This window comes from Biomphalaria glabrata, chromosome 2 (genome assembly GCF_947242115.1).
Source record: "Biomphalaria glabrata chromosome 2, xgBioGlab47.1, whole genome shotgun sequence".
NCBI classification, from domain to species: domain Eukaryota; kingdom Metazoa; phylum Mollusca; class Gastropoda; family Planorbidae; genus Biomphalaria; species Biomphalaria glabrata.
This window is the reverse complement of record NC_074712.1, coordinates 50,632,053-50,747,817: the sequence shown is the minus strand read 5'-3', so window position 1 is coordinate 50,747,817 and position 115,765 is coordinate 50,632,053. Positions and strand designations below refer to the sequence as shown.

At 36.5% G+C, this 115,765-nt stretch overlaps 5 protein-coding genes and 1 long non-coding RNA gene across 8 annotated transcripts; 3 read left to right on the top strand and 3 right to left on the bottom strand.

Annotated features, from left to right (window-relative positions):
- Positions 1 to 28,765: 28,765 nt before the first annotated feature.
- On the bottom strand, positions 28,766 to 41,561 carry LOC106080108 (retinochrome-like). The gene is made up of 7 exons (XM_013241459.2): positions 41,403 to 41,561; positions 37,198 to 37,306; positions 33,517 to 33,679; positions 32,572 to 32,699; positions 31,716 to 31,809; positions 31,213 to 31,459; positions 28,766 to 30,474 (listed from the first exon to the last, which is right to left on the bottom strand). Exons 2-7 carry the CDS (start codon positions 37,295 to 37,297, stop codon positions 30,241 to 30,243), a joined length of 966 nt encoding a protein of 321 aa, XP_013096913.2. The 5' UTR covers positions 37,298 to 37,306; positions 41,403 to 41,561; the 3' UTR covers positions 28,766 to 30,240.
- Positions 41,562 to 50,634: 9,073 nt separating this feature from the next.
- LOC106080201 (sortilin-related receptor-like) lies at positions 50,635 to 55,990 on the bottom strand. 2 transcript variants are annotated; one of them, XM_013241561.2, is made up of 4 exons: positions 55,843 to 55,990; positions 55,432 to 55,594; positions 52,230 to 52,356; positions 50,635 to 51,326 (listed from the first exon to the last, which is right to left on the bottom strand). In XM_013241561.2, exons 2-4 carry the CDS (start codon positions 55,580 to 55,582, stop codon positions 50,786 to 50,788), a joined length of 819 nt encoding a protein of 272 aa, XP_013097015.2. In that variant the 5' UTR covers positions 55,583 to 55,594; positions 55,843 to 55,990; the 3' UTR covers positions 50,635 to 50,785. The 2 variants fall into 2 exon arrangements, with proteins under 2 accessions (XP_013097015.2, XP_055877076.1); XM_056021101.1 differs by lacking the exon at positions 55,843 to 55,990 and adding an exon at positions 55,813 to 55,837.
- Positions 55,991 to 64,582: 8,592 nt separating this feature from the next.
- On the bottom strand, positions 64,583 to 90,404 carry LOC106080294 (nucleosome-remodeling factor subunit NURF301-like). 2 transcript variants are annotated; one of them, XM_013241665.2, is made up of 23 exons: positions 89,029 to 90,404; positions 87,161 to 87,281; positions 86,780 to 86,901; positions 86,441 to 86,643; positions 85,919 to 86,100; positions 85,197 to 85,749; positions 84,847 to 85,062; positions 84,492 to 84,718; positions 84,113 to 84,269; positions 83,824 to 83,966; positions 81,077 to 83,123; positions 80,815 to 80,953; positions 80,325 to 80,695; positions 75,746 to 75,952; positions 75,425 to 75,529; positions 74,027 to 75,319; positions 72,508 to 72,760; positions 72,063 to 72,288; positions 71,620 to 71,930; positions 71,282 to 71,455; positions 69,837 to 70,032; positions 69,257 to 69,341; positions 64,583 to 67,015 (listed from the first exon to the last, which is right to left on the bottom strand). In XM_013241665.2, the coding sequence occupies exons 1-23, from the start codon at positions 90,021 to 90,023 to the stop codon at positions 66,819 to 66,821; spliced, it is 8,523 nt and encodes a 2,840-aa protein (XP_013097119.2). In that variant the 5' UTR covers positions 90,024 to 90,404; the 3' UTR covers positions 64,583 to 66,818. The 2 variants fall into 2 exon arrangements, with proteins under 2 accessions (XP_013097119.2, XP_013060531.2); XM_013205077.2 differs by having other exon boundaries at positions 72,063 to 72,246.
- Positions 90,405 to 97,011: 6,607 nt separating this feature from the next.
- Positions 97,012 to 107,319, top strand: LOC106050200 (aminoacyl tRNA synthase complex-interacting multifunctional protein 2-like). The gene is made up of 4 exons (XM_056021100.1): positions 97,012 to 98,436; positions 101,821 to 102,048; positions 104,869 to 105,100; positions 106,626 to 107,319. Exons 1-4 carry the CDS (start codon positions 97,906 to 97,908, stop codon positions 107,021 to 107,023), a joined length of 1,389 nt encoding a protein of 462 aa, XP_055877075.1. The 5' UTR covers positions 97,012 to 97,905; the 3' UTR covers positions 107,024 to 107,319.
- Positions 102,055 to 104,752, top strand: LOC129924641 (uncharacterized). The gene is made up of 2 exons (XR_008776658.1): positions 102,055 to 102,658; positions 103,388 to 104,752. It is a non-coding gene; the product is annotated as an uncharacterized LOC129924641 (long non-coding RNA).
- A 3,426-nt stretch (positions 107,320 to 110,745) lies between the features above and the next one.
- On the top strand, positions 110,746 to 113,959 carry LOC106050876 (uncharacterized). The gene is made up of 2 exons (XM_013205963.2): positions 110,746 to 110,929; positions 112,975 to 113,959. Exon 2 carries the CDS (start codon positions 112,975 to 112,977, stop codon positions 113,728 to 113,730), a length of 756 nt encoding a protein of 251 aa, XP_013061417.1. The 5' UTR covers positions 110,746 to 110,929; the 3' UTR covers positions 113,731 to 113,959.
- The last annotated feature ends 1,806 nt before the right edge of the window (positions 113,960 to 115,765 follow it).

The following is a 115,765-nucleotide window of genomic DNA, read 5'->3' as shown; positions in this document are numbered from 1 at the left end:
GAGAGATGTGTCTGTGTTCCACTGAGAGATGTTTCTGTGTCCCACTGAGAGATGTTTCTGTGTTCCACTGAGAGATGTTTCTGTGTTCCACTGAGAGATGTGTCTGTGTTCCAATGAGATATGTGTCTGTGTCCCACTGAGAGATGTGTCTGTTTTCCACTGAGAGATGTTTCTGTGTTCCACTGAGAGATGTGTCTGTAACCCACTGAGAGATGTTTCTGTGTCCCACTTAGAGATGTTTCTGTGTCCCACTGAGAGATGTTTCTGTGTTCCACTGAGAGATGTTTCTGTGTTCCACTAAGAGATGTGTCTGTGTTCCACTGAGAGATGTTTCTGTGTCCCACTGAGAGATGTGTCTGTGTCCCACTGAGAGATGTGTTTGTGTCCCACTGAGAGATGTTTCTGAGTCCCACTGAGAGATGTTTCTGTATTCCACTGAGAGATGTGTCAGTGTTCCACTGAGAGATGTTTCTGTGTCTCACTGAGAGATGTTTCTGTGTCCCACTGACAGATGTGTCTGTGTCCCACTGAGAGATGTGTCTGTGTTCCACTGAGAGATGTGTCTGTGTTCAACTGAGAGATGTGTCTGTGTTCCACTGAGAGATGTTTCTGTGTCCCACTGAGAGATGTGTCTGTGTCCCACTGAGAGATGTGTTTGTGTCCCACTGAGAGATGTTTCTGAGTCCCACTGAGAGATGTTTCTGTATTCCACTGAGAGATGTGTCTGTGTTCCACTGAGAGATGTTTCTGTGTCTCACTGAGAGATGTTTCTGTGTCCCACTGAGAGATGTGTCTGTGTCCCACTGAGAGATGTTTCTGTGTCTCACTGAGAGATGTTTCTGTTTCCCACTGAGAGATGTGTCTGTGTCCAACTGAGAGATGTTTTTCCTGTCCCACTGAGAGATGTTTCTGTGTTCTACTGAGAGATGTTTCTGTGTTCCACTGAGAGATGTTTCTGTGTCCCACTGAGAGATGTGTCTGTGTTCTACTGAGAGATGTGTCTGTGTTCCACTGAGAGATGTTTCTGTGTTCCACTGAGAGATGTGTCTGTGTTCCACTGAGAGATGTGTCTGTGTTCCACTGAGAGATGTGTCTGTGTTCCACTGAGAGATGTTTCTGTGTTCCACTGAGAGATGTTTCTGTGTTCCACTGAGAGATGTGTCTGTGTCCCACTGAGATATGTGTCTGTGTTCCACTGAGAGATGTTTCTGTGTCCAACTGAGAGATGTGTCTGTGTTCCACTGAGAGATGTGTCTGTGTTCCACTGAGAGATGTGTCTGTGTTCCACTGAGAGATGTGTCTGTGTTCCACTGAGAGATGTGTCTGTGTTCCACTGAGAGATGTGTTTTTGTTCCACTGAGAGATGTTTCTGTGTTCCACTGAGAGATGTGTCTGTGTCCCACTGAGAGATGTTTCTGTGTTCCACTGAGAGATGTTTCTGTGTTCCACTGAGAGATGTTTCTGTGTCCCACTGAGAGATGTGTCTGTGTTCCACTGAGAGATGTTTCTGTGTCCCACTGAGCGATGTTTCTGTGTCCCACTGAGAGATGTGTCTGTGTTCCACTGAGAGATGTGTCTGTGTCCCACTGAGAGATGTGTCTGTGTTCCACTGAGAGATGTTTCTGTGTCCCACTGAGAGATGTTTCTGTGTTCCACTGAGAGATGTTTCTGTGTTCCACTGAGAGATGTTTCTGTGTTCCACTGAGAGATGTGTCTGTGTTCCACTGAGAGATGTGTTTTTGTTCCACTGAGAGATGTTTCTGTGTTCCACTGAGAGATGTGTCTGTGTCCCACTGAGAGATGTTTCTGTGTTCCACTGAGAGATGTTTCTGTGTTCCACTGAGAGATGTTTCTGTGTCCCACTGAGAGATGTGTCTGTGTTCCACTGAGAGATGTTTCTGTGTCCCACTGAGCGATGTTTCTGTGTCCCACTGAGAGATGTGTCTGTGTTCCACTGAGAGATGTGTCTGTGTCCCACTGAGAGATGTTTCTGTATTCCACTGAGAGATGTGTCTGTGTTCCACTGAGAGATGTTTCTGTGTCTCACTGAGAGATGTTTCTGTGTCCCACTGAGAGATGTGTCTGTGTCCCACTGAGAGATGTTTCTGTGTCTCACTGAGAGATGTTTCTGTGTCCCACTGAGAGATGTGTCTGTGTCCCACTGAGAGATGTTTTTCCTGTCCCACTGAGAGATGTTTCTGTGTTCTACTGAGAGATGTTTCTGTGTTCCACTGAGAGATGTTTCTGTGTCCCACTGAGAGATGTGTCTGTGTTCTACTGAGAGATGTGTCTGTGTTCCACTGAGAGATGTTTCTGTGTTCCACTGAGAGATGTGTCTGTGTTCCACTGAGAGATGTGTCTGTGTTCCACTGAGAGATGTTTCTGTGTTCCACTGAGAGATGTTTCTGTGTTCCACTGAGAGATGTGTCTGTGTCCCACTGAGATATGTGTCTGTGTTCCACTGAGAGATGTTTCTGTGTCCAACTGAGAGATGTGTCTGTGTTCCACTGAGAGATGTGTCTGTGTTCCACTGAGAGATGTGTCTGTGTTCCACTGAGAGATGTGTTTTTGTTCCACTGAGAGATGTTTCTGTGTTCCACTGAGAGATGTGTCTGTGTCCCACTGAGAGATGTTTCTGTGTTCCACTGAGAGATGTTTCTGTGTTCCACTGAGAGATGTTTCTGTGTCCCACTGAGAGATGTGTCTGTGTTCCACTGAGAGATGTTTCTGTGTTCCACTGAGAGATGTGTCTGTGTTCCACTGAGAGATGTGTCTGTGTTCCAGTGAGAGATGTGTCTGTGTTCCACTGAGAGATGTGTCTGTGTTCCACTGAGAGATGTGTCTGTGTTCCACTGAGAGATGTTTCTGTGTTCCACTGAGAGATGTTTCTGTGTCTCACTGAGAGATGTTTCTGTGTCCCACTGAGAGATGTGTCTGTGTCCCACTGAGAGATGTTTTTCCTGTCCCACTGAGAGATGTTTCTGTGTTCCACTGAGAGATGTTTCTGTGTTCCACTGAGAGATGTTTCTGTGTCCCACTGAGAGATGTGTCTGTGTTCTACTGAGAGATGTTTCTGTGTTCCACTGAGAGATGTGTCTGTGTTCCACTGAGAGATGTGTCTGTGTCCCACTGAGAGATGTTTCTGTGTCCCACTGAGAGATGTGTCTGTGTTCCACTGAGAGATGTGTCTGTGTTCCACGGAGAGATGTTTCTGTCTTCAAAAGAATGATCTAAGGCTTGAAGTTGCTTGCCAGCGATCCAACCCCCCTTGACAATAACCTTCACAACCACCCAAGTCAACCTTCAGATAGAGGCGGTTTGTTCTACTTCCCTGATCACTAAAGGATTGTCGTTCTAGTTCCTAACCCAATCAGAATTCACCACTAGTACCTGTTATGCCGTACGGTCCTGTTTCTTTCCAAGGCACTTAGTGTTGAGTAGTTACTGTCCCCCCTCCCCCCCACTGAAGTTTCTCTCAGTATTTTTTAATCGGCATTCTGAGCCTAACTGTAAAACTTCAAAATTTCAACAATTATTGTTTTACACAGGTGAGTGACATTTTTTTTTGTTTACATAGAACGTACAGAAAAACATCAGTCGATATACATCATTTAATATTCGGCATTCTAGAGCAATGTCTGATAAGTAACCAAACTTTCTACTTTCCAATCAGATAGTTCTAACGGAAACGCATTCAATCACGTTGTTTCTTTCCAGAGTCAGACAACTGGTCCAGAGCTACGTGCTTTTGGTCACTCCTCTAGTTTGACCTTTTTTTTTCTGAAATCTGTCAACGCCTTGACATTTTCCGGTAAGTAGGTTGCGTAAAGGAAAGTAATTAGCTCGTAACTCATGTAAAACTATTGAATATATTGTGTACAGCCAATACAAACTATAGCTTCAATGTTATTGATTTGATTCTATGGTATCAACTTGAAAATATTACCTCAATATTTAAATACCATCACAAATGTTAATAGATCCATCCCAATATATCTTGATCTACCACAATGGAATTACCAACCCAGTTACCTCTAAATATCTAGCGCTATATGTCTAACAGTGTTACCCCAATATATATATTGTCACAAATGACCAGTGACAGATAAAGGTCACTACGTGTGACCCCGACTTGATGACACTGCAGTGAGTGTTTTCTGGAATCTACATGTATAAATAAAGACAGGATGTGACGTTTCCTGACATGTTATTCCAGAGGATACTAGGAGTGTTTGTGCAACTTTGGAGAAGCGATTAGGGACTCTATATAAGCCTGAAAGTTAATGTGAAAGTCAGTCGTATGGAGTCGTGAGTGAGTCGTGACAGTCGATACAGACGATGTAAGACGTGTGTGGCTCTAGTGGAAGTGAAATGTGTACGACTCGATGCAAGTTAACTAGGGTAGAGTTAACTGGAGTGGACTACTGTCGTTAAAGTCTATACAGCGAACTACAGTGGACTTGAGCCGTTACAGTCGATACAGTCGATGTAAGACGTGTGCGGCTCTGATTCGGTAGACTTGAGTACGACTTGGTTCAGCTTTGGGAGACCTGGAGCGACACTGGGAAGTGTGTCGTTGGTCTGTTCTGTGGAATACGGCTCGATGCAAGTTGAGAAGAGAAGAATTGCAACGAAGTGAAGAGATGAATTGCAACGAAGTATAGCTAACTGTAAACTGACAGATATTGTACAGTCTTCTACGCTACATGTTACAGTAATGTTAGAGTTAATAGTCATTAAAGTTATATGAAACTGAAAGTTTAGTCGTCAAGTTCTTTGCTGTGTTTTTATGTGTGTGCCAACTAATACATCTAGCCAGAAGATTCAGAAATACGTAACAATATATTGTGCAGTGTGCAAATTAAAACTGTATTGTATTAGTCGTTTTAAGTAGATATCTGAATTAATTTGTTTCCTTTAACATGAACGTCACGAAATAGGAACTAGCTAGAAGGTTGTATGTAAGCCTTTACAAAAATATCCAGGTAAGCAAGAAAACACCTTAAACCAAAGGTCGAAGAAAACTACTAATAGAAACTACAATAGCAGATATACATGGATGTATTTTAAGCTTTCATATCATTGGCATTTATGAAGTGCATACATACAATAAATTATACTACAAAAATATTTATGAGAGATATAGATCTGTTTTCAAAGCAAATTGATTACCTGTTCATAGAAGCAGACTGCAGGGTAACCTCTTCTCATTAGTCGTACTTGCACATTTCTTCATAAACTAATTTTAGATAATTTATATTTACGCATTAGGTTAAAATACAAATACTCATACCACTTTTATCGAGTTTGTGTTAACAACTTTCAAACTTAATCAAATGTCATGTCCAATTTAAACACACAGGAGACAATACAACCTAAGGGGAAACAACTCATCAAACAGTAGAGCAAGAAAATAAACGACGGGCTGGAATGGGAATACAATGAGAAGCACAGTAAAAACTAAACGAGGCTCCAGACTGGAACCCCACAAGAGAAAGGCCGGAAGACCAAAGCAAACATGAAGGATATTGGCAGACCAAGGAGCAAAGATGGCATAATGGACATGGACCCACCTGAGGGGATTGCCCAGACCAGAGTCCGATGGTGTAGTATTATTGAGACCTACGCTCTGCTGGAAGTCAAAAGATAAAGTTATATAGGTCAAGCATAGTGTTAAAAATAGTTTTGTTACATTTGTTACTAATGTAAGATCAGTTTATAAGATTATTTAAAGTGTCAACTACTTCGAGTTGTGATGCAGCGCTCCGCTATTTTATTCGTGTCAGACCATGTTAACTATTCCCCCTTTAAAAACAAATATCCACTCTCATATTATTTAAGATCAATTAGGGGGCGTGGAGGTTGAGCGATAAAGCGCTTCGCTTCAAAGTGTCCAGGGTTCGAATCTCGGCGCAGACAAAAATTTGAACTTCGGGATTTTCAGGACCCCTGAGATCACCCAACTCTAATGGATACCTGAAATTAGTTTGGAAGGTAAAGGTGGGAGGTCGTTGTGCTGGCCACCTGACACCCTCGTTAACCATCGGCCATAGAAACAGATGACTCATCTGCCCTATTGATAAAAAGTCTGAAACCAATAGTATGAGTATCAACACATGTCAGCAACGGGCTGATAAATGTTCGCTAAGAATATTTAGTTTTAATATTGTTTCTAAATCCTTCAAACTTCACTTGCGCCGTCGAGTCATCTCATGAACACACTAAGATTTGAAATCTATCGTCTGTCACCCACCCTTCGTCTTCTTCTTTCTTCTTCTCTTCAGCATTCTCGTTATCTTGTTTGAGGGTTCACTTTTAAAGGACATGGTCGCCTCCCCCCCCCCCTGAAATTGTCCATAATAAAAGCAGCAATTAAGTCTCTAGTGTTCCAGTTCACAAAGGTTTCAGATGTGATATTTAATAACATTCAGTAATCGAAGATCTCATCCAGAACTTTTTTTTTTTAATCGCGTTAAATGTTAAAAATAAAATTGCCCCCCTTAACACACACACACACACACACAAAAGATTCACGAATGCTACAGTAAGAATATAAAATTAGACTCATGAATTTCAAACGTAAAAGTATTTTTAAAGTCAAAATTGTCAATAAAGATTAATCCATTAAAATTGCTCTACAATCTGTTATGATTACTTGTTTACTTCAAATATATGAAGGAAAAGGTAGGAGATATGTATTTTATTTATATAAATCTACATCATTTGACGATTTTCATTAAATTGGGCCCAATCTATGTCCACTTTGCATAAGACCGGCCCATTAAGGCTGTAAGTTATTTAAGTTCTTTTGCCAACAAACTAGGGGCTCAAAAGGCCATGCCAGGTTTCTCTTTGCAGGAATGTGCGGCCACTGGGCATCCACTGTTATTCTATATAGTGGGCAAAATGAGAGCTATCAATGGGAATTCTAATAAACCACTTATGCTCACAGATTTAGTTTTAAAATAGCTTCTGTTGAATAATGTTATAGCTATGCTGCAAGTACTTGTATTGTGATGTTTTAATTCTGAAGTTTATTCTTTAAACAGTGGTAGAAACGAGTCTGATATTTTATCAACTTAGATGTTTATTAGGACAAGAGCATCTCTATATTAATTTTCTTAATTTTCACTTATTATACTTATCCCTACTCAGACTGGGCCACGCGCAATCCGTTTCGCATAGGGCCTCGAAATTGTTAGTTTTTTTTCATAAAAATACACCACTTTTACAACTATTCACTATTTATAGTAATAAACAAGGGAGACTCTTTAGTATGGGATGTGACTATATACCAAATGTTTAACAGATTTATGCAAATGGTTTTAGAGTTTTTTGTCAAAAAAGTTTTTTTACATTTGTTTTGCTAAGTTATAAAAGTTCTGTCATACCAACTACTATATTTACACGCAAAAAATGTTTACTTATTTTAAAGAGAAAAAATCTATTAAGTATTATCACGTGAACTGCACCAGATCAATCCACACATTTTTTTTTTTACAGAAATTTTTTTTCTTGAGGATTGGAATAAGAGATAAACACTTTACAAAACAATTAGATCAATTAGATATTCATTATTAGACATCAGTTAGGCCAGGTTCACATCTAATTTCACTTTCACCTATCCTTTGGTCTGCTGGACCGCTATGGCACCACACAAGATCCCAAGATCTGTTAACCTTCTTTCTCCATTTTTCTCTGTCATTTGTCTTTGATAGAATTTCATTCTGATGTTCTTTCTGAAAATATTGAAACCTATCTTTTTACCTGCCTGGGTGGACCACTTCGGAGTCCGATTTTGAGTTTGTGTTTCCACACAAACTGTCTTTGAACAGTCTTTGTAACCTTGTTTATATTTTCTAATGAATTATCAATATTGTGTTTACACTCTAAAGATAATTCCCTGCACTATAATGGGAGGCGGATTATTCATATATGTAGACTATTTTTAAAATTTCATTGAGACTAGATCATCTTCACGTAACGTGTCCACTTTATTCTCCAACCTTTTCTGTATTACTCAAGAGAACATCAGCACTTGAACTGAGTCACAGTGACCACTTGATGCACTCACATTTTTCTCCTGAACTCATTTCACGTGAAATCATGAAGCCTGGTCCCATCTGTGTCACGTCTCTTGTGAGCAATTCTATTTTCTCGATCTGACTTGGAAGTAGTCTCGACACAACGCAGACAATTTATAGGATTAGGTTTTTTTTGTCGTTTTTTATTTCCCATCCTCTAACATTGGTGTACAATTATTTTTTTACATTGCAAGTTTTTTTTATAAATGTTATATGGATGATGGCGAACTCTATAACGTTTTAAATTGATTCGATACGTTGTATTCAGATGTACTCTTAAGTTACGTATCTCACTTAGTAAGATAAGATAAGATAAGATAATTTTTATCGATCCAATCAAATGGAAATTCATTTTGACTACAATTGACAACCTTGGCGTAACTACTGTACAATAAAAATATAGATGCAAATACGAACAACATTCACACTACAGAACACACATACACTCACAACCAGCGCTTTGTGACTTAGACTTCTATGTACTTCTAGATGACGACAGATGAACTTGTAACACTCTGACCGAAAGTGGGATAAAAGAGTTTTCAAATCTTTCTGTTTTAGTCCTAATGGAAAGGAGACGACCACTTCGTTCAGATCTTATGTTACAGTGGTTTAGTGGGTGCAGGTTGTCTTTAAGAATCTTGAGTGTTTTGGAAAGTCATCTTTCATGAAAAAGCTCTTCAAGAGATGGTAGCTGTGTTCGAGTGATATACGATGATTTTTTAATTAGTCTATTTAGTTTAGGTCTTTGTGCAAGTGAAGTATTACCAAACCAGCAGGTGATGGCAAAGTTAATTACACTGCTGATAGTTGCTGTATAAAGAAAGTTTAATTATTGTTTGTCGATGTTAAATTTCCTTAGCTTTTGGATTTTGGTGTAAAGGTTTTGACAGTGTTCACTCCATTTCAGTTTGCTGTTGATGGTTGTACCTAGGTATTTATATTCTTGCACTTGTTAAACGGTTTGGTTGTTTATCTGAATTTCTGCAAGATGGCCTTTATGTTTTCTAAAGTCAATAATCATTTCTTTAGTTTTCTGAACATTTAAAATTAGAAAGTTATCTATACACCATTGGTAAAAGGTGTTAATTGTTGAATGGTACAAATTTTCGTCTCCTGCGATTAGGCCAATAATTGTGTCGTCAGCAAATTTTATGATGGGAGTGTCAGCTGATAGACTCTGAATGTCATTTGTGTATATGGTATACAATACTGGTGACAGGACGCACCCCTGCGGCGCTCCAGTGCTAAGTTCTCTCGTGCCTGATACATGCCCGTTCACTTTTACATATTGTGGGTATTGATAAGAAAGTTTAGAATCCAAGCTTTGTATGTGTTTGCTAACGTTCAATTCAGATAGATTTTGTATCATGCGATGTGGTTGGGTGCTGTTGAATGCGGATTACAATTTGTAATAGACTTTAATATAAGTTAAATTAGACTAATAGACTCTGATTTGTAGGTGCAATACATAATAGTATCATGTGTAAAGAATCTACTATAAGATTACTGTTGAAGCATGCTGTGTTACAGACCATGTTTATAATCATGGTTGGGTTAAACTAAGAGTTGGACACTACCTCGGGTGTTGAAAGATTGACCATGGCTAGCACACCATGATGAGATCTTGGTCAACAGGTCCACGTAAATGTGTGTGGGGGAAGGTGAGGTGTATAAGATTTCCAGTTCGTTGGAGTGCGGATATTGTCAAAATTGGTGACGATGCTCTGAGAACGCTAGTTAGTAGACTGGAGTATGCTAGATATGTCAGAGTCGGAGACTAGACTTTAAGATAGTTAGTTAGAGTTGGTTACAGAAGATTAAGACAGAGTTGGATACCTATTCAGACATCACGGAACACTAGCGTTTCGTGGAACACCTGTTCAGGTCTGGCGGAACACTAGCGTTTCGTGGAACACCTGTTCAGGTCTGGCGGAACACTAGCGTTTCGTGGAACACCTGTTCAGGTCTGGCGGAACACTAGCGTTTCGTGGAACACCTGTTCAGGTCTGGCGGAACACTAGCGTTTCGTGGAACACCTGTTCAGGTCTGGCGGAACACTAGCGTTTCGTGGAACACCTGTTCAGGTCTGGCGGAACACTAGCGTTTGTGGAAATAATTTGGGAAACACTGTTTATAGTTTGGTACAATTGGTTCAAGAAAGGCAGAGTCTATAAATAGACATGTTTACGCTTGTTTTCTAACACTGAATATTGTAATGATGATTTAGTCAACAAAAGTGCATGGACAAAGAGACAAAAGTTCTGAAATATTCAAATTAACAATTTATCTCCTCCACTGGTCGACTTGAAACATTTCCGGTTTTCCCCAAATGAAATAGCGGCCATGTTGTCTTTGAAGTTTTCTTCAAACAAATATTTAAAAACATTTTATTTGAAGTTCTTTAAAAAAAAATCAGCATGGGAGCCATTAGGTGTAGAGTAGAATATTTCTGTTGTAATATTGAACAAAGAGAGAGACGTCATTTAAGTCTGAAAATATTTTGAGTACTTTGTAAGTTGGTATGAAACTAGTTTATTTCTTTCTTGCTTTTTTTTTCATCTATTTTTATGTGACAAACTGAAGATTCATGTTTGATACAGCTTGATGCATATTATGTGACTCGCTTGTCTAGATATATAAGCCCTTAGTGAGCCATAGCAATGATTCACTTACTTGCTTTATAAGCCAAGAATTGTAAAACAGAAAACAATTACCACAACCGCTATGTCTGAGTGGTCCACTCAGGTAAACTAATGTCAGGTACCCATTAGAGCAGGGTGGACTCAGAGGCGCCCAACTAATGTCAGGTACCCATTAGAGCAGGGTGGACTCAGAGGCGCCCAACTAATGTCAGGTACCCATTAGAGCTGGGTGGACTCAGAGGCGCCCAACTAATGTCAGGTACCCATTAGAACAGGGTGGACTCAGAGGCGCCCAACTAATGTCAGGTACCCATTAGAGCAGGGTGGACTCAGAGGCGCCCAACTAATGTCAGGTACCCATTAGAGCAGGGTGGACTCAGAGGCGCCCAACTAATGTCAGGTACCCATTAGAGCAGGGTGGACTCAGAGGCGCCCAACTAATGTCAGGTACCCATTAGAGCAGGGTGGACTCAGAGGCGCCCAACTAATGTCAGGTACCCATTAGAGCAGGGTGGACTCAGAGGCGCCCAACTAATGTCAGGTACCCATTACAGCAGGGTGGACTCAGAGGCGCCCAACTAATGTCAGGTACCCATTAGAGCAGGGTGGACTCAGAGGCGCCCAACTAATGTCAGGTACCCATTAGAGCTGGGTGGACTCAGAGGCGCCCAAATAATGTCAGGTACCCATTAGAGCAGGGTGGACTCAGAGGCGCCCAACTAATGTCAGGTACCCATTAGAGCAGGGTGGACTCAGAGGCGCCCAACTAATGTCAGGTACCCATTAGAGCAGGGTGGACTCAGAGGCGCCCAACTAATGTCAGGTACCCATTAGAGCAGGGTGGACTCAGAGGCGCCCAACTAATGTCAGGTACCCATTAGAGCAGGGTGGACTCAGAGGCGCCCAACTAATGTCAGGTACCCATTAGAGCAGGGTGGACTCAGAGGCGCCCAACTAATGTCAGGTACCCATTAGAGCAGGGTGGACTCAGAGGCGCCCAACTAATGTCAGGTACCCATTAGAGCAGGGTGGACTCAGAGGCGCCCAACTAATGTCAGTTACCCATTAGAGCAGGGTGGACTCAGAGGCGCCCAACTAATGTCAGGTACCCATTAGAGCAGGGTGGACTCAGAGGCGCCCAACTAATGTCAGGTACCCATTAGAGCAGGGTGGACTCAGAGGCGCCCAATTAATGTCAGGTACCCATTAGAGCAGGGTGGACTCAGAGGCGCCCGAAGATGCCGAAATTTGAAATTTCAATCTTCACAATGATTCGAACCCAGTACCCGATTCGGAAGAGAAGCGCTTTACTGCTCAGCCACCACGCCTTCCCACTAGTGCAGTGTCCTTCAACAATAACTTTGTGCAGTGAGACAAAGCTGCCTACTTTCACCAACACTTTTCAATATCTTCCTTGAAAGGAGAATGGAGGATGCTCTTGAAGGTCACGAAGGTAATCATTGTCGTAAAATGAATTACTAACTTGCTCTTTGCGGATGACAGAGATGGTCTGGCAGGGTCAGGGGAAAAACTTGAGGGGGACCCCCAAATGATTGTTGTTTTTTTTTACATTAAATATTAAATATTGCGCAAAATGCAGGGGCCACCCAAAGAGGTCAAGCCCCCTGGTCCCCAAATGATGGTGAATTCCTAGGTACGCCACTACCTAGAAGTGTACAGTCCATCGCAGCACTTCTGAAGCTCAAAAAAATCTAGAAAGACAAAGGTGTATCCCTTAGCATTAAAGACAGACTGGTGTACTCCCTTGTCATGGGGACATCTTGTCCACTTGACTTTACACGGTGACATCTTACAAATATCACTGAGATTGACATGACCTACATTATTGTCAGTTCGAATCTCACACTGATATGTGGAAGACATAAGCGACGACACGTGACTTTGTTTCTCGTCATGACACACTACCAGCTATTCACGAGTCAAACACCAACTTCAAGCTGATTACCAGACTCTAGAACTAGATCATCCAATTAAAGGTTTTTTTTTTCCTCAAGCAACCACGCGTTGATTATAGATAGCGCCGGAAGTCAAGTTGATCCCCCCCCCCTCTTTTTTTTTTTTTGTTCTTTTTTCAATTTTTTTTTTTTGTCATGTTTTGAAAGGCTTTATCCAAGCGATGGAAAATACTTCAAGAAAATTTGTTTAGAACATACTTATCACGTTTAGAAAATACATTTATAGGATTTATGTATAAACTTCAAAGCTGTAGTTTAGAGCCCTTCTTTCTTGGTAGCCTCCCACAAAAAGTATATAATAGTGTACGACGTCATGATCTGTAAAGGGAAATATGTAAGGAACTTGTTTGATCAGCATTCCCTATTATGGAAGCAATTTAGTGTCTTTGTATAATTGTTACAAATTGCTCTAGAGAAAGATTTTAATGTCGGGTGAAGAGGATAAAAAAAATGAATTGAAAACAACACTGGCTCAAAACAAATGAGGTCATCTGTTTCATGTGCAATGGGAAACACTAGGCAGTTTGTCATTAGTGGCATCAGTGGCATGGCATGGGCAAGAGAGAATATTTTGAAATTTATTATAACTCATTAATCCTCATCGCGTTTCAAGAGATTATAAAATAAATCTTTGTAAATTGTGTTTTTTTTTTGTCTCTTCCTACCGGAGATGTATTTTAAAGATTGGCATGAATACAAAATAATGTCAAGTTAAAGCTTTTTTATTTTGCTTGATATATTCTTCTTAATTTTATGTTAGCTCAACCATGGCGATAATATCACTTGGCACTGAACTATAAAATCTGTAGTTCAATAGAGTCCCAAACGTATGAAGGTGAGAGGGAGTTGGTTGGTGGCTATGCAGTGTGAATGATGCAAGATAATCGGGATTGTCATCAGCTGCCTTGGGTAGGACAGACGACTTCAGATTGCCAGAGTGAAGCAATATGTTTGTGTGTGTGTGTGTGTTTGTGTGTGTGTTTAGTTCAAAGTACCAATTTATATTATGCCTAAAGTCTACTACATTTATTTATTTCATCTCAAATTAAACACGTCTCTACATTGTACTAAACGCTCTAGTTAGTAACTTGTTCATAAAGAAGTTCTTCAAGTTATTTCAAATTGTGTTTGTCATAATATAATATACCTACAAATGGTTAAAATGTTTACCAGCAGTTTGGTGCTGCAAGTCGACGACCGCCCACAACACCTAACAATTCTAAATCCGGATCTGCACATTTAGACATTACGAAAACTGAAGACATTACGATTTTTTTTTTTAGAAACTACAGACAATAGTTGAACCATGGTTGAACAAAATACTTGTGCAAAACCTTGAATGAATACATTTTTAATCATGCTCATTTTTTTATCAACTAAATGTGAAAATCTAAAATAAACAGAAATATATATCCTAGGGCTTTAAGCTCTCAGCTCCTCAAACAGAATTTCTCACAAAAGTGTCCAGTGATGAACAAACACACAGACACAAATCACGTGTTCTCTTTATTCTACTAAAATGTCGTGATCCCAGAATGCCTTGAAGTTCCAAATGGCGCTCCGCGCCGGTACACGTCAAGGGAGGTAACAACAGGTTTTAAAAGGTCACACGCAATGTGTCTTCAAAGTGTCAATGACAGTGTTTTCAAGAACACAGGACAAGCAATCAGCTTTACTTTGGCTCCAACTCAGATTTAAAAAAAAATAATTCAAGGCCGAAACATTAAGCAAAAAATCACGTGTTCAGTCAGTGGGAAATTAAAATCTTTAATCTGTAAAGAAGCGAAAAAAAAAGTGTTTCTGGCTAGTGGTCACGTGTTGCTTAAAAGTTGAAAAGTTGATAAATGACACTTCAAGTTCCCTTACAAATACATACATACGTTTTTAGAGACAATCCTAAATCCAATTTTTTGATGTTTGTTACTAATATTTGCACCTTGTTAATTTCCAATGTGATTGTTGGGCGGGAACAACTGACTCACAAATACATGGTGATTCAAAAAGAATGTACCAAAAACCATTACACTATATTTTGGTTTTTTACAATTTAGTCTGTCTGTCTGTCTGGTCAAAAGTTTGTTCACGTTATATCTCAAACACCCAATCTCGGATCAAGCTGAAATTTTGCACAATTATTTCTTTTACCTGAAAAAAACAAGAATCAATTTTTTTTAAATTAATCAATAGTTAATTAACTATTGATAATTAATTATTTTGTTTGGTATCTCGAACAAGGGAAAGAAATTGTACATGACTGATGTGGTGGTATAAGCTGAATTAGTCCCCTTTATATTTTATAAAGAGAACAGTTTGAAACTAACAATAGATAACTGTCAAACCTTCTATTTTCATAAGCACTTCTCTGGCACAGTGGATAGTGTAATGGCTTGAGAAAACTTGATGAGGCTTTAGCCCTCGAGTTCGAATTCAGGTCGTACAACTTTTTGTTTTTTATAAAAGCATTTTAAAAGCGATCACAATAACATGTACAAGAATAGGCCCTTGTTTTTCATTTCACGCCTTCCCAGCTGGTCCAGACAATGATAGGATCATAGTGCCGTAAGAAAGTTAGAAGCATGAAATTGTGCTAAACAAAAACAACTGCTAAAAATATTTGTGATCGCACAGGTTTATTATTGTTAGTCTAGATTTAAATTTAAATACATGACTGATGCAAACTAATTGATACAATAACGCTGAAGAGAAGCTTTGTTTTTTTTTAAAATTCAAATATTTTTCTAGTTATTTCATGTTTTACAAAAGCTCAATCTGACCACCAACGACGGCACGAACTTTAAAAATGTTTTAGAATCGCTACTGATTCAAGTAACCATGACGCAGAGAAACTATCCAGTACTTTGATTGTAAAGCTGGAGTAACACAGACAAAATTTCTCTCGCTGGACAGCACAGTAAGTGAAACTTCTGAAACCATATCAACATAACTTAAAGTAAAATCCGTTTGTTATCCAAGTTTGTTGTGTTCGCAATGACAATGCGAACTTTGGTGGCATTCAAGGAAAACAAGTCAAAGAATGTGTTTTCACAGTTGAAAACTGAGCTTAAGAAGACGCTTGTTGGCGTTGGATATCCAGCTCACATTCTTCACAACTGTATGTAACATGGTTCAGCGTTGCTGCCAGTAGATACTTAAACTATGGTACTTAAGTGTTCGACAAATTTTCTTTTTCTGCTTTGCGTACGGAGGCTCTGAAAATACCCTGCATGAAGTCCACGCGCATGTGAGTGTGAATGATGAGCTTCTGCACTAAGTTCTTTCTGATGAGAAATAGGAGATGTAATACAGCTACATTTGAGTAGAGCCTAAGATCTATATTATAAAGTAGAATGTGAGGTGTATGTATGTATGTGACTTATAGACATCAAAACCGCTTGACCAATCTTGATAAAACTTGGCAGGAATGTTTCTTGGGTACCAACTTAGACCGTAGTGTATCTATTGTAGCCCTAAACAAACTTAAGACCCTAAAAAAAAATAAAGTTGTCCGACTCTATTACAGCTATAGTATTTTATGGAGCTAGGCCATGTCTACAATGTTGACATGAGAAAAGATCGAAAGGATGTAGATCTAGATATAATTTTAAGAAATACACTTTGCGCAGATAGTTTTTTACTTTGACATATGAAAATACAAAAGAAGGTCCATTGATTTCATTGTAAAATAAAATTAACCTTCAAATTTGTGTTTCAAAACCATTTTTTACATAAATTAGTTCCTTATATCTGTGACTAGAGATTTCCTGACGAACATTCTTTCATTAGACAATACCGTAATGAATCGCGTACTAAAAAAAATTAATTCGTTTAATTGTTTACTTTATAATCCCATCCCTAGATCTAAAACTCTAATTCAACTCTAAGATGATAAAACTTCTCTTCGCACTGAACATACTGATTATAGTCCATTCATTTCATATTTTGATCAAATAAACATTCAAATTTGGTTTTCTAAAGCATTTTTAAGAGACTACATTCGTTTACGAAAGCTGCGAAGTCGAGTTGAGATAGGCCTAGATCTATATTCATTCATGAATTGCGTACTAAAAATTATTTCGTTTAATTGTTCACTTTATAATCCCATTCATTTAACAAAGCTATCGCTCTTTTCGTTTTTAATAGATATGTATGTATCGGCTTCGGGTAATCCCATTTTCGCAAACCTAATTTTATTTTCGTAGCGAAAGAGAAAAACTTGAAAGGATCATTAGTTAAGTTTAACATACATCTAAATCCAATCCTCTAGATTAGTAAATGTAATGTCTGACGAACATCCTTTCATTAGACATTACCAAATGGTTACACATTAACAGTGATTAACACATCTCTCTACTGAGTCACTGAGTCTATCCCTAGGGCAAGGTCTAAAACTCTTATTGAACTCTAAGATGATAAAACTTCTTTTCGCAAAGATAGTTTTATGCTTTAACACATAAACATACTAATTATTGTCCATTCATTGCATATTTTAATCAAATTAACATTCAAATTTGTTTTTCTAAAGCATTTTTAATACATACGTTCGCTGTTCGCTAAATAAAGCTGCGTAGCCGTGTTGAGATAGGCCTATATTCATTCATGAAAAAAGGTCACGCATACGCAACACAGAATGAACTCTATAAAAGCCAATTTTTAACTCTAGATTAGTGTAGATTTAGATCTATGTCTACCTAAAGATCTACTTTACACATGAACATACAAAATTAAGTCTATTCATCTCAAATTTTAATCAAATATATGTAGGCATACAAGCAAATGTTTTAATTTGAACAAATGGATTTAAGCCTATTAGCTATTCTGATTTGATAGCTTCATTCACACTATTTTTACATTGACACATTCGCTTTACTTATTACATTATTATTTCGTTTAATTGTTTACAAAACACTCTCAGTGACTATATCGACAGTAATGCGCAAATAAAAACCCGCGGGTCGCTGGTAACATATGTCTAGTATTTAATAAAATAAACCTGATCATTTTACTTTGCCTTTTTTTGTCCTCCTTTGTAAGTTTTTTTTTCTTCCTTTTTGTCCACCTTTGGGCATGGTGTCTGGTAAGACGAGATTGGAATGAATTTTTTATCGGCTTGTTGTTGTCCATTCCGCTGGTGGTGGTCACATTAAACAATTGTAAGCATAAAATAAAAACTTAACGTTACGTACAACACTTATATCCTGTATCAATTGTTTTTTTGTTTTTTTTTTAATATTGCGCAATATTGTTAGCACATTCATTTTGAATCACCCTGTAGAATGTCAAAACAAATTGAGAAACAGTCAACAGAACATTGTTAATATGACGAACTAAAGGCCTAGTCACGACCAGGGGGGATGAAACATGGACTAGTGGGCGTGGTTTAAGGAGAGTTACCAGAGGTATAAAAATGTAGGACAAGTTCTCTATTTGGAGGTCACGTCCTCCGTCCGGGAAGCAGATCTGTCAACGTCCCAGTTATCCAGCAATAGAATTTCATTCTTCATCATTTCTTCTTTAAACACACAAATTACCTCCTAGACCCAAATAGGGTAGACTTTTTGTGTCTATGCCTTGCATACAGTCTTATAAAAAAATGGGGTATGGATGTAGAGGATGATCAGTTGTTTCACCAGCACTGCAATATTCTCTTCATGACAGACAGATGTTTTGTTTTGTTTTGACATTCTTCATCCACATTTTAGATGGTTTTATTTTTAAATGTTACAGACGTTCCTAGTCCAAACCTCCCGCAGGACGACCGGAAGTGGCGGTGGGCGGAGTTCGAACCAGGGACCATCGAGAAGTTATTTTCCTGTGAAAAGGGAACCACAATAAATTTAGTTTAAAATTCGGCTCTAATCAAAACTGGAACAATTGATAGAGCCGCTGGAACAATAAATCCTCAACGATGGTATGAGTTTTCATAGCTGAGAGCCACAAACTTAGAAGCTCCCACGGCTGCCATGTTTAGTTATGTTTGTTTATTTTATTTGTCAAGTTTGACTTTCTTGACTAAGCCAGCTTAACATGTAAGATACTAGATGCCCATGTCGGAAAACTTGGATGCTTTTTTTAGGCTTCATAAATACAGCTCAAAGTACCCGGACATAGTTATTCGACCACAAGGGGTCAAGACCGATAAGTACAGAACCGATTGAGCGGTTGAGCGGTAAAGGGATCCCGGGTTTGAATCCTGTTGAAGACTGGGATTTTTAATTTCGGGATCTTTGGGCGCCTCTGAGTCCACCCAGCTCAAATAGGTACGTGACATTAGTTGGGGAAAAGTAAAGGTGGTTGGTCGTTATGCTGGCCACATGACACCCTCGTTAACCGTAGACCACAGAAACAGATGACCTTTACATCATCTGCCCTATAGACCACAAGGTCTGAAAGGGGAACTTTACCTTACAAGAAATGAATCACTAAAAAAAAAAGTTAACCAATTAGTCAATTAATTACTGGTAATTAATTACTTTCTTTGATAACAATAAAGAAAATTAATCCTTGTTATTCACAGATACGGCTAAATATGTACGGATATGTATATAATTAATCCATACATTCATACTCCTTACATTGTGCTTGATAGATTAGATAACTGGCAGCAATTATTTTGTTCTACACCTCTATTCAAGTTAGACGCACCTTGGCTGAGTGGTAAAGCTCTTGACTTCCGAACCGGAAGTGTACCTGATATTAGTTTTGAATAAGTAAAGGGGGTTGGTCTCTGGTTAGCCGTGGTCCGTAGAAACAGATCACCTTTACATCATCTGCCCTAGAGACCGCATGGTCTGAAAGGGGAACTTTATTATTCAAGTTAGAACTTCGTGGAACCTGGAATCTGGAGGGTGGATGGATGGTGGAACATAGACACGGATCTCAAAAACGTCTCGAACGATTTTCTTAGAAATTTAACAGTCGAGAAAAGAATGACTAGCTCGTTGGCCACACTGGCAAAACTCTAGTTTGACCGTTATAATTTTTCAAAGCATAAAAAGAAATAAATTTAAAATTTTGCAAGAAAACTAGACAATATGTATCTATACGACTTCAACATGGAGGTATTATTCAGTTAAGAGTTTAGGTCCATAAGTAAAAAGAAAAGATTTGTTTTAATATATTTGTAAAAAAAAACAAAAAACCTTCATTATTAAACTTTAAATATATAAAAAAAAAAAAAATTTAAATAATTATAAAAAGTTTTGGTTCGATTTGGGTATCGAACCCGTGACACCCTAACCTCAACCCAGGTTCTAGGTTCCATGAAGGAGTGACTTGAATAGAAATAATGTAAAAGAAAAATATTTTTTTTCTTATTTTCATGTTTTATCTCTACTTCTCTCACCATTTCCAATGGCTTATCAAGTAGAAAAACTCCAGGCGTGTGTTCATCTTTTCTGATGATGTTTCGTACTGTCACGTGATCTCGTCATTTCCGTCTTCTACGTTGGCTTGCAGGCCACACAGTTCTAGAACCTTCTCTACTTCCAGTTCAAGTCTTGTCTTGGCTCAGATAGTAAATTGCCGCGAGATTTTTCTATTATGATTTAAGATCCAGTTTACACATCTTGACAATAGGAGGGTGTAGAATGCACATCTCTGAGTACATTCCCCTCTATTTATCTCTCACAATTTATACCTTTCCGAATGCGTTCTGTTCTCTAGATGTCGAGAGTTAAGTTTCTTGTCGGCCCAGGAGCTGCACATTACATAAGATGTACTTGTTATAGCCCAATGCTAAACACCCTGCCCAATCCGTTTTCTTATCCAACAAAGCACAACTGTTCCTGATAGCCCCACGTGACCACACACCCATGATCTATGTAGAATGTAGACGTACATAGACGAATATGATATCAATACACCGTCTGCTGAGTCTGGCTCTCCTCTGGACATTATTATTATGTAACTCTGCTCTCAACCTCCATCATTTTCTAAAGACCTGAGATGTTACCATGTGGAATGTTTATCTTTCATTAACAGTTTTTTTTTTTTTGGTTTGTGGTGTCAATGTGTTTCTCGTCATTTGCGTCATGGGAATAAATTGTCTGCATGTAAGCATTTTTAGCGGCCCCCGAAAGGGGAAAAGACGCTATTAGTTTTGTGTGAAATGTCTGTCCGTCTGTCCGTCTGACCGTCTGTCCGTCTGTCCGTCCGTCCCGTTTAGATCTCGTAAACTAGAAAAGATATTGAAAATCGGACATCACAATATTTTAGACCATTCAAAGTTCTGATGCAACGGCTACTTTTTTTTCCTGAAAGCGAAAAATCTCATTTTTAAAATCAGTTATGCAAGTATTTTTTTAAAGAGAAAAAGCTAATTAGTATGCACTATAAGTTAGACCTAATTTAAAACAAATAGTAATCTTATAAACTTTATTTTCCTAGACTTTTTATTTTAGTGCGGAATTTTTTAATAAATTTAGAATTTGAATATGAGATTGAACCTTTTCAAAAATTAGATCAATTATAAGACATCAGTTAGGCCAGGGGAGGAGCGGTGGCTGATCTTGGCTTCCGAACCTGGGGGTCACGGGTTCGAATCCTGGTGAAGACTGGGATTTTTAACTTTTGGAATCTTTGGGCGCCTCTGAGTCCACTCAGCTCTAATGGGTACCTGACATTAGTTGGGGAAAAGTAAAGGCGGTTGGTCGTTGTGCTGGCTACGTGACACCCTCGTTAACCGTAGGCCACAAAAACAGATGAACTTTACATCATCTGCCCTATAGACCACAAGGTCTGAAAGGGGAACTAGCTAGGCCAGGTTCACATCTAACTTTACATTCACTTTCACCTATCCATTGATGTGGTGGACCGTTGGGGCACTACACAAGATCTGTTAACCTTCTTTCTCCATTCTTATCTCTCATTTGTCTTTGATATAATTTCATTCGGATGTTCTTTCTGAAAATATTGAAGCCTGCCTGGGTGGACCACTTCGGAGGCCGATTTTGAGTTTGTGTTTCCACACAAACTGTCTTTTGTAATCTTGTTTTAAATTTGTATTGTCCTTCCAATGTTTAGTCTGAAATGTAGCGTCTATGTGAACATAAAGCATAGCACATATATATATATATTTATGTTGACGCACGGTGACGCACCAGTTTATCAACGGTCATCTAAATCCAACATTTCTGAACACATCTAGTTTATTAAACTCGCTTATATTGAATAATACTGTGTTATTGTGGACTGTCTACATTTGTGTAGACAAGAATGGAACTTAAATAGTGGCTGCTAATTATTCAGTATTCCAATAAACACAATAGATTATCTAACCTTTTCCTACAGTGTCTCAAGTTGGGTAGTAACTCTTGTCTCTCAGTTGTTCTTGTAGGAAGAGAGAATTGGCTGAATCAGCTACCGTCTCATTAGTGACTGATTACTTTAAAATTTCTGATCATAATTTCGGTAGAAAACGAAACAATGACACGACCGAGCCACACGTGTACAGTTGCAACAAAAATTTCGAAAGTCAAAGAGAAATCATTTCGCTTGAAAATGTCGTTCTAAATAGTTCAAGGCATTCAGGGCCGGATTTAAGTATGTGGAGGCCACGACTGTCCGTCATTTAAATCCAACCCTGAGTTCATTTAGAAATAGATGAAAGTAAAGAAGCTTCAATTTAAAAGAAAGAAATTTTTGAAATGAAGAATTAGAGAAAGAAATATTTGAAATGAAGAATTAGAGAATTAGAGAAAGATATAATTGAAATGAAGAATTAGAGCAGTGATTCCCAAAGTGGTCTATATAGACCCCCAGGGGTCTACGAGGACTTCCAGGGGGTCTACGGAGGTGAAAAAATAAATTGGGGGTCTATGAACTGTAAATGGGGGTCTACGATACGGGATCTCATTTAAGCATGTCTAAACTATTTTATTTTTAAAATTTATTTTTAATTTGCTTAATTTTGTCTATATGAAAGTAATATTGTACATGACCACGTCTGAAAAGAACTGCAGAAAGTCCAGTGTTGGTTATTAGAAATTTGGCTTCATTTCGTCCTTGTGAAACAAGCAAATGCATTTGTGCTTTTTATGCAATAAAGTTTAAAGTTATGTCGGAATGATACCATTATATCTGGAACATCATTTGAGACAACGCCAGCATGATAAAATATATTGAGATTTAAAATACGTTTTAACAATTTAAGTTCAGAAAAGAGCCACTGCAGAATTTTTTTTTTTTTTATTAAACATCACAAAAGAGAAGAGGTTTGTGAACATTTTACAGCACTTTACTTTACCAAACTCTAGAAAATTGCACACTATAGGCAAAAATATAGTTTGCCAGCAATTGAAGAGGTTTTACAACCTGTTTTACACAATCCTATATCTGATGTCATGAAAAAAATTCCTCTAAGTAACACTACAGTTCAAAGATGTAATAGTAATTGAGTAAGGACACTGGAAGGTTCTTAAATGTAATTGCTTGCAAATGACTTACTTCTAAAATTAAAAAAAAGCTGGACTAGTTAACCTTGCCCGATAATATAATGTTATTACTATCATATTTTTCGTTATGTTATGAATCAAGAAATCTACAAAGAACTTTTTGATCAATGGCTCCGTGACACTGAAGTATGATAGTTGCCGAAATGCTTAGTGTGACTTAAACAAAGTGACAATTTTTTGAGTTCTTGGGTGCTAATGTTCCAATTTAAAAAAAAAAAAGCGGGAATCGGACATGTCTATTTAACAGACTTGTTTCATAAATTTCATGAGGTTAATTTGTAGCTACAATGTGATAACCTAAATTTTTGTCAAAACAAAGTCATAATCTCAGTGTTTCTTGTGAGGATTAAATGAATGTAGCATGCATTGTACTGTAGGAATTTTTCTATTTTCCAAATTAAACTTAGTCAAACATCATCAAATCGAGAAGATATAACGTAAACCTAAATAGAAGCTCAATATGGTATCAAACGTTTTCACCAAAAGGTGTTTTTTTTTAAATTTGTCAATTCATGTAATGCATATTAATTTTTTTTGCTTCATTTTAATTTGAATAATCATCAATGTATATAGATCTATATGGTCTAGAATCTGCAAGAAAAACACATTTGAAATTAATGAATTTTCAAAAAAATTCAGGGGGTCTACCGAAAACTGGAAAGCATGGCAAGGGGTCTACGAGACAAAAAAGTTTGGGAACCACTGAATTAGAGAAAGAAATACTTGAAATGAAGAATTAGAGAAAGAAAGATTTGTAATGAAGAATTGGAGAAAGAAATATTTGAAATGACGAATTAGAGAAAGAAAGATTTGAAATGAAGGTAGTTGCATCTGTTACAAAGTTGGCCACGTAGACGGCACAGATGATTAGCTTGTCATCAAAGGATTAAGAATGCCCTCTTTTAATAATAAAGAAATGTATTGGGTTAATAACGAATTGAAATAAACAGAAAATCGAAGTGCACGATACAAAACCTGGTGCAGAGATATCAACAACTTTCAAATGAAGATCTCAAATAGAAGTAGATGCTACGCTTGTATGTTTTGAAGAACAGTTGAGTGTTGGTGCCATCGTTACATACATTCACAGTTTTCAAGAAGTGATCCTTAGTGCCTTAGTTCTTTAGTTCCTTAGTTCCTTAGTAACAATTTTTTGTATTTCTCTTTAAAACAATTTCACCCACAATTAATTATATAGTTATCGTTTAACAGATTTTTAGCGGCCCCCGAAATGGGAAAAGACGCTATTAGTTTTGTGTGGCCTGTCTGTCGTCCGTCCGTCCTGTTTAGATCTCAGAAACTAGAAGAGAAAATGAAAATCTGACATTATGATATTTTAGATCATTCAAAGTTCTGTTGCAACGGCTACTTTTTTCTTTTCCGAAAGCGAACCATCTAATTTTTAAAATTATATATGCAAGCAGATTTTTTTTAAAATTACACCACTATTCAATGAAATACTTCAGGGGAATTAACTTTTTTAAAAAGGTCATGGACTTCTTCATTAATACCTCAAGTTTCATTCATAGATTCGCGCATTGGTAAGAAAAATTTGTATCTAAGGTCACAATGGTAAAAGTGTCAATGGATCATTATAAAATATATTTTACATTTATTAACTAATAGAATACTGATTCAAACGTTGTTTTTAAAAAAGAATTTGATACGAACTTCGTTTTAGTTATAAGTTTCAAAATAACGAACTACTTTTATAGCGCGCAGTTTTGACATATCCACATTATAAAGGCCTACACTTGACAGTCTAAATAAGACTAAATAGAGCCCAGATCTAGATATATATATTATAAATGTACTGATAATTTGAACAAAATTGTAATTATCAAGGCAATAACTTATCTTCTGACAGCTTAGGGGTGCAGATTTATTTATTATGTAAACAATAGTATCACTTTAAGAAGTGACTCGGATACGAACAGCATAGTACAACATTATCCTGTAACAAAAGACTTACTATTCAGACCATAACATTGGCCTAGGTGTGGTAATTTTAAGATTAAACGTGAAAATTCTTACGAGTTCTAGTCTAGATATAGTAGATTCTATATCAAGATTCTATCTAGTTCTAGATCTAGATATAGGCTTAGATCTAGACTTACATCTACTAGATAGCCTATAGACTTAGATCTTGAATCTAGATTTAGATCTAAAACTAGGTCTAGATCTAGCTAGATCTATGTCTTGTTTGTATGAGAAATGACAAAGGAGATATTAATTTTTATTTGCGAGGGAAAAGTCATTTCTCATACAAACAAGTCATTTGTACACAATTGTAGCTTAAAGTAGGTCAAGAATTAATGTAATTTTGTAAGAAGAATAAATCTTTTTAAATTATTCTTTATTACAGGTAACATGTTATTAATTTTGAATGTATGGATACGGTTAATAATTATTATTTTCAAAAATATAAGTGTACGCTAAACCAAATTTGTACAAATAGGAGCCTACTCCTTCTTCCCTAGTGCTATTAGAGCATGGAATGGGTTGCCTGAGCTAGCCAGGAAAACCAGTGACTTAGTAGAATTAAAGTCATTGGTTAATATGCATGACTATATTTTATTAAATTTTGTATTTAAAGATTATGGTTCAGTGTTTTATGTATAATTGCTACTTTACTTTTGAGTCTTCTGTTCTAAAGTCTTTCTAAATTTAGTGATTTTACTAAAGGTTTTACTCTAGTCAAATGTGAATATTCGTTTGTTATGAATCTCACTGCTTGACGCGTAGGACGTAATCATCTTCTTTTTTGAAGTAACGTCTGTATTATATAAGATAAGATAAGATGCTGTGGCTGAGGGATAAAGCACTTGGAACAGGAAGTCCCGTGTTCGAATCCTGGTGAAGACGCTAGGTGGACCACTTCGGGGGCCGATTTTGTGTGTGTGTGTTTGTAACCTTGTCTTACTTATTTTCTGATCCTTCTTTTTCGATTCTTTTGCATTTTGATTCCAATTACACATTTCTATAAAGTGGATTCCAATTACACATTTCTATAAAGTGGATTCCAATTACACATTTCTATAAAGTGGATTCAAAAAACACATTTCTATAAAGTGGATTCCAATTACACATTTCTATAAAGTGGATTCCAATTACACATTTCTATAAAGTGGATTCCAATTACACATTTCTATAAAGTGGATTCCAATTACACATTTCTATAAAGTGGATTCCAATTACACATTTCTATAAAGTGGATTCCAATTACACATTTCTATAAAGTGGATTCCAATTACACATTTCTATAAAGTGGATTCCAATTACAGATTTCTATAAAGTGGATTCCAATTACACATTTCTATAAAGTGGATTCCAATTACACATTTCTATAAATTGGATTCCAATTACACATTTCTATAAAGTGGATTCCAATAACACATTTCTATAAAGTGGATTCCAATTACACATTTCTATAAAGTGAATTCCAATTACACATTTCTATAAAGTGGATTCCAATTACACATTTCTATAAAGTGGATTCCAATTACACATTTCTATAAAGTGGATTCCAATTACACATTTCTATAAAGTGAATTCCAATTACACATTTCTATAAAGTGGATTCCAATTACACATTTCTATAAAGTGGATTCCAATTACACATTTCTATAAAGTGGATTCCAATAACACATTTCTATAAAGTGGATTCCAATTACACATTTCTATAAAGTGGATTCCAATTACACATTTCTATAAAGTGGATTCCAATTACACATTTCTATAAAGTGGATTCCAATTACACATTTCTATAAAGTGGATTCCAATTACTCATTTCTATAAAGTGTACAAAATAATAATTAGGATTAGTGAAGAATTTCGTAGCGGCTACTCAAGATTATGCGACAACTTCACCAAACCAATAAGAATTCGTATGTGGCTGGACATGTCATCTATAGGGCATGCGGCAACTCCACAAAACCAATAAGAATTCGTATGTGGCTGGACATGTCATCTATAGGGCATGCGACAACTCCACCAAACCAATAAGAATTCGTATGTGGCTTGACATGTCATCTATAGGGCATGCGACAACTCCACCAAACCAATAAGAATTCGTATGTGGCTGGACATGTCATCTATAGGGCATGCGGCAACTCCACAAAACCAATAAGAATTCGTATGTGGCTGGACATGTCATCTATAGGGCATGCGACAACTCCACCAAACCAATAAGAATTCGTATGTGGCTGGACATGTCATCTATAGGGCATGCGACAACTCCACCAAACCAATAAGAATTCGTATGTGGCTTGACATGTCATCTATAGGCCTTGCGACAACTCCACCAAACCAATAAGAATTCGTATGTGGCTGGACATGTCATCTATAGGCCTTAAAACGTTGTTGGGCCCTTTATAGATTCATCCGAATGCATTCACACTTACGTCGAGCTCTATAAAAAATAAAGCCTTATGTTTCTTGTTTATCCTTTAGTGTGTATAAAGATATGACGTCTACTTGAAGAACTATACACGGGTGTAGGTATTTACGAAAATGCTTTAGATTTGTATTAGACTTTAAAATGTAATTTGTTTTTTAATCACGACGCAGAATGTGTTGAATTTTAAGAGAATATTATAAAATCTTAAAACATCTTACTGGCATTCATGCGTCCCTTTCGGTGGCCTACCGGCCAAATTGGGTACCGGCCCACCGGGCATTTGCCCGAATGCCCATATAGCCAGTCTGCCCCTGCACGTGATTGCCATTACTACAGTACAAAGAGGTTTAATCAGTCTTGACTGAAGGGAGTGCATAAACCAAGGCTTTACAACACTAAATTACTGGATTAGCTAGCTTAGATTTACAACTCTATGTACTTCACTCTCACTGGCATTGCCTGCTTAGGTTGTTGCTGTATTTATTTCATTGTAGTCCGCTAGTATAGGCCATGGTTCCATCTAATGGCGTTCATCCTGTATGTTGTCAGTCTCATTCTTCAAAATACAACGTTCGAACAGAGACAAAGTAGAGAGATGGAACTCAACATAAACACATTCACCCTCTTCTTTTTGTCATCATCTTCTTTTGTCATCATCTTCTTAATGTCATCTTTCTCTTCTCAGTCTTTCTATTCTCTTTTTTTAACAGCAACAAAAAAAAATCGAGATCCAGATTTTTTAATAAGAAAATTTATATTTTTGACTACATTTATATGGCATCATAATTGAAACAAACATAATCAAAAGATAAAATAAATAAAAGGATTGTCGATACTTGTAGGAGAAATACATTTTGTTACAATTATAATAGGACTCTGTTACAATCATTGATTGGATTGTCCAAAATATGCTTGTTGACAATCATGCCACAAACATTGTCTTTTAAGAAGTGATTAATACCTTTTGGTATTAAAATGCTCTGTATGTTAGATTAAATGCATTCTTAGGCACCTATCAGACCAAAGGGGATCTTAGGCACCTATTAGACTAAAGGCAATCGTGGGCACCTATTAGACTAAAGGCAACCTTGTTCATATTTGATGTGCAACCGTAAATTAATCGCTCGTGATTATTGAAGACTTTAAAAGAAACAATTTGAAACTAGTATAGAGACACAGAAACTTCTTTTAATACGAATCTCTCTATTTCTTTTCTCTGTGTGTGTGTCTTTGTCACCAACACACACACACACACACCATTTGGGCCACGCCTATGTAAAATTGAGCACCAATTATTTTTCAATAGACAAGACAGTCTTTAATGTGAAACCCTACAATAATCACTCAAAATTATTAAAGCCTTTTAAAGAAATGTTTGAAACTATACATACACACAAAATTATTTTTATACGAATCTCTCTCTCTCTCTCTCTCTCTCTCTCTCTCTCTCTCTCTCTCTCTCCGTCACCAAAACACACACAAATCTACGCCTTTGTCAATTGGGAACCAATAATATTTTAGGAGACAAGACAATCAATTAGAAAGAGTTTCTGTCAATTAGTAATATTTAGTGATTGATATCTCGGCCCACTTCAGTTCTTAATATATATATATATTGTCCGTATTCATAGCGATCATAACACTATGATAACACAAAGAGTTCAAATATAGTCTAAATGTATCTAATTAATAGCATTTCACTACTGACTACGTTGTGTGTTAGAATTCAGATTTCTGCTCTGATTATCTCACTCTACACTTTATCCTCCCCTCCCCCACCCCTCTTTGTGCTGGACAGAAAGCTTTAACACATAATATATCATGGAATAATAGTTGATGCTATAAAACATTTATTTATAATAGAGATATCCCAGCTAACACACACAGAGAGAGAGAGAGAGAGAGAGAGAGAGAAAATACAGCTTAATTTCTTTTCATTATTCGGGATACACAATTAATTTCTATTACCTCTATTCGACCGTTTGGAAAAATCAAAACGCTCTTTTTGAATGGGCTCTCCTAAACTTCAGGGCCCTCTACAAGGATTCGGGGGCTTAAGAACAGCAGCTCTGTTCAAGCAGAAAGAAAATTGTAAGGGCGTGACTAGGAAGTGGAGCTTCACACAGATATGTTTTATTTCACAGTGTCATTCAATGTTATGTTCAAATTAAAATGACTTTTTTTATGCTTCACTAATCACTTCTAGTGTTCCATAATAGTTATCTAAATACTGTTCATGCAAAGTGATTTTTTCGTTCAATGGTCTTGACTTTTCTTATTGGTCTAGTCTTATTCATTCTACGGTCTAATCTTTTCTTTCAGTTGTCTTAGCTTATCTAATTGGTCTAATCTTTTTGTAGGGTAGTTTTAACTTTTTATCTAAGTCATCTTATCTATTTCAATCTGTGGTCTAATCTTGTTCGTTGAGTGGTCTAATCCTGTTCTTCGGTAGTCTTAACTTTTTAACTAAGTTGTTTAACCTATTCCACTCTGTGGTCTAATCTTGTTCGTTGATGGTGTTATCTTGTTCGTTCGGTAGTCGTAACTGTTAACTAAGTCGTCTATCTTATCTTTTTCATTATGTGATCTAATCTTGTTCGTTGACTGGTCTAATCTTGTTTATTTAGTCTAATCTTGTTTTTTTGGTCTAATCTTGTTTATTTGGTCTAATCTTGTTTATTTGGTCTAATCTTGTTTCTGGTCGAAGATGCCAATGACCGACGTGAAGCTGTGTCGGAACCGCGGGGAGGCCACGGCATACACCAGAGGGTAGGCTGAGACCATGCACTTGCAGGCCAGTGGTGGCAGGCTGGCGGCTAGCATAGACAGGCCCTGGGCCCCGCCAAACATAGTTGACGTACAGAGAAAGGCGAACGGACCCCATCCAACGATGACCAGTCCAAGAAAGATGTAACAAATCTGTAACAAACACATACACGTTAAGATACATTTCATTGCACAACAAAACAATCAAACAAACATATGTCCAGTTACCATTGAATACATTGTACATACGCTGTAATAGAAGTTTGTGATCCCTTTCTAAGAAAGTAAGCTCCATCAATAAAAAGAAAAAAAAATTTTTTTTATTTCTTTAGCATCTAATGTAATACTTTGAGTTGATTTGTTAGCTTTAGTAGTTTTTCTGAACTGTAAATTAAGTTATGTAAAAAAAAAAATAACACAGTCTTACAATACAATACTATATGTGTAAAATACCACTGACTGATTTATATATTAAGAGATCACTTCAAGCAGCAAAGCATTTGCTTGAAATTTCATACACCTCTTCCTTCTACCACGTAGGGACCTCTAAACGCGGTTTTGACACATTCACAACCAGAACACCGCGATACGCGAAAAAACTGCAAGCTATCTATTAAGCCTTTGTATTTTATTTTCGGTATTTTCTAAAAAAAAAAACAAAAAAAAACATTCTTTATATAAAGCAAGAATAGAAATAGCCCCTTCCCCGACCTAACCCTTGTGGCCAGATTATTGGAAGCTCAAAATTCAAAAGAGAGGGATGTTCAGGCCATAAAAACATGATTAAGCCTTGGAGCAAATCGCTGGCCGTAGCCTGTGTATAGTGCTAGTTCCATCATAAAGAAATTTTGTTACATTTCAAACTGCAGAAAAAGAATAGATATCCCTTACCGATTTCAGTTGGTTTTCGTTAAAAGGTGCCATAGTTTGATCCGACATTTTGGAAGTCTCGCTAGTACTATCTCCGGAAGTTGATGGCTCTGGGGGTTGTCCTGCTGTAGGGCGGAGGCAATAGACTGCCAGAGACACGGGCAATAGAAAGGAGAAGATCTCCAGACTGACCATATAGGAGATGTAACTCTCGTCTGGGTTTTTCCAGTCTATGGCGCAAGAGGTTCCGGAATGTTCTATTGTATACCTGCAGAAGTATAGCATGACTCATATGAATTTCTATAAGTACTATATATTAAGTATTTTTCATTGATATGTGCCTGTTGTGGATTGGTTGTATATCCTTCCACACGCCATGCAATTAAGAACGCTTTTGTTAATTTAATTAATATTTTGAGTCATTCATTTCAAGCTGTATATATATAAGCAGGTGTGTTAAAAATCTTTTTTAAAAGTTTCTTTTGTTTCGTAGTTCTAGAAAAACAATTAGTTTAGTGTCTGACCTACTCCAGCCCAGCAATGGCATCACTGCCCAGAAGAAAGCGTTTCCCACGACCAGCAGGATGGACCATGTGTAGAACCAACCAGGATTCTCCTCTGGAATAAAAATAAAATAGGAAATAACATTTACTTTTAGATACAGAGTGTTTAGAAAACACCATTTCATTCTTTGCTACAGTAATGCTAACGCTAGAGTCGTCGTTGGAATTGAGGAATTTTGTAATTAAACACACACACACACACACATACATTTGTATTGCTGCATTATTATGCTAATACACAAACCAACAGGAACACATGCCAATTTGATGACCTAAATTCTAAATGCCAATGTCAGGGGTTTTATGTAGTACTAAATGTTTATAGATTATATTTCAGATCTACATGTTCCAGAATGTATTTAGGTCATGTCAAGTCAATATCTCAATAGTTTAAACGTATATAACGGCCATCCCCATCACGTGTCTAGCACGTGACAATACTCTAGAAAAAAACGTTTAATTTCTGTCTTTGCTGAGTTTTGTTTTTGAAATCCCAAGTTGTTTGTTTTTTACTTGTTTTATTCTCATCAAATATTCTGTTTTAGCTTCACTGGGATAGTTTGAAGAACAACTTTTTGTACATAATTGTTTTCAGAAGATTTGATGTTAAAGATTGAAACGTTAATTGTTAAAGATTGCGATTAGTTTCTTTTTACTTAAGAGTAAAGCAGTGAGTGGCGGTATCTATGGTAAATTAAGGTTGTTCCCCGTTACTATGGTTACTTAAGTTGTTTCAAGTTACTATGGTCATTTATGTATAGCTCCCAGTTACTATGGTTACTTACTCGTGTCGTAGCCAGTTACTATGGCAACTTACTCATGTTTGGCTTGCTGGCGACCATGTAACGTTCTATGCACAGTGCAATGACGGCACCAATGGCTGCAATGCCGACGAACATCCCTTCAAAAGCGTAGAACTGGCAGAGTGAGCTCCCATACAGCCACCTGAGGAGACATTGTTATGACATAATGTAAACTTGACATTGGGTTATTCTTTAAAAAAAAGAATGTAGTGGGGGTCCAAATAACCTTTGAGCTGTACATAATTATAACACGATTCTACTTGTCTTTGTGGGTAGTAAAATAATTGAAGTGGGTGAGTTTCTCCACCACAAAACTCAACATGTCACGACTTGAGAATCGAGAATACATCAGCAGTAACCATAATGGAATTGGGTCGAGACCATGCGTTATGGAAGGCCTTACACTAACCTGTTACGTCACAATCTGTGGACAGTTTAGACCAATAGCTAGGTACCACGTCGGTAAGGAATCGATACCCGATCGCGTACTCTAATAATCGGACTAAGGGAAAGGAAGATAAAAAGAGCGAGAGTTGCTAAATTAGCCAGATTTTAGTCGCAATGAATGTAAAACAGAAACTTCTTTTTTTTTTACATGTCCTCGTTTAGTTCAGCACCAAATGTAAGTGTACGGTGTTTTGTTTTTTAAAGACTCTCACTTCATTGTCGTGTATAATACCATTTGGATTGTCCCGAGTTCAAACCCTTCCTGCCGCCATTCCCTGCCGTCTTGCGGGAGGCTACAGTTAGAACGCTTCAGTCTTCTTTAATGGTGGAAACTCTGACAAACAATTTTTTTTATTTATTTCAAAATAAATTGTTATGTATACTACTTTTGAATGTCTCTTTAGATTATAAATATTTTACATTCCTACACACACACACACACACACATTTTATTGAGAATTGGTGAAATGCTTTAATTATTAAAAGAACCCCCCCAAACCCCTCCACATCACCTGCCACTGAAACTGGACGAGGCGGGAAAAGGTGATGGCGCCACTACCAACACATTGGACAGCGCCAGGCAGACGTGAATCCATGGCTTGCTAGTTTTAAGCAGCTTTGTGTCCTTGTAAAATGTCAAGGCCGTCAATAAATTCGTTGTTACTCCAACGACACCTGAAATAAGTGTGAAACATAAATGAAGTAGACAAAATAAGACAAAGTAAAGTGTCAGTGGTAAAGTGTTGTACATAGACTGTTTCATGGTATCAAGCAACAGGTTGGAAGTTGAAAACCTCATAGATTTCAATTCAGACATTTTTTACTAAGTTGGAATGTGTTTTTCCCATTGTTTAAAAAATTAGTTTGTTTAAAACAAAAAAAAAACAGTTATTCTTATTAGGGGGACGCATTTGAGTCTCTGCTACGCTCATGGAGTTTTAAGCCCTCATCAGGGCCGGCTATATGCATAGGCAAACTAGGCAGTTAGGGCTAGCCATGGCCTCTAATTATCAAAGGCCAACCCTGTCTTCACAGAAGTTTAGAAACAATTGCCCCGACATGAATTTTTCTAAAACAAAATGTAGTGTGACATTCATTTGCCATCCTCAGACAAGAGGAAACACGTTTACCACTCAGCCGTTACATAAAAACCGAAAGGAGGAAAGCGAAAGTCCACGTCTTACACACCGTTTAGGAAAACCTAAAATTCATATGCACCAACTGGTAAGTCGACTATAACCGATTTCTCCGTGCGGAGAGCTTGTCACCCTTTACGCCGAGCGTCGCGGGAGGATCTAAATCTAAGTAGGTATGACATATCATCTGACATGTCACTATACTAAATGAATCACATAGATTTATTTTTACTATGTATGCTTCGAAAAACAAAAATTACTGTCACGAGCCATGTGTATGGAGTTCCCCTGGTCTTATATTTCACATATTCTGGCTTCATGGGTGAGGTAGTGGAAAAATTTTGAAAGTAGAGAAAACACAAACATACAAACTCTAGAAGAATGTCACATAAATAGAGTTTGAAGTGTTTAGTGCTGAGTAAACATGACATGTGACATGTACTAGTATAGGTTACATTATAAGTTACATGTCATGTTTAGATGAATGTCACGCGGGAAAAGATACATGACAAGAAAAAAGAGAAACATTGTACATCATATTCTATATAGACCCCAGGGGTCTACGAGGACTTCCAGGTGGTCTACGGAAGTGAAAAAAATTAATTGGGGTGTCTATGACCTGTAAATGGGGGTCTACGATAGTGGATCTCATTTGAGCATGTCGAGACTTAAAATTTCATTTCCCTTTAATTAATGACAATGAATGAAATGAAGTTGTACACACACGATATGTACCTTAGTTAATCCTTTGAATTTTAGGCCTGTCAGTCGAATGAATTTGATTTATTTTTAAATTTTAACATCTTATTATAACTAGCTTAATTGTGTCTACATGAAAGTAATATTGTACAAGGTCCAGTCTTAAATGAAATGTAGACAGTACAGTGTTGGTTATTAGAAATTGTCTTCATTCCGTCCTTGTTGAACAAGTCATTCAATTAGTGCTTTTTAGGTAACAAAGTTTGTAGTTATGTCGCTATGAAAAATTTAAAGTGGAACATTATTTGAGACAATGCCACCATGATAAAATAGATTAAGATTTGAAATACTTTTGAACACTTTAAGGTCAGACTAGACCCACAGTAGAAAAAAATATTTGATTAAACAAAACAAAAAGAAAAAGGTTTGTGAGCGTCTTACAATATTTTTTACTTAGGCCTGTATCAAACTTTAGAAAACTTCACACTATAGGCAAAATAAAAAGGACGAGGTCTCAAAACCTGTTTTACACAATTGTGTATCTGATATCATGATAAAAATTCCTCTAAGCAATAGTACAGTTCAAAGATGTAATGGTAAGATGATTTAGGACACTGAAAGGTTCTTATATAATTACTTGCAAACGACATAATTCTAAAAAAAAAATGCTGGCAAGTTAACTTTCTCTGATAATATAGTGTTATTATCATATTTTCGTTTTATTTTAAACCAAGAAATCCATAAAGAACTGCTCTTTGCCTGAACCTTTCATCACTTGCTCCTTCACACTGAAATATGATAATTGTGGAAAAGATTACGTCTGACAATATTTTTTTCTGAGTTCTTGGATGCTAAAGATTCAAGTTTAAAGTAAAAAACCATTAAGTGGGAATCGGAAATGGTTTATTTAACATCAATTTCATGAGGTTAACTTGCAGCTACAACGCTATAACCTAAATTTGATCAAAACGAAGGCATAATCTCAGTGTTTCTTGTGAGGACTAAATTAAATGAAGCATACATTGGACGGAATGAATTTTCCTAATTTCCAAATTGACAACAGTCAAACATCATATAATCGAGAAGTTAAACTAAATTGAAGCCCAATATTGAAATTAGGAGGGTTATTTTTTTTTTTTGCTGGGGTTGGGGGGGGTGGGGTGGGGGGGGGGGGGGGCTAGTCAATTCATGTAATACATATTAAATTTATTTTGCTTATTTTAATTTGAATTTCATCAATGAATATATATGGGCTTGAAATCAATGAGAAAAACACATCTGAAGTTGATGAATTTTCCAAAAAAATGCAGGGGGTCTACCGAAAACTGGAAAACATGTCAAGGGGTTTACGAGACAAAAAAGTCTGGGAACCACTGGTTTAGAGCGATGGCGTAACTAGGAGTGGGGCGTCAATAAAGTGTCGCGCACAAAGTGCTAGTTATGTTAACCACGCCTCTGACTTGGTCTATAATCAAATCTGCTCGAGGGTTAGGTCAACATCTTTCAGTTCTTAGTCCCCTCCCCCTCTTTCCTTTGGTGTCCGTCTCATTGCCGCCTCGTTCTCATTTAAAATACATGACCCAGCCATCTCAGTTTTCTTAGTCTTGGTTACTATGGTAACTGACCATATCAGCTTTTTTTCTTTTCTTGAGAAGAAGAGTTTCAACATTCTACGTAAGCACTTATATTAGAACTCTTCAAAGTTGTGTGTTTTCGACTAATAAATGAGACTAGAAAGTCAAGCCTTCAATGAGTATCATTTCACAAAAATGGCTTTTGTTTTTTTTAAGCAAGGAAACAAAAACCCACACACACAGTATCTTCTACTTAAAAACAAAAAAAAAAAAGTACTCCACTAAGTGACAGCTGACAAAGTTCTCAAAATTGAAAATAACGTTATGTTTTATTGCTTCTACCACTGAGTGTGTTAATAGTGCTATGATCCATGCTCTTTTGATATAACACAAATACATGTTTCTGAAACTAAACAATAATGTGATGTGGTCAAATCAACGATGGTATCGTCAATTAGGAGAGAAAGAATTAATAGTGCTATGAGATGGACAAATTGAAACGTACAGTGTTGGAACTACCTTAAGGCAACGAATGTTATATCTTAGAGCCTCCGCTTGCTTGAAAGCACACACAAAAATATGGCTTCATTTTGAAGAAAGAGCAATGAAAAAATAGTCTTATATATATTGATGACAAGGTGCTCCATAGCTCAAATAGATTAGGGTCTTAACAAGTGAAATCCAGTCAAGCAAATTTAACACAACTTTTATTTGAAGGATAGTGAGAGATTTCGGCTTATTTATGTCTGCAATTATGTTGTTTTTATGTAAAGTGTCTACTCACAAAAGAGCATATACAACGCTCCGACAGTTGCGCTTTCAAATCTGTTGAAGCCATAATGCGACGTCATTTCCTCCCCGAGCTCAGTACTTCCGTCAGCCATCGTTAGCGCCTAGAAATAACAAACAACATATGCATAAAGTTTGAGACCTTTTTTTTTTACGAAATGAAGATTATAACGTTGTAAGGTGAACCTCGTGCTGGAAGTTACAATGACCCCCGAATAGGGCTCGAACTTGCTGCCCTATCGTGACACCATAACACACAGACAGGAAGCCAGCCTACACTTTTGAGATAGAACAAGATCTACCAGTCGACCCTCGGCGTAGCATACGCCGCTATTTTGCAGGGCCGGCCTTAGGCCATTGCAACCTATGCGACCGCAATGGGCCACGCACTTTCATAGGACCCGCACTAATTCTATGTGTAAATTATTAAATTAAATTATTAAATTAAACAATTGTATAACTTATAACTGATTTACCAGGAGCTCCTGGAAATCTCCTGAAATTGCAAAATATACGAAAAAGTCCTGGAAATCTCCGGAAATTATTTAAATCTTATGAAAACTCATACAAATCTCCAGAAATATATAGACGAAAATTGTCATTTTGGGGTGTCATTCAATATGGAAAACGTCAATCCTTCGCCCGATAAAAAAAAGGCATTATGCAATACCTGTAATTGTGGAATCTGGTGAAACAAGCCTCAAACTAATGAAGAATTACATGAGATTAACAATTCTCGATGATAGATTGAAACATTTGGTAATTCTTGCTATTGAGCGAGATGTATGTAGGAAACAGAATTATTATGATATACTCTATGACTTCGCTACACGCAAGGCTCTTAAAGTAATTCTGTACGTAGTTAAGAATGAATAAAATGCCAAGAAGAATTTATTTTCTAAAACAAACTCTTAATTTTCACTTATTATCCGTATCCCTACCCAAACTTGGTCAAGCGAAATCATTTCGCATGGGGCCCCACAATGGTTAAGTCCGGCCCCGCTATTTGGTGACGGGTGAATATAGAGTAGAATATTGGCTCTCCACCCCCATCTCTTTTTTGGCCGCTAAAGTTATGTGGAGTAACTCTAGTTCGACTTGCAGAAATAAAAGAGTGATCTTTCCATGACTTCTTGGTCACAATGGTTAAGTTCGGCCCTGCTATTAAGTGACGGGTGAATGACAGCTTTGTGTTTGTGGTGATACCTGGTAGTGTATTTACTATGTCAAAATCAAACACACAATGTGTCTACTACATCAAGATCAAACACACTATATGTGTCTACTATATTCAGGTCAAACACACTATATGTGTCTACTATATCAAGGTCAAACACACTATGTGTGTCTACTATATCCAAAAATACACATACACACTATAATGTGTTTGTTTGTTTATGTCTTGACATCAGATGAAATTCAAACTACAAAGTCTTATGAATTGAACTTTAAACAAACAATTGTTTTAGCTCTTGCATTAAATATTAGACTATGACATATTGAATGTGAAGCAGATATTTGCTTCTTGTGTTTGATATTCCATCTAACTTCCTCATTGTTCTTGTTTTATAATCAGATTACGTCTCGTTGTTTGATATTACTAAACATTTCTGCATGTTTCCCCAAGTGAAAACAATTTTGTGGAGAAATTTAATGAGACATCAAATCAAATCGATTCCCTGGCATAACGAGACAAAAAATCGATCTTTTCACTCAGCTTGTCCTCGTCACACTTCTTAGTTCATTCTCTATTTTCTTTTTAAAATCCTTGATCTCTCGAATTTCTATCAAACCACAATGCCTTTATGTAAAGAACTAGTGATCTATGATATAATATATATGCATTACATTGTACGTACCTACTTCAGTAGTAGACTGAACATCACTCAATTTAGTCATTTTCTGTTATTATCTTGGGTCGGGGATGGTTAGCAAATGTGGGCATATAGGCATATGCCGGATGGGCTGGTGCCCAAATGACCTATAGGGGCCGCCGAATGGACCGCCTTGAATGACAGCTGTTATAGATTTTATAATATTCTCATATAAAATAGGGTTTGCACTCATCTTACCTTTTACAAGAGATCTTTAGAGTTGTTACGTTAATGGAATAATGTCATAGCCTACATTTTGTCTCTTGGTAACTTTAATCCCGCGTACTGCATATTAGGAATATAATTAACAACATAAGGGTTATGTTGGGCCGGCTCGATGCCATGTTCACTCTAGACACCATTCTGCCCTTGTGTCTGGTAAATGTACAACGTAATAGAATGAACGATTTTGACACATTTTTAACTCCTTAAGTACAATTACTAATGAAATCAAATCTTCATTTGGCGCTTATTCTGTGGTCATGTGATTGATACGTTGTACATTTGATGAGATAGGTCAACGCCAAAAACGCCAAAATAGACAGAGACTTAAGAGTGTGATCAGATGTTTCTAGACAAACGAGACACTAAAGGGTTTAGAAAACAGACGCGAGTCGAACATCAGGCGTGTTTTACGTGATCATAAAAATCAATATCTTCAGAGTGCCGTCATTCCTAGAATAAAACGAAGATAATGTTTTATTTTTAATCGAAACCAGAAGAAGAAGCGATAGCCTGGTCTAGAACATAAAGTATCAGAACATATTTCCAATTAGGAACATTAAATCAATCTTAGCCTTAACAGGTAGGTCCTAGGGTTAGAAAATATAGGCCAATTGGAAGAAGTATTAGATTAGCATTTACCCATTTTCGAAATAGATTTGTCTTAATTCTCATAAAGACTGCAAACATTATTGGCCTATACGTTATATCGATTAATCAAATAGTTGTTTACAGCATAAAAAGTCATATGTAGAATGAACCTTAATGTTGTAAAGTTATGAATATTAGACCATAATTTTGCTGATATAACAGCCCTGACTGAACAAATACTGGCGTTGAAGATATCAATTTTTAAGATAAGCGCTAATGAACAGCTAAGCCAAAAGAATCAAGTCTACAACTATCATGTGTAGGGTACAACGTAAAGAAACCACTCTGAAAATAGCGTCCAAACCGGAACAAGGTTGAAATTGACTTTTGACTTACTTGACAGTTCCGAGAAGAAAATACAAAATCAACTGTTGAAAAGTTGAAACTATTATGTGATTTTATATTTGATTTTAAGTTGCTGTGTACAATGTACACTTACAACATTTCTTTTATTTTCCTTTTCTAACTTCTTTTGATGAGAGTTCAATACTACATTATTCTTCTCTTTTCAACCCGATAGAAAGTCGAGACCAAATATTTAAACATTGTTTTATGGGTGTGTTGATTTGAACAATATCAAGGCAAACATATTACAACTGACCAGGCTAATCTCGCTGGCCACAAGTAGCTAACATTTAAGCCATTACAAAGTTTCTCCAATACTAAGTTACCCTATTTACAAAGAAGCTCTAATAAGTTCAAATATTCTCATGTCACACACAAACGTTTTTAAAATTATATTTGTAATGCGCATCTTTCATGTTTATAATTTATAGCAGTAAAAAGTAAAGTAAAGTTTCCCTTTCAGAACTTGGGATCTATAGGGCAGATGATATTAAGGTCATCATTTTCTCTTGCCAACGGTTAACAAGCAGGGTGTCGTGTGGCCAGCACATGGACCAACCGCCTTTATTTTCCCCAACTCCCAAGTCAAGTATTATTGCTTTAGAGTTGGATGGACTGAAATTCGAACCTAGGACTCCAGGTTCGGAAGCCAAGCGCTTAACCACTCAGCAAACTCGCCCCCAATTTATAGCAGTGCTCTTTTGTAAACATTTGAGGAACGAGATATCTGTGAGGCTTCCGTCCTGCCTTAAGGCGCTCAGCGAACACAACTCAGCTCGGGTCCGGTTTCGATCACGAGTTCCTTTGATAGGAAGCCAAGCAATCTATCTACTCAACCACACATCCCGCTTTCAAGACCTTTAAAATATTTTTGTCTAAACTTCCCTTTGTATTTATTTTTACATGAAGCATTAAACCATGTGTATTTTTTTTTTATATTAAAGATACACTTCCATTAAGCATATGGATTGCGTTAAAGTTATCCAAATGATATCGAAATCTCGAAGTCTATTACATTATGGCGTGCAATATTTATTAATGTCAGATATAGACTGAAGGCAATCAATTACCTTTGATGGTGATGTTGATTTAAAAAACAATAACTTACCTTTGCGAAAAAGAGTGAATCCGCGATACGTAAAAGCCTCTGGAGTCCCAGCCCACTTAGAATGGTCAACTCACGCTAGAGACTCAGTTGAACATTTATATGGTTTCCTGGAATATTGACGTTTTGCTGTCCCCTGTAACCTTTCTCATTATATACCTTTTTTTTTTTCTCTCCCTTTCTGTGCAAGCAAGGGGAAAAATTCACCGCTCTTTGTCAGTTTAAGTTTGTGAGTTGTCGTTCCTTTCTTTCGCCTGTGATGTCAACAGAAATAAGTGCTAGATCCATCAGAGCATTCTAATTGGCCCCTTGATATAAACACCATGTTATTTGTAGAAAGGTGTAATAAACATTTTGTTTTAAAGTGCATACAAGATAATTTTCTTGTTTTTGTTTCTAAATACTTGTTCATTTTTATGTCTTTTTTTTTTTACTTTAGCAGGTGACAAAATTTTCCAGCATCAGTTCGAGGTGACCAGAAGTGACAGGTGCTTAATGGACCTTACAGAGTGTTAATAAAATTTAAGAGAAGACTTTTTTCTGCGGATCTAGGAATCGTCTCTCAGTGTATTTCACTTCAAACCCGCTCAGCTTTCATTTTTTTGTTGTAAGAAAGCCCTGATAACAAACTGTGGAGAACGCTATAACAGAGGATCTCGTTTCAGTAGTAAGAAAGCCCAGATAACAAACTGTGGAGAACGCTATAACAGAGGATCTCGTTTCAGTAGTAAGAAAGCCCAGATAACAAACTGTGAAGAACGCTATAACAGAGGATCTCGTTTCAGTAGTAAGAAAGCCCAGATAACAAACTGTGAAGAACGCTATAACAGAGGAACTCGTTTGGTTTCTTCGTCTAGCTTTATTTACCAAGAATTCTTCTAGACCAGAGCAGTTACTCCCAAAGACTGATTTCAACTTACCGAGTTAGCATGCAGCATCCATTTTAAAGTGTCAAGAAAAGTCCCCTTGAGACCAAGTCATAATTGAGATTGGCCCTGTACTGATCCCCTCTGTCCGAATGTATCCAATCAATTGCTTAATTACATCCATTTAGCACAGGACAAGACTTCTTTAGAAATCACAGTCATCCTTCTGCCTTTTGGAGGCAGACCTCACGAAAGACTAGTTCGTACTTCTACAAAGGGTAACAACAGAAAAACCTGGCGTATGGGACAGAGTTATCGGCCTTTTCTTTTTTTGTTGTCACCTGCAATGTACTCGGAACTGTGGAGGTCTAGCGGAGTTTAGGGTTCATTTTAGTTATGTCTATCTATTTTTTTTTACAAATCTTATATCAACTCACTCTGTCTGTCTGTGTGTCTGTCTGTGTGTCTGTCTGTGTGTCTGTCTGGCCAAATGTTTGCACACCTTAGTTCTCCGACACCCAATCTCAAACAAGGAAAAGAAATAGTGCTTGACTGAAGTAGTGGTATAAGCTGATTTAGTTCCTTTTATATTAGGCTGCCGTCTGAGGCTTAGTGAACATAAACATGAAATAGAAACAATAGATAACTCTACAATCTTCCATGTTCATAGACTTTTCACTAGCAGAGTGGTTAAGGTTTTAGCCCACAAGTTCGAGTTCAGGTCGGTCCCCCCTTTTTTTTTTTAATACGTTTAACAAATTTAATTCCATGACTGATCCAAACTAATTGATACACATTATTATAAGTTGTTGGGGGTTTTTTTTTTTGTAAGTATTTTTTGTGTGGGTATTTTGAGTGGATTCTTTTTAGTGAAGTTATCAGTAAACGTTTCACGGTGAAGTCAGGGAAGTGCACTGCGTCCACAAATAAACACTAATGCCAGCGTATGAACTTATGACAGTGGTCCGTCTTTTAGAAACTTTTTTTTTGTTCTCTAAATGTATCGTTTGTTTTCTGGTGGTAAAGATATATGAATAACTCTCCAGTGCATCTTATGTTTGACCCTCGGTATTTAAATATGAAAACTTTTACGGTTGTGTTTAGTAGTCATTATTTTATTTTTTAAGTCATTATTGTATTGTCCCAGAACAGCGCCTAACTTAGACCTGGCCCTGTTTCAACAAGTATTTTATTCCAGACATTTTAAAGCATTCAGTATGTAAAATATGTTTATATAATATGGCGTGTAAATGAAACAGTTTCTTAAGCATATTGGCAGTGGCCTAACATAAATGGCGCGAAGGGATTCAATGAACCCGGGCCCACCACCACGTAGGGGACCACAGCCTGTGAAGTAACAACCATGGCAGAGCGCATAGGAGTTTCATTACGCTAGTGCCACTGACTAATGACCAATTGTGGCCTACATAAAGCCTTGAGCATGACAAAAGAGTTGGGAAAAAAGAAAGGCAATTTTGTAAAAAAAACGGTTTAAAAAATAAAAAGTTTCTTAAAAATATCGTCAACGTCTTATCAAACTTTATATTGACTTTACAACATTAGCCCGCAGTTTCAGCTGGAGTCAGTGTACTAGCGGCTTGGATGTAAGAAACTGCATTCCTCGGGTTTATTGTAATGGTGGCTAGCCCTAATCGGTGCTTGGGGATGGTGTTTGGCTCCCATTCTTTCTATTGTTTTTATCCCCACTATGTTATTAAAACGTTGATAGTATTACCTGTTTTTTTCCCTGTATTTTTTATGAAATGGTAAAGCATCTTTTTCATGAAGTGGCAATTACCGTATTTTCACGTATACCTCCTCCCTCCCCCGCATAAGCGTATACCCCGCACACGCATACCCGACACTAATTTCAAAAAGTTTTTTTTTTAATAGTACAACCCGCACCTTTATATATCCCGCATGTGCAATGCTTGACTTGCCATACATTAACGGTATATAAGGACGTACTACGTACATTGTGAAAGTATACAATTGGGTTCTGGTCGCGTGGCAGCATATCAGCGATAAAACTATTTGAAATGGTTTCAAGAAGATGTTTATTTCCTGGGGGGGGGGGGGGGGGCACCCCAAGCTTACCGCACCGGGTGACACCGACCCTAGTGACGCCACTGTAGATATCGTATCTTCGTGTCCATGTTGTTTTTCAATATTAATTAGATATACAGATATTGTAATTCGAGCATGGATAGTAAGCTCAGTGACATGGTTTGCTACTGCTAACGTTATTTACACTGATTCCTTAAACTTAAACATTTAGAAAGAACATTTTGTAATCGATACGAAAAGAAATAAAGGTAAAAAAAAAACATAGCAGGGGACAGACGTCACGTGTTCCAACGTTAGACACGTGACCATTTAGCTCAAGCCACGTGCGCAACGTCTGATTGGCCCAGTCCGCAAGCTCTAGAGCTCGCTAATAAAATGCATTTCCGGTCTTAGATCTATCTATCCCTCTGCGACATGCTGTCCGCATGTGTGTATGTGTTTGGCAGGAGGATTGTTTTGACCAGGCTCTCACACAACTGGCTCGTAGTGTGGAACCAATGAAGACTTGTGTGTGTTCTACCAGGACATGGAATACATGTAGCCATATGTTATGGTAGCGATACATGAGACGGGGGAAAACAAAAAGGAGGGGGGGGGGGGTAAGAGAGAGTTCGGTGGAGAAATTCTCACAGATGTGAGACGATTTTAGGCTAAGAACCAAGATGACATAAAAATTGGATAGCAGAGATTGAGAGATGCGCTTAAGGTGAAAACGTGTCGGTCCTTTCTATCACCCAGGTCAAGTCAAGTAGAACTGAAGAGTGAAGAAATGTTTGTGGTACTTTCTTTCTAGACAAGTGAAGGCTGCGATCAAATCTTGCAGTCAATTTCTGGTCTATTTCCTTGTCTAAGTGTCTGTATATGTGTGCGTGTTAAAAGGCTAAGCATGCATGCGTGTTTCTAAGTCGTTGTAAATGTATTTCATTTCCTTTCATTGGATTTCTTACTTTCTTGATCTTCTTTTTTTTTTTGGGGGGGGGGGGGGGAGGGAGGGGGCTTTGTGTATGTACAGAGGCGGCCTTAACAGTGCACGGGGCCCTGGGCAAGTGTCATATCAGGCACACGACGGGATCCCTTCAGGGCCAGTGATGGTTGCCCCACTAGCCACATTTGTGTGTGTGTGTGTGTGCTTGGTTTTGGTGGCTACTTAAATTCTTTAGTTACATTTTATTTCTCTTGTTATAAAGTTGTATGAACTGCTGTGCCAAAACATTTATTCTGTTTTCTATAGTTATACAAGTTTGATACGTAAATAATGCACACCAGTTGTAAGACAAATGGACTGAAGTATAATAAATATTAATTTTATTTTTGTGAACACTGCGACGACTCTACCAACCTGGAAGGGGGACAAATATTGAGCATAAATTTTTCGTTTACCTCAAACATTCATCATGACTTTTGGTAACGTGACTTGTGGCCTGTCGTGTTCTGTAAGAGGATCCACTCATTAGTTCGAGCCTTGACTTCTCCAGCAGTCGCCAATGAGTTACTTCCTTTGTCCCCCTTAAGCCGTTTATCGATATTTCCAATGGGAGAATATTCAGTTATATACTAAGAAACTGTTTTGTTTAGTTGGCGTGGCATCAATCTGAACTAATTATTATCTCTACATCTCTCTTACTTATTGAGGCTGGCAATAGTGTTATATAACGTTAATACTAAATGCAGACAGATATAAAAAAAAAAGCATGAGCATGCGATTAGACCTATTCATTATCAATTTGTACGATATGCAACAACGAATTTAAAAATAATAATTAACAAAAATATAAAAAGTAATTCATTATTATTGTTTGACTAACCTCATCATCTGTAGTACAAAAGCTTTGAAAAAAAAAAGATAAATGTCTTTTATATCTGTTGTAAAATAGGTGAGTCTGGTAGGACCTATCTACGTCTTGCTTTCTTGTGACTACTAGAACATTGCTGATTAAGCAATAAAAGATATGTTCACATTTCCGCTAGTGTTGAAACAGTTGAGAATCATTTCTGACGGAGTGAACTACAATGACGCAACAACCCAACTATTTCGAAAGAAATTCTTTTCAAAAGACAAAAACACAAAGCTTATATTGAGTTAAGGAAGACGCCTACCAACCTCCTCCCTCTAGGGATTGCCTTGGGTGGTAGTTCAGGTCGTTGGCTAGGAATTATGTTCTTGGTAGACCTATCCTAGCCCTAGTTCCGTCATGCCACGGGTTCGCCCTTTACCTATTGGTGTTCATAATTAAATTGTTTAGCGCAACTTTCATTTCATACTTATAGCATACTCTGTGCGCTATGGTCCAATTATTATTGTCAACCATTTTATTGGGGGGGGGGGGGGGATAACATACCACACGTTATTTGTACCTGACAGAGTCACAGCTGATCTACGCTTTGTAAAACGTAATGTTTCGATCATTTCACAAGTTATTCGAGATTACGAGATATCCTCCTCATTGGTATTGAAAGTTGTGATAAGACCAAGTTAGTATTAGGGTTTAGGTAATAGTTACAGATTTATTTGTGAAAAGTTTGGTAAATAATTAATGCTACCTCATTGGACATGCTTTAAGGATTTTGGCTAGTGTTTTTTTTTAATTATTTTTCTGCTGTATGCTCCTAATCAACACTGGAACTGACCTGGGCTCGCTATAAGCGATCATGGGCTATATTTATTTCCATTGGAGTCGATTCTGCATTTCCTGAAGGAGTTCTTGGGGCTAGCTATAATGATTCATCTTCACTAGTGCTATTAGAGCATGGAATGGGTTGCCTGAGCCAGCCAGGAAAACCAGTGACTTGGCAGAATTTAAGTGGTTGGTTAATATGCATGACTGAATGCATGAGGCGTAGGACGTAATCATCTTCTTTTTTTAAAAAAAAAACGTCTGTATTATGTAGGATAAGAATATTTAGAATCTCTGCATTGATTCCACCGAGAACGTCTTCTATTGCGCAGTTCCTCGTGAAAATGTCATTTAAACCGAGGCATAGGTTCTACTTTCCCAGCCCATCGTAGCTTACTGAGGACATTTGTCTATGACAATGCTACTGTTAATCGGTGACTTGTGTCTATGTGTAATAAAAATTCAAAATGATTTATTTGTCATATTAATTAAATTTCCTAATGATACCTATTGACACATCATGATCATCTTGTGTCCTGGATTATGCAACACTGATGAACCTCTTTTTACTTGAACTGCTAAAGTAAGAGTATGGTTTTGATTCTTTGTCATGAGACAGTGATACTCCATCGAGTCATGCCAACCACTGTGCTGTGCTTAGCCAGCTTGTGATGAAACATCGCGTGATAGCCTGTACCTAGATTAAACCTTATCAAAGCATCGATCCCTGGCTAATGACCCTGTCCTGCGGGGTGGGGCTTCAACAGTACACATCGGAGCTGACGTGTTCAGAGTCATACTAAAGTCCTGGACTTATAAGGCTCGGCCTTAGGCAGGCGGGGCCCCTACGTTAACACGTGAAACACATTAAACCCACCTCAATAGAATTGTATTAACTACAAGGGACAAAAATTGGGAAAGGGGAATCTTCTCTTATACATGACAGAAGCCTCTCTAAAAAAAGAAGATATAAGATCTACATTTCATTTGTAAATCTAGTCGTGCGTGGTAATTCAATGTTGTCCTAGATTTTGACGTCCCATTCTATGCTCTAACGGCACTATGGAAGAAAAAGCACATATATGCATATTTTTCTAGCATATGGAATAAGAGCTGTGCCTTTGTTTTGTGTTTCTTCCTGAGCATTTCTTTTTAGTCTGTGTTTTTGTACTAGTAACTTAAGAGTGAGTGTTTTATGTATTCTACTTAACTTTTGAGACTTCTATTTTAGAGTGTCTCTCATATGATCAATTAATGCAATGAATGAAAGAAGATTCCCTATCCTCAATGAATGAAAGAAGATTCCCTATCCACAATGAATGAAAATAGATTCCCTATCCACAATGAATGAAAGAAGATTCCCTATCCACAATGAATGAAAGAAGATTCCCTATCCACAATAAATGAAAGAAGATTCCCTATCCCCAAAGAATGAAAGAAGATTCCCTATCCCCAAAGAATGAAAGAAGATTCCCTATCCTCAATGAATGAAAGAAGATTCCCTATCCTCAATGAATGAAAGAAGATTCCCTATCCACAATGAATGAAAGAAGATTCCCTATCCACAATGAATGAAAGAAGATTCCCTATCCCCAAAGAATGAAAGAAGATTCCCTATCCACAATGAATGAAAGAAGATTCCCTATCCACAATGAATGAAAGAAGATTCCCTATCCACAATGAATGAAAGAAGATTCCCTATCCCCAAAGAATGAAAGAAGATTCCCTATCCACAATGAATGAAAGAAGATTCCCTATCCACAATGAATGAAAGAAGATTCCCTATCCCCAAAGAATGAAAGAAGATTCCCTATCCACAATGAATGAAAGAAGATTCCCTATCCACAATGAATGAAAGAAGATTCCCTATCCACAATGAATGAAAGAAGATTCCCTATCCCCAAAGAATGAAAGAAGATTCCCTATCCCCAATGAATGAAAGAAGATTCCCTATCCTCAATGAATGAAAGAAGATTCCCTATCCTCAATGAATGAAAGAAGATTCCCTATCCACAATGAATGAAAGAAGATTCCCTATCCACAATGAATGAAAGAAGATTCCCTATCCACAATGAATGAAAGAAGATTCCCTATCCACAATGAATGAAAGAAGATTCCCTATCCACAATGAATGAAAGAAGATTCCCTATCCACAATGAATGAAAGAAGATTCCCTATCCACAATGAATGAATGAAGATTCCCTATCCACAATGAATGAAAGAAGATTCCCTATCCTCAATGAATGAAAGAAGATTCCCTATCCTCAATGAATGAAAGAAGATTCCCTATCCTCAATGAATGAAAGAAGATTCCCTATCCTCAATGAATGAAAGAAGATTCCCTATCCTCAATGAATGAAAGAAAATTCCCTATCCTCAATGAATGAAAGAAGATTCCCTATCCTCAATGAATGAAAGAAGATTCCCTATCCACAATGAATGAAAGAAGATTCCCTATCCCCAAAGAATGAAAGAAGATTCCCTATCCCCAAAGAATGAAAGAAGATTCCCTATCCTCAATGAATGAAAGAAGATTCCCTATCCTCAATGAATGAAAGAAGATCCCCTATCCTCAATGAATGAAAGAAGATTCCCTATCCTCAATGAATGTCCTCAAAACGTACAGAAGAAACACATTTACTCGCCAATGAGTGGTAGCAATTCCTGACAGAAGAATTACCTTTCTCCCTACTAAGTGTCAAAGATGCTTTACACCTCCAGGCCTGCTAACAGCAAACAAAACCAAGCTGCTTCTATTTAGTGACCTTTGCATGACATCATCAGAACGGGACGTCATGCTTCAATGCTAGACGTCACGTTCTTTAAATTACAGACGTAAGGATGTTCAGAATCTAACTTACACAACAAGCAATATGTCAGTGAAAGAACATTTTAGATTTCTGTAGATATTCTAATCTTCGACAGTTTTCAACTGTTCATTCCGTAGTAGCCAATGTATTTAGGATCCAGAAATAAAATAAAACTGTTGGGCCCTTGCATCTGAAGGTTAGTCGGTTAATTGGAACAGGATTTTTTAGGGAGAATCTTTCCGCAGTTTTCCTTAAAGTTTGAAGTAGCCTCTTATCTTTTTTCTTATTACCGACGTTCCTTCACAAGAGAAGATAATTACGTCCTACGTGTATTCGAGTATTAATGTAGTCGTGCATGTTAATTAGAGACGTAAACTCTGCCATGTCGTTGGTTTTCCTGGCTGATCCAGGCAACCCGTAGCATGCTCTAATGGTATTAAGGACCCATTTGTCCTAGCATATTTATCTTTGTCTCTTTCTAGGTTTTTTGTTCTATTTGTAAGTTTTGGTTGTGTGTTTTATGTGCTATACGTTTTAGCCTAGTCTTCTGTCCTGAAGTGTTTCTAAAGGTATTGATTTTACTAATGGTGTTACTCTAGTCCAATGTGACATTAGTTGGGGGAAAGTAAAGGCGATTGGTCGTTGTGCTAGCCACATGACACCCTAGTTAACCGTGGCATCTACATATACTGCAATATAGATCACAAGATCTGAAAGGGGTAGGCCGACTTTTTTTTTCCTGTGTGGAAAAGGTGAAAAAAAGAAATGGTATCGAGGAAGAATATGTACGTGCGGAGTGTGACTTCAATAGAATAGAGTAGAATTCTGTTTCAATGGACAACTTGATGTTTAGTTATTAAGACGCAGAACGTGTTGATTTGACAGTGGATAAACATTTAATTACCAAAGTTCTCATGCTTAGAATCAAAGCAGCAGGGCTATAAGTTACTATAAAGCTTTAGCATTGTAACGAATGCATCATGGTACGATTCTTGGATTGATCACAGCAGAATCTGCTTTCTAAGGCTCTAGTGACAGAATCCGCAGTATTTCCTGCAAAATTTGTTGCCATCAGCTTGGATCAAGCATACTGGGTGAGTGGTTTGGTTCATGCGGTGACAGTCTTCAAAGGTGAGGACATCCCTGCACACGTTGGCAGGCTGGTCGGGGCAGTTCTGTTCGTCGCTCATGTCCCCGCAGTCATTGTCGCCATCGCATAAGTAGGTCTGGGGAATGCAGGGTCCAGTTGGGCACTTGAACTGAGTGGCAGTGCAGCTACAGCCGATCTCGTCACTGTGGTCGGTCTTGCAGTCATTGTCGCCGTCACAGAGGTAGTCCTTGGGAATGCACTTGGAGGCGTCGGCGCACAGGAACTGGGTAGCGCTACAGCTGCCGGTGACGCAGCCCTTCTCGTCGGAATGGTCCTCACAGTCCACGTCTCCGTCACACTTCCATGACTCCAGGATGCAGGCGTGGGATGTCTCGCAGCGGACCCTGCCGGACGTGCACTCAAACCCGGCGCAGTCAGCTTCATCAGTGTAATCGTGGCAGTCATAGAATCCATCGCACCTGTTAGAATAACAAAAGTTCCAAGATGAATTGTAAACGTCTTAGACTTTGGGTGAGTGTGTTAAGGCTTAATGTTAATTATAGACTCGTGCACAGTTGGGGAAGAGCTAACATTAGGATTCGGTTACAATGTAGAAACTCACTAGTTTTGTTTTTTGTTTTTCAACGAACTATTGCAGATTTTAGTAAGTGAACGTCCTGGGCAAAGGTTCAAGCCTCTCCTCACCTACTTGTAAACCAAATAACTCACTTGTACTGTTTTTCTTTTATTAAATAAGGATATTTTATTTAAGTCTTTTGTATTTTTCTCTGTTAATGTCGAGGCGCCCTTAAAGGTTGAGACCCTGTGCGGCTGCAGTCTTGTAACGTTCTTAGTCCGAGCTGCAACGATCAGTGGCAGGTGCATGCCCGGGGGGGGGGGGGTGAAATGAACTTTGGTATGTGCAGGACAGGTGTAGGTCAGAACTTTGGTACGTCCAAGAGTAGGTCAGAACTTTGGTACGTCCAAGCGTAGGTCAGAACTTTGCATGTTCAAGCGTAGGTCAGAACTTTGCATGTTCAAGCGTAGGTCAGAACTTTGCATGCTCAAGAGTAGGTCAGAACTTTGCATGTTCAAGCGTAGGTCAGAACTTTGCATGTTCAAGCGTAGGTCAGAACTTTTGCATGTTCAAGCGTAGGTCAGAACTTTTGCATGTCTAAGCTTAGGTTATAACTTTTTTATGTCCAAGTGTAGTTCAGAGCTCTGGGTCCAAATTCGTGTGGCAGCAAGTTTACTTTCTTTATTAAGTTATTTTTATTTTGTTGTTATGTTGTTGTTGTTTGTGTTTTGTTGTTGTTGTTTGTTCGTTACATTCCCAGGTCTAGTTTGGCCTCCCAGATGTTCGTGTAGTCCGTTGCTCTTACCTGTCTACTACACCAAAACATTTCGTTCCATCACACTTAAACTGATGGGGTCCAGAGCAATCTGTAGGGCAGCCCACCTCATCTTCACCTGTAGAGCAGTCTCTGTGGGTGTCGCACACGCGATCAGCTGTGAAAGTACACACAACGGGTGTTATAGTTTTAAAAGGCTAAGTAGGAACTGACTTGGAAGTATGCAGATCTAGTGATTGTAGGCTAAATTATGTTACGTATCTTACATTAGTATATGAAACTAAACGCATACATTATCCATGTCTCTTATAAATGAGCGAGTAGTAAGAAATGTTGCTATGTGGTTGTCGTGAAACAAACTATAATTTATTTACGACATATTAAAGTGCACAGAACGACTAGAGATGAAACAATTCAGATACATTGGTAGATTTGATGTTTTACACTATTTTGACATTCTGTCCTCTTTAAAAAATGAAATATCAATTTGCTTTTATTAAATGTAATCTTTATTTGTTGTTTTTATTTTTTTTACCCCTTTTGAATTTAGAGAAAAAACATTGCTACAATGTTTACTAATACTAGTTTTATCTACACACGAGCACGCGCGATTAAAAAAAAAAAAAGACATGTACTCTTGTTTCTTGAGGCCACGTTTTTGTATGTTAGTTCCAATTTTCAGACCTTGAGATCTATAAGGCGGAGGATGTTAAGGTCATCTGTTTCTTTGGCCAACGATTAACAAGCAGGGTGTCATGTGGCCAGCACATCTACCAACCGCCTTTACTTTCCTCAACTAAAGTCAGGTACCTATTAGAGTTGGGTGGACTCAGGGGCGCCCTAAAAATCCCGAAATTCAAAATTCATGTCGTCACCGAGATTCGAACCCAGGAAGCCAAGCGCTTACCCACTCTACCGCCGTACCCCATATTTAGTTAATAGTTATACTGTGTCAAAAAAGAAAGAGGAAATCTTATCTTATCTTATATAATCCAGACGTTACTTCAAAAAAGAAGATGAGTACGTCCTACGCGTCATGCATTCAGTCATGCATATTAACCAATAACTTAAGGGTTTACTGGAGTGCGAAATTTTTTTTTTTTTAATTTTTGCTTTAACTAAATAACTTTTGTTATATTATATCATATGACAACTCAATAAAAAAATATATATATTGAATGTTGTCTAATTTTTGCGGGTTGCCATGGTAATGGCGGCCATCTTGAAAATAAACAAAAATTAGTTCATATAGGAAAATTCTAAAATTTTTCAAAATAGATAAATTTCAAAGCTAAAAATAATTACACCTTAAAGTATAAAGGTGGTTCGAAGGAGCTAGCTAGATTTTATACATTTTCCCATAGTATTGTGCATTTTATGATTTTTTAAAAAAGAGTGATTTTTTCCCTGTAAAATGCATCCACATTTTTTTCCCAAAAGATCATATATTAAAAACTTCTTCAGCTTAAGTCATTAAAACTAGCTGATTCTCTGTATTATTTATCTCTGAATATGTGTACCAAATTTGACACATTTATCTCTATTAGTTCTAGAGATTTTAGAAATATGTTACAGGGGGGGGCGGTCACATAAAAATGCATTCACTCAAAAACAGTGAATTTATATTAAGAAAAATATGGAAAATAGTGTTCACCATGCATCATTAAAATGCTTTTTTTCAATAAAAAATGCCATTTTTTAGAAATTTTTGTTGTCTGGTTATAAAATACATGTCCACCTATTTAATTACACCAAAATTGAAAAATCGATTTTTTTACCCAAAATCGACTCCAGTAACCCCTTAAATTCTGCCAAGTCATTGGTTTTCTTGGCTGGCTCAGGCAACCCATTCCATGCTCTGATAGCACTAGGGAAGAAGGAGCATTTGTACAAACTTGTCCTAGCATATGGAACTAGGAATGTATCATTATCTTTGTGTCTTTCTGAGTATTTTATTATTTCTATGTAAGCTTCATATATAGATTGCGCTCTTCTTTTGAGGAAATACCGAAAATAAAATACAAATGTTTAATGGAAAGCTTGCGGTATTGCACTAATTCAAGCGTTCTGGCTGTAAATCTGTCAAAACTGTATCTTATCTTATCTTATCTTATCTTATATAATACAGACGTTACTTCAAAAAAGAAGATGATTACGTCCTACGCGTCATGCATTTAGTCATGCATATTAACCAATGACTTAAATTCTGCCAAGTCACTGGTTTTCCTGGCTAGCTCAGGCAACCCATTCCATGCTCGAATAGCACTAGCGAAGAAGGAGTATTTGTACAAATTTGTCCTAGCATATGGGACGAGGAATGTGCCTTGTGAGCACCTAAGAGGTAAAAGGAACCTGTCTACGAAATTTCATGTGAATCCGTTTGATGGGAAAGTAAAACCTATGACGCATGCGCCAAAAGTGGCGCATTGAATGATTATAAGTGGCGCACTATACCCCCGAGAAAAAAATCAAGAAAAAGCATGGCTGCAAAAAAAATAAAAATAACCGATTTTTTCGAAAAAAAAAAAAAGTACAAAAATTCAACTCACTAGCTATTTTAACATAATTATAGAGCTAATCGGCCCAAAAGGCCAGAACCGAATGGTATATAGCAGAACTTATTGTTTTGAAATGGGTTTTTTTCGTTACAACATAGTTAAGTTCTAGTGTATTAAGAGAAACTCGTTCAACATTAACTCTTAGCTCCTTGACGTATCTCTCTTTTAACTCGCTCACTAAATCCTAACATCCAAATACATGTTCACACACTAAAATAATACTCTCGCTCTCTGTTTTAACCTATTTGAAACATTTGGTTTCGTCCGTTCTAGTCAGTACCAGAAGAATAATAGCAGCCGAAGCCAAAATACAATTTCAAATTTAATAAAAACTTACAAGTAAACAATCCAAGTAAAGGTCTATAAATATAGTCTAGTAACTTGAGAGTTTCTCAAACGGTGTTTGGGTCAGTTTAGGTGTGTGTGGGGGGGGGGGGAGTCGAGAAAAACTGACAATGCTGAATATTAATCAAACAATGTTTACAATTAAATCAATCACTGATTAACGATTATTCATCTGCTAAAGTTGTTTTTTTTTTGTCAAGGGGACGTCACTCGTAAAAGTTTGAATAACACTTTGTTAATGGTCATAATTAGATCTTAGAAACCATGCCTCTATATTCTATCTATGACGCTGATTGGTTACTAGCAACTAGATCTAACTATCTATTTACCTCCTATGCAAGCGTTGTTATTACATTTAAACTCATCAGCACCGCAGGCCACTTGTTTCTTGTGAAATGGTTTGGGCAGGTATTTGTTTCCTGCAATTCCAGTTGCCAGGATGGCGATAACAGAAAGAACCACAGACGTACAGCGAAACATTATTCTGTGTTGCTAAATACACACACATAATTAAATAGATATCATCAACACCAGCACAGACAGAAAGTTTTCTGTTAAATATTAAACAATAATAATACTATATCTCAATATTGAAATGTTTATAAATAAATCACATTATAGTTCAACATAAATCGTTATGACCTACTATTGATAATATTACATTAAAATGGGGATCTTTACTTAATGAATTTTTTTTTTAAATTCCTTACTGTGTAGTGTATGTAGATAGAACGTCTTACCTGAATGTGACCTGTAAATAAAGATGAATCTCCAAGAACATGATCCTTGTTTAAATTGTAGCCACGAGATAACAAACTAGTTGAGAACCAAAGCAACTGTTCTCTTATCTCTGTCTAATGTTTGGCGTCAATAGACGCTAGTCACCAGTCCAAGGAAACAAGACATAGAAGTGTGTCAAACATGCTTATTTGACTATGAACTGTTACTTATTCGGATAATATCTGGATGGCTGCCGATCGTGAAGGGTTGCCTGGTCGTGAGGTATGCACTCTGGACTGTCGTTTCGATAGTCCCAGGTTCGAACCCTGGCCACCGTCATCACCTGTCGTCCTGTGGGAGGTTTGAGTTACGATGTTATAATAATGAAGGAACATCAGAGACATGTAAAATATAAATTAAAGTATACTATAATAACCCTTCTTTTCCCACCGCTATTTATAATGTCGCTCTATAATAAAATAAAATACAATCTTACTCCAGGCCTTCACGTGTGGCTCTGAATTCAAACCTCTGCTGCCTTGGAGCTAAACACAATCGTGGAAAAGTCTTCGGGAGTCAACCCTGTAGAAAAATGAGCAGACGACGACCTTTAAGCAGTTTGTAGCATTCAGTGCTACACCATGGCAGAGCCTCAAATCTAGATTATCGGGGCTTGCCACTCCTTTCGATACATCAGCTGCATGGGGGAAAAAAAAGGGGGGTGACATCGTTCCGACCAAATCTGACCAGGCTTTCATCTCATTTCCATGAGTTCTTCGCGACTGAAAGAGGCCATATATTTAACATATCAGGTCTAAACTGTAACTCCAGGACCAATCGAAACAGTTGCCAATACATTGTCCTCTTGTCTTTCAAATAACCAATGAACGTTCAAAAAACACGTTAACGCCCATGTTGGACTTCCTGACACGCCCTCCTCACTTTCGATTTCTTTTTCGAACTGAAATAAATAAAAGTTCCTCACAATGTTTAAAATAAAATAAAAATAAAACGAAATTAATTAATTACCACTAATTAATTATAAGTCGCTCAACTCCCTTACTAATTAGACGACATCGTCATTATTTATCATTTCAACGGTCATATAAATATTTAAAAGAAATATCAAATAAATGTCTCCAAGTTTGAGGGCTTTTTCAGTAAGCCTACACGGACCAAAGGTTTGGAACTCAATCACCATTGATCTCAGACAGACAACATGCTACACTACATTCAAGAAGAACATTAAGACCTATCTGTTCAAAACTTTATAAGATTAGTTTGTCATTTTAGCTCTCATGTTTATGTTTGTAATCTTATCACATCGACTTGAGCCTGCATCATGTTTTTTAACAGCGCTCAATGAATTAAATTATTATTATTAAATATTTCAAAACATTACCCAAAAAAATGCCATATTGTTCAAGATTTGTTTTGCAATAATTATTAGTGAAGAAACTTCGTTCTGTCTTTATGTGTCAAGAAGAAAGTAAATCTCAAAATGACTACTAGAAAACCACTTATCACGTCTTATCTTATAAACAGCAGACATTACATCTTAGCAGAACATAAATACGTCCTACTCGTGTCCATGTGCTAAGTCATTTGTTTTCCAGGCTGATTCATACAACCCGCACCATGCTGTATTTGGGAAGAAAGAGCACTTGTAAGAATTGATCCTAGCATATGGAATAAGAAATGTGCCTATAGTCAACATTAAGTGCTGATCCAGGAGAGGGTGTAAGAGACATTATAAGAATATGTTTTTAAAACAAGTAAAATATAAAACAATACTGTAAGTGTAATTGTATTAGTTTGAATCAGTCCTGTGATTAAATTTGTAATAGATTTCGACTACCTGTAATAAATCTGTACGATTAGAAATATTTTTACCAATTGTTTAGCACAATTTCATGCTTTTAGCTTTCTCAATATGCAATGATCCTATCACTTGTCTGGACCAGTTGGGAAAAGGGACGGGTGGGGAGAAAGAGAGAAGGGGGTATCCGTAATTGCTTTTAAAATGAAACAAAAAAATGTTCACTCAGGGCTCAAACCTCCTAAAGAAACTTCTACCACCACATCTGTCAAATTAATTAATTGCAAATAGTTGATTAACTAAGTGTTGTTTTTTATGATTCTTGCTTTGTCAGGTACAAGAAATAATTGTGCACAATTTCAACTTGATCCGAGATTGGTTGTGGAGATAACATGTATAAACTTTTGACCAGAGTAATAAGAAATGTAATCTAAATTGTTAACCAATCAGGCCTACGTGGATAGTAGAGTTTCATTAGAAAATTACCTCGCTCTCTTCTTAACAGATTGTTCCTATCAACTTTCCCCCTAGATCAGCCAGTGTATGATAGCCAATGAGATTATGACCATATGGCACAAATTTCCCATTTTGTTTTTCACGAGATACATTTTCTTTAGACAAGGGTGGATCATTTAGATCTACATTATTTAAACAACTTCCTTTAAGACTGAACACATTAACCTGGAGTTAGACCTGAGGAAACTGTTTTATCCCTCAATTAATCCAGTTCTAAATGAAGTTAACCCAATTCTTCACAAAGTCCTTGCCTCGATTGCACAAAATAAAAACGCATTGTACTGGCCATTTTGGCCCTCGTGAACAAGAGAGTTGCACAGATCACAAGGGGAGACAATTGATCTCTCGCCTCTTAAAAAGTGATTATGACTTGGTCTACTTTTCCCAAAAATAAATGTTAAGTCAAACTTAAAGACTTTGATTGCTCGAAAAATAAATATATGGAGACATGGTAGAGTGTTAATTTGATGTAGTTAGGTCTAACTATAACAAAGAATGTCGGAAAGTAATAATATCTATATGTGTAGAGAATACTAGAGATGGGCATACATATTACCGGTACATACACTTATTGCCTAGACTTTCAGAAGTTCAGGTCAAATAGGAATAAAATAAAACTATTCGTCAGACGATTACCTCGTACTGCCTCGTAGTTATTTCTTTAAAGAGTAAAAATGAGGCCTTAACTCTTTCTCTCCGTAATTATTTTCCTCGTTTCGATAGTATTATTCATTTTGTTCATTTGTATTTCACTATCCTGTTAGGATTATACGTCAATAACTTTTTTGTTTGTTATCAGAAAATGTTATAATTTGGTATTGAATTATAGGGGAATGCACGCTCTTTTTTCACAACACAAATTTTTAGAGTTTTTAAATTCAAAATCAATTTAGTTTAATAGGGGTCAACCCAACGTTGGCATCTTTAATTAGGTGAGAAAGAGTTAATACTGAAAACGAGACATGTATAAAGCTAGATGCCAAGATCAGTCAATTTTGAGCTTCTGTTTTTTTTTTATGAGTGATTTCAATGTTAATCCATATGCTAGGACAAATTTGTACAAATGCTCCTTCTTCCCTAGTGCTGTTAGAGCATGGAATGGGTTGCCTGAGCTAGCCAGGAAAACCAGTGCCTTAGAAGAATTTAAGTCATTGGTTAACATGCATGACTAGATGAATGGCGCGTAGGACGTAATCATCTTCTTTTTTTTAAGTTCTTCTTCTTCTTCGTTCTCATTTTTATGTTGGAGCGTTCATATGACTAGACCAATATATGAGATGAACTGCGCAGTGGTTTCCAAATCAGGGAGCTCTCCATATAGTTTTCTTTCTAATGGGGTATTTAGAGGCCAGTGTCCCCTGTACGGGCCTCTTGGTAAAGAGAGCAGTTTTGGAGGGAAATGGTCAGCATTCTCTGGTGACACTCTACATGGGCAGATTTCAGATTCCAATTTTGAGCTTCCGGTACATATGTTGTCTCATTCTGTTGTGTCCTGTCCTGAGTCGAAAGATTAGATGTTGATCTTGTCGGGATAGCTTATAATAGGCATAATCTTTCTTGTGATTCGGATGAGAGCTTGTCCATTTCTCATTTATTTTATTTACTATTAGTTTCTTCATTTCTCCTGGATAGAGTGCAATGTTTAATTGTGAGTTTGTTCTCCCACTCTTACCGAGTGTGTCAGCCTTCTCATTTCCTTCTAGTTCTATATGTGCTGGTATTCATTGAATAACAGTTTTTTTTTTTTGCTGTTGTTGAGCTTTGTAAGTGCTGTCCTGAGTCGTTTTATATAGGAGAAATCAGAGCTTTCCAAGCTTTGGAGGGTTGTTTTCGCATCGGTTAGAAAGACAATCTGACTGTGTGGGGAACTTGGATGATTTGCTAGCATGGTAGCAGCTAGTGCTAGTGCTTCCCTTTCTGCTCTGTGACTGTCAGAGAGCTCTCCAGTTGCAAGGGATTTTTCTAGTTTTCCTCCATCTGGCCATTCGATGAGTATTCCAGCTCTTCCATTTGTGGTGGCTTTATGGGATGAGCCATCCGTGTAAACTCTGATCCACTGATTGCTAGGGTAAAGAGTTTGTAGAAATCATTCACTATTTGCTTGAGCTCTGTTGGAATATAGTCAGATTTTTTGTTATATTTTCAATATGGTCTCTTACAGTAAGAAGAGAGCTTTCGTCCCAGGGTGGAGATTAATTATGATGTCTAATGATGGATTCCAAAGTTATTTTTTCAAGTTGGTGTTTCTTTTTTAGGTTCAGAGATTCTTGTATGAAATTGGTCCTTTTGAGACGGTTTTTAGTGCCAGTTTTGTGGATTTTTGTTTTGAGTGGGAAGGTGACGTCTGTATTATATAAGATAAGATTTATTTCATACGAAGCATCAATAAATCTAGCGATAGTCCATCATGTATGACAGCCAGATTTGTACAAGAGAATTGGGTTAGTGTAGGCCAGGGTTGTGCAACTTTATTGTATCGAGGGCCGCATTAAAACAATTTTGGGAATGGGGGGCCGCATATATGTATTCATGTTTATATATACACTCCCAATTGAGGAACTACAACAAGACTTGGCAATTTCAGAAACCAATTTGAGGATTTTTTTTAAATTATTTTGCGATTGTCTTTTTACGTCCGAACATTTCCCCACCAATGTTACATGTTGTACTTCATAGGAAGTAGTGCACTGTTGACACTCGTGCGTAAAGTTTGGGACTGTGGAACTAGCTTACTAGTTGTTATCCTTGTGACTGCTGTCAAATCACAGCGGAACTTTCAGGTCATAATAGCCATGGAGCTATGTTCTCTGGAGCTGAATCAGCTTCTACGCTAAATAGTCAGCTGATGGTTCTTGACGTCTTAAAATTAACTTTTATAAATGGAATCTAAACAAGTCTTGTACTATTAACCATTTCACTACTAATAGTTTCACCTTTCAGCAAAGGAAAATGAAAAAGCCTGTTATCACTTGCTTGCTTGGAGAAATTGGAAAGCCTTGTTTGAAAAGATTTAACATGCACTTACATTTCATATGCAAACAACCCATTGCAGTAACTGCCTTGAAAAACATGAAATCTGTCTTCCGCTCTTCATTAGAAATATTAGTAACAAAGTCAATGTCCTTCAAGGAACATAAAAATTTTTCTTGAGATTTTATATTCTTAGTACCTTGCCAATGTTAAGCCGGAGGATACATCGGAATATTTTGTTTCTAAATCTTCAAGTACTTTTCGAAACTACCTGTGGTTAAGACCCCTAGCTCTAGTACCTTTATTATAAGATTAGAAGTTATGTAAATATTTTATGCAGTTTTAAGCAAACTTTCCTGTTTAGAGTTTATGGTTGGGATAATCTTTAAAAAAAAGAAAAAAAAAATTCTCAGTCAAAGATCGAGCCCCATCATTTGCCATATTGTTCTAATCATACCCAACACTCAACACAGTTCTTTATAGAATTGAATAAATACTGGCCTGAGATTGTGTCTTTTATTGATTATTGAGTGTATTGAAGTAAAGCCAATAAAAAGTATTCTTCGTTTACTTGAAACTTTTTATAATGAGACAGTTTCAATAATTTATTAAGATATTTAGAATTATTTGTAATATATTTCCATTTTTATGTGTATATACTGTGGGCACACCTGATTTTTGTAGGTGTCCGCGGGCCGCATAAAACATTCCGGCGGGCCACATGTGGCTCGCTTTCCGTAATTTGCCCAGTTTTATGGACCACATTTGTGTTTGTCCTGAAAATTTTATTTATTTTTATCAAAGTACAACTGATTTTCGGGAAGCTATAGAAAACTTGACAAATTCAAATTGGAGGCTGGCTAATTGTTATATTGTTAAATTCAATGAGTTTCGTTTATAAAAATCCATGTCTGTGTGAGTAGGTATCAAATAGTTTGTTCTTCTTAGTCACCAGAGTCGGTACAGACAACTGAACAAAAATAAAGAAGCGAGTGGAGGTAGTGTGTACAAATCAACTAGATTTGTTGAAGTTTCTATGGCTAGATCCTTCAGCTCTACCTATGTATACAAACACCATTCAACTAGATTTGTTTAAGTTTCTATGGCTAGATCCTTCAGCTCTACCTATGTATACAAACACCATTCAACTAGATTTGTTGAAGTTTCTATGGCTAGATCCTTCAGCTCTACCTATGTATACAAACACCATTCAACTAGATTTGTTGAAGTTTCTATGGCTAGATCCTTCAGCTCTACCTATGTATACAAACACCATTCAACTAGATTTGTTTAAGTTTCTATGGCTAGATCCTTCAGCTCTATGTATACAAACACCATTCAACTAGATTTGTTTAAGTTTCTATGGCTAGATCCTTCAGCTCTATGTATACAAACACCATTCAACTAGATTTGTTTAAGTTTCTATGGCTAGATCCTTCAGCTCTATGTATACAAACACCATTCAACTAGATTTGTTGAAGTTTCTATGGCTAGATCCTTCAGCTCTACCTATGTATACAAACACCATTCAACTAGATTTGTTTAAGTTTCTATGGCTAGATCCTTCAGCTCTATGTATACAAACACCATTCAACTAGATTTGTTTAAGTTCCTATGGCTAGATCCTTCAGCTCTACCTATGTATACAAACACCATTCAAATAGATTTGTTTAAGTTCCTATGGCTAGATCCTTCAGCTCTACCTATGTATACAAACACCATTCAACTAGATTTGTTGAAGTTTCTATGGCTAGATCCTTCAGCTCTACCTATGTATACAAACACCATTCAACTAGATTTGTTTAAGTTCCTATGGCTAGATCCTTCAGCTCTACCTATGTATACAAACACCATTCAACTAGATTTGTTTAAGTTTCTATGGCTAGATCCTTCAGCTCTACCTATGTATACAAACACCATTCAACTAGATTTGTTGAAGTTTCTATGGCTAGATCCTTCAGCTCTACCTATGTATACAAACACCATTCAACTAGATTTGTTTAAGTTTCTATGGCTAGATCCTTCAGCTCTACCTATGTATACAAACACCATTCAACTAGATTTGTTTAAGTTTCTATGGCTAGATCCTTCAGCTCTATGTATACAAACACCATTCAACTAGATTTGTTGAAGTTTCTATGGCTAGATCCTTCAGCTCTACCTATGTATACAAACACCATTCAACTAGATTTGTTTAAGTTTCTATGGCTAGATCCTTCAGCTCTATGTATACAAACACCATTCAACTAGATTTGTTTAAGTTTCTATGGCTAGATCCTTCAGCTCTATGTATACAAACACCATTCAACTAGATTTGTTTAAGTTTCTATGGCTAGATCCTTCAGCTCTATGTATACAAACACCATTCAACTAGATTTGTTTAAGTTTCTATGGCTAGATCCTTCAGCTCTACCTATGTATACAAACACCATTCAACTAGATTTGTTTAAGTTCCTATGGCTAGATCCTTCAGCTCTACCTATGTATACAAACACCATTCAACTAGATTTGTTGAAGTTTCTATGGCTAGATCCTTCAGCTCTACCTATGTATACAAACACCATTCAACTAGATTTGTTGAAGTTTCTATGGCTAGATCCTTCAGCTCTACCTATGTATACAAACACCATTCAACTAGATTTGTTTAAGTTTCTATGGCTAGATCCTTCAGCTCTACCTATGTATACAAACACCATTCAACTAGATTTGTTTAAGTTTCCATGGCTAGATCCTTCAGCTCTACCTAGTATTTTCTTTCTTCTATGTGTATACTACCCGCACATTCATTTGTCAGTGTGTATAAATATATATAGACTTCAAATGACATCAGCAGTTCTGGATCATCAGGAAGTAATGCAACTTGAACAAGTGCATAAAGCTGCTCATGTTCCACTGTCAAGTCAGATGAGTACAATTGTAATCTCTTTATCTCAATACTGTTGTTCAATTTCAGGTGTGTGTGAGAATACCTTTGACTATAACTTTGTGTGAGAATGCTTATCATTTATTTGTATGCTCAGACTTCAAAACAGTGCTCCATTATTCTTTTTCTTTGTAATTGATCTAATATAAATAGACTCATCTACACTTTTGAGAATGTATTTCTATTACAGTTGGTGTATTCAAACTCTAACCAGGTCTGCATTGGAGGGAAAGCAGGCGGGGCTACATATACACAAACAACATTTTTTTTTTTTTAACTAAAATATGTATATTAAATATTTTTAAAAAAAAAAGGAAAATGAGATGAAATAGAAGTACTCTCTTTCTTCTAAACTAAAGCAAGCTTTTAGATACAACTATTTGTATTCCTTACTGAATTACTTTTTTAAGTTTTCAAAAGAATATTGTAAAGGCCTTCACATACTTCTATCCGGCCCTGGCTCTAACACTGTGACTCACTCACTCACTCTAGTTCTATCTTTTCCATAACAAAAATAAAAGAACTCAGTTGATGTGTCTACAAAAAATATATATATTTACATAGGATGAGTTTGGACAATAGACACTTCCATTCCCTAGTTCACTACATAATGTCAACACATTGCTACTAGAAGAGACACAGTGACATGCATACACAGTTTCTAAAAGTACTGAGAACTCTTGGCGACCCAATTCATTAGATATCTAAAATTTTACCTTAATTTCATTGGTCTGTGATTGTTGGTAGGTTTTTTGTTATTAGAAATAGCAAACTAATATTTAGGGTCAAGAAGTCAACCAACAGATGATTGAACTGTGTCTGGAACAATTATTCTCGAGTTCACATCTAGAGATACATTAGCAAAAAGAATGTGATCTTCTCACTTACTGTCCTCTTACCATTTCAAATAGTAGGACACTAAACTTGCAGATATCTAAGAATACATGAACATGTCATGAATGCATAGCAAGCTACTCACACCAGTTACACATTGGTATTGCATTGGTTTAATATGTCAACAATAGTCATCAAAGATGCATAATTGAAGTGAAACATTTCACTGACCAGAAAATAAAGGATTTTAATGGATGGCCACTATTTGTTCAGCTACACACAACCTTCTGGTCAACAAATACCACAATGTTGAGGACAAAACTATAAAATGGGCTTGATTGTACCACTACAAACAAACATTGGGTAAGATCAGAATGGAACAAGACAATGTTTGAATAGGACATAAAATGACATCAAATAGTTGATACTATACAGCCAGCTGTCAGAGTTAGAGTACAAAGTAAAGTACAAATACTTGATATCTCTAGTGATATACAGTGAGGACACTTCAACATGTATCTATGTAGAGTACCAATGTGGCATGTCTAACACAATCAAACCAGTTCACCATATTATAACTTTTACAATCATCATCAATAAATCTAGTGAAAAAAAAAAGATAAACTGCAATGCTATATAAGTTCCTATAGGCTAATCCTACAATTGTGACAAGTTTTGTTTTAAAAATTATTTGTTTTTATTTAATGCCTTCAACTCATTCACTATACTATATATATCATTTGATTAGTCCAATATAGAATGAAATAAATAGTATATATATATATAGTTATCATTCAGGAACAGTTCTACTCACTTGGTCTCATGGTACACACACAGTCTACAAGAAATTGTAACAAATGAATCAATTTGCAAGAAAACATCTGGTTCAAGATATTAAGGTCCATTATAAAGACATAGAATCATGTTCTATACACACAACATTGCATAAGGCAAGAAACTGAAGTCAAGTATTGTATCAGAATAAAGGTGCATGATACAATGTGGAATAAGTAGGTTGATGAGAATGTGTAATATTGCAAGTAGCATGTGGCTAAGTGAAATGATCCCCAATGAACCAGGGTATGATGTTTCCAATAGTTCTTATGAAAAACAAAAAAAGGTAGGACTACAGATGGACATGTTATTGCTCTCAGACAAACTGCTGCCCCCTCAGTCACACACCTATTGCATTGGATAAGTCAACTAAAAGAACACGAGAGACAGGGATAGCTATACACCAAACTTAATTCCTCACCTAGATCCCACTTCTCTAGGCACACATGACTCAACAGAGATCCCACAAAAACAATGCTGCTACATCTATTTATTTTCTCTCTGAATGCACCCCTCCCAACTGTTGTTCCCCAACCCTGTAGCTAATTCATTTCTCAGTGCATCAACAGCTCTACCAGTTCCCTACAATAAATACAGAATCTTGACTACTGATTGAAGGCTACAACAATCAAGACTATTTCACACATTGTCCCTGAGTGTGCCAAGCTAAACATTATGACAAACATTATGAGCATTCATTCTGTGATTAAGTATGACAATGTTATGATTGATGAAAGTAACCTGTACATAAAAGTCATTCATACAGGCTGACATCAATGAGACAACCACTATGTACACCTGTACATCATTTCAAATTAAAAACACATTGACCTCAACCATAATATAAAATATTGATTACATTGACATTCAAGTACAATATTCCAATTAAGTTTAATGGTCAATTATTCACATATCTAACACTCCACTCATGGATGTTGACATTTTGCTCTATTCCTTTCCCCCCACCCCCACCCCCCATATATTCATATTTTGTTTATGAAATGTATCAGTACACACAGAAATAGGTCAACTCTTGCTGCCATTACTTCACTCACATGGAAGAAACAAAAAGTTGGAACTAGTTACTGTCTGAACACAAATCACAACTTGTGTGCGCTGCGCAAGGCTTTTACTTTCTGGGCAAAGTAGGTCTCTACAACTTCCGCACACTGGAAGTAGGCAGTATCCACTGGATTGTAGAGCCTGCAGTTGTCAAAGATCTTGGTGATATCTTTCATGAAGTCATTTAACTTGTGGTAAGCCTTGCTGTTCAGTTTTGCTTCAACAATTGTTAGGTCTGTGAAGAACAGATTATGTTTGAAGTAATATTTTATAAACATTGAATTGATCAGTACATTTGAAAAGTCCTATACAAAAAGCAACAAGTTCATTAGAACAGATGTATGCATTGTTAAAACCTTATGTAGTAGTCTTTGAATAAACAGGGTGCCACTCATTATTAGAGATTAACCAAATTTAAGCATGTCTTTACAGAACAAATAGCATATTGAACCACATTTTTGTTTTGTCAACTATTAGTATCATCTATAAAGAAAGCTATTGCAAAATATCAAATAAGTGTCAGCCTTTAAAACTATTAAAATATAAACTGATCACTACTGCAATGAAACTGTGAACCTACAAAAGGAAGAAGAATGTCAATATTTAAAGGAGCAAAGGAATGCCTTAGGCTGAAATGCAGAACACATTTTTTGTTAATAGATATCTATGTAAGATAGCTGCTTTGTAAAAAAAATTTAGTTGTAATAAATTCCTATTTTATAATACTGTTTGTGGCGATGGGTTATTCTAAATAAGGTGCCTGTCCAGATCTAAATCTATGACTGAGAAAACAAAAAAATTATATGAAAAAAAAGTTGAAGTTACAAATAGTAATATATAATATATAGTAGATATATATTAAAGAAGACAATTTCCTTTATAATTAAATATGGGCCATCAAATCTGTATCACAACTGCCACTAGAATCTAGATCTCTGTTAATCTAAATCTAGTAGTTGCAGAGCTCTAGAGACTAGATCTAAAATCTAAATCTACCTAACTAATACATTAATTTATATTCATTTCTAATACTATAGTAGAAGATCTGGTCTATACTCTAGACACCAGAAAAGACAAGTAAAACAAATCTAGATATGTATAAATCTTCATCTTCAAGCTATATCCATTCTAGATCTAGATTGTCTAGATTTAGAAGCTTTTGAATAGATGATGTCCCGATTAGATCTAAATCTATATGACATGATATCTAGATCTGGACTAAAGAGTGTTATCGATCCCGTGGATCCGCTACAAACGTAGTCCTATTCCTACTCCAAACTTTCGCCTAGGCCAACCTTAATCTAAGAATCTAGATCTAGCTGCTCTCGACTAGATGTTATTGATCTAGATCTAGATCATACTAGATTAGATCTATATAGAATGTAGAGAATCCTAACATAATGTCTAGCTAGACTCTATAGGGTTGTGGTCTAGACTCTAGATCTATCCCTGTATAATAAGTAGGTCCTAATCTAGATCATAGATCTAGAATGTGTTTGGAATCGATAGCGCTTCCATTTCTTTTTTTATAAAAATGAATACGGGAATCAGGGATTCTTTTTTTGCATTCGACTTTTTTAAAGTTCCAAAACAATTTATTTCTACTAATGAACTTAAGTCACGTTGATGTAGCAGCTAACTGAACGGTACCAACCCGCCACTCCACCACTTTCACGTTCATCATTTCCAGACTAAATGTAGATCTAATTGCTATCATCACTATCAAGAACCAATCAACGTATAGATCTGGGCACAATGTGTTCATCCCACCTTTTCTTCTCCCCTTCCCATAGTATGCTTAGCATGACCTCCGTGACTGTTCGTAAGCTAGTCTAGAGAGGAAAAAAAAAAGGATACGAAATGCGTAATGCGACAAGTTAAATTCGTATTTGCGTACTGGTGGTCATTTTTGGGAGATTTTGCGTAACGACTGCGCATTTTGTGTAACGGTAGGCAGGGCTGGAATATACAAGGTCCAAAAGAGTGGTGTTGGGGGAGGCATTGCATTTGAAAAAAAAAAAGGGAAGGGGGGGGGGGGTTAATGCAGGCAGACAAGAAAACTACAACTGGCCTAAGAAGTCTCTGTTCATACTCTATTTTAAGTATCTGCTTATAAAAAATTTTTTAAATAGAATTTTTCAAGATCAGTATGGTATGTAGTTATTCACACACTTTTATTATTTGATGTTTGCCTTTTTTTCTGCATTTAAAAAATATGGTTACATTAAATTTTGTGCATGTACCAAAATGTTTTTTTTTTGGTCAACATGCACTGCTTTTTTTTTCTCTCACACAAAAAAACGAGCTGCTTTGAATATTGACATTGCCCTTAACTCATAACTTGTATATCTTAATTTTTCTGTAGATTGTCATAACATTTTTCTAACTTTGCAGATTCCCAGGATCTCTAGAAATCCTATATAAGAAATGTGGCTATGAACCAAACAATGTAATATTAATACAGATATATACTTACCCATTGGTTCATGAACAATATCATAATAATCAGGAACTTCTTTTGGATCAACAGGTTGTAAAAATGGCCAAGACATCTTGTGCCCCTGATTATAGAAAATGAACACATAACATAACAACTTAGTATGTTTTGTATTTTTTTGTAAATCAAGAAATTGTACTATTGTACTATACTATAAAAACAAAAAATTTAAATAATAGATAATAATATTAATATCATTTTTTTCTTTTCCAAAGTAATATATTTCTGAATATTAATTCTATAATAATATAATTATTTTAAACTTAGAATGATGCAAGATAAGTGGCACTGTTGTAAGCTGTGTTAATTACGCTACTTGACGACTCCAGGATGCCAGATTGTACAGACGTGTTTTTATAATGAGATTTGTTTAAAATATAAGTTTATATTATTTCATCCAAAGTTGATTTTGTCTATATTGAAATAAAAAGTTATATTTAGTGTTTTTTTTTTAAAGAAGTTATTCAATTTATTTCCAGTTTTATAAGTTAAAATACAATATGCCTAGAACAGTTTAGTTGTCTAAGAGCCATCAACAACCATCAAGTACACACACTACCTGTAAGTCTTTTAATAACTTCTGTAACTGCTGATATTCTGAGGATGTCAATGGTTTCTGTGCTATAGGATCTGCCACTTCTTGCTTCTGACAGTTGGGACACACATACACCTCAATGCTGTCAGCTTCACGTTTGGATATTCCAACACAGTCGCCATGGAACCAGTCCTGGCAGCGGTCACATCCAATGTAAAACCTGAGATGGAAGCATACATTAGAGTTGCAGGGGAAATACATTTTAAAAAAATACAAATGTGATCTACCCTACTGAACTTTGCTTACTTTGAACACCAATAATATGTCCATAGCAGTTTGATATAATTTATACCTTGTCTCTAATTTATTATGACTAAAACTTTTAATAAAATATTTGAAGTCACAACAAGGGAAAACTGTAGAATTTAGTTTCCAATCTACTTAATACGAAGACATACATTTAAATGGAGTTCATTTCATTTCATATGCCTACATGGCTAAATGGAAATGCGTATTCCTAGACCTGTAAATGTGTATTTTGAGGGGCAAATGTGTATTTTCCTAAATGTAAATAAATACTCAGGAAAGATCAAATCATTCAAGCACGTAAAATACATGAAATGCAGCAATCCAAAAAATTGACACACCATAAAGTTATGTAAGAAATTCTGTATATTTTTCAAAATATTTGCACATTTAGTACTTGTCATAGATTTTTCTGGAAAAACAGTATGTTGGAATTTGGCAGTTTTTGTCATTTGGCAATGATTTTATGATCATATTGTCTATAGTGTTTTATTCCTGATTCCATAATAACACCAACAGAAATTTCATAGAAAAAAAAACAACATTACTTCTCTCTAGATCTAAGTCTCGTACACACCTGGTCACATCTAGATCTAGAAAACAAAAATAGATCTAGATCTAAGTCTATTAAGATATTTTAATACCAAATTTAGATTTACTTAACTTAATTCGTGGTGCCTGACAATACTGACATCATACACATTTTAATGCAATACTAGATCTATAAAAGTCCAATGAATTGGAACGAAACAATCTATTAATTCCCAATCAGTTTGAAGAGTCTAGAAATAAACTGACACATTGAAGGGAACTCTGCTTTATTTGCATCAGAAAATTATAAATGTAGTAATTATTTTCAGATCTACGCGCATCCACAAAAAAGGAATATCTTGTTGAGCATCCAATAGGAATAGTCTATTTCCAGGCATTGACACACTGATCTATACAGATGTATTTCATTAGCAACAACCCTTTTTTTTTTTTTTGCTTTTACAGATGAAACGTATATTTTTAGATGATTAACGCAATATGCATACATATAGGCATCTCTGTATTGGAAAGTCTCTAGGACAGAGGAGATAAAAGGTTGAATATTGGATATATATCATAATTTCTATGACAAACATGCTATTACAAGTAAATTTAATGCCATGTAGACTCACTGATTTTCATCATAAGGTGTTTGACATAAGCAATAAAGCTCTTCTGAAATATGCTCCTGTTGTTTGCGACAGTCTTCACAGACATAGGAGTCAATAAATTTAGCTCTGTCCTCGCTTATGTTGACACATGCTCCATGAAACCAATTGGAACACAAGTCACAGCCAATGTAGAACCTACAAGATGAAAAACATTCATTCAACAAGTCACTTACTACAAATAATCATAACAAATTAACCTTACTAAGCTTATAGACTTTTGTTTCCAAATCTTCTATCATCTTAGCAACAAGTACAATGAGCACAACCTACTAACAAAAATGTTTAACTGCTATACTTACTTGCTTTCATCATAGGGGGTCTTGCAAACACAATAAAGTTTTTCTTTAGGATTTAAACCTTTACCACCAGTAGAAATTATTTTGTGTTTTCGTTTTTGAGCTGCTGCAGACTTGGGATCTGTGACTGGTATCAGAGTCTTCAAAGTGTCTTTCTTCTTGATTGCTGCAGCACCAGATGGAGGTGATATAACTAGAGATGCTGAGACTGTGGGGGCTTGTTGTGAGACAACAGTAAGAGAGCCAGCTTGAGGAGACTTGGATGTATTAGTGCTGGTTTTGCCAGGTTTCTTCACTTTGTCTGCCATCTCATTCTAGTTAAAAGCAAAAAAGAAAAAACAAATTTCTTATATCTTTAGAAACTCTTTTATCAAGAGAAACGATAAAGAGTGTGTTCAATTTTATTAGTCTAACAAAAATAAAAGCAGAAACTAAGAAAAACTTACATAAATTTCCTGCTGTAAATTTTTCTCCATTAATGATCTTTTCCTGAGAATTTCTTTTTTCAGTATTTCTTTATGCTTGCTAAGGGCCTTCTGCTGGTTCATGACTGCAATTCTCTTCTGTTTTTCTTCGGCAGACTCTTGCTTCTTCTTGTTTCTCTGTTCTTGCTTCTCTTCACGCTCAATTCTGTCCAAGATATTCTTCATGACTTGGGCACAAATTGAATTTCTGTAAAACATTTTAAACATAGCTCGCTAACTAACAGCAATGCCCTTTACAAGCATGCATTTCTCAAGACCACCATTTAGCTTCAAGATCAAAACTTTCACTCAATTGTTTGCTAAACTTTTTTAATTTGAATTGTTTTGTTTACAGTCGAATTAATTGGTTTTCAAAGTTTTCCATTTGAAAAGAAAGTTTTGACTTGGTCTCAATGTGGGCACTAACCTTATTTGTTCCTCTTTCTGTTCTGATGTCATGCCCTTTGTCTTTGATCTAGATTGCTCTCCGCCTGTAGAACTGAGTTTTGGTATTGTTGGTGTATTGCTTTGTGAACCACGACGTGCTGAGCTGCCAGATGATGATGAAGCTGACAGTGACGAAGGCTGGGACTGATGTTGCTGCTGGATCTGCTTTTGCATTGCAAGCAATTTCTGTTGAATCTCCGGGGCTTGATTCTGTAGTAAAGCTTGACGCAGAACTAGAAAGAAAAAAAAATTGCATTACATTTTTTTAAATTTTTAGTATATTTTTTAATCTTGGTAATTTGTATTATTGCAGGTTACTTTGATTCCTATTAACAGATAAAATAAGTTTTTGTTGACAGTATTTGATTTCACACTGACACCCTTGAAGAAAAGTTTGACATTACAAATAGGATAGATACCACATTAATCATTTATCTACATTATAAATATGATAGATACCACAATAATCATTTATCTACATTACAAATTGGATAGATACCACAATAATCATGTATCTATTAATGAGCAAAAAAAATCTCTACAAATGAAGTTTTTTTTAATTAAGATTTTTTTTGTCAATCATTTTAATTATGTATTGTTATTTCCTGATATCTACTTACTTATGAAGCAGTAACTGTACAGAATACATTTAGACATTTAAAACAGAAAATAAAACATGAAAATAAATTGTGTTATACTAGGCCAATGTTCGTTTTGAAGAACTGCCAATTTTTATGATTACATTACATTTCAGATCATTTATTTAACTGCATACATTTAGAGAGATGGTGCTGTGCGTTTTCCAATCCAATAAATTGACAACTCTATTAACAGCTTTCCAAATTATATATTTCCGAACATGTGATTCTTATTTATAAAAAAAGAAGTATTACAAGCTTATTACATTTTATTTTTCGGAGTATGACATGTTTGCTACAGTGTTCTCACTTTTACTAGGAAAGCTAAAAATAGTTCAGGAAATTTTATAAAATGTTACTAGCATGATCTGCAATATAGCAAAAAAAAAAAAAAAAACTATTTAAAGGAAACAAGAATAGATTTTGAGTTTTTGTTTATTGTTCAAATTGATAAATGTAGACATAGTGATAAGATTGGAATGAAGATTGTGGTTTGGAAAAAAAATCTGTATTTGTTGAGTTTATTAAACTAAATGAAGTTTCAAATTGCTGATTGTGTTTTGTGCATTTTATTCCTTAATGTCTTAGTATAATGCTTGTGTAGGAAAAAAAACAAAACAACAAACAGCTAGATCCAGTTATTAAAACACGACTTCCAAATAATTCCAGGGTAAAAAGTAGTAATCAATAGTTTTTGTGCTATATTTTAAACTGAGATACTTGCCAATAAGGAAGATTATAAGAATATCAAATTAAGGATTAACGTCAAACTAAAAATTTGACTTATTTGTTTATAAACTATGGAATATTTTCTTTTACTTAACTAATAAACTAAAATTAGTGTACTTATATGACTTTTACCTTGCTCTACAACTTGTGGAGTAATTTCATATTTGGGAACACCTCCTCCAGCCCCTGGACTTGTACCAGGTGTTGGACTAGTCACAGAAGCACTGTCTGGTGATGTACTCAAACTAAGACCCTGTGACAGCAAGGATGTAGTTGTGGTCACTACCTGCTTAGGGGTGCTGGCATTCTGCAAACCACTTGTCTGAAGAGTAAGCTGGGGTGTTAACGACCTCACAGCTGTAAGAGCCTTTGTGGCAGCACCTGCAGGTATAACAATGTTACCAGACTGTGGAGATATTACAGTTTTGATTGGGCTCAAGGAACCTGCAGCAGCTTTTATCTGAATAGGGGAGGTAACAAGTCCACGCAACTGCTGAGCTGTGATGACCTTAGCCTGACCAGCAGCTGTGGTGAAAGTTGCTCCTGGTCTGATGATCAGTTGAGATCCAGTGCTTCCCAATGTTTTGGCAACAACTTGAGTGCCTGCTGTTGGTGAAGTCAACAGTTTTGGAATCTGACTAGTGGTCACAGAGCTAGAGATGGCTGTGCCTGAAACAGGGGCAATGTTGAGAAGGGAAGTGCTCCCAGCAGCCCTTTGAAGCAAGGAGGTTGCCTGTAGGATCTGGCCACCTAGAAGAGATGTGCTTGCACCAGTAGCAACTACAGTGGCAGTGGAAGTGGCTGGTTTTAATGTGGAGATGATAGTTTGTGGTCCAGCTGCAGGGGCAGTGAGACTGGACAGCAGAGTGGGAGTCTGTGAATTGTTCACCAACACTGTGGTCACACCAGACAACTGGGATGTGATAACATTTGAAGTAGCAGATGCATTTACAACTCCTGGTGCACTGATGACAACAGCACTACTTAAAGCAGTGGAGACAGTTGGTGGCGATACAATTGTGCCTACTGAGCTCAATGAGGCTAAGTTTTGAGCTGATATTATATGAGGGCCTCCTGGTCTGTTGATGATAACAGTTTTTGAGGGAGTAACAGCAGATGAACTGGTTAGCACTTGCCGAATGGCAGGAGCTGTTAAGGATGTTGGGGTCTGACCAAGAGACAAATTTGAGGCTAGTTGGGCTGGAATAACTAGGCGATTTGGAGTGACAGTTGGAGTAGTGCTAACTGTTACAGCACCTGGGGTGCTAACTACAACTGCCTGGGGTCGAATGCTTATTGCTGGACGAGGTGTCTGTGCTTGTTGAGCTGCTGCTGGCTGAGACTGAGTTGTTGTGGCAGAACTAGATGATGTACTTAGAGTTATTATCTGTAGTTTACCGTCTGGCATACGTTGAATAATCTGACCTAGAAAGTTAAAAAAAAAAGAAAAAAAGAAAAACTTATAATGTGCTTTCACAAGTATACATATAAAAAACTTATTATAAACTATGCAAGTCGGGATCAGCATACCAGGTAAAAGTCCTCTAACTTGAAGTTGTCCACCAGGTGTTTGGGTGAAATGTAAGTTTTGAACAGGTTGACCTGCAGTCTGGGGCCTGATCTGTATAGTTTGTGCTGGAAAAAAGGACAAAACAATCATCTCTAAAGATGTACAGCTTTTTCTTAAGTTAGGACAAATAAAACCAATGCTAGCTTCTCATGAACATTAAGCCTTGTTATATAAAATACATTAAATACCACAGTAATGAATTCTTAAATAACTCTTTAAAACATTGTAGTTAAAAGACAATTTCTACATCTGACTTAAAAAAAGAAAATAATATTAGTTACTTTTAGTTCCAGGTGGGGCAGCTGGTGTTCCTACTCTAGTAGTGATGGTGCCCGGAGATACTAGTCTTGTCACAGTGTTTACAGATGAACCACCTACTGTGATGCCTGCCTTGGGAGCCAAAGGAACACCTGGAGACCTGACCTGGATGGTTGACCCAGGTAGCTGAAGTTGTATACCAGGCCGGAGCTGAGTACCCAGTAGAGACCCTATAGAGAAAACATTTTCAAAGCCATAAAAGCCTTGGGCAAGGTGTAGATGTCATAAAAGTTAATTCAAATTTTATGCAATACACAAGAAAAAAATTGTTATCACTTTAGCTGGAGTTGGGTGTAAAGACATCAAAGATAATAAAGTCCTTTATGTTTCAAGTGCAATTAAAATAGAGGTGTTTAATAAAATCTTTCTTAAATTTAGTTGTATTTATCAAAAAAAAGGTTAACATTAATATCATAAACCCTGTCAAATTAGTGACATTCTGTTCTTCCTATCATGCACATGAATTGTTCATTATCGTTATCAATAATATGCATACATTTGACAACAAAATATAATGTCAAGAACTTGAAAGACTTAAAAAAAGAAAGATTTCTTTTTATCAATTTACATCATAATTACAAAATCTAAAGTCAATATTTATTTTATTCTGTAGAAAAAAAAAACAAATTTAAAAATATTTGGATTTCAAAAATTCTAGAACCAATTCCTTAAATTTCCAATATTACATCTTGTTAATTTTAATAAATGATTTCTAAAAAAAAATATGCACTATATCTTAGTTTTACTGAGTCCAAAGTTTTTTTTCTCCCTTCCTTGATTTATAAGTAGATTTAGCCAATGAAAACAGCACCAAAGGAAGATTTAACACAAATTATAAGGTCCAATTGCTTTAATAATAATTAATAATAATAATTTTATTTATAAAGCGCTGTTAACAAACAAAATGTAGGCTCAAGGCGCTGTAACAACATTACAAACATAAACACAACTGCTAGAATAACAGTTAATCTAAAAAAGTTTTAAACAAGTAGGTCTTAATGTTCTTCTTAAAAGTGGTATAGCATGTTGTCTGTCTGAGATCAATGGGGAGTGAGTTCCAAACCTTTGGTCCGTGAACTGAAAAAGCACGCAGACCATAGCTTTTGAGGGAGAAACGTGGCACTACTAAAAGCGTTGAGTCCATTGAGCGCAGGGTTCTCTGGGGGACATATGGAGTAATCAGTTCGCTAAGGTACAAGGGCATCTCATTGTTATATATACACTGATGACAAAGTGTGGCGACCTTGTAATCGATTCTCGCTTTCACGGGAAGCCAATGGAGCGTGCGCAAGAGCGTAGTAGCAGAATCTTGTCTAGTTTTTTTAAGGACTATTCGAGCGGCGTTGTTCTGTATACGTTGCAGCTTGGCTATTTTGTCATCAGGTATACCTGCTAGCACGGCGTTGCAGTAGTCAAGGCGGGAGAGTATGAATGCCACAGCTAGCGTTTTTGTTGACTCCGTTGTTAAATATGGTCGGATCTGGCCTAATCTGCGCAGCTGCAGATAAAGACCTTTGCAGAGCTGATTTATGTGTGGGTCGAAAGATAGTGTTGAGTCGAAGAAAACTCCAAGATTCCGCACTACATGGACAAAAGGAACATGGCAGTTCGTGATAAAGAGAGAATCTGTGCTTTCAACTTTTGAGACATTGTTCCTAGTGCCAATCTTAATTATTTCTGTCTTGTCTTCGTTCATCTTGAGTTTATTTTCAACCATCCAATCGCTCACCCTTGCAACGGTACTACTGATTTTCTCTGCCAGATGCGACACCTCTGAGGGTACTGATGAATCGTATAACTGTGAGTCATCGGCAAAGAAATGGTATAAGATGCCGGTTGGCCGTATGACACCGCTGAGTGGATATGTGTACATAGTGAACAGTACTGGGCCTAGAACTGATCCTTGGGGTACTCCGTACTTCAAAAGTAAGCTTGTTGATTCCGTCCCGCTAACAACGACACTTTGGGTGTGTTCCGTCAGGTAGGATCCAAGCCACTTTAGGACGACTCCTGCTAAACCAAAAGTTGCAGAGAATCTGGCCATCATAATTTCATGGTCTAGCGTATCAAAGGCTGCGGACAAGTCCAGCATAGAAAGAATTGATATGTGGCCTTTGTCGGAATTGTGAAGTAAGTCGTTTAGTACCCTGACCACTGCTGTCTCTGTGCTACGGCACTTCCTATATGCAGATTGAAATTCTTCCAAGAGACAGTACTGTTCAAGATGAGAAAGAATTTGCACTAACACGATGCGCTCCAGAAGCTTTGACAGGAAGGGAAGATTTGAAACCGGGCGATAGTTTTTTAGACATTCCGGGTCAAGACTGGATTTCTTTAATAAGGGCCTGACAAGTGCATGCTTAAATTGCTGTGGTACAATGCCTGAAGTCAGTGAAGAGTTCACAATGTTGGTAATTGTAGGTACAAGCTCATCTAAACATTCAAGGAGCAAGGAGGTTGGAATGGGATCAAGGTCACATGACTTATTTGGCATCTTCAAAATAGTACTTTTGACATAATCTTCAGATACACGCTGAAACTCGCAAAAAGGAGTATTTTGAAAAATTGGAGAGTGGTCAAGCTGTGATGAGAGGGATGGCATGTCATTTCTAATCTGCTCAATCTTCCCAATGAAGAATCTATTGAAGGAATCAGGAAGTTCAGATACTGGGATAGATGACGGCAAACGTTCGTTATTTGCTCCCCCTAACATTTCAGCGGTGATCCTGAATAGCTCCTTTGAAGAATCAGAATTTTCGATTTTTTGTCGAATATGACTAGCTTTTGCGTCTCTAATCATACGGTTAACCTTGTTTTTTTCTCGTATGTATATTTGTCGATGTATCGTCAGACCTGTCTTTTGAAATGTACGTTCGGCACGTCGGCGAATAAGTTTGGCAGTCTATATGTCTTCCGTCAACCAGGGTGCAGATGGCCTAACTGAGACTGTACGAGTGACAAGAGGTGCATGGCTGTCCAGCAACTTTTTCAAGCAAGAATTGTAATTGCTGAGAACGTCTGTGTTGCTCTGTTGCAACAGCAAAGAGGTCACGTCCATTTTGAAGGAGGCAATATCTATGGCTTTAAGTTTACGGGAAGTCACGTTTTTCTTTGGCCTTTTTGCTTTTGATAGGCGCATTTCAAAGTTTACGAGAAAATGATCTGACAAGCCGCGGTCTGAGACATTGAGTTTGGCTACAAGCTCACTTGCATTTGTAACAATCCAGTCAAGAGTATGGCCTTTGACGTGTGTCGGAACATTTATCAGTTGGTCTAAGTTGCGATCCTTTAGCGCATTTTTCAGCGACATCGCGTATGTCTCATTTTCACTGTCAAAATGCAAGTTCACATCGCCTATGACAAATAGATCTTTTGTTGATATGTGACTGTCAAGGAGGTCTTGAAATTCTTCGATGAAAACTTTTTTTGTCAATTTATTTCTCTTGCTTGGTGGTGGGCGGTACAGGAAAATAAAAGTCAGTGTTCTACTGTGGTGGGAAAGGCGAAACTCGCACATCTCAAAGGTGGTGTACGTTGAGCTTTCAGGTCTTATTGTTACATACTTGGCTAGACTATCTCTGTACAGTATTGCTAAGCCCCCTCCGCTGCCTGTTTTTCGAGGTAGACTCTTTAAAATAAAGCCTGGTGGCGTTAGCTCAGTGGTTCTTGGCTCATCACCAACTTCTTTAAACCATGTCTCACTAAGGAAAACGATGTCGTAGCTATCATCAGTGATGGTGTCTGCAAGCTCAAGAGCTTTGTTACTGCATGACTGGGCGTTAAGGTGCATTATTTTAAGCAGACTGGAGGATATAGTCACCAGAGGCGTAGCACATTTTGAAGACACCAGAGGAGTAATATCCCGAATTATAGGTTTATAGGTTAATAGGCTTTAACTCCCTTTATCACATCTCTAATTTCTCTTACCTTACATTCTAGAAAATAGGTTTCAACGACAATAGAGGTTTTTTGGTCATTTTTTATTTTGGCTCCAAATTAATGTGATTGGGGTATTACTATTGTTATATACATTTTATGAATTAATAACTACATATTTAAAATATGTATTAATGAAATTAAACTCCTATGAAGCTTTCATAAATTATTTTTTTTTACTCAAGCTGCTAGCCATATGTATTGTCAATGCCAGTTGTGTGAGCATTTTCACATTAAGATTTTGTGAAATCCTAATTCAAGCAATGAAAAGTGCAAATACAAACTACTGAAGGAAATACAAACTGTCATATTTCATTTTCAATTTGAAACTCAAGAAAAGTGAAAATAATAGTTGTCAAAATGTTAACTTTCTTGGATTTTTATTTTGTTGGGGAAAAAAAGTATAAGCATACACAAGTCTAATACATCAGGAAAACTTAGAATCCAACAACCATGACACAAACTACAATCATGATCTAGTAAGATTTAATGTGTTTTGATGTGTTAATGTATAATTTAATACATGATTAAAATGTCTGGAAACAATAGATTCATTAACAAATTCAAGATTTCAACTTATTGAGAAAAACAAAAAAGAAAACCAACCTGCATTGGTTGCAATAATAGTCTTTGGTTGCTGCATTGTTTTAATAATACCACCAGGCAGCAGACTGGTAGGGGAGGAGACAGTCAATGTTTTGAAGGTTGTTCCTGGCTTGCCTAACTGGGTTGCATTGTTGATGATGATAGTTGTGGTGCTGGATGCTGCCAAGGTTGTGATGTTGGATGGAGAGGTTCCTATTTTGATGCCCTGGTTTTCTTGAATACGTTTTTGTGCTAATGCCAGTCGCTGCTGCTTTAACTGCTGCTCCATCTGAGCTTTAATTTGAGCAGTGTTCTGAGAAGCTGATACTGTTGTTAACGGGTTAGCAGACTTGTCAGCTCTGTCGAGAAGTGCTTGACGTTGCTTCTCCAACCTGAAAATCACAATAGTGTTGAATATTTTTAGAAATCTGACCAAAATTAGAATTAGTTTTAGTTTGGAACAAATATTTGCTAAGGGGAAATAATAATGAAAAATATATTAAAAAATTACTTTTCTCCAAACTGCTTGATTTCCCATAATTCTAAGACTTCTTCAGGAACCCAAACTTCTGTAACACTTGGCTCAGTTTGCCTCACAGTTTCAACTTTCTTACGCTCACGCAAACCACTTCTCTGAGGTGTATATTTTTCTGTCAATATATTAGAAAAACTTTATTTTAGTTAGGGCAAGTATACAAGTAAGTTAAAAGTGATAACCCAATGCTAATAATCTGTACTAAGAAAAATTTGTTCATCTTCAATGTTAGGCTTACCTTTAGGTTTATCAGGAACCCCTAGGGGGACTACAATTTTTCTCACAAGAAATTCAGACCTCAAGCCATCAATACCAACTTCCCTTCTCTTCAGCAGCTCAGTGGTTGTAATTTCAGTTTCAGTTGAGATTGTGTTGGTACCTCCAGCAGGTGGTTTGGTGGCCATGTCATCCCATTTTATGCATGCCCACAAAATTTTCAGCTGTAATGCAGCAGCAGATAAAGACTGAAGTGTCATAGTGCGGTAGCGCCAAGCAGTTTTAAAATAAGGTCTAGGACAAGGATAATTCCAACAAACATTGTTCATCTTACAGTTGTAATTGAAAAAAGCACTTTCTCTCTTTGCACCCTGTCGAGCCATTTTTCTTAATTCATTTCTGTCAAGAATGAAAATACTTTTCTTCTTTGAATGCGTTTCATATTTGTGACACATAGGCAGACGTCCATTTTTAGTTATGCGTGACACTTTTTTAACACCTATTCTGGACAACTTGGCTAGGTGAATTTTATCAGAAGTAGTTCGCTTAGGGGGTAGTTTAGATTTTAATTCCTCCAGGCTTACATTTGCTAAAGCATTGGTCAATACTTGCCCTGTTAATAAGGAACCTTTGGCCCCACTTGAAGCTACAGCTTTTTCTGCCATTGTTTTGATGACCAAGTTTTTCACTATATCAGATACAGAAGCAGCTTTAGATTCTGTTTTAGTTTCCGTTGATGTTCCTGCTTCTACAGTTGTTTTTTTCTCAGGATGTTCAACCTGTGTGGCTACCCCTGCTGAAAGTTTAGCTGCGGTATTTGAGGCAGCTTCTTTATCTCCTTCAATGTCTATCTCCTCATCTTCCATGCTTGTGTCAGCTGGAACAGTGGCAGCTGCACTCAAATCTTGTTCATTTTCCTTGTTCAGCCCACCAGTTTCACTGTCCTCCTCAGCTTCTTCATTGGTACCATTTTGTTCACTCTCTTTCTCACTGCTCTCCTGACTGGTCTTGGAGTCCATTGTGTCTTCTGATATTAGGTTGGATGGAGAGCTTTCCTTGCTGCTCCTAGTACTATGTTCAGCAGATTCTGAGCCATTGGACTGAGACTCCGGCTTGTCAGTGGCTAAAGATAATGTCTCATCTTTCTGAACTAATGAAGAAGTTTCATCTTTCCGACTGTGAAGTCTACAACATAGGGAGTAGCATGTGTTGACTGAACCTCCTGTACTACCTAACCTACACAATATGGAATAACAAGTGTATGGAAGAGGTGGTGATTTTGAATTCTCGTTTAGATCCCCATTAGTTAATTTAGCAGCCTTCTGCTGTTCTTCCTTCTCTTTCTGTTCTTTTTCTGCTTTATTTTTTCTTGCTATTTCAATTGCTTGAGTCAGTTTCAGTTTTAATGCTATCTGGGTCTCAATAGTAAAACGCTGCTTCCTCTCCAGCTCATCTTGTTTCAGTCTTCTCTCCAGGAGATTATCCAGCTTGGAGTAAGGTTTGCTCACTTTAGGGTAATAGCTTCTTTTATGCAAAGCATCACTTACGTTAATTACATCTTCATCTACCTTTTCTGGGTGCTGCTTCAAAATTTCTAGAGTAAATGCAGCTTCAGGATCATCTTTATACTTGCTCTGAACATAATTTCTGAAGGTTTCAAATGCAAGCTGACCTTTAAGTGACTTTGTTACATGACCTTTGACCTTCCCTTTAGAATCACTTTCATCAACATCCATTTTCTCCTCTTTAATATCCGAATCTTTCACCTTCTTTTTCCCTTCTAGCACTGGCTTGGTTTCAGTTTCATCAATATCCATTTTTTCTTCTTTGATATCCTCAGACTTCTCAACTGTTCCATCAGCTGGGATATCCTCACCCATTTCCTCCATTCTTTGCAATTTGCCGCTAGTCTTTGCAGCCTTGAGACGACGCGCTCGCAGTCTGTTAGCAACCATCCTGAGCCCAACAGAGTCTTGCGGTACTGCCTTGCTAAAGTTCCTGGTGGCACTTATCCACTGCCAGCCATTTCCTCCTGTGACACGATACTCTTCACCTTTCTGCTTCCATACCTGTCAAACAAAACCATTACAGTTAGACAGACCTAGTATGAGGCTAAATCAGTGTTTACAAATGTGGGGCCCTGACAAATCTCTTGTATTTCGTTTGTAAGGATATAATCCATATTGAACAGGACATTACTAAAAATAATTTAAAAAAATAAATAATTAAATTAAGAAACATACTTCTTCTGAATAGGACCTTTTATACTGTTTTTTTTTCTGCTACAAGAAAAATTCATTATGTTATTTTGAAGAAGACATTTAAACATTTTCACCAATGCAAGAGAGTTCTTACATCAGAATAGTCCCATTTCTCCTAAGTGATGTACTATTATTCTGTTGATGACTTTTCCATGACCGATGCTAGCCTGCTACAAGATGTCTTACAACACTCAATCCCATTACATGAGCATATATGCTATACAACCTAAAACGTCTCTTACACTTCAGTATTCGCCCATCCAAATCCTTCTTAACTATTCTTGTTTTTCACTAGGAGAAAAAGATCCTTGAAGATGCCATGAGAATGAATTTTTGGAGCTCAGAATGTAGGCCGAGGAAAATGCTAAGACACATACCCTTAGCTGACTGAGGGGTGGCGTGGAGTGAATGTAAATATTAAGGCATCACTAGAAGGTTTAAGAAATATCAATGAAACTTATTTTTTCTAAATATTGCATTGCTAACTGAATATTTGTTGTTAAGTTACCTGATGTTTTAAGCCCATGGTATATTTGATCCAGATAACTGGCCTCACTTCCTCTTCATCCTCTTTACGCTTTCTCTGTTCTTTTTCCTTCTTCTTCCACTCCTCCCTGTCTGAGAGTGTTATTCTATTCAAATGCAAATGTCCTAATAAAAAAAGAAGACAATATTGATCAATTCAAGATTTTCCTTAGTGCAACAATTTTTTTTTTTAATTACTAAATTTACAACAATTTGAAAAACAAAAAAGTTTAATTACAAAATGAACTGATTATTTGATAAAGTTAAAGTACCTAATGACTCATGCCACACAGCATTCATTACACATGGTTTTATACAGGCTTCAAGAATTGATAAAGCTAGAGCAAATTCTCGTGGATTTTGACACATCTGTACCGCTTTCTGCCAGTTCTGTCTGTGATTGGGCCAGTTCATATGCAAAAAAGGTGCCTGGTGGAACAAAACAAAGCACATGAAATAAAAATTAAATACTTTTCTATTACATAAAAAATATAAATTTTATCATTAGCACTACCTGGAGCATGTCGTATCAACTAGCATTAACAAAGAGACGAATAAAAGCAGACAATAGAAAAGAGATGGGAGAAATGTGTAGGATAGGAAACAATAACAGGTACTTTAGAAATTCTCTAAGTTTCAAAGTAATAATACCTGAATATTTCCTTCCAGCTGAGTGATGGAAAGACGAAGAGTGGAAAGGCAGCTCATTCTATTGCCCATAATATTTCCATTCCACTTAAACTCAGAGTTCTGGGTTAGTGAGAACTTGTGACTCAGATGCCTCTTTTTGTCCCTCTCTTCATTATGCTGATGTTTATTTAAAGCCAATGTGTTGGTGGTATACTGGTTCTGGTACTGTTTGTAAGATCCTTCTGCACCTAGTTACACACAAGAGATTCTAGGCATTATCACAGAAAATATCACTGATTTCTATTGGATCATTTTGTCTTAAAACGAAATACATTAAATGTAAGAACTTGCAAGTTAATTAAAAAGACAACCGTACCAAGTTTAAAATAAAGTGATTGTTGAGCAAGGCTTGATGTCACTGAAATCTTCCCTCTACTCATTTTTGTCACTTCACCATCTTTGTTAACCACTACAACTTCCTCAGTGCTTTTCCCAGTGGTTTTCATTGAGGTAGTTGTCATGGTGATTGAGTCTGTAAATAGCTTGGGTGTCAGTGATCCAGTTTTTGATCTTGTCAGCATCTTTCTTGTTTCTAAATGTGTACAATGTTTATAATAATTTTAATTACAAATGAAGTCGTTTTTTAAAGTATATAAAATTGAATAAATTATTGACCAGATTTTAAAATGTTTACATTTTATATAATATAAAATGCAATATCATTACCTGATGCATTGACTGAAGTTGTGGTTGTAGTCTGAGTAATACTGCTAGTTTGATCATCTTTTTTAACAGGTTGTCTCTGGACCTGAAGAGTTACTTTCCCACCTTCTCTGTTTACCAAAAGTACAGTTTTGGTAGCACTGTCTGACTTGTCATCTCCATTTTTATCCATTGCATTCAGCAATGTTTGCCGCGCAGCAGGCAACAGAGACTGCAAGTTGATGACTTTGGGCTTGCCATCACTGTTCTGCTTCAAGGCCTCAGCATTATTGCTGACGTCTATTTTATTGTCCTCCTTGGTTTTGTCCAAATTGTCCCCACCAATAGGTAAGGAAGATATTTTTGATTTCTTCAAAGGCGGTTCATCAGATTTCTCTTGGTTACTTTCAGAAATAGTTGTGGTGGTTGTTGATTTGATAGTGGTAACAGTGGTAGTTGTTGTAATGGTCTCAACCACGCAGGTCAGTGAAGTGTCCCCAATTTTGCTCTTAGAAATGGAATTTGAGACCTTTTCTGTTGTAACCACAGCCTCAGAATCAACCACCTCTTCAGAACACTGAAAAAAGCAATAACATTATTAAAAATAATTTTTACATCTAGTTGATGTGGAGCTAAAGTGTTGTTTTTTTTATTCTGAACAAAAACTATGTATGTTTAAATGTAAGCAAGAGATTTTCTGTTAAATCTAATGATTCAAAGAGATATAACCACTTCAAAACATTTACTTTTTCTGGATCTTCATCTTGACTGTAAGAATCATCCTCATCTTTATTTTCAGTTTTATTTTTCTTCTTTTTCTCAGCTTCAGCTTCTTTCTTTTTTCTCTCCTCCTCTTCTTTAGCCTTCTTTTCTTCAGCCTCTTTTTCTTTCTTTGCTGCTCTATCTGATTGTATTTTCATTAACTGAGCTATAAAAATAACAGATGCAGTATAAGAAACAAAATATATACACAAATGTTAATACATTATTCATTAATATCAACTTTTCAAGTAAGTTGACTTGACAAATTAGAAATCACATCAACAATCCAATCTTGAAAGCAGGTTGTTAAATGACTTCAAATCAAATGTGATTACAAAAATGTCATTAATTTGAATCAAGGTTTCCTAAGGCTATTTTTTGTATTGACCCAAAGTTACATGATTGTTATATTAATACTAACTATAAGTGGTCAGTATTGACAAAATCTCCACAAAAATATGTGAGTTGAAATACATCAAACAAATTAATTAAAATTTATCATTTACCATTTTCAAATTCTATAACAGATTTCCTGCTTCCTTTAACAGCCATTGTAAGTTCTTCTGTATAAGCCATCTGTTTGATAATATCATCTTTCATTTCATTGATCAAGTTGATAAGATCTTGTTCCCAAGCAGGGTTCAAAGATTCTAGCAACTCTTCTAGCTGGTACTTTGTACTATAATAACGCACATCTTTATCACTTTCACTACAGATAAAAGAAAATGTTAACTCTTAAAACATAGACATCTGACATTAATCTACTTATAAACTTATAAGTTAGTTTTTTGTGGGTAATTTAAGATCCATAAATATTTTTGCATGAAAACCAAAAAAATACATACACAATAATTCTGCGACATAAAAACCAATATTTTCTAGCATGCCTGTCATATCCAACAGGTTCTTGTCTGCAAAGAAGTCCACTTTTTTCTGCCTCCGAGATACAATCTGTAACACCTTTAACCTTTTAAGAAACACAAATTTGCAATAGACACTTAGCTTCACAGTGAAATCCCAAGCAATTGAAAAACAGGTTAGATTTTCAAAAATCTAAATTTTTCTTCAGGAGAAAAAAAAATTAAAAAATGTACACTGTACACAGAAAAGATAGTAAAAAAATAAATAAAATAGAACAATTAATAACATTTTAAAGTTATACTTTGAATAACTTTAAAACATGGCAAAGGTTTTCTACATTCTACAATTTTAACACCTGGACTAACCTGGTGAGCTCTACAAACACTGCATAGCCAGTCATCTTCAGGAACTTGCTGCATGGGTGGCTCAACACAAGCAAGATGGTAAACGGCAGAACAAGTCTCACAACAAAGAAGATCACCCAACCTAATGCAAAAAATCAGTTTAAAGCAAGGTTAATTGTTTTCATTCTTTTTACAGCATTTTATGTAAGAAAAAGAAGTCTTTATTTTAAATAATAACCAGGGAGAATCTGTTTAAAAGTAAAAGATACTTCAAATAGTCAAGTGCAAAGGTAATGAAAATTGACAAATCATACTAGTCAATATTCAATGTCAGAATAGTTTTAGTTGTCTGCTAAATGAATGCGCAACACACATACATGCACAAATACATACATTCATAAATATGATTTGCAATAATGGACCTGTGTTATGGAGTGTATGCGTGTTTCAAGGTAAGGATGAAGAAAATGGAGCAGTTGTGTTTGGGTAAAGAGTTTCTGATGAAACCTCAAGCTGGTCTTTATAAAGGATGTGAATAGAAGTCATGTGTGTGATAGCTGGGAAAAAAGTTTTTACGTGTATTTCTAGTAAGTTGTTTTAATTATCATTTCATTTGTTTATATATATATATATATATATATATATATATATATATATATATATATATATATATATATATATACATGCATTCTTTCAAGCTAAATGTACGTATATTTATAAATAAAAGTTATTGCTCCAGACATTTCAAGTTAATTTTACTAATTTACTAATTTAATATGCCTACATCAGTTTAGTTGTACTAGCCATTTGGAGCTATGAACCATAAACCGAGAAACATGCTGTCTGATAATTATAAAAACATACAACACAACAGTCTGGTAAACACTGGAATTAAGTGTAATAGTAACCCCACTGCATGATAGAAATTACATATATAGATCCCCATGTCATAAAAGACAATTTAAACTATTTACCTCCTCAAATTAGAAGCTTTTTTTCATTATCTAGATTGAACTACAGGGTGGCCTACAGAAAATTAGCCTGTCTAGCGTCTAACATATCCAAGGGTCTCACTCTGAATTTGGAGAATGCCATTTTAAAATGTTTAACCGATGGTTTAATGTTAGGGTACTTATAGGCAAAATCCTCTTGCATTACCTTAATAGATCCACTTTGAAAATTAACCTTCAAGTATCATTATTTGCTACTGGACTGAGAACATGAGAAACACATTGGGACTGAAACCCAGAATACAATGGACTGTTAACTTAAATCTTAATGTGACATTAACCACGGGGCCACTTAGCATTGCCAGCAGACGGAAAAGAAGGCAATTGGCCTCCTCCAATTCAGAGTGAGATGTCTGCTGAAAATAGGAGTTTGTCTACTTTTCTGTGGGCCACCCTGTATTTTGGAATGAGGTTGGTACAACTCTGGACTTAAAGATTTTCAAATTGAAATCTGATGAATGTGGTATTGTGAAGACTTGGGTGTTGAATGTGAAAAATTCCACAAAATGTCCAGTGCACTCTAGTAGTCGTCTCTACCATTAAAATTAATTAAAGAGAATGCAGTCACTACTTTTTTTCAGAGTTCTATGGATGGCAAGGAAAAGACAATCTAGGTAAAACGTTGCTGGTTTATTACTGAAAAGGAAGGAGTGTCAGAATACAATTTTCAAAATATATTTGGAGAATTTTAATTTGAAATCTTTTAAATTATTCTACTTTAATTTAATGTGTGATGAATTTAATTCCACACTTTTATAATAAAAATATTGTAATATTTATATATATATATATATTTAAGACCTAGACCTTATTTATATTTTTAATATTATTTTAGACCAGGCTTTTTTTTATTAAATTTAATGAGCTACAAGTACTTACTTATGGCACGCTCTGCAATGATCATCATAATGAATATTCCCCTCATTTAGGATTTCCTCTCTAACCTTGGCAGTTGCTAGAAATAAATCTGTTAATGTCTGAAGGACTTTTAGTTTGTCTCCAAAAGGAACAAATGGATAATCTGGTTGCTCAAGAATAGACAAATGAGCACGATATTCTGGATGTTTTTCACTGTCCAAATAAGCACGGACAATTTCAGGCCATGTCATTGGGTCCAAGAAAAATAGAGAAATATTTATACTATCTTTCAAATCTTGAGGGCCAAACGTAGTGTTGCTGCTTTCCTCTTCTCGAAATAAAGCTCTAAGTAAAGTCACATGAATTTCGGATAATAAATTACTCTGTTCCTCGGAGAGTAGACACGCACAAAAATCTTCAAATGTAAATGGTGAAAGTCTGAGAATGATTCTAAAATGCCTTAGCACTTCATAAACACCAATGGCTTGTAGTACATGATCTGTTGGCAACAATAAATCTGTAGCACTTGCAGGTAGTTCCAGAGTAGGTATGTCTTTGTCATCTAATATATCAGGTGTTTTAGGCCTTTTTAATATAATTCTTTTCTTACCCACAGAGCTACTTACTGTACTGTAGCTTTCATCACTTGACTCGGCTTCCAATTCTGCATCAAAAGATGCATCAGAAGCATCTGCATCATTGTCAAATGCCTCTGTATTATCAAGATCTGTAATATCACTAGACCTGTCATCAAAGTCTGGAAGGGATGAATTATCATCATCCTCTCCAGCAATAAGCTGACTAACAAATTGCCTACCCCTGCTTGCTGCCAAACGTCCTCTTATTCTGTCAGATCTGCAGGACTTGAAATGTGTTACTGGAGATGGTGAATCGTTTATGGTAGAATTTTGATCAAGATTCTGGTAAGCTTTAGGTTTTCGCAAAAAATTTGTACGATTAATTGATACAGGTGTTTTTGGAGGGCGACCCCTTGATCGTCTGCCTCTTGTCGACATTTTAAAGCCAATATAGGGATGCTACGGCATTTCAAATCGAAAGTAGAATAAGAGTGTAAGATCACTGTGGCCTCCCTTGGCCAAATACTATGTTTTTAGATCCCATGTTGAAAATTTTCGGAAGCCGCCATTTCAGAAACTATGATCACGTGACCATTCGAGCCTATCAAAACACACTTTTTAGTCTTTTTTGTAGTCAAAAGGCAAATTCAACGATTAATTTTGATATTTTCATATATATCCGACCACAATAAAAGATAATTTTCATAATATTTTCCAATAAATTCTAAAACAACTCAAAAGGCAACATAAAGATGAAAATTTCAATCGAGCAAGCCAGCTATTACAGTGGCAAGAGCGCGTCAAGTAAGCGATAAGGTGATTGGCTATTTCTTTTATTAGAATGAGTCGGGAAATGTGAATATGATCAACTAAAATTGTTATGAGCAATATTTTAATGTACTGATGTCAATGAAGACATACTTATGCATAAATTATTATGCACTTTTACATATAAAATTATTAGTAATTGTAATTAAAGGAATATTTAAGCTTTAAAGGCCACCAATCAAAACATTCGTTTTGTGCTACGTTTGGGATCTATATAGACGAGATTTTGTGAGAAATCTCGTGAATGGATTTTTTATGACATCTTCAACTTTAAAAAAACAAAAACGCCACGCTTTCAATGCATCGTTATATAGGCTATATGCCAGTTAGGTCAATACTATTTTTCAGAGAGGTTTTAAAGGAATACAGAAAAATAAAGACAAATTTGACTAAAAATTTAATGTTCTTCTTATAAAATGATTCCTTACTTTATTTAAAAAAAAAACCAACTCTTATATAATCTTCTATGTAAAAATCTTTAATGTTGAATTCATCCTGCACGACATATAATCATATAATGTAATTTCAAGATATGTCCAGCTCTTATATCTAGATCTAGATCTATACTTTTTAAAATTTCAATTACATAAAAATAATTCTAGATCTAGATGTAACTTGAAAGCCTGCACCTTAGGGATTGTAGATCTAAGACTATATTGTTTTCTCATTATGCGAAATGTAATTTCATTTAGCCATCCTAATTAGCTTTCGTTTTTACATTGGGCACATTTTTCCTGGCAAAAAGAACCCCTCTTGTCAACAAATAATGGCTGCGTCCACTACTAGTTTGCAAAACGGCCCTCACGGCAAAATGTATACAATTAAACCTTTTCAAATAGTGGAAGTTATAGACCTGCCTAACGTAATGTATAACATGAAAAGCTATTATTCGTCGACAGAGGTAAGTTTAGATAGATTATTAGATCTATATAATCATTATATTATAATGTGTAATGATTATTATTATTATACTTAGATTAATAGATACTATAGACTGACTATGTCTATAGTAATTTAATAGTGTCTATCTATAGTTATAGTTACTTACATAGTAGATAGAGGGGAGAGTCATAGACTTAGACAGATCTAGATTCTACTAATTATTGAGTATACTTATTAGATTTAAGTCAAGTTAAGTTAAACTAGATCTAAGTTAAAGTCTTAACTTAATATTAATAATAATTTTAAATAATTAATAACTAGTCTAGATTCTATAAATATTTAATATTATAATTATAATAATAATATTATTAATTATACTAATTAATCTATAGGACTATAGGCACTATAGGTTACATTTACTCAATTTACTGGATTTAACGATTTACAACTTAAACTAAACTTCAAAGGGTGTCTTAAAGTTACTATAAAAACTATACTATATGTATATATAGATCTAGACTCTAGACTACGACTGGAGTCTAGAAGTCTACTCTAGGCTAGCCACTCTCTAGTGACTAGTCTAGTGTCTCTAGGTCTAGATTTTACTAGATAGAATAGATCATGAGAGGATCATCATGAATGACATGATTCATGATAATTGATGATATGATAAGCCTTGAATAATATGATTAGACAATTATAATTATTATACTTATACTACTTAACTTATAACTTATAGACATCATTAATCATTATGATTAATCATTATTTTTAATTATTATTATTATTATAGCTTTTATATAGTGCTACTTTCATGCTTATAGTAGTTATAGTGTAGGCTATAGCATGCTCAGACTCAGAGCATCTCATTTGTGGACCAGTGGGGGGGGGGGGTGAGTTGGTTTTCCGTGCTGCCTTTAGTAAACATTAGTAAACACAACTCTGCCTGAGTTGGGTGTCGAACCTCGAGCCCCCTTCTAGGTAGCCAAGCCAAGTTCAAGATCACTTGGCCTCTCGACCACGCTTCCCACATCATTATCTGATTGTGATTATATGATAATTTACTTTAGACTAGAAAAATGAATACATCTTTGTCACTTTGTCTTTTAGGTTTATTCTTAAAAGTTTTACTTTTAGTCTGAGTTTTAGATCTCTAGAATCTAGATCTATATTAGTATATTAAGTATAATATTATATCTATTATCTAGATCTAGTATCAGTAGTTTCTAGATCGAGTAGATCATGGTCATGAGTATGAGTCATGAGTAGATCTAGTTAGTTTATTAAAAGTTAAATTAGATCTAAGTGACACTAACTGACTAAGTCAATTTAGATTAGATTATCATTAGATGATCCTTGTTTTGATCTTAAAGTCCCAAGTCCAAGTTACTTTAACTGTTAATGTTTAACTCTACTAGACTACTTTGGACTAAGTAGATCTATATCTTTAATTTTAATTATTATTGTATTTTGTAATTGTGGTTAATTAATAGATAGATCTAGACTAATCTAGAGACAGAGTAAAACTGTAAAAGTAAAGTTCGAAGTTCTATCACATTAAGCCCGCTGGCAGCATTTTTCACGTTTGGATTTTTATAGCTCCGTAACTGTCTGACCTATGAAATATGAAAAAACTGGTGATATCTCTGAATTCCTCTTCCTTTTGTCTATAAAAATAGATCTGATTTAATGTATCACTAGTCACTAGGCTTAGTTAAAATTAAATATGAGGTCAAAGAGGTGTAGGGTGGGTATCGCCTAGACCAAGCATATTTTCCCTCAATCGAATTTCTCCCCATAGTTAGTAAGCTTGATCGGGCTGATGGAAGGCTCGATCAGATCAAAGAAAATATGTCTAAAACATGTTTTAATCTTTAATTTTCACTATGAGGTCATTTTCTTTTTACTCCAGCGCAAGAACACAATCCACTGCCAACTTTCCCATGCTCCACAACTTCAAATGGTCTCTTTGAGCTAATGAGCCATCAGACTTAAAAATAGCCATAAGCCCATGACCCATTTTCTTCACTACTGGGTAGTAAAAAATAATAATTCCACACCTCTTGAGTTTGACCTCATCATGAACTTAGCTTTTACAAGGAAAAGGAAATAGTATATGTCGGAAGTCAAGAAAAAAAGTGCACGCGCAGTAGCAATATACTGTAGTAGTAATTTTGTAAGCATTCAAATAAAAAAGTTTTAGCAATAAAAAGTGAACCAATCGAACCTCTATACAAATGGGGCCTGTTCGAGCTTCGCACTTTACTATATAGCCTCAAATGATTTCCAAGCTGTAGATGATATATCTATATTCTATATTAATTATATCTATGGTATTTTCCCTCTACCGAACAAGTTAAGCGCTGATGCCACAATTTTTATGTTTTAAATTTTATAACTCCATTACTGGTTAGTCCTGGGAAAAAACTGCAAGCATCTATAAACTCGTCATCCATTTGTCAATAAATTTAGCTATATTATTTTGTTACAATAAAATATGATGTTGAAGAGGGTCAGGTCAACGAAGTCCAGTGCTAACATTAACAAACACCATTCTCCACTCTGTACACTAACAAACACTATATCTAATCTGTACAATAATGAACACTTCATGTTATTGTATTTAAAAATAATATTAACTTCAATTTTTTTTTTATTATCAATTTCTTTTTAAACCAACACAAGACCGACAGATTAGTGTTACTTTTATCTCTTTTAATTGCTCCCTTCTCTGCTAAACCCTCAACTTTACAAAGGGCCATATACTGTAACCTACCTAGATCTAGTTGACCAAAAAAAACAACAACTGCGTGACCCCACACGGCTAGCCCGTTCACTCCATTCGGTGAATGTGACCTAATTTGGTACCTAATTGATCAATAATTGTCCCTCCCACTTCCATTTTTTTGTTTTCTGGTATTGTGTTGATGATACCATGCTAGGTACCTACCTAGGTCAATCAATAATAAGAGCAGCAGGAAGTGAAAAAAAGAGAGAGAGCAGGATTGTACCACTAACAAAAACTTTTTTTTTCATTCACATTATATTCAACTCTGCTACTCATTAGCACTATGTTTAGCGATATTCCCTTTCTTTTTACCCATTCACGTCACACATGGTTTAACATCTAAAACAAAAGCAAAAGTAAGTAAGAAAATGTTAGACCTATACAAAATAAATCAAAGAAATGTCCATTTCCCGGCCTTGAGTTACATCCCTTTGATATGCATTTTCAACATAAAATAGCGTTCATTAGTGTCATTGATAGTGATAAAAGAACTTTGTTAGTGTAATTGATTGTGACAAATAATGTGGAACAACCCATAGACTATGATGTGTGTGTTTTTAGGCTTATTTAGAAGCATTTTAGATAGTTCATGTTTAGCTGATACTTAAATTTTCTAAAATAATTTCCTTAACCCCGGACCTACCCTCCTTCTGTCCTAGAAGAAAAAAATGGCATCATCCTACCAGTGCTCTTTGAACCCGTGTAAAACCCTTGTTTTTCTGAGTAAACTAAATGTGTCTGAACTATAAAAGAAATAAGAGTATAAATAAATAAAAAAAATAGACTAGTATTGTCATTGCTATCAAAATAGAGGCTCACTTTAACAAAGATTGTGGGGTGTTCGTTAATGCCAGAAAATAGGGAGTGTTCAGAAGACGTAAATTACTCTATATTTTAACCCTGATGTTATGCATCCTGGGGTACTCCCAAACGTGACATATTTTTCTAGCCTTGTCTCTGATGGATTCAAATTTGTTTTGAATCATCAGATAGGCTTTACCAAACGGATGACTTATGTCTATAAGTGGGTTTCCATGAAACTTGTTGGTTTTCCTGAAGACCTTAAAAATTTTTAGCTAAAACGTGACTCCAAAGAGACCAAGTGGTCGTGTGTTGATTTGAGGCCTGTGATCTTAGTTGTTGTTTTTTTCTACACTGCTGATGTGTGATTTCCAGAATGTGAGTGTATTTATTTGTAACTGATCAGTTGAAAGAATTTGGGTCTGTATCCTCCATGTAAGAAAAAATTATGTAACATAATTTTAATTTCTGTGCCAGAATAGTTAAAACTTCTTTTTTCTTTTATACCGGTATCTGTGTTTAATATAAATATCAGAGCTGCATTATTACTTTTCTCATAATAGGGCAGTATAATAATATGTAAATGTTCTTTTCTTAAATTGTCACAAGATATAGCTGGGTATTTTAGGCTTACATCTTTTAGATCAGCATTTCTCAACTTATAAATTGTGATGTCCCTATGAACACAAAAAAAAAAAAAAAAACACAAGCAAAATAAAAAAAATACTTAAAAAAAAACAACAAAGCTTACATTAAGTGTAGCAATTAGTTTTGATGAGTCATGTAATTAAATTTGTAACAGATCTAGACTAACAATAAAAAAATCTGTCCATTAGAAATATTTTTACCAATTGTTTTATGTGCGCAATTTCTTGCTTTTATCTTTCTCAATGCACTATGATCCTATCACTCGTCTGGACCAATTGGCAAGGGGTGGGGGAGAAAGAATGGGGTATCTGGGCGATCTTTTATTTTAATGTATTTATTTTTAAAAAAAAATGAACGACCTGAATTTGAACTCGTGGGCTAAAGCCTTCTAAAGCTTCTCAAGTCAATACGGTAAATAATTATGCAAAATTTCAGCTTGATCCAAAATTAAGTGTGGGAGAAAAAAAGTGTACAAACTTTTGACCACACAGACAGAGTTGATCTAAGCTTTGTAAAAACAACGCTGCGACCATCGTCCCTTGAGCCGCTCTGCGGGCTCCCCCAGCATGTTCCGGTCAGAGCCTCGCCTATGGTCTCTCCTATTGTACTGAGACACTGACACTCTCTATGTAACAATGTACTGCATACTTTACTACACTTTTCCGGTGTATGGTTTGTATTCCATCTCGTCATGTTCAGATATAGGCCTACTCTTCGTGCGTTTTACACACTGCCAAACGTATTCGGCGCTTAAAAAAAAAAAGTATTCAAATCTATTTGAAATGATTACGCCGAAGCCATGTCAGGCGTCAGATTTATCTTTGGTTCAGATAAGTAGAATATCTTGAAAATAAATGCCACTCTCTGTCGTAAAAACCCAACCCCATGAAGTTTCTGGGTGAGGGGAATAAGGTGGAGTGATGTTTGGTTCATCTAGATCCAGTACCGGTAGTAAAATATGAACAGCGAACGTAGTTTGGGAAAGAGGAAGGGGGGGGGGGGGCGCTTATCACCAAAGGCCAGCTGTTTGACTTGCTCCAGTGAAGGGAAGGCTCAAGTGGGTGACCTATAAAAGACATTGCAATCACTGGACACAAGACTGTGTGACAGTAGGGATCCCCTGACGGTTTGTTTTTTTAATCTTCCTTTTTCTTTTAAAAAAATATATATCTTTATTAAAAACGTGTTTATCTAAAAAAAAAAGGGGGTGGGGTGGGGGGTGCAGCTCTAGAAGTGTGAGGCGAAAGGAAGCGTCGGTACGAGAATTTGACGTCTATGAATTGTGATTGTGAGTGAAAATTTTGTGTGGGTTAACAGTTAACTCCATGAAGCCGTTTTGGCGCCAGCGTGCAGTGGGGATGCGTTGTGTACCCATACATAGATTGCGCGTGGCGCGTTGTGCCTCGTGCTACCATTTTCCCTCTCTTTTTTTTCTCCCGGCCATAAACATGGATCTTACCTTTTGGGTGTTCTCGTACCAATGATTTGCTCTCACAAATCGCGCGCCTTAGATTGTTTGTCTCTTTCTTCTGAAATACAAGCCTAACCTTTTCGCGCGTGCGTTTAAAGCAAGGTATTCAATCAATCAATTGTGAAGTTCGTGTATTTTTAATTAAAGTAGTATTGTGTGCATACCTGTACAGGGGATATTACTAGCCTGGCGTTGAGTTTGAGTTTGTTACAATCGGATTTGTTTACGCCTGTGTTTTGATATTCTGGATTACCTTGAATTTACCTGAACTGTTGATTTGTTGGTTAACGTTACCTAATCAGCCTTGTGCACCACCCCGCGCTCTGACACAGTAGTAGAGAGTTCAGTTGTTAGTTCATTGCACCAGAAGCCAAGTGGCTTAAAAGAAAAACAAATTGAATTGATGCAAGCCTAAAAACGAATGACCTGTTTACATTGCTGTGTGTGAGGGCGAACGTGCACAGAGAAGGCGTTGTCAGAGTATGGTTCATACCGACGATGGAACAGAAATACCACCGTGGTTCTCATGGCTACTATGAACATGTTCTAGTGAGACTGCTCGATTGGAATACAAGGCTCCAGGTGTCTACATATTAAGTCGGAGAGTCTTTGTATGTCTGATTGTGTTTACAGTCTTGCTTTAAAATTCTGGGATGAGTCAAAGGTAGTGATATGAGAAATTCCATGGCTATCAACAGTTCGCTGCGGCTGTTCAAGTTGAGCCATTACAAGAGCAGTTGATAAGGAAGATAAGGAAGTTGCTGTTTTATTTTTTAACTCATCTTTCCCTTGTGCTCATACCTCAGGTTACTGTGAATAACACGTGATAAATCTTGTGCTTCCTAAAGGTCATTCCTTTATATTATCGTTTTTCCCCCCGTTGTGTTTTGTGCTCTACATAAATGGGAAATATTTTGTCTAGATGTGCCCAGAATGTGCGCCACGCTCTTCGGACGTGCTCCAAGAAGCATCCCGAGGACGAGGCTATGCTGAGCACGTGTGACAGTGAACCACTGGACAAGTGCCAGGAGCCCATGTTCGGCCCCGCGATGACCAACACGCTCAGCCGTTCCGGGAGCCAGTCCTCCCTGGTGCGCCTCCAGGACAAGATGGAGACAGTAAACTGTAAAATTGTTTCCACCACGCCCAAAGCGCGCCTCAAGCTACATCCCCACATCTCTAACAAACTTGACGGCTACAGCAGCTTGGTGTCATCCCCCGAGGCCGATGTTGATCATGTAGTCGCTAAAGAAAAGACACTTGTGGACAGGGAATCTCAAACATATTCGGAAGAGCTGGCGGGACCGGAAACCAAGTCGCCGGCGGCAATACTTAGTAAGGAATACATCGTTCGGACTTACAGTATCCAGAACGCCACGCCTTCTCCAGCAACACAAGCCAAATTCTCTCCGGTTCATGAAGCCACACGCAAGGTACATACGTAATCATTTGTGTGCTCTCCTATATTTGAGTCTGTTTTCACGTCTTTATATAACTCAGTCGCAAATAGATTTAATAGCAAAGTCACACATTGTATATATGCTTACTTGTTAGATAACCAGAATCAATCAATGTGTAGTAGAAGACAGCTCTGTCTACTCTTTTGATCTATATTTCGGTGGAGATTCGATCTCAATGTTCAAATTTAGTTGGTATTCGGTTATAATTTAAAAGAATAAATAAGATACCAATGTTGTGTCACGTGCCACGAACATTTTACTGGGGGAAAAGAAGATGGGGATTATTTTTAATCCGTGTAATTAAACTTCTAATTCTTTATTCAATTCAAATAATTTTGTATGCAGCTGCATCAGCAAGTCCAGCACTTTCAGCTATGTACCAGCACAATTTTACTTTGATCATCTTCTAGGCTAGTGTAGTGTAGGTTGTACTTCGATTACTTTGTGCTATGTTGTTTGGAAAATAAAAAGCATCGCAGACTGACTTAGGTGTATAAAAACAGTGGACTCGTAAGTCATTCTTTTGATAGGCGTTAAGAGAGAGAGGGGAAAAAAAGATCAGTGTCTTTCCTACTTGCATCATTTCAGAATCAGTTTAGACATGGTTTAGTCAGCACCTAAACATACATGTACTTATCGTGGACATAAGGACCTGATATAGCTCAGACCTGGACTTTTCTCTTTAAAGCTTGAAAAACAAATAAGTGTTGGCCTTGACAGAGGCTCTTAGCGAAAGTTTTGAAAATGTAGCAACTTGCTGTGGAGCAGAACTATTGCCAGCTCTTTGTGATTTGACCTCTATATGCTTGACTGGGCACCACGTGCTTCATGGTCTCAGTGATTGAATGGTGGACTAGTAGTAGAGATGGCATTTCAATTGTAGTGATAGTATGTCTCTTTCTTGTATGTCTCTTACCGTGTCTCATTCTTGTTATAGTTCTTCGTTTTAAGGTACAAAGAACATTTTTGTTAAGACTCGACGTACATGTTACTGTTGTGTATCAGTTATGAAATGAATGTAGGTAATTATCTTCTTGTATTGTACCCTACATACTGATTTATTTTTTTTAAATTGGAAAACAATGAATAGTTTTTTTTTTTATTTTATTTTTGAGGAAAAGGGCGTGGAAGAAGGTTACGTCATGAGATCACTGGGTGACACCAACTCTAACGACAACTTAGACTTGTAATTTCTTATCTTCATGTCACTTTTGGTAGCACTAATCCGCCACATTAAACTGAGAATGTCCCTGCTGGTTGTTTTCGTCTAAACGCCTTCTTTTTTTTTTCCCCACCGGCCGGGCTGCTGCAATGGAAAAGTCATTTTGCGATTTTTTTTTTGTTTTGTTCCTAGACCTAGATATTCGCCGCCTGATGACTTGCACACTCTTTTACTGTACCGAGTTTCCGGATGTAGTTGTGGGAGAGAGCAAATGTTCTGAGAGATGTTTTCACATGACTGTATGCTACCACGCTGGCGTGTAACTTGTTGCATTCAGCTAAGACAGGAACATTTAGAAACAGGGCTGTTAGTTGGTTTTCACACACACAATGTTAATGGTCTGACCTACTAAAGTGACGAATGAGCGATTAGTCTTGTAACTTCAGTTCCTCATTAAAGTATAAGGTGTCTCATCTCTCTACCAAATCAACTGTTACCTTCAGATCCCTCTCTATCCTCGATTCAGCTAAGTGAATTGGTTTGGTCTACATAAATCTCACATCTCTTCCTTCCTTTTTTAACCGACCGCCAAAGGAAAAAAAGTAGTTTGTGTGTGTAATCTGTTTGTCCGTCTGTTTGTCACGTCTAGAGTTTTTTAAAAAGTTTTTAAGCTACGATTACCCAAGGAAAATCTGATATCTATATACTGCCTAAAGTAGGTACGTTTTTTTTTTTTTTTTGTTTGTTTTTTTTTTTACATTTTTTTTTTGAGGTGGGGGGTCGGAGATTTCTTTACTCTTAAAATTGAAATCTCTGTAATATAGCTTGTATCTTGTACGAATGTCTATAGGTTATGTTGATATGTGTTCAATAGATTACATATAACTAGAGATATCGCATTTTGGGATGAGGGGATAGCTGCATACAACAATTGGTTTTTAATGCTTTCTTTTCATTACGTGTACAGGGACACAAGGGGAACTACTTTGATGGAAATGTGAGTGGTTGAGATTTCTCTTACTCGACTTATTGCATCACAAACAAAAAAAGAAGGGCTGGGGGGAGGGGCGAGTCTTTGCGGTATTTGGTTTGACTTCACCTAAACCCCATAGCTCATTTCTACGATTGTCTGCCTTCCCTCCCCCACCTAAGTCTTCAGTGCATGAGTGAAAGCAGCTCCAACCTGGCCCCATTAACTGTTGCTTGCATAATGCTTACCATTTGGCCCTCCCCGCTTTCTTCCCTGTGTTCCTCGTCTTCTGCTGCCGTTACCTTTACCAGGGGAGCTAATCGATTGGCCAAATAGGAGGTAAAGGTTTGAGGTTGTGTGGGGGGCAGGGGTGTGATGGTAGATGGAATGGAATGTACCTAGATCTACCATAGTTTTCATGCGTTGAAAAGTAGGTGGGGAGTGTTACTGGAACACCAAATAGGATAGTGTCCAGGTGTAACTATTTCAGATAACTCACTTAGGAAGCTGGTGATAATAAGTCTCAGGATTTTATTGCCTGATATTGACTACCTTTCAAAAGCAGACCTTCCACCTTTTTTTTCTTTCTTTATAGTTTTGATGAAATTACATTCTGGGTGTCAACAATATATTAAATACCAACCAGTTTCTGAAGTTTCTCATTTGACTAGAAGTTACAAACATAAAACTTAGTTCTAGGTTTTATACATGGCATTCATGTTTATGGGTGATTTGTTTGGTCCATGATTGTTCCATGAACAGTAAATAAATCTTTGAAAATTAGTTGTTTTTTTGTTTTAGTACTGCTGCATTTTTTATGACAATAACTATCAAAGTTATATTTAAAGAGAAAAACAAAACCTTTTTAGTTCTGGCTGAGTCAAAGAAAGAAATATAAAATTAAGGCATTTCATAGTCCATACATGATTGTTTTGGCTGTAATAATTGGTCTGATTAACCATTTTTGACAGTATAATTGGTTTTGGTTTGAAAAAGTATCTCTTCTAATTAGCCAGATTTAGTTGTATTAAACTACAGGCTTTGATATTCGTATGTAAATTATTCATGTAATTGTATTTTTTCCTTTTTTTTTTTTTTTCATTTTGTGAAATGTAAAGTTTGTGCTTGAAATGTGTTGAAGTCACTTCATCTCTCTGTATTTTTATGTTGTTTTTTTTTTTTTTGTATTTTTTTTTGTGATAACACAATATTCCTTTTTGTTTAGGACTCCACTGCTAACACTCCAATTGCCAATCTAGAAAAGCGCCATGATGATGTGTTGAAACGACTTGAACAGCTGCAGTCATCTGTTTCAAAACTTGGGGAGAAATACCAAGTATCTAAGGCAACTGAACCAGCCATCCAGGCCAAAGTTTTGGAAGGCACCAGGAAACCACCACCAGTAACAAGCCAACTCATTGGTTCCAGAGGGACTTCTGGAAGTAAGCCCATGGTATGTGCCACCTTGTAAACATCCCATCTCAGTTGAGTTCCCATCAAATGTAGGTCAAATTCTAGAGCTTATGTCATCCAATATAGTTGAAATAGTGAATTAATATCAAGAAACTGTAAATTGATTTTGTTCCTGTAGAGATCTAGACATCCATGGGACAGATAAAGTCAAATCACCTGTTTCTGTAGCCAATGGCCAATTAGATTTATTGGCCAGCACTATAACTGTGATGTGCCTTAGCTCTCCCCAGCAAATATTTGATACCCATTATAATAAATAAACCCCCAAGTTTGTCTGACATTCAAGTAGGTTCAATATTGAGACTTTCAGTTCAGCGACCTTTCACTTTACTCCTCAGTCACCTTGTTCAAAAGATTTTTTTTATTCCAGTTTTATCAAAGTTTGTAGTTATAAAAAAAAAGTCAAATCTTAAATGTTCTTATTTTGTTGGATTTAAAACACCTACCAACAATTACACAACAAAGGATTCTAAATCTTCCTTTTGTTTGTTTTTGATGGCTGTGACTATAATCATTAATTGGAATCTCAACCATTTGGCTATAATGTTTCAAATAGACCCTCTACAATAAACTAAAATGTGTTTGATAATGTTACGAATCTCACTATCCAGGCTCTCTGCAAACTGCACCATACACCACCAACTTAAAGAACTCGACAAGTCAGGGCTCCAAAATAACGTAAAGGTTTAATGTCCATAAATAACAGCCAATACTGTACAATTGGCAGCACGTAGAACAGTACAAATAGCTCTGCGATAACAAATATCTCTCCGATAACACCGTTCCGCCGTATCAAGTCTTGCACTGGCCTCTCCGTCTCGTTCCGGGCTTGCACTGGGTTCAACAGTTCAGGACTGACTTCACACACTTGGGCTCGTTGTGTCGGACTCGATCACAGACCAAGATCAAGACGCCGTTCGTCTCAACTGTACTTGATAGTACTCCGCACTGAACCGTCGTAATGTTCCGCACAGAACCACACCGCTGAACTGTGCTGTAGTCGACCGTGTTCTGAACTCTTGTCGTGAACCTCCTTTCTGAACCGTCTTGACTGCGACACCTCCGCTCTTTATATAGGGTCCCTACTGGCCTTCTCGAACCGGACAGAATGCCGCTCGACGTTTCTAGGTGGTCAGGTGACTACAACTCTCGTGACGCTGCGATCCTTCCCGAACCGTCCTGTTGACACGACTCGGCTGACAGTCGTACCTCGTCACGGTTGACCGCTCGTCTAGCGCTAGCCTGGGGCGATTTGAGTCGGCTGACTACACACACACCACTACCCCCATTTGTGCCACCACCAGGTTTATAACAATAAGTATATTCCCTTTAGAAAAAAAAAAAAGTCCTCCTTTGACTACTCTTTCCCCACATCTTTTTTTTTTTTTTCAATTATAGATTTTGATTGTGTTAAAAATAAAGCAGTTATGTTCCTTAAAATGATTGTAGCTTTAATATATTTTTTTTTTGGGCTTTACTGTGGTTAAAATATGGTTACTAAATAAGGTCACTCTGATGTTTAAACAAATTCTATTTTATTGACTAGAGAACATCTTTTTTACAAAGCTTATATCAACTCACTCTGTCTGTCTGGTAAAAGGTTTAAACATGTTGTTTTTTTTTTCCTACTTCCCATTCTCTGATCAAGTTGAAACTTTCCACAATTATTCATTGTACCTGACAAAGCATGAATCAAACTGAAAATCCACAAATTAGTTACATTATTATTGGTAATAAATTATTTTGTTTGATATCAAAATGAGGGTATAAGGGTAACATGCGATACTAAATGAGAGTAATGTATGTATGTATGGATTTAATACCGTTATTGTGTTTTGTCACATTATTTTTCCCATTCTGTCTCGGATCAAGTTGAAATTTCTAATAATTATTCATAGTCGGTGACAATATACAAATCAATAAAAAAAACTTGCCACTTAGTTAATCGATTAGTACTAATTCATTAATTTTGTTTTATAGAACAGAAAGGGAGCTGAATCCTGCCATTGTGAGATAATTTAGTTCTTTCCTTTAGATAAGCTTTGTTTTTTAAAAAGTATTATTTTTTCTTGTGTCTGTTAACTAGCTTTAGTGGTTTATCTAGCTCATGTTTATTTAATGTACAATAGACAAATATTTGATTCATTTTCTATGGGTTGTACTTCTTTAAAACAAACATTCTTAATGTTCTGTCATATGTTTGAATTTTTTACTACAATACCTCTATTTTACTTGTACATTCGTGGAAACTAAAACCTTCTGGATGGGTAGGCTCAAAAACCTGGGTAAAAGCTCTAACAATTTTCCTAGAAATTCGATTGACATTAATGACAGTTAATTTAAATTGTTGGTAAAAGAATTACTAGCTTGCTAGCCACACTTAAAAATTCTAATTTGACCGTTATAATTTTTCAAAGTATAAGATGAAATAAATTTTAGTTTGGTTAGAGAACTAGAAAATATTTATCTTCACTTTTGAATGGACTCTATGTCTTCCAGTATTTCCACATTCATTCAAGAGTTTAGTAAATTAATGCTCAGGAACATTTTGCACACTGTCTTCAAAGTCTAGAAACTCTAGATCATAATGCCTATCATTTGAATATTATTTAGTCTAGTAGACCTATATATTCATTTAACCAGGATTCTTTCTCAGGAAAGGGATGGGGGGGGGGGGGGGGGAAGGGCGGAATAACAACTGTTTCATTTCTTTTATCTGACATTCCTTAGTTATTAAGAGAAATAATCACTCTATAAGTTGTCTTGAAAAAAACTAGTATTTTTTTATGTTTTGTTTCAGTTTATAAGTGGCAGTGTTGTTGACCTAGTTATCAATGTTGATCCAAGCAAAATTCCCCTGTCTCTTATTATTTTGTGTGAGCGCCTCTCAGAACAATATACAGTACTCAAGTCCACCTACTCCCACTCAAGTGTGTCTGGCACAGTTCCTGACAGACTACAAAATCTGTTGACATCTAATGGCATCAAGAGAGGGGATAGCCAGGTTGTCATTAACTTTGTCTGGAAAAAAGGTTAGTTTGACAAGCTTTTAATATTAGAATTAATAAAAGCATATTGTCAATTTAACTAGATCTCTTGCCACTAATCTGTTACATAGTTTCAAAACTCAATCTTTTATATAATCTATGAACTTAACAAAATTAGTACATACTTATAAAGGTCATAAATTCATCATTTCTACATTTTATTGAACATTCTTACTATAGTATTAAAAATGTATCATTTGTAACTTCATATTAGCTATGTTACTATTGTTTTGTTGTAGATGTAATTAATTGTTATTTTTTTATATATTTTTTCAAAGACATTTTTAGTTTAAAATGTCCATTTTTTACCATCCTTAAAAATTTAGCATCAGCTTATCCAAACAAAACAAAAGGAGCTAATTTCACACTTTTCTGATAACTAGTTTTTTTTATTTTTTAAATCTTTTAGTCGGCCTCATTTTAGGTAAATGTGCTATAAATGAACAATGAGCTACCTAATTTCATGCTTGATCAGCATATACAGTGCCTTCTTCATTTCACATTGAGCAAAGGGGTGAAGATTTGTCACTTTCTGTTTAAGAAAAGTAAATAAAGACCAGGTGTTTGTTTCAATGATCAACACTTTGCACGTTGTTGTTTGTTAAATGTATTAACCTAAAAAAAATAATTTTATAGTCAGTATTGTATATTTTGCTGGTACCATATTATAATAACTATTTCAAATTGCTTATTCATGTCACATCACACTCTTTATTATATCTCTCACATACATGTATACCACTGCTCTGTATTGAGATCTAATGTATGCACCTGGATGAAATACTAGTGTTGATTGCTTCTCCTTGAATAGGTCAGAATCTGTTGTGTCTAAACAGACCAATACTGGAACAGCAAATTTTGCTACAAATAGTGCATTAGAATTGTTCTAAATAGGGAAAACATAGTGCTAAGGTATATGAATCCTAATCTTCGGTAATTTCCTTCCAACAATTTCCAATGATTGACATCTCCGTATGCTCATCTTGGAAGTGCTGATTGCCTCAGTTTGCTTGGGGATTCTTCCATGTTGCTTGCAGCTGACAGGTCCAGAGCCAACAGTGTCATTCTTGTGCCTAGGGTGCATAGACATAGTGCATATTGGCCAATTTTAAAACTTCCCAATAGAGACATGATCTTTCAAGACATACACATGATGCTTCTTAGGCAGTGCATATGGAAACTTTTCAATCTATGATCTTGATGCTACCTTTTGTAAGATAACCCTTAGCTTGCAACAAAGGGACATAATAAGAATAACTAATATGTAAAGTTTTTATTTCCTATATCCACTTCCCTATATATTATTATTTAATCTGACTTTTGAAATAACAAAATCCACAATTTTCCTAAATATTCCCGAGATATCTGGACTTAAATTTTCAGCTCAACAATATCAGTTATTGTCGGCAAAGATTTTTTCAAAGATGCTTAGACTAAAATGAATTAACTTCTACTATACCTGTTTAGTATTTTAGATATTTGTTGATTTGATATTGTATTTTATTTTCAGTTGCTTATGGTCCAGAGCTTATAGTTGACCCTACGAGACAGACTCCAATACAAGGTGAAGTGAATGTAGCCAGGTATCTAGCCAGGTTGTTAAACCCTTCCTGGGACCAAGATGACATTGTAAGGGCCACCCAGCAGGATGAACTTCTTGACCTTGCTCAACTTCAGATCCTGGAGGGGAACACAAAGGAGAGGGCTGCAGCTGTCAAAAGTTTAAACTCACTTCTTGGGAAGAAAACATGGCTGGATGGTGAGTCACCAAATATTGCTGATATATGCTGCTGGTCAGCTGTGCAGCAGAGTGGTCAGGCTTCAGGACCTCCAGCCAATGTCAAGAAATGGCTAACATCATGCAGCCAGCACAAATTCTTTGAAACTGCTCTATCCTTGCTTAGCTGAAAGAAAGTTGACTATAGAAGAGACATGGTGGCATAAGCACACACATCAGAGTAAACTTACTCAATTTTAGGTTGTTGTCATTCTCATATTTAATTCTGACATAAAGAGCAAGTGTGTTTGCCTTGAGGTCCATATGTGTATGTGTGTGTTATTGTCTGTGATAACCACTACTTCATTTCTATTTTGTTGTTTAATCTGCTCACATTTTTTTTTAAACTTATGGTATGAAAACTATTAAAGTGTATTCATTGTTAATGATAATAAAATATTTCAATTAAATTAACTTTATGAACTTCGTCTCTGTTTTAAGTACAGTGAATTCATTGATTAGAAAAGAAGCTTTTATCAGAGTTTTAACAAACTTTTTTGGTGTTGAATCACTAACTATATGTATATATAGTATTGTTTTTAATATTATCTAATTAAACTATATTTAAATAAAAATAATCTTAGCATTAGTGGTGCATTAATTTAACTAGTAAGTATCACCAGTAGATCAAAAGCAGAGAGAGTATGAATGTCAAGGACGCTAAATGTTGCCAATGCTGCACTGCTAAAAGTGCACATAAATTATCATAGAACTTTGGGGGAGAGGGGGGGGGGGGGAAACATGTGACATTTTCCTTTATTTTGTACACCAGATGGATCCTAAAGCTTGGTATTTATAGTTATTTCCCCTTACGTGAAAATATCTTCTAAAGAAAGATTGTTTCATGTAGCTGCTCTCTCTCTCTCTCTCTCTCTCTCTCTCTCTCTCTCTCTCTCTCTCTCTCTCTCTCTCTCTCTCTCTGACATATTATGTTAAAGGCAATGATAACGGTCCTGACTACAGGAAGATGTTAGTCTATACAAAGACTTAGTATAACATTTACTGTTCAGCCCTAAATTGTAGTTTCAATCATAATGTATTAAGAACTTGGACTAAGTTATCCTATTAGCTACCGTTCATCTGGTGACCCCCCCCCCCCCCCAAACATCGGCCGGAAACACACTTCTTTAAGCAGCTTCATTACACGTGATTAGGAAGAGTTGGCGTACCATAATGTAGCATGCTTGACAAACAGGAGCCTGTCTCAACAGCTATCACCTATTAAGGCAAACAACACGAGAGTCATGTCTTTAGGCAGGAAGTCGGCTATAACATGGAGCTGGAAAAGAGGACAAACGAGAACATGGCCGCCCCCTTATAATAGGGCGTCGTACCTTCTTAGAAGACCCAAAGATCGTGGGCAACAAATAGGAAAAGACTGTGGATGTCGGTGTTATGCAGGGGCGGACTGGCTATATGGGCATCGGGGCAATTGATTAAAATTAATTATTCCTCATCAGTTTCGTACAAGCGATTTAAAAACATTGATGAATCTCATAATGATACCGTTCTGAAACGAAACATACACAACGCAAAGTAAGATTGCGTAGAAACACACATCTACCAAGATGCAGAGCACTGCAAATTCTTACGCCTTTTAAAAAGTGACTCAAATCAACATTCGATCACGAAACATTAGTGTCTTGAGAGAAAAAAAAAAACAAATTTGACTTACTGGAGTCGCCATTTACAATGTACATTATGGATTGATGACTAGAGATAGGACAGTATGACTATAAGTGTGGGGAACAAAGTCTATGAACAGGACGGCGACTGTTGTGAGTGATGGAGGTGAGAGCTAAGAGTGTTGTCTTGTCATATCTGTTCAAATGGTGGTTATTGAATCTTTAAGAAGTGCACGTTTATTGATAGCGGCTTGTTTTGCAATCATCAGCTTGGCTTTTGAGTTAGCGCTTACGCAAGTAACTTGTGACAGACGTTTCGACGCTTTGAAATATTTGAAGACTAAACTGGAAAACATCCTGAGACAAGAATATTTGCAATGTTTCATGTTTAAGGCTGTTAATAAAGTTTGCTGATTAGGGAACTTTGTATCCTTGATACATTAATGTATTGCAAACAACTTTCACATTGCTTACTTATCTTATATAAAACAGACGTTACTTCAAAATTGAAGATGATTACGTCTTACGCGTCATGCATTCAGTCATGCATATTAACCAATGACCTAAATTCTGCCAAGTCACTGGTTTTCCTGGTTTTTCAAGTGTTATGCTCCACTCTTCTAATTATATCAAATCGTTTCAAAATCAAGTCATAAAATATTCTATTCAAACTAATGAAGGTTATAATTGTACAATTGTTTGTACAAATTGTAATGACCCATAGTCCCTAACTAGATGTAGAAATACAAAACATTAAATCAGGCCTATCCGAAGTTCGGAATTCACGTTTGCATGGTTGCTTTCAGTTTTCGATGCGTTATAAAAACTTTAATTTGGCCATATTATGTGGGCACAGTGGCGTAGCAAGCAATGTGCATCAAGTGGTGGGGGGCATCAATCTGAGGACAAAATCAAATTTCTCAATAAAACTACACATTGTTGTTCAATACATAAAAACAAACACGTTTGTTTGTTTTGTTAATTTGTTATGTCCTAGATTCTTTCTTCAATTAAATGTAAGCTGTAGACCAGCTTAAATCAAATTTTACCAGATTTGCTTAAATTTCTGAAGGTAACTTTTACCTTTTTTTTAAGCCTTACATTATTACTTCTTTGTTCAATGCACTGGTTATGGACAAGTTTATAATGGTGTTTTTTTTAAGTTACTTTTTAGTAATAGTGTCAAGTTTGTGGAGCAATTGTGGTTTCACGGGGTGGGGTCGCTAGCGCTACCAAACCCTTCTCCTTTCTCACCCAAGCCAAAAATACACCTTCTTAATTAACAAAACCGTCATCCCAACAGCAACCTATGCATGTGAGACATGGAAGTCATCTGCCAAAATTGTGAAAAGACTTGAAAAGGCTAAATGTGACTCAATAAAAATGTCTGAGACGGATTTTGGGAGTCAGTTACACAGTCGGAATTCGAACTCAAGCCAAGGGTGGCCAAGCCGTAGCCAAGCGGTTTTAGCCTCTTAGCTACACATCTCTTGTTTGGAGAGAACTTGAAGTTTGCCTGTGACTAGGCAGCATTAATGACAGCAAGGCTGAAGATTTAAATAAGCAAGAGGAAAAAATGTGGAGAGTATATCTGTAGAGAATCTCGGACATCATGCGTTTCCTCTTAAAGCAGAATTTGGAGCTCCGTGGGCATCGCAAATGAGTTGAACAAAAATTGGCAGTACAAAATGAAAGAAATGTTTACTATCCAAGTACGAGCAATTCCTAGGAGGCCGAATACGTACATATCCCAACAAAATAAAAACGAATTTATTGTAATACAAGTTAAAAACAAATGTTTTTCGATTATTTTCCACAGCTCACCCAACATCTAATATCTGAATCCAAAATGTTATGTTAGATTGTCATGCAGAGCCTCCAAGACGTATTGGCCACATGAGAAACTCATATGACAATCAATTTGTGGGCCGGTTGGTATGGTAGGCCTAATCCCAAGGCCGATTTTGACACCTAGTCCGCCCCTGCTGTATTGTATAAAGTGTTGACCATATGTCCCATGGGGAACGATTTAAAGAGCAAGTCAGGCGCCAGCTTGCTTGTTAGATAAGGCAAAATATGTAGGTCACAGCTAGGTCTGCATATCCACGTGAAATACTGCACTCCTTCCCCCTCAATCTTCCGTACCGTACCGGTACCGGTCTATGTTTGAAGATCAAAATGCGCAATTTCGGCTATGGGAATTTCCTAATGCGTTGAACAAAGTCGCATCAAAAGGTGAGGCGCATGGGAATTAGATCTAGCTACCATCTTATAAATTCTATCCTCTATTAACTCTAGATCTATTATACAAATGAGTCCACTAAAGCCGTTTGCTATAAATTGTCAAAGTCCAAGTGGAAAAAATGAGTAGAAAGTTGACCATCTTACAATGCAGAAATAACCATTTGTTTAGTAAGTAGGCTCATTGAGTCACCCGACCCATGGATAGATCTACATCAGTACATGGTCACTTCGTTCGGATCGATTCATGATCACGATGAGACTTTAAAATTGAAGTCCACAAAACCTTCCCGTGCTCTTAATTCCATTTCCTGTTGTGCGCCCCGATCTTCTGAACACATTGGCTTAGCCTAGATTTGTTAATGTCTTACTTTACTACGAGAGCCAATCAATTCATAATTTACCTTATTTTATTGGTCTTAATTTACTGGGGTTTTCTTTCTGTTCCGCGGAACAGTGTCAATGACTGAGTGTGTTCTGCGAGTCTTTCCGAAAATATTTATAGTGAGTAATCTAGTTACTATAGTAGCCTATTCTACAGTGATGCCCAACCTAATTCAACCTGCTGGCCAATTTAATTTCCGGCACTCGTGTCGATAAATTGACCTAAAACAATCGTATTAGAAACACCTGGATCTAGTACGTACTAAATCTGCTTTGTGTTTTTATATTAATTAATGGTATATATGAAAGATATATATATATATATATAGGCCTATTTAACTTGTCATAAAATGGCTTCATTTATCTGCATAAAATGTGAGCCAAATTATAGCTAGCTAGCCAACGACTCATCTTCTTGTCTCTTTTTGGTCAATAATCCCTTCGATCCTTCCATTTCAAGACGTAGTTTAAAATTATTTTTATTCGATCTCAAACCGAGAAGGCCGTAGGCCTAATATTTATTTTATAATTCCGTTTCAATTCTTAAAAAAAAAAAAAAAAAAACAGCCACACTTTCTTAACAAATCAAATACAATGGCTTATTATCATCCGTTCACTTTTTCTGGTAGATTCTAAATTTCACTTGTAGTTTCTTCAACTCTCCCATTACATAAACGTACAAAGGTTAAAGGTCATGGTGCCAATCCATCAGAGGGCCCTAACGTAGATAAGATACATTTTCAACATATTTTTTTCTACTCTTAGTGCCATCGATTCGGCAGTCCCGGATCTGGCTCGCTGGTCGTATTTTGGGCAGCACTGATCTAATAGATTACTTGTGAATTAAAAATTTTATTACAACAACATCACAGTTCTGCATGAAAAGATTAAAGAGTAAAAAACAACAACACGACTATAGGTTTTAAGCTAGAAATGAAACCTTAGTGGCGCAGAAAGTTTGAAAGGAAGAAAAAAAATAGTTCATATTATTAGCTCTTGCCGGTAACAAAAATAAATAGGCCTCAATAAATAATTGTTAAGACAAACTATGAACTTATGATGCTCGCTTCCCACTAGTCGAAACGTAGGTTAAAGATGAGTGACCTAGAATAGAGTAGGCAAAAGGATTATTGCGTTAGTTGAGTCGAGGTTTCACAACAATGTTTCCTGTCCCAAAACGACTCTTGGATCATCTCATGGAAAGACTTAATGCCTGGGCATTAGATAGGATCGTAACGACGTCTCCCAGCAGCCCCCCCCCCCCCCCTGCACAAAGCTAATCTATCAGGAAGTGCTGATACAGTTTTGATCAGCGGCGTCGCAGGTTCTGCCATGGAGTAGCACTGTGTGCAGCAAGCTGCCCAAGGGTCGCCTGCTCCTGATATTTCCTCAGGATTGACACCCCAAGGCAGCAGCTGTTTGAGTTCATAGCTATTCTACTCTTATAGACAATAAAATGTTTCCAACAAGTAGGACTAATTATGAAATAGTGTTTGGCTATTTGAAATATTAATAATTTTTTAATTATTATTTACATATAGATTTCAACACAATTTACTGGGGAAAAAAACGTATGAAATATAAGTTTTGATTACTACAGTTTGTAGGGACACGTACAAACTTTTCAACATAAATTGACAAGGCTCCTAGACAAAGAGCTTCTAGTTTAATAATGCGCGGCTGATAAGCTGATGTAAGTGTTATTATCCAAGGAGAAATATTGTAGTAGGCCTATTACAAATACAGGTCAGTAGGTCATCAACTGCGATATTTTCTTTTCTCAAATTAATATGTAATTGTAATATTGTTATTATTATGCTTCATAATTGCAGATGGCGTCTTTGAACAAAATAACCAGGTGCCGGCCTCGTGTATTGCCCAAATATGTTCCAATCACTACGTACTGGCAGAGAAAACAGTGCAAGAATCTGAATTTGCCCTTTATAAAGAAACTAAGAATGAGGAAACCATCTCGGCCAATCCTAGTAAGAGCATCAGTGCCGAAACTCTTGAGGACAACCCACGGTGACGGGAATTGTTTGTTTCGCTGCTTCTCATTGGTTGTCACAGGGACAGAATCGTACCACGATTTGTTGAGAAAAGCAATCACAGATCACCTACAAAATAATGGGGAGAAATTTTCTGCCATAATGGCTGACGGCCCGGACCAGTATTTGTCCCAAAGTAAAATGACCCATACCAAAACTTGGGGTTCCGATGTTGAGATCCTGGCAGCCGCCCACCTTCTAAACACCAAAATTTTCGTGTATACCAAGCACGGTCCTACCTGGCAATGGGTGGAGCATGACCTGGAGTTGACCTCACCAAACACAAGGACCCACCGACATGCTATCTACCTAAAACACACCCAGCTGGTGCATTACGATGTGGTAGTGAGTGTGAAGAAGATCCCGCTGACCGGGCCGCAAAAATATAAGACGTCGGCATTGCGGCGAGCGAAACTCAGACGCCGATGCACAAGAGCGAGAGGTAGAGGAAGATTCTACTACAAGAGGAAGTGTAAAACAGCAACATCTCGGCGATTCATGAAAAGAAAAAGGAAACGAAGCTATAGGTTGAAATCCTAGCCTTAGACCTCACTGGCCCAGAAAGTTTAAAACTGAGACTAGTTTTGACAACACAAACTTGGAAGAAAATAAAATACGACTTGGACAAAACAATAAATGTCATCGGAAAGCTGAGAAGGCTGCTTGGTCGGTCTCCTGCTCGATTTGAGACTTAATCATGTAGGTTGACTAACACACACAAATATTTTACGTAGGTCTAAGTGGATCTAGATTAAACTTACAAAAATCATGTATATGAGTTTTTTTTTTTGTTTTTTGTTTTGGTCTTATCAATGAAAATCGTGTTATTTAATTATATTTGAGCTAATATCAATACATTAAATCGTTGATTAGTACCAAGATTAATGTTAGGGCTAGGAGCTAATTTTGTAATGTAGGAAGGACCTACTGAAACAGAAAAAAATATCAAAGATGACACTGTAAGCTTTTTAATCTTCTATATATATAATTCTCCTCTTCCCTCAAGAGTTTGGACGAGAAGAAGAAGGAAAGGAAAGATCACTCTCTTATTTCTTTCTGTGTTACGGTCGTAGCGCAGCATGGTGTGAATGAAAATGGTGCGAATTTGGATATTGAATGGAAGTGGGATTAAAAGGGTGGAAGCCGGAAGGGATGGATAAGAAGAGAGTTGGAAAATATGATGTTTACGTAATTTGTGATATTCAAGTATTTTTAGATTAAAACCTGAGAGTGTCTTATTATTTGTGAAGAGTCTTGTGTCGTAACACGGATTTCGCGGGGCCAAGTTTGGGTAGGGAAGCGAATAATACGTGAAATTTAAGAGTTTGTATTAGAAAATGAATTCGTCTATGCATTTTATTCATTCTTTACTACGTACAGAATGACTTAACTAGACTTACGTGTAGCAAAGTCATACAGTATATTTACAGTATATAATAATAATTATGTTTCCTACATAGGTCACGCTCAATAGCAAGAATTCCAAATGTTTCAATCTATCTTTGAGAATTGTTGACCTCAAGTAATTCTTTATTAGTTTGAGGCACGAGAAGCTTCTTTCACCAGATTACACAATTACGGCTAATGCATAATGCCGTTTTTATTTATCGCGCGTAGGATTGGCGTTGTCCATATTGAATGACACCCGAAAATGAAAATTTTTGTCTATATATTTCCGTATATTTTGTAATTTTTGGGAGATTTCCAGGAGCTACTGGTAAATCGACAGGAGTGCACGGGAAATCTATTTTAAGTTATAAAATGGTTTAATTTAATAGTTTATACACCTAGAATTAGCGCGGGTCCTATGAAAGTGCGGGTCCTATGAAAGTGTGGGACCCACTGCGGTCGCATAGGTTGCACTGGCCTAAGGCCGGCCCTGCAAAATAGCGGCGTATGCAACGCCGCCGGTCGACTAGTATTGTATATTTGTTTAAATCCCAAAAAGTTTAATCAGCAGAACACGATTTTCCATATGACTTACTCCCCTTTGTTCATTACCTATATTGGAGGTCACGCCTAGATAGATCATGGATAGACACAAAATTACTGATTTTGAAGTTCCAAATATTATATTTCAATTCTGTTCCTATTAGATTCTAGATCTACTACTAGATCTAGATCTTCTAGTGTTAATATTCCGCATTACAAGGATCGGAGTTTTGATGTTGATCTAGAATCTAGATAGATTGTAAGTCACACGTGAAGGTGACAGTTGTAAGATTGTTGGACATGTGAAGGTGACAGTTGTAAGATTGTTGGACATGTGAAGGTGACAGTTGTAAGATTGTTGGACATGTGAAGGCGACAGTTGTAAGATTGTTGGACATGTGAATGATGTTCAAGACGCATGCCACTAGAATGACTCTTAAAACTAAAACTAAAAGGGCAGGCGCTTTTTAAAAAAGTAAATTAGGTCACTGATTCCTGCATTCAACCACTCACTTTGATAGTTATGGAAACAATTTGCGATAACCTTAGGCCTATTGTGTCCGCGGAACCCTTTAGGAGACATGAATCAAGTGCATTTCACTGACCCCTGAACTGTAGTAAAGATCATAGACGTCAAGCTTTC

Bases quoted from the DNA above. Each gene is read 5' to 3' on its own strand.
- LOC106050876 (XM_013205963.2), top strand. From the start codon at position 112,975: ATGGCGTCTTTGAACAAAATAACCAGGTGCCGGCCTCGTGTATTGCCC.
- LOC106050200 (XM_056021100.1), top strand. From the start codon at position 97,906: ATGGGAAATATTTTGTCTAGATGTGCCCAGAATGTGCGCCACGCTCTT. The intron at 98,437-101,820 runs GTACATACGTAA...CTTTTTGTTTAG, and splicing joins TTCATGAAGCCACACGCAAG to GACTCCACTGCTAACACTCC. The intron at 102,049-104,868 runs GTATGTGCCACC...GTTTTGTTTCAG, and splicing joins CTTCTGGAAGTAAGCCCATG to TTTATAAGTGGCAGTGTTGT.
- LOC106080294 (XM_013241665.2), bottom strand. From the start codon at position 90,023: ATGTCGACAAGAGGCAGACGATCAAGGGGTCGCCCTCCAAAAACACCT. The intron at 83,124-83,823 runs GTAACTTAACAA...TTTGTTTGACAG, and splicing joins CCATGGGCTTAAAACATCAG to GTATGGAAGCAGAAAGGTGA. The intron at 71,456-71,619 runs GTAAGTATAGCA...TTCATCTTGTAG, and splicing joins ACCCCCTATGATGAAAGCAA to GTTCTACATTGGCTGTGACT.
- LOC106080201 (XM_013241561.2), bottom strand. From the start codon at position 55,582: ATGTTTCGCTGTACGTCTGTGGTTCTTTCTGTTATCGCCATCCTGGCA. The intron at 52,357-55,431 runs GTAAATAGATAG...GTACTTTCACAG, and splicing joins TAACAACGCTTGCATAGGAG to CTGATCGCGTGTGCGACACC. The intron at 51,327-52,229 runs GTAAGAGCAACG...TTATTCTAACAG, and splicing joins TGTTTTGGTGTAGTAGACAG to GTGCGATGGATTCTATGACT.
- LOC106080108 (XM_013241459.2), bottom strand. From the start codon at position 37,297: ATGGCTGACGGAAGTACTGAGCTCGGGGAGGAAATGACGTCGCATTAT. The intron at 31,810-32,571 runs GTAAGTTGCCAT...TTTTTATTCCAG, and splicing joins CGCCAGCAAGCCAAACATGA to AGGAGAATCCTGGTTGGTTC. The intron at 30,475-31,212 runs GTAAGGGATATC...TGTTTGTTACAG, and splicing joins ACGAAAACCAACTGAAATCG to ATTTGTTACATCTTTCTTGG.